Source organism: Syngnathoides biaculeatus, chromosome 2, assembly GCF_019802595.1.
Source record: "Syngnathoides biaculeatus isolate LvHL_M chromosome 2, ASM1980259v1, whole genome shotgun sequence".
Taxonomy (NCBI): Eukaryota; Metazoa; Chordata; class Actinopteri; order Syngnathiformes; family Syngnathidae; genus Syngnathoides; species Syngnathoides biaculeatus.
Window position 1 is genome coordinate 7,712,243 of NC_084641.1, and position 111,099 is coordinate 7,823,341.

Consider the following 111,099-nt stretch of genomic DNA (forward strand, 5'->3'; position numbering starts at 1 on the left):
CCCTCTGACAGATACTCATGTTTGACCCGGTTTTGTATCCACTTTGTTCATATTTGACTAAGAGCACCCCCTCTCCTCTGATTGGCTGCCTTCATCTAGAAGACCCACTTGAGAGTGCCCAGGTGTTATATTGACAGCGCCGTTTGAAGTTGTGTGTGTGTACTCAATGTATTTTCTGTACCAACCATTCAGCGCTGAGCCTGCACTGCGTTCTAGCCAGCTGTGTCTCTTTTTGGTATCCACTTTCACGCTGGATTCTGGGTAAATTGGCATATCAGAGGTGTAAAAGCAGAGCAGGGATTTATTTGCCTGCCTCTTTCAGACAGTAGCAGGGCGGAGTTTTCTCAGAAGTATGAATTCTCCCAGCCGTTGTGGCTCCTCGCAAAGAGATGATTAGATATGTGGCAATGTCAGCAAAACAGAGGCCCTTTCAAAACCAAGGGGAGTGGGCAGTGAGTCTCAAGTGTTTAACTTTACTCGACGCTTAACACTGGTGATGTCGCACTTTTTACACTCCTGATACTACCTCGGAAAACATCAAATCTGCGTTTCAACTTCAGCCGTCCCGTCCCACATCAGCCCTAATACAACAACAACTGTATATCGAATCCTGCGATTCGCTGGGGACCAATTCAGGGGGTACCCAGCCTCTCGCCTGAAGATAGCTGGGATAGGCTCCAGCACGCCGGCGACCCAACTGAGGATAACTGGAATGGTGGATGAATGAATGAATGAATGAATGAATAGAGAATGGTTTGAATTGAGCCACTTTCTCACCTCCTGCGGGCCCTTGACCATCTCCCCTTCTTAAGACACGACTTTGGTGCGGCCCTCCTCTGCTCATTAACCACGTCTAATTAGATGGCAGGGAAGTCCATTGTTCGCCCTAATGAGGGCTAAATAGAAAGACTGGGACTTGGCTGTCTCCTATGACACTGCTGTGAACTGACTGTGAAAAATGTCACTGAAGGTGGTAGATCTAATTGAGGAAAGGAATGTATTCCACTATCGGGGACCCAACAACTCAAAAACATGACCATAAAAATACAGGGATGCCTCTTTGAGCAGGTATATATGGAAATGCTATTCATGGACCATCCTAATATGCTTCCAGCACATAACTCGACCTATTTTGGTCCAACTACATACTATATGTAAGAGAGCTGGGCAGTATTAACTCTGACGCTGTGCGCCCCGAGTATGGATCCCATCCACTAATTACTTGAGCATCCATGGTTCATTGAGATTTAAGTACCACCTCAATCCCATTATCTTCCGTCCCTACAGCTAGCCCATTCCGCTCAACCTCCTTGTGGAAGACAAGGCTGCAAGGTTATTGATACAGGGTTCCCTTGCAGATAAGATCTACAGTGTCTTGACAGAGGATTGTTTTTGTACATTTGAAGAGTTTGTTTTCAAAACGAGACATAGGCATTTTCACATCCATTCGGAGCTGGATAATTTTGGCGCGAGTTTCGTAAATCTGAAAAAAATGCCTCTGTCTCGTTTTGAAAACAAACTCTTCATTTATTTTTGTCAGCTCCTGAAGTGAAATTAAAGTCCAAAGGGGCTGAGCATATATGCACTTCTGTAGCAAAAACGTGGTTGGGTGGTTACACTGAATGAAATATTTTGGAACCTTATTCATCCTGTAGTTTCCGTCACCCTTCCCTTTTTAGAGGGGAGGGTGGGGGGCGCTTCGCTTTCTGCTCACCCCAGAGCAGCTAATTATGATTCACATCCTGCTCACTCCACATACGTATATAGTAATAAGGAGTTAAAGGACAGAAATGGAATACAGCAATCCCTCAGTTTTTCTGGAATTAGGATCTGTATCACACCTGCAATAGAAATTTGGAAAGTAATGGCATTTTCTTTAAAAATGTATGGCTCTCCCCAGACTCTTACTAATCTTCCAGAGTGTTCTTTTAAGATCTACCATACTCCTATCAACACTTTCTATCTTCTTAAATGTGTTTTAAACTCTTTAAGAGAATACTCTTAGGAGGAATGCACTGAGGTTCTATTATTTGTAATATGTCATCCATCCGGCGGCACGGGGGCTCAGCTGGTAGAGCGTTGGCCTCACAGTTCTGAGTTACCAGGTTCAATCCCGGACCCGCTTGTGTGGAGTTTGCATGCTCTCCCCGTGCCTGCGTGGGATTCCTCCGGGCACTCCGGTTTCTTCCCACATTCCAAAAATATGCAACATTAATTGGACACTCTAAATTGCCCCGAGGTCTGATTGTGAGTGTGGTTGTTTGTCTCGTTGTGCCCCGCGATTGGCTGGCAACCAGTTCAGAGTGTACCCCGCCTCCTGCCCGTTGACAGCTGGGATAGGACTCCCTCAGCACTCCCTGCGACCCTCGTGAGGTTAAGCAGTGAAGAAAATGGTTGGATGGATGGATGTCATCCATCCACTGTTTTAGCCACTTATCCTCACAAGGTTTGTGGGAATGCTGCAGCCTATCCCATCTATCTTTGGGCATGGAGCAGGGTACACGCTGAACTGGTTGCCAGTCAGTTTAGAGTCTCCAATCAATACACGTCTTTGGGATGTGGGAGGAAAATCCAGACAGGCATGGGGGAGAACATTCAAACTCTGTGAGGCAGACGCTCATACCAGTCGTCCACCGTGTCGCCCTTTGTAGTGTGTGTTTTAAGGATATAGGTTGTTGTTTTTTTTGTGTGTTACTTTTATGCTGGGAAGAGTTTATTCACTCAAAATCCCAAAAGAATTACGTACAATATGAATATTAAGAAAATATCTGCAATAGGTAAACCACAATGTAGCGGGAGTATATTATACTTCACTTATGTAAAAGGTGTATTATCTTGGGAAAATGTTTCTCTTTATGCAATGTGGTGGGTGAGGATAGGTAACTTAGAGGCGGGCTTTGGGTGGATGATAGTTGTAGTCGCGGCTGTATTTCTAGCGAGGCTTTGGGTGTGGTGGGATCGTTTGGGTCCTGAGTGGTTTATTGTGCTGTGGGATTTAGGCGGGGTGCTGGTGGTGGGCGGTAGGAGGGCAATGGAGTGAGAAATCTCGACAACGCTTCCATGCTGTGCCTTCTCCTAACACCAAAAACACCCAACCACCCGCACCACGCGCATGTTGGGTGTCGACTGCCTGGCACACTGGTGCGGCCTCCTGTTGGGGTGCTTGGTTGGTGTTTTTTTTTTTTTTTCTTTTTTGCGAGGAGGAGGCGAGGGCAATTGAGTGACATCTGCTCTGTTGAGATGGAGGGTAAGGGAGGGGGGTGTCGAGGGTTCATCCAGGCTCCTGGCATTAGTGGCGTTGGCACAAGGCAGACTCCATGCAGCAGGGGTGATGGCACCGGCAGCAGGCAGTGGATGGCCTTCACAGAGAAGCATTTGCTCAAACAGCATGACATCTCCTGGAATGAAAGCGTACACACACACACACACACACACACACACACACACACACAGATACACACACACACACACGGATCGGCACACTGACACTTCCATGCGCACAAAGTGGAACTCTATCCTTGTTGCACCTGAATTTTTCTTACCTGACCTCCGTGTCTGGCGCAGAGCTGCCATTTACGTTCAAGACATTTTATTGCATAGGGACAGCGTCAGTGTGCTATTGGGCTTCATTTCTGCTGCCAATTACTTTCCCATCTTCCTTTTATCCCCTTTCCCTTCAGTTTCCCGTAAACCAAACACCACTAATGAAGCATGAAGCTGACACCTGCAGGAAAGCCACAATAATGTGAGCCACTATGTCACCTGCCACCAGTTTACAAGACTACGAATGCATGTGTCGAATGCTTCAATTGAGTGGTGATTGGAAATGTGTTCATAGTTTGGTTGTTATTAATGTTAGTTTAGCATCGTAATAAAAATAGAAAAGCAACTACGGTTTTGAATGTGCTGTGAGTTGCCGGTTTTCTTTAGGTAGTGAGAAAAAAGGAGCAAGATGACTGACATTGATTAGATTGTATCTAAATGAATCCTACATTCTCCTCCATCTTTGTCTCAGAAGATGCTTCCCTCCTCTTTCATATCACGGCTTTTGTCGAGCCGCTGATGCAGTGTAAATTGATTTCCCGGAAGATGTGATGGATGAATAGGGAATGAACATCTTCATTGCTGACCCCACTGCCGATTGCTTTCCTCTCTGCCCGCGCCGATGGATTGACAAGGCCTCTAACGAGTGCCGTTGCCAGTCGTCTTATAATTTCCGTCTGAGACTATGTGCCAAGGTAATGAGCTTCTGAAGGGGGTGTCGGGGTAAATAAGAAAAAAAGGAGACAAAGCACATGAAAGTAGATGAGAAAGCACGTGGGGTTATCATGGGCTTGCGATGGCCTGTTACATTGTTTATCCTCACCCTTGATGGATGTCTTTCAAGTTGCAAGCACATCACTTCAAGAGATGCCATAAAATGTGATATTTGCATGGAAAGTAGTTGATGTAAAAAGTGCAACAGCATATATTTATGATGGAGTTACAGGAAGGCAAGAACACAGCAGGATTGTTATTCCTCCCATTCCATTTAGTGGGCGAGGCACTCTATGTTTATATAGATGATTAGGAAATGACAATGTGTTGCGATGATCATCTTCACAATTAGCTTGCATGACAGATTATTCTCATTTTTAACCTTCACGTAAGATCTGCAATCTCACTATAGGCACCAGTAAATATTATACCAAACCGTGATTAATGCCAGCCAGTAAGTTGTTGTTACACAAAGGACAGGCCTGTGTCACAACTGGTGCATATCACTACATACTCGAAACATTTGGTCTTAATAATGTGCCGCATGGTGTAAGTGCTTAGCATGCCTGCCTCACAGTCGAGACGTTATGGGTTTAAATCATACCCTTCCTTCAAGAGTTAGAGTGGATTTTGTGCTGCATTCCAAAAAGACTGCTGATAAACTAAATTATAGATGTTGGATGGTTGATCTGATTGAATGACAGAAAAGTGCAAGTCATTTTTAAGACTCTATTAAATGTATTACGTGCATAACATTAAGTATAAGTAAGGTGAATGGTATTTATTTTGTCTTTTGTTTGCAATGGTCTTAAAAAAATCACCACCATAAAGGAACTAGTGAGATGACTTTCACTCAGAGAGACATAAAGAGACCTTTTGGATAAATGGTGAAATGTTTTCCAAAAGGAAGGAAGAACTTTTCTATAATATTTCTATTCACTTTTTGTGGTTTAATATGAGCCCAATAATTATAATAGCTCCATACAAACAAACAACTTTGCTCTTTTACTCTAAGTTCCCGCGGGTTTGCGTGCGTGTGCGTGTGTGTGTGTGTGTAGCTGCCCTCATGACCCGGTGCCACACTGAGCAGTGGGGCAGTCCAAATGAAGGCAGCCCACTCACTGATTGTTCTGCTCCTGTTTTATAGTAAGGGCGTTCTAGTGAGGATAATGTGTGTTTAGCGGCCTGTTGTGGATGTGTTCATGCTGTTTGACCAGCGAAGCTGACCTAATTCATCCTCCACTCTTGTGCATGAATGTTGAGTGTGCACACAGAGCTGTGTTGTTGTTGTCATCGCACAGAGTGCACACGTGTGCGTTTGAGGGCCACTGAGCATTTGACCTCTCCTGCACCATCCACAAAGTGGCAACTCGGCAGGTCGCCAGTTGGTATGAAAGCCCGGCCATCCCGCTGCTCGGACCTCATCTGCCCTCTCTGAGCATTCTATACAGTTCTATTCAGCCATTCTGTACATGCATACATTATACTGTATAAACATTGGTTTGCAAAAGTATTCATAGCTCTCAAGCATTTCCACATGTTGTCATGTTAATGTATCTTTCTGGAATTTCAACATAAGTAGCACATTAAAAAAAAAAGTTGTAAGTTGAAAGGAAAATGAAACATGGGCTGCAAATATTTCTCCCGTGAAAAAGTTAAATGTGTGGCATACGAAGTATCCCCAGAGTCTATACTTTGGAGAACAATCTTTGAGATGCAAAAGAAACAAGCATTAGTCATTTTATGTACCATAAATGTTTGTATGATTGTGGGACAAGCACGGCAAGCAGTATTCGAATAGTTTTTGAGGAATTAAGTGCTCGTGTTTCTTTTGTTTGATTTCTTTAATCTCACACTAGTCTCCTACTTTCAGCCTCCTTGTCAATGAGGGGAAGAAAAATTAGCTGGTACTGGCACAGCCACACTAGCCCACATGGAATGAGTCATAGCCGGCTGTACCCAACCTGGGACTGCTGCCCTTGGCGAAATTTTATATGGTGCAGTCTTTCGGTGGCCATTTATCTGTTTTTATGAGTTAAATAGCACATTTTTTTCTCTCAATTTAAAACATAAAATACTTTTTAAAATAATTGTTGTATTAGTATTTTTCAGAATTTGAAAGAATTAAGATGAATACAATTAACATTCTGTTGACAATTTGGAGCAGCTCGGTGACCAACTAGTCACATCTGGGTTCAAATCCCAGCCCCACACCGTGTGGAGTTTGCATGTTCTCCGCACGCCTCCGTGGGTTTTCTCCAGGCACTCCGATTTCCTCCCATATATAAGAAAAATCCAGGGTTGGTTCAATGAAGTCATAATTGCCAGTAGGTGTGAATGTGAGTGTGAATGGTTGTTTGTTTCTATGGGCCCTGTGATTGGCTGGTGACCAGTTCAGGGTGTACCCCACCTTTCGCCCAAAGATAGCTGTGCTAGGCACAGCACACTCGTGACCCGCATGAGGATAAGCAGGGACTGTAGTATGAGAAGAACTCAGGTTCGAAATCTGTTCTCCAAAAGCCACTTTATACTCCCATAGTTGCATGGTTGACAACGCCAGCATTGGAACACTTAACCTACATATAGTCCTCCGCAGTACCTTTTCGTAGCTAGCCTAGTTGACTTTATGCAAGAGGCAGGGTACACCCTCAACTGGTAACCAGTCACGAACAGTACATAATATAAAAAAATATTGACTACTGCATGGTCTGATGATGATTATTTGATAATATCAGTTGTAATCATATTAATTGGGCATTGAACTTAACATTTGAATCTATGTTCGCTTTTTGTTCCGTTTATATTTTTAAGAATTAAAAGTAATAACCTCTTAGTAGATCTTTTTAATTATAATTTGATTGATTGATTGATTGATTGATTTCTTTTCCCCCAGTACTTTGTGACGCTCCCAAATTGGTGGTAAACCACAAATCTGTTACATTTGACCCCAGAGGTTTGACTGTTTACGATTGTATATTTGTCTTTGATCAATGCTAATGTCTCACTATCGTAGAAGATGAGCGGCATAAGGGGTCCCCATGCATGGCAATGTGCTCCGATTACAAAAAGGTGAATTGTTGCTCTCCAGCAGACATCAGACTGCCACTAACTCAGCAAAACAGCAGCTCCTGTGTCCCCTCTCTGCTTATTACACGTCGATTAGAAGCACAAAATTGCATAAAAAGGTGTCTAATGCAATTACCCTCGTTAAGAGCTTTTAATAGTGTATGGCACCTCTGAGATGTATGTGCCAGGCAGCCGCTGACATTAAATCAATAATCGGCCCTTCACACCTGCTTGTTAATTCACTGCTTTGCATTTTATTTGCCATCACGCAAAGATTGATTATTGGTGCCTTCCTTTTGAAGTGGGCTGGGGTTTATAGTGACATATATAATGGAATACTCACAATGTTACTTTCATTTGTATGTGTACTGCCTCTAATGTGCCACATAAACTACATAATAAGAGAAAAGCATTTCATTTGAGGGTAAAAAAAAAAGCACAATTTACCCAATTTAATATGAATAGTGGATTGTCATTTATATTATGTTGCAGCCCAGAACTGGTGCATTGTCAAACACCCCCATGGCTCTAAATCCAAGCAGGTCACCTTTGGCTAACCTGTGTCATCATATCGTGTTAGTGTTAATTAGGCTGTTGTTAAGAATGCTGACTCCCTAGGCCGACAAGCCACACAACACATGACCCGTGGCCTCGTGGTCAAAGGAACCAGGCCTAGCGGGGATACCCTGCTACTCAATATCAGAGGAAATTCAGGTTTTGTTTACGCACCAACCAACATGACTTAAACTCCAAATTTTAGCCCCCCAAAAATGTCAAATAAGTTCTCTTTGACTCCTGTCATGTCTAAGTGAGAGAAGAGATGAACAACTGGCTCCATAGTTAATGTTGCTGCTGATTCTTCTACAAATGAAGGGTAAAGTTTGAAAAAAGCTGCTCAACCTTGACGGATGGCATCGAAATCTCCATAAGGTTTTCAATTCAAGCTGGCGAATGATGTATTTTCTCAAGATTAATAATAATAAAAAAAACAAACATTAAATGAGGGCAACTTAAATAGTTGTGGTTGTGTTTTCTGATCTTCCGCCACACTCCAGCCCAAACTCCCAAATGCGAAGAAATTAATCTTTACAATGAAACTTCCACTTCCATCTTCTGGCCCACGTTTTGCAGGTCTTTTTCATTTCTACAAACTTAAAAATTTCAAGCGTGATGAAAATGTTTTATACAACAGACAGAGCAAAGTTGGGGACAGAAGGAGGCAGCGGACACATGGTCAAAGATGACAGAATATTTAATGCTTTTTTTGCACATTGCCAATAGCTCTCCATCCATTTTCATATACCCATAATGTGCATTTTTACTGTTTTATAGCAAATGATGTAATTGTCAAACCTAATGCGCTATCCGACATAGATTAAATACGGTTCCAGCGCGATGTACTCTACATGTAAATTTGCCCAAAATTTAAGACTCGGTATGCTATTCCCCTATGATTGGTTTGGAGGAATTACAGAGCCCGAGGGTAAACAGAAAATGAGGCCTTCTGCAGAGCTTGCTTACTACATTGTTCAGCTAATTGTTAGCCGCTGGATAACCAGGTAGCCTTAAAGAAGTTTGCATCAATAACACACCGCTGAAGCCGCTCCAAAGACCACCCACATCCTTGCAGGCTCCCTGATGCCTCTGATCCCACTCAAATGCACCTCACACCACAATAAGCAGAACCCATTGCAGGTAAGTACCCAGGTGACCGACTCCAAGTAAACAGAACAAGTGTTGTTTGTGTACCGTGCCAACCATGCTGCTAAAGAGGAAAAGCTTGTATTTTTGTTTTTCCCAGGAGAGAAAGCTTAAAGAACAACAACAACTGGTGCAAAAGTGATTGAGTCAGTGTGTGAGCATCCAACCATCCATCCATTTTGTTTTGCCACTTATCCTCATAAGGGTCATGAGGAGTGCTTGGAGCCTCCAGCTGTCAACGGGCAGGAGGCGGGGTACTCCCTGAACTGCTTGCCAGCCAATCGCAGGGCACAGAGAGACAAACAGCCGCACTCACAATCACACCTAGGGGCAATTTACAGTGTCCAATTCATGCTGCATGGTTTTGGGATGTGGGAGGAAACCGGAGTTCCCGGACAAAAACCCACGCAGGCCTGGTAAGAACTTGCAAACTCCACACAGACGAGGCCGGGATCAAACCCGGGACCTCAGAACTGTGAGTCCAACGCTTTACCAGTTGCACCACTGTGCCGCCAGTGTGCCACAAATGTTCTTTAAGTGATCTTGCTTTGTGAGGGGGCATTATCCCAAAGCTGCATCCCCTTCAAGATTTCTACAGCAGAAGATTTCAAAAGGCATACTCAGGTTTGGATTCTGGTCGAGGTACCATTTATATCCAGTCTCTGACCAATTATTAGTGAATTTCCCTTGAGGATGAATAAAAGCTTTATTTACTCATTTTGATGTGCGCTTGTAATTTAACCTGTGTAACTTTTATGGAATGTACAAAATCTAATATTAGCCCTCACAACTTCTTAGCAGCTTTCCTGGTCAATCATGTAGTATGCACACAAAAATCGATTAAGTGCATTATAACTCTTAACATAAGATAGTCGACTCAAACAGTTTTTGTGAGCATCTTTTGCCGGGACATCTCGTGGATTTGTGTGAGTCAATATTGCTGGTGGGAGAGAATCTCATGAAGCAAGGCTAAACGGCGAAGAAAAAGAGTAAACATGTTTATTTGTCATTGTCAATAATGCGTGTTGTTATAAAGTACATTTGCCAATGCAATTTATCAGGAAAGAATGCGACCACCGCAAATGTGGTTATACACATCCCCAATATTTTATCCATCTTTAATAATTACTGGATTCAATTTGTTTCAAGACTAACTTTTGGTCTTTGACTCTGCGTTGTGTACTCATTGACGATACGCAGCATGATTGCTGGGGTTGTACTTTATTTGTGGCACAGTACCTCGTGGTGTCAGCATACACACAAAAAATCATCCCTTTCAAATGTCTGCATTCAACATGTCACTACACAAAATGAATTACAGTCACAGTAATGCATTAAAATACTTAAAGAAACTTGGAAATGAAGACAAACAACAGAGGTTTTTCCGGTCTAAATGTTAATCGATCAAAAAAAAAATGCTATTGCACGTTTTTGGTATTGGTGCTGGAGGCTGTCTTAAAAGAACATGTTATGTATTATATCATTAGGCAGATTTTATTTGTAGTTTTAATGCAAACATAACATTTGGTATAAAATATTTGGAATTGCTTAATTAACCACGTTACCTAAACACAAACACTTTAGATTGGTTTCTTTGTCGGTTTGTTATTAGACCTTCCTTTTCAGTCGGAAGATTTAAAAAAACAAAATCAATCGTTGAATACTATAGAATTGTATACAGGTATTTCTATTTTATTGGGGCGGCACGGTGAATCAGCTGTAAAGTATTGGCCTCGCAGTTCTGAGGACCCGGGTTCAATCCCAGCCCTCCCTGTGTGGAGTTTGCATGTTCTCCCCGTTCCCGCGTGGGTTTTCTCCAGGCACGTTTCCTCCCACATCCCAAAAAACATGCAACATTAATTGGAGACTCTAAATTGCCCCTAGGTGTGATTGTGAGTGCAACAATTGTCGGTCTCGATGTGCCCTGCGATTGACTGCTAACCAGTTCAGGGTATACCCTGCTTCCTGCCTGTTGACAGCTGGGATAGGCTCCAGCACTCCCGTGACCCTTGTGAGGATAAGCGACTGAAAAAATGGATGGATGGACATTTTATTGGAGAGCATAGGTAGTCAAATTAATTATGATGACGAGGACTTTAGCTTATAGCAAATATCCTGAATCAGACCTCTTTCAATTTGAATGGACAAACTGCCTTAAGGTTCTCCGCAGTCATGTCAAAAATCATTCATTGGTCACAGTCATTGGTCCTGTTCTGTTTTTGGTGGATTTTGAAATGATTACATTGCTTCAAGGTTGACATGCGTCATGCTTGCAGAAGGTGTCAAACAAAAAAAAATCATTTTTATTTCCCCTCATAGCTCAAGCTTGATGTTATGTTGGCAGACACTTTGAATGAAAAACTGACCATTTGGCTGGAGTATTCAGTGACGAGGTTGTCGCTCCTGGGAACGCTGCAACACAAGCTTGTAGGGTCCCACTCAACATCATTCATCATTTTTGGGGATGATTTAATGGACAGTGTAGCAGACCTGGAAAACATCGCAGCCTAGTTGCTGTCTCTCTTTGTTTATGTTGGAAATGCAACAAGACAAATGAAAGGTCAGAGGTCAAATGTTTGTCTGAGGTCAGCCCTGTGTCATTGATTTGAGCACCAGGAGGTTACCAAAGATCTACTTAGCTTTTATTGTTGTGATATTTCACTGTTACCATTGTCAATTAACACCTTGCCATGGTGTGGTTTTACGTTGAATGCATTAATTTGGCTTATATTATTAAGGTAATTATTGAATCATTAGAATTGCTTATATGTCTGAATGGAACCCTTGAGTAGATTGTGTGGGACCTCAACAGTTACATCGTACATGTATTGTACAATACAACGATAAACATTTTTGACACTTTTTCTACTCCCAAAAGCTGAAGTTGCAGCACACCTTTGTTTACTACAACTTTGTAACAACAATTTAAGCAGGAAAAACAAGTCTAGATGTCTGTGAATTGTTCAGCTCAGTCGTTGACTAAAAGCATGCAACTCTTCACTAGATGAAAGAAGCCTTTTGTTTTGGATCTCTAGTCACAAACTACGCAGCTGCGCAGACAGCCCACCTTGTATGCCGACTGTACCCTTGCCAGTTGCGGCACGTGGAGCTGCGAAGTTGACTGCAAGTCATGGAAGGCTGTCAACAAGCAGCGAAGACCTGTCAATCATCACCTGTGAGGTCACTGGTGAGCCCCCCATGCATCGAACTTATCCGTGCCCCTAGATACACATCTGCCGTACTCATATTCCTGTTGTGGACCATCTCCATCTTGGATATTACACTTGATCCGGTCCCTTCAACCTTGGCCGGCCGCTGCAACTCAGTGATACCATTATCACTTCAAAACAGACCCAAACAAAAAGACAGGGATGGTGAAGTGAGGTTCATCCAGCCTGTAATTAGTGGTCCAAACTGGGAGCGAGAACAGGGGGCCCACATGGTTTGGGCATCTGCGGCCGAGAGCGCACACACACACAGACGCACGCACACATGTATACAAACACGCACAGTCCTGCTGGTGTATGGGGTCTGGCTATGTCAACTCAACTGGGCCACTGGCCAGCACCTCTGTTGCTGTCATGTGGCCTGGTAATGAGGAAGTCACATATGGAGTAGAGACCCTCGTTAGGCAGAAGCCCACCCACACATACATGCACACACCAAAACACACAGGTGCACGTGAAAGCTGATGAGCCAAGAAAAAAGGTGCTGTCTTGGACAACGTGATGGCCAGAGGAAAGTCCACATGTGTGTGTGTATGTGTGGGTGGGTCGGGGGGGAAATTGACAATTTGAGTCAAACGACAGAATCCAAGCAAAAGCCAGGAAAGTCGTTCTGATGGACAGGCACTGAAAGGACCCACTAGATCAGAAAACAAATCATTTCCCAATTGTGAGACCGGGAGGCGCAGGAAGTGACACAAATGCTGGCCCGGCTCAGCTGCGCCTCTACAGAGTCCCAGCCGTCTTTTCCTTTGCCGTACATAGAACAGGGGCATCGCTCTTTCACTCGGGCCTCTCACCAGCTGTCGTCCCCAGCTTGCTGCTGAATGGGGCCTGTCACTCGGCCGCTTCTTTGGGACTGAAATGGTCAAGAGAGGAATGAGGGAGAGCCCGAAGAATAAAATACAAGATGGATCAGCGAGAGCGGGTGAGCCGGGATTAGGACACGTGTGCGGAGAACACTCGCATATCGAAAAACATTTAAACCCCTTCCGACATGATTCGGACGATACACACTGCATTTTTTTTTCTTTTAAAGCAAATAAGTATATAATCCAATCTTAAATTAAATCGGGATGTTGTCTAAAAACAGAATACTATGAGCTTGAACCTAGTAAAACCAGCTAGTAGTGTTTCCTGGTGTTATTGATACTGTATATGGCTTTATATATTTATTATATAGGGCTATATGGCTTTGCTTGGTAGAATTTAAACATGCATTTGTCGCTGTAATGGCAAACTGTGTCAATGGACTGAAGGGTTCATGAAAACCATGTCAATATGGTTTTCACATTGATTCAGATTTTTGTGCTGTCTGAAGGATCAGGCTTTCAATGTTGGTTTTTGGGCTTGAGAAACCTTCTTAATACGACACATCTAGCATTTCATCCTCAACGATCTGTTATTTGCACGTGACAGATGTATTCACGAAACACTTTTGATAATTATTGATTGGCGCAGCCTGAGCCAGTTAAGAATGGGACAAAAAATGACATTCCCCACTCAACATGGCTGAGGGCAGCCATGTTTTTTAAGTTGAAATGGAGTGGTTTAAATTGTTGGACAATTGGTTCAGACAATTGCTCCCAAAGTGGTGATTTATCCTCGCTCTATCTTTGCTTGTGAACAATTGAGCCTTTCGGGGAAGCTCCTTTAATATCCTACCATGACACGCACCTGTTTACAATAAACCTGTTCATATGCATAACGTTCCAAATTAATTGATGGTGTGTGTTTTTGTTTGTCTTAACATTCTGTAATTTCTACAATCTTTTTTGTTTCTGGCCAGCTTTTTGGGAACAAATTTGTAAGAACCAATTTCAAAATGAGAAAAACAATGATATTGTTCATCAATTTGAAGATTAAATATGTTTATATTTTCTTTGGATTGAATTCATTTGAATATAGGTAAAAAATAATATGCAAATAATTGCATTATATTTCATGTATGCTTTACACACTGTATTGACTTTATTGAATTTGGGGTTGGTACATTAATATGTGACATTAAAAAGTTCTTCATTGTAATCAGAGTGGCTTAATATTTCTCGTTTTAATATTCATCCATGCAAATAATGAGTAATTTTGCCCCTAGGGGTCACTAGCACAACACTGAACACTGAACACTGAACTGCTAGTGTATACACTCACACACTAACACACATGGTTATAAACGTTTGGATCTTGGGTCTGACCTCTCTTACTCGAATTTACATGTTGTCTCTGTGATTTTGTCGTTTCTCTGAGAGTGTACTCCACCGTCAAAACCATGTACATTTAGGTCAGTGAGTAATCAATGACTATGACTGTGTGCAAACTGTTGTCTGTTTAGGTGTCAGTTCAGTGATTGACAGGAGATCAGTTTCGGGGAAAGGCTGCCTCTCACACATATTCAGATGGGATTGGCTCCAGGGTCCCTCTGTCTCTTTCACGTAACATGTGGCATTATCTGCATTTCTTCACTTGGCGTGGAAGGGTGCATGGTAGCTATTTTTTTTGGGGGGGGGGGTGGATGGAAGAAATGGGTACATACATGTGACACGTTCTTTCTGCCAGCTCTCCATCACCCCACCCCCTATGCTGAGCTCCTTCTCTCACACACACACGTGCATACACAGACACTGCCTGGAAGTGTAGACAGGCCTCCAGCTAATTTAACCCCCCTCCACCTCTTTATTCATCTCTACACAAATATACACACAGGGATGTGCATGCACACATGCACACACACACACACAAACTCACACAAACCTATGCGCACCCACATGCCCATGCGTGTGCACACACACACATGCACACGCGTACACACAATCGGAGTGTAAAATGTACAGTTGCGGAAACAAAGAGTGTCAAATGGTGTGTGTTAAAAAGAGAGGAGGGAGGACAGTGCGTGGGTGTTCTTGCGTTTGTGTGAGTGTGTTTCTGTCTATGTGAGTGTTGGAGGCCTGTCTGGGCTGGTCTGGGTGGTCACCCAACTGTTTCGCCATACGCTCCTGCCTTCCCTTGCCTTTTCAGCCTGGTTGACCAGGGAGCTTATTTGCATTAGCATGTGTGTGTGCATGTGCATGTGTAGGTGCGCGCGTGTGGGTGTGTGCGAGCGCATCTGCGTTGGCGCATGTGTGTGTATAGCAGTGCTTAAATTCAAATGCATGAACATACTGTAATTTCATTAACCCCCGACCAGATGCACAATTTTTTAAACCTGATTTAAATCACATCACCAACTATTTTTCTTTTGGAAAACTAAAAAATGTATAATGTTTATTTATTTACTTTTTCTAGTTACAGTTAATAAATATGATCAAATATTTTCTCAAGTACAGTTCACCTGCTAATTGTGTGTCAAAAACTATTTTAATGTTCAAGATCATATGTAAAAGTAAATCTTTGAGTGCACAATACATACAAACAATACATGAGCTAATTGCTATTCAATTGCACAATATTTTCAGAAAGAAAGAAGAAGTCATGCTGCAAAATTTACTTTCCAGAAATACTCTTCTTGTAAACTGAGGAAGTATGTTCTTTAACCTGAATCACCTTTCCAAAAGTGTGTTTTATTTACTGTACACGTACAATAAATGAGGATATAAAAGAACATTCAATCGGCACACAAAGAGGAAATGGGGTACACCTACATCGGATGAAGCATTACATCAAAAAGCCAGCTTTTCTACTTTTCTTCATATCCTGTTTCATGAGAGAGGTCATGACCTCCTCATATCACCTGCAACAATAAAGAACCACCTATGTCTCCAGTAGAAGTTCGGCTGCATAGTGCACATAAAATCGTAATAATATCAGGGATGGTGGTGGTCGGTGGGGGGGTGGGCGGGGGTTTGCTGTATTAATGGTAAGAAGAACGGTTGGGGATTTGGGGCAGTCTTGGTGGGGGGCAACAGGAGGTCTTCACTCAATGGAGAACAGAGGGGCCACCGAGGAGGGGAAAAAACACTCGCAGATGAAAAGATGAGATGTGAAGGGAGAGAAATGCTACTTCTGAAGGCATTTTCTTCTCAAAACAATGAGAACAGAACATCTCACCTTTTCTGGTGCAAAGGTTACGTTTGGCCTCGGGCATGTCGGAGGGCAACTTTGTCCACACAGAGTGAGAAGCAGGTATGTGTGTGCGCTCTGAGCATGCAAGTGTGGGAAAGTGGATTTTAACAGCAAATTGCGGAAGCTACAAACATTAATACATATCCAAATGAAAAACTGTGGTTAAGTATAAGGAAGAAACAAGTGTGTATCTGCAACATTTTCTTGGCCCATACAACAATTCCATTTTTTGTATTTTAAGTTTTAAGGACAGAAACTGATGCTTTGCCAATGTTGCTGCATCAGTCTTCTCTGTTCTCAGTTTTTTTTTTTAAAAAAGGCCAGTGAGATGAACAGACAGAACGATGATGCTTAAAAGAAAAAAGAAAACTGATTAATAATTGCAAAGCTGCGAGGTGCTGGTCTTCTGCAGACTCCTCACTTCACTGGGCCGGTGCAGAGCTCTCGCCTTGGGCCGTGTCAGTGGGGCTCATTAAGGAACCTCTGGGGAGCTGACAGAAATTGTTAGTGGGACGTGATGGCCGAATCAGATGCAACCCCTCCTGCCTCCTCCTTCTCATACCCTGTTTCCTCCCTGCGTCACTCCAACTGCCTCTCATCTGAACAGGAGAACACAGAGGAGAAAGCGGGAGCATTCCTTCCAAAAACCACCGACATGGTGTGCTTATCAAGGTTCGCTGTGCCGTGATCAAAAATCCTGCCATAAAGTACAGGAGAGGGTGACCAGCTAAGGGCTCCAATCGGACTGGATCTGACAGAGGATTCGAGATGCTCTCATCCATAATTGATCAAGTGAACAATTTCTGGCCTCCGAGTGTCAGCGATGTATATGATGAGTGCCTCAAGGAGAGTTTCTAAACCGAGAAGTGATGCTCATGCGTTCATCCTCACTGCTTCACTATGAGCTGCTGATGGATGACGTGACATGACGATCAGTGCACACTACTAAAAAGTCACTAAAAAGATGCAAGAGCGTAATATATTTTACTTTTGCTTCTATATTTGTTAAAAATGTGTTTTTATTAATCACTTTGCACTTAAGTGGATAAGATAACCTCTGGTTTCACACTTGAAATAAGTTCTGAATTGGCATCTTAATTTTTCATCATTTTCAGATTTACACCACAAAGGTGCAAAGATTACTAATCCCTCCCCAAAAGAAAATAACTATGGGCCTCTCAAATGAAGTACTAAAATACTACTACTAAAATACGACTACTAAAAACTAAACTAAACCCATCTATCTATCTATCTATCTATCTATCTATCTATCTATCTATCTATCTATCTATCTATCTATCTATCTATCTATCTATCTATCTATCTATCTATCTATCTATCTATCTATCTATCTATCTATCTATCTATCTGTCTGTCTGTCTGTCTGTCTGTCTATCTATCTATCTATCTATCTATCTATCTATCTATCTATCTATCTATCTATCTATCTATCTATCTATCTATCTATCTATCTATCTGACTGTCGGTCTGTCATTCTTTCTAGCTATCACTCTCATTTTTGACAAATGTAAAATGCTAGGCCCTGACAAAATGTCTCTTCATTTCTTATAATGTAAGTTGTGTAAGTGTATTTTTACTATTCATCCATTTTCTGAACTGGTAGATGGCAAACGCAGGTCACATATAAACAACCATTTACAGTCACATTCACACCTATGGACAAATTAAAGTCTTCAATTAACCTACCATGTATGTTTTGGGGATGTGGGAGAAAAACCGGAGCACCCGGAGAAAAAACACTCGGGCACGAGAAAAACATACACAGGTGATGCTAGATTTGAACCCATGTCAGCAGATGTACTAAATAGTCGTCCACTGCTACACTTAGCATTATTATTACCATATTATTGGTTATATCAAATGGTTTGTTTCCATCTATGTGACTTGGAATGAAATGATGTTGTTTGGCTTGACAGCCAAAAATCATTCCCTTGCTTATTTATTTAAGTTTTTTCAAACTCTTGACTGTTTGCAGAGCAGCAGAGAATATATTACCCTCGTTTGAGAACAAAGTTAACAAGTTAAAGTGTTAAAATTCAGAGAATGAACCTGTTCGCCAATCAGTCTACGACCTTTCGCAATCAGTTGCACTCTGATGTAGAATGGGAGAATGGGTGCACGCGTGTGGGAGGAGGGCAGGAAAAAGAATTCTAATGATCCAAGCGTTGGCTTCGGCACACCGCTGACCCATGAGCTCAGGTGAAGAAGCGCTCTCGCTTTGGAATTGAACCAAACAAGTTTGCGTAAACAAAAGTATCTGGCGTGAAAATGAGTGTGATGTCAACAGGTGAAAGTGATGATTACATGACAGGATTTCTGCAAGACAACTTGTTCTCTTTTTTTCTTTTTAAAGCTTTGTAACTTCAAAAGCACCCCCACAACCTCCCACCTCCCCCCTCGTCCATCTCACCCCTCTCACTTTAATCCACTGTGACAGAGCTTTAGTTCAAAGCACTCAGGAACACCCCTTCATGGCTTCACCCTCCCAACTCTCGCACCACGTAGCATACGCTCCCACAAACTGCGGCCCAAACTTTCTTCTCCGCTTCCCTCGGCTGAGGAGCAATTACAGCTCTGTCCAGCACCCGCCTTTAATTATTCCTGCAAAGAGCATTCATTTCCTGGACACCTCCGATTGAGAAGATGAGATGGTAGGATGCTTTCTAGTGTGGGTGAGATAGGGTGTTGGTCAGAGCAAGGATGTTGAGCGGAATAGGACAGAAGAAAACACTTTTGAAAAAGGTATGCGGTGTGTTGGACAGCAAATCGATCGTTTAAAGAAATAGATCCTTCAATTTTGACATAAAGATGCCAGTGTAATTTTTTTCTTTTTTTTTGTTGGGTTCCCCGTTTGACCACCCATGAAACCCCATGCACAGCAAAGCCCAGGGATTTGACTACTGAGGCCATTTTAATGTCTGCAATGTCCTGTGGTGCTTTTGTGACAGGCCAGATGTTTTCACAGAAACACACCCAGGTAGGTGTCTGGTTGGCTGTTTTTCTATCATTCATCACCTGGGTGTCAGAAATCATTATTAGGCTTGTGTTTCTCTAATTGAAGGGCAGATCATGGAGATGAATGGACAACCCTGATTAAATAGGATCCACATTTCCTGTTGCTTGTGTGGTCACTGCCTTGTGCTTATTTTTATTTTATGAATACACTACTTGTAATTTGAATTAACGCCATTAAGGTCTCCTTAAGAGGCAGACAGTTGCCGAGGTTCAGAGGTCTTTAGGTGTGTTTGCGCTCTCCAATAAACATGAGTGCAACTTTCTGGCATGGAGCATTAGGTCATTAGGGTACGCTTTGAACACTCAACATGACTTCCTTGTTTGCACAACCTGATTGGGCGGCTGCTATGTCTACCCCCAGCTGCGACCAATCACCGACACTGGTTTTTCTGATTTGCAATTATAGTTCCAAAATATTTTTGCTATACTCCACAGCCATTTTTGAATACATGTAAGGCTACTTGAGCCAATTGGGTTGAGTGAGTATTACCACAAAATAGTGATGTCATTGACAATTTAAGAGTTTGTGGTAGCCTTCCCACAATACAGCAGATGAGCAGAAATCTGGTTCTTCAATTCATCTGCACAGTTTCTCTTGGCATGTTTTGCCCAATTAAGACTTTTGCAGACATCTTCCTTAGATCTGGTGGATCTAATTCCACTAAAGTGGAATGCAAACAAAGGACGTTATTGAGATGAGAGAGGAATATAAGACCCACACAGACCACGTATTGAAGATTCTAATTTGTCTTGGAATGTGACGGGTTCACTGTCACACAAACTTTCTCAGATGGAAGTTAACTTATTGTCCAAGCTGTCATATTGTCACTAATGAAGCAGGAAACTGAGGGCAAGTTTGGGAAAACTTCTGAAAAATTCACCAACTCCTCTAAAGTTTTTAATATTATTCAGTTCATTTTTATGTGCATTAAATTATGATTGTCACCAAATTTCGCGTGAACTTACACTTGTCCTACAAAGTCATCGTGTTAAAAATGTCAAGTTGACAGCGACCCACAATGCTAATCTAGTCACTGTGGGAACAACTACTTCAGCACCACAGCTGGTGTCACCCCAGTCTGTTCACTGTGATGGACAAGCTATTGTTTGAGGGCTCAAAGGACCCACTGGGAGCACCCCAACATCCCAAAGGTCCATGTGATCATGCACCTGTCACACATTTTACTCCTTGCACCCCAAACATTGCACCAGACCTGGCTGCACCAAAGATCTCGAACCGCACTGATTCACAGGCAGCAACAGCCAGGACATCTGTGGAGCTTTGGCTGCTTCTACGTGCATGCGTCTGTGTAGACACCAGCCAACCCGGCCTGTGTTTGGCCAGCGAGCCAGTGGGATGTGTCTCCCCCCCCCCCCCCCCCCCCTCGCCCTCTCCATGTTACAAGTGGCGGCCATGTCGGAAGCAGAAGCCTGTGGCTGCATCCTGGACGTCTGACGACGAATCCGGCAGCCAGGAGACGTGCATGGTCAGACATGCACATGGGGTAATGGTCCGTGCTGCATGTGCATACGCAAACACTTAGCACACTGGCTCCCTTGGCTGCATGAATATTCATTTCCAACTTTGATGAGCTGTGACATGCTTTCCTGGCAGCGGCCACAGACCACATGGCCTGGGAGTTCTAGAGAGAGAAAGGCTGGGTCTGAGCGTGTTACCAGGGCCTGCCTGCCTCATTCAATTACATCCCTCCACAATGCTCAGATTTCTCCACCTCAGATGGATTCCAGACGTTCCTTTAAAGCACAGGTGTCAAACTCAAGGCACGAGGGCCAGATCCACCCACGTCATTACTTTGTGGCCCATTAAAGACAATCGAGTGTTTCTTTTTAAAAAGACAATTGGAGTTACAGTAAATTTTATGTTGTGGATATTATTGAAATTGACTACAATGGTCTGCCAATGAGGAAATAATTATGTGATGAAATTTTACCAGTGACAAATTTCATCATGGTGATAATGATTCTGACTCGTAAGAGGTGCTACACTATTGTTGATAAAAAGCAGACTAAATTACAAACATTACAATAAGTATGTAATTCTTAAATTATTCTACCACATGCCCCTTGGCATGCTCAGAAGTCCAGCTACCTCAATGTGCCCTTTGGGCATTGTTCGACATTGCCACCAAAATTTACAGTATATGTGATAATATGATTACGTGACCATATATTTATATGGCTTACAGTTACGATGCTTCTTGGGGAAACCAGAACTACAGTGTGGCAAGAGACAAAAATGAGTTTTACACACCTGCCTAAAAGGAACTTTTTCTCGTCTTTTATTCTAAATGAAGAACTTTGAGGCTAGATATTGCCCGTCTGTGTGTGTATGTGTGTTTGTATTGTGCCCTTCAAAAATGCACGTTGCTTTTTTATCTGCAGACATTAAACTTGGTCATACTTTAGTCCTTTTGTTTAATTTGGCACGGCAATGCTGCCTTTGCACAGGCTGCCCATTTTGCACAGATCTAGACATTGTTCGATTTGCCCTCGTTGCCTTCACTGCTCTCCCCCTGGCCAGCTGGCAGGGAGATCACAATGGGTTCACAATACCCTCTCCAGTTCACTCCACAATAATGGGACATGGACGAAAGCACCTTTGAAGCACACAAGGGTCCGGAAAGGGAAAATGCCTGGCCCCACAGGCAGGTGTGGCTGCCAGTATCTATATGGAATACAGTATACAGCTTTCATCACAGAGAGCAGACTGGCAAAGAGGTTTCCTCATCCAGGCTCATATTGTTACTCTACACGCCAGAGGATAAATATTTGTCTGTGTTTCTTAGAGATGCATTTTTTTTCCCACAGCATCTTTTCTTGTGTGCATTAGCTGTTTGGCATTCATCACAGCTCATCAATAGGAAACAAGTGGCTGACTCGCTAATGTCTCTGCCAATGCAATACCAGAATGCTGTGAAGTGGTGATACATAAAATTTGTCTGTATGTTTCTCGGTGCTTTCACAACCAGTATGCTGTTTCACAAGACAATTTAGGGTCTTTGGGAGATTCTACTCTGGATCCCTCAGAGTTAATCTTTGCCATTCAGAAACAAAAAAAAAAAAATACCTTGGAGATTAAGCACTGGGTCATCAACAGCAAGAATACAGTGACATCTGTGACTGTAGTTTTTCAGATTGTATCAGTTTCATCGTCCATCCCTTACACCTATAGACCTTTCCCCTCCTTGACATTGTCAGTTCAGCATTTTCAAAGCAACTGATACTCTATGAAATGTAGATTGTGCACACCTTGACACAGTGCTGATGACTGAATAAGAGTCGAGCCCAAATGCTGAATTGTACATGGCAGGCTAAGCAGAGGAGAGACACACTACACTGCGGATCAGCTCTGGAGTTTGTTCTGGGAGCACTAATAGATCCAGAATGGTGCTAGGGGGAAAGATGGGGAATGTACAGAAGGCCAGGATCATGTATATCGGACCTGAGCAAATCATGAGGAAGTGTGAAGTGAGACCACCTGTGCAGGTCAGATGCAGCCTGCCAAGCTTCAGTAATTTTAAAATTGACCAATGACCCCCATTCCCACAGTGCACCATGGCCACAAAAGTTCTGGTTTCAAGTTTGACTGCTTCTAATTAGCAAAAAAAAAAAAATGTTCGCCCACTTACAACCCCCAAATCATTGGTTATGTCCATTGCTGTGTTTCGCAACAAATGGGCCCATTACCACACAACAGGGATGCAGTAAAGGATTTAATAAAATGGAGCTTAGACTGATAATAGTCACTGCTTGATTTGTTGATCTCCTGTGAGGGATTAGCTTGGGCATTGATGCTGCACTGACACCCACAGTTGGTTATAAGCACAGGAGCACCTTGTTGATTTACTAATAATTTACGTCTGCTGAAATTTGTGCTAGAAACCAGCAACGACTCAAATGACAATTTTACATGGGCTAAACTCGTAATTGACTACATGGTAAGACCAAGTAAGGAGTGGGAGCCTTGCTCTTCATGTATCAATGCAGGTTTATGGCTTTTGCAGATAGATGTCATTGTTTTCCTGTTAACTTTTTCATGTGGGAGTAACCTACTTGAATATATTACGAGTGCGTACATAAGTAAACATGCTAATTTATTGTCTTAATTATATTGATACATAAAAATATACCTTTAATGTATTTCAAATATTGCAATGCATCACAGTAGTGGAGCCACACCCCACTTCAAAAGTAAGAATATTAAAAGTCACCTCAATGAGTGAAAATGCTTTGTTGTCTTTACAGGCACTTCCTTTTCTTCACATCCTCTTCCATAATTCTAAGATTCTCTCTTCACGAAAACAGGACATATCGTTGGCTCATCAGTGCCCATTACAGTATAAGCTAGGGTACTGTCGCTAACTTGCATGAGATGTGCAGCATCCCTGAAAATACGCAATTTCACTGAGCCAAAGAAATGTGTGACTATAATTCCTCATCTCTAGGGTATTGTACCAAAACCAAGTCACCGACATCTGACACCCATGTAAGAAAAGGGCAAGTGTGAAAGTTTTACAACACGTAAGATTGTGTTGCACATGTGCATGCAGCCGGCTGTTACGGTATGTGTCTCACCGGTGTGGTCCACGGCTCACTGCCAACACACTTGAACAATCACAAGACAATTATCTCCAATTTTCAGGTGTCACTGTCTGAAGCAGTAGTAAAGCCAGATGTTAGAATACAGTACAGTTCTGTCATGGAAAATGGCATCCTTTATTTAGATGTGAGCAGAAATGCTGCCCATGTTAAAATTAGGAACAGCCTTCTGGACTTCGTGTTAACTTAGTCTCCTTGTTTTGAGGACGTTACCTTGTTGGTAGTTACTATGATAAAGCAATGTGTTTGTGCCTATATTTGTGTCATTGAATAATGAGGACTTTTGACTTCTTTACGCAGAAGTTGTTGCTTAAATAAATGCATCATAGTATTTTTTTTTCTGTATACATATTTGATGGTGCAATAGTCATGGCTCGAGAGGTCATCCATGCTTTATGGACGTTGCTTTATACACTGGGAAACAGTTGAACATACCAGAGCTTCCCCAAGCAGTTCAAATACAGCGAAAAAAAAAAAGAAGTATTTGAACACCCTGCTATATTGCCAGTTCTACCACTTAGAAATCATGGAGAGGTCTGAAATTTTCATCGTAGGTGCATGTCCACTGTGAGAGAGATAATCAAAAAAGAAAAATCAAGAAATCACAATATATGAGTTTTTAAATTATTTATTTGTGTGATACAGCTGCAAATAAGTATTTGAACACCTGAGAAAACCAATGTTAATATTTGGTACGGTACCCTTTGTTCGGAATTACAAAGGTCAAACATTTCGTGTAGTTGTTCACCAAGTTTGGACAGTCTGCAGGAGGGATTTTAGCCAACTCCTCCACACAGATCTTCTCTAGATCAGACAGGTTTCCGTTTCTCAGCTCCCTCCAAAGATTTTCTTCTGGGTTTAGGTCTGGAGACTGGCTAGGCCATGCCTGAACCTTGATATGCTTCTTACGGAGCCACTCCTTGGTTTTCCTGACTGTGTGCTTCGGGTCATTGTCATGTTGAAAGACCCAACCATGACCCATCTTCAATGCTCTTACTGAGGAAAAAAGGTTGTTCCCCAAAATCTCACAATACATGGCCTTGGTCGTCCTCTCCTTAATGCAGTGCAATTGTCCTGTCCCATGCGTAGAAAAAACACCCACAAAGCATGATGCTACCACTCCCATGCTTCACAATAGGGATGGTGTTCTTGGGATGGAACTCATCATTTGTCTTCCTCCAAACACGGTTAGTGGAATTAGGACCAAAAAGTTCCATTTGGATCTCATCTGACCACAAAACTTTCTCCCATGACTCCTCTATATCATCCAAATGGTCATTGACAAATTTAAGACGGGCCTTGACAAGTGCTGGTTTAAGCAGGGGAACCTTCCGTGCCATGCATGATTTCAAACCATGATGTCTTAGTGTATAACCAACCTGAGTGTATTTATTACCTTGGAAACGGTGGTCCCAGCTCTTTTCAGGTCATTGACCAAGTCCTGTTGTGTAGCCCTGGGCTGATTCATCACCTTTAAAAGGATCATTGAGACCCCATGAGGTGATATCTTGCATGGGACTCCACTCCAATTGAGATTGACCGTCATGTTGAGCTTTTTGTATTTTCTGATTGCTCCAACAGTGGACCTTTTTTCACCAAGCGGCTTGGCAATTTCTCTGTACCCCTTTCCAGCCGTGTGGAGTTGTACAATTTTGTCTCTGGTGTCTTTGGGCAGCTCTTTGGTCTTGGCCATGTTACAAGTATGAGTCTTACTGCTTGTATGGGGTGGACAGGTGTCTTTATGGAGCTAAAGACCTCACAGAGGTGCATCTGATTCAGGATAATACAAGGAGTGGAGGTGGACTTTTAAATGCGGACTAACAGGTCTTTGAGGGTCAGAATTCTTGCTGATAGACAGGTGTTCAAATACTTATTTGCAGCTGTATCGCACAAATAAATCATTAAAAAAATCATACATTGTGATTTCTGGATTTTTCTTTTTAGATTATTTCTCTCACAGTGGACAAGCACCTAAGATGAAAATTTCAAACCCCTCCATGACTTCTAAGTGGGAGAACCTGCAATATAGCAGAGTGTTCAAATACTTATTTTCTTCACTGTCGGTAAACTCAAATAATATAAAATAAATTAATTAATTGAAATAATTAAATAAATAAAAATCTTTGGGTCAGGTGAATAAAAATTTAAGGTGAAAATGGGTCTCCCTTAACTGTTAATGATTAATGACTTCATCAACATGTATCTCTGAATACCCTTGCAAAAAAAAAAAAATGCATTTAATAGGGTTTTTCATCTGGGAATTGCTTTCCTTCCCCCCTGCCGAGCTTCCTGAAAATGATCTCAGTGTGCCCGAAACCTGTTGGTGATATGACATGCTTTCTTCACCTTTAAAATTTTCACTCATCAAGTGAGAGACACAAACATATAATAAACTCACATGGCCACCTCCATTTCTCACCAGTGCATCCTTTGACCTCTGCCATTCTCCTCCTTCATTGTCCTTCTACTGCAAGTCATTAGCAAAGACTGCGAGGATATGCATGGTTTCATTCACAAAATCATCTCCCGATGTAAGGGTGATGAAATGCATGCGGGCATTAATGGAGGTGTGGTGTGTGTGTGTGTGCGTGTGTGAGGGGGCTGGGGTGGGGGATTGCCGGCCCAGGAGCAACAATTAAATGAAACCAGCAGTCTCAAGCAAAGGGGTGCTCACTCAAGCAGGAACCCCCAAACAAAGAGGGCCTTGTGTGTTTTCACCAACACATCATTGTACAAGAACCTTAACCTCAGCTTAGCTTAACCCCAAACTGTAAGAAAAGCATTTATTTGTTTATTTTTTTGTTTGTTTGTCTGGAAATGACAATTATGACTTCATGTGGTTGACCACAACGGTCCGTCACATTCTATTTATTCTTTTCAAAACTGGTTTTTGCTTCACAATAGCCCACAGCTGCTCCTCAGCCAGATGGTCAATACCTTGTTTGTCTGTGCTTTTAGGCTGTTGTTCACTTTGAGTCAGCCAAAGTGACTCCTCTCCACCATGCAGGGAGGGTCCAAACCAAACATGAGGCGGCACTCAGTGCACGCTGCGCCCTGGAAGCAAAAGGGAAAGCTTGTTGAACAATGCTCCACTCAGGGGAGAGGAAATGTTTTGAGCATTACCCCGTAAGTGAGGCAAACATAAAGATCACTCGCCTCTGTAGCTCCACCCTCCAAAATCTTAGACCTGTACTGGCAAAAGCCTCCCTGACCTTGGTCCACTGATGTCACTGATGTTATCATTTTCATTTATTAGGTCAATGTTTTTCATTTTTATAAAGTTTGGAGTAATTTCAAAAGTGTGTGTGTCCACGTTTGAAACCTAAAACAGAGAATACGAATTCCATCCAATGTAAGTACTATATATTGACAACAATGTATCCCTCCCGCAAAACGGGATAAACTGTGTTGAAAACCGTGGAATTTGCTCAAGGATCCTCATGATAAATGACAGGCTCGTGATAAAGAAGAATAAAAAAAAAAACACACTTTTGAACCCTAATATAACTGGAAATATGATGAGCTGTGACATGCTATAATTTTAAATAAAGGTTAGCTACACGAGCATGAAAAATCTTATAAATATGAAGACATTAACATTGGAGGGATCCAGTCATCAGATATCACTATCTGTAAAATTATCACTGAAAGCCATATAATACAAGTGTTGCATTCATAAAATAATAACCATTTCTTCTGATAAGACACATTAATCAAGTTTAAGGCATGTATTTGAAAGGAATGTGTGATATAAGATGAGTGCAACAATGGAACAGCTGTCTGACAATAAACTTAATAATTGCAATTAAGTTTTATCCCTTGCTATCCACAAACCCTGGCTCACATACGACTTCTGAATGCCTTTGTTAAACACCCATTTACACCATGAATACATTTCCTCGGGGTGAATTCTATCATTTTTCATGTGCCATTGTGATGGATCGGCCCGATTTGTACTGATTTATTTATTTTTTAGGATTCTGAAGTTGAAAAGCACCCGAGGAGGGAGCACACTGCTGTAGCACGGCCTTTGTTTTTCATTGCAGTCCATTTACTGATAGTCTATAAATCTTCCCCATGCAAATGTGATCTCCCCTCTGTGGGCAAATCCTCCCGAAGGTTAACATGGTTTGTCATGGAATTCAACATTTTAGCCTCAAAATGATGTCCACACTCAGAGGGATAAACTGGCAATACAGGAGGATTAGTGACATTGAGTGATTTTATGTCGGTTGTTACAGTTTGATGGCCCTTCTGTGGTGAATGCTTGAAATAAAACACAATAAAGTTTTTAGTGTTCACTGTTTCGACACTTATTTTCATAAAACCATCTGAAATTGCCCCCTTCAGGATTCCTGTGAAGCCATTATTGTATGTCGCTATGCACGCATGTGATTAAAAGGAGGCCGGCAGCTTGAGTACCTGCAACCGCGGGCCTGCACAACAAAAGCGAGCGGGCCGTTCCCTCTCTGATAAACAGACATAATTCAAATGTCAGCGTTTGAATGTCATCCTCAAAGAGCTCTCGCCATCAGCGTTCAATCATTACAGGCGATATGGGAACAAAAAAGAAGGAAGCATTGTTTCATCTGTTTGAGCTTTTTCCTCCTAATTATTAAAGTGCCTTTGCAACCCACCCCCTCCTCCCCTTTTCAAAACGCACATAGGGAGAATGAGATTAGAAGTATTGTTGCCGTTTGATAATTCTCTTTTTCCTTGCTTCTAACACTTTTTTTTGGTTTTTAATTTAAGGCAATTGAAGAGGTATAGCCCAGATAGTACAACTTCTTTTTACCTTTGTCATCCTCAGAGATGGGAGCGGAGAACAAAGATGTGCCGGAGAGGCGGCGAGCTCTGGGTCAGTGCCAGGTGAGACGACCCTCACAAAGTGATGTGTTCTGCAAAGTGTGTCACGTTAACAGCACGTCGCATCGCAGTCTGCCAAAACCCATGGTTCCAACCACAGTGCCAGGCACGGACAGCCCCGGTAGAAGAGTGGGGACACAGGATGCCCAACGGTTGCCAGAGGCCCGTGACACAATATGCGGCATCTGTGTTATTATATTGAGAATGGCATTGACTGGAAGGTTGTTATCTTGGAGGGGAAATGAGTTTTACACCTTTTCAAAGTTACTTCAACACAACTTGAAAACAAAAACTTAATTTCCCTAAAAAAAAAAAAAACTAAATATTGACACCTTTGGCTCTCAAGCACAATCCAAAACAGCAGGTGGAGTTACACCCCGAAACATGTGGCCATTTCACTCCATGAGAGGCATTCTGTAAAAGACACAGGACCTATGGAGTTACTTCTTATTATTACACATAGCGTATATATAAAGTTAACAAAACAATAAACAAACAACTGACTTAGTAGAAAATACTTAGCCTGTGTGTTCCTGCTGTGCTGCAAAGCTAATGGTACATTCCTGCCACACACACACACGCGCGCGCGCATGCACACAACACACATACACACACCGCATCTCATTCATTGTCTATTCTTGTCTTGTCCCCCCCCTCCCATCCAGCAGCTGAAGGGCAGGTCCTATTCTTAATTGATCTGCGGAGATTTCGGCTAACCTTCTTACTTTTGCAAAGAGAGATGAGAGAGCACAGATTAGAGGCAGGTAACAGGGCGGGGCGAGGGAAGATTGATGGGTGCTTCTTTTGCCGCTGCTGATATAGTATATCTACGACACTGCAATGAGTTTATGAATCTCTTTGTATCCAATAATTTGCCTGAAACATCACTGTGAATCTCTTGCAATAACCTTGCAAGCATGACAGAAGGGAACGATGTGCTTCTCCTCATCACCAAGTGGAAAAGAAAAGACACCATGAATGTCCCTGAACGGTGTTGCCTTTTTTTCAAAGAACATAGCGAGGTGATAAGGGGAAACCATTATCCAGGCAATCGATGAAGAGTGAGGGGGCTTCATGATTAATGTCACCATGCATATCCCATAGCGAGGCCACAAGGATGATTGGTGCCCTGACATTTACTTTTAGGTAAAAGTCAGGTGGAACAAAACATTAGGGATGCAAGAAAAGAAATAATGAAAAAGCCCAAAACCACACAGGCTACTAAAGGGATGGGGAAGAGACTCGCCACTACAGACAATGGCACATGCGACATAAGACAATGAAAAGTGACTTGTTGAATGTAAAGAAGAAACTAAATAGTGCATTTTAAAGAATACTAATGCAAACACACTGACGAGGCAAGAAGGAACATTTTGATCTTCCACTAGCACTTGCCATTCATGGCTGGTTACTCTCTACTGTTGTTTCATTTCAAAACATGACAATTGTTAATGTACCACCTCAGAATACCTTTTCAGTGTCTCTGCTATTTAGTTTGCACTGTAATTGTTTATAGAATATCTTAAGACGAGAGTGTATCTTTCCTCTTCAGTCCAAAGGTGGCTTAAAATGTGGGGATATATTTGAACCTCTCTTCATTAAGTCATGACATCCATGTGTTGGTGAGCTCTCTTCAGTGTCAGCTCTCTACTGGATGCAACTATTATTTACAGGATTAGAGTGGCGGAGATCTTAGCTCAAGCACTCCCCTGCTCAGAGTGAAGGAGAAAAGACAGGGAAATTACCAGCTAATGGAGCACTGGGCACTAATATCTAAATCCCTGATCTGCCTGTAATTGCCACAAAATGCTCTGGCTCGAGCTGTATGTGAGACTTCTAAGCAACTCAGCTCCCTCACACACCTTCCTTGCTTTATCACAGCAACAAGAAAAGTAGGAAGAGGGAATAGAGGTCTTATTTGCTCCCTTTCAGTCACTCTCCACTTTCCGCAGTGGAATCCGCAAGACATCATTAATTTCGCTCCTCTCTTGCATTGGCCCTTGGAAAGGGACCCAATTGACTGTCTTGAAATCAGACACACGCACCTCCACCAGTGATTAATTTCCTTGTATAGGGAGATACTGTATGGAATGAGAGTGCTTGGTGGAAAGATGTTTTATTTTCATAAGCATTCATAATGATTTAATGACAAGACATATATGACTCACTGCAACTTCGTGCAGAAACATATGGTTAGAGTGTATTCTAGTGAGAAGACCAATAAAAGATGCGACTGTCCAACACTAGGCGGGGGTTCATTATTGTAGCTGCGGAATCATCACAGAAGAACATTGTTCCAATTATTGGCTGTTGATGACAGTAACAAGTAAGTATTTTAAAATTGAGAATTGTCATGTTAAACAACTGGTTACCACATCTGCCTCAAAGTTCTTAGGACCCAGGATCACATCTGTCCTTGCTTGTGTGGAGCTTGCATGTTCTCCTCATGTCTGCGTTGGTTTTCTACTCTGTCTACTCTGGTTTCTTCCCACATTCCAACAACATGCATGGTAGGTTGACTGAAGACTCAATTGCCCATAGGTGTGAATGTGAATGGTTGTTTGTATGTACCCTGCATTTGGCTGACACCCAGTTCATGGTGTACATTGCCTTTCATTCAGAGTCATCTGGGATAGGTTTCAACACTCCCTCGACCTTTGTGAGGATAAGCAGCTTAGAAAATGGATCAATTGATGAAATTATTGTAATATATTATTATACCATTATCTCGAGAGAATGCATGTCTGCTTTACATTGACCCCTCCGTAGAAATCGCTGACCAATCAGAGGCCAGAGATCTGCATAAACCACGCCCCCTTTTGGATCCCCAGTTCCCTCAGACAACGTTGCATGGTCCAGTATAGCTTGTTAGCGTTTTATCGCGTATTTGGGTTCTTTAACAATAGATATGGTTAAGAGGTGTAGTCACGGACTTTATAATAGTGACGACAGGTATTCTGAAAGGCTAGTTGGTGGAGTTCAATTCGTACCCTTTCCAAAACCGAAGACCCAGTGCGAAAAATGTCTTCGATGGATCAAACTTTGTGGAAGACCGCATCAACCGGAACAGATATGTTTGCACGAAGGTAAGCCCTATATTTGATTTTCAATACATGTCTCATATAAATGAATTTGCAGTTCTTCGCTTGCATAACATAGCTACATGTGAATGATTGACACACTTGATCTGTGTTGAGCGATATTTTGCGATGATCTGACTGCACAAACGTGTCCCTTTTGTTCGCGGCTAATGAGCTAAGCTAAACCGGACTAGCAGTCCTAAAAGCCTTCGACGTGCACCGAGACACCAAGACTGAAGGAAGCACGTTTGAGGACGCTAAAGTAGTGATTGTGGTACTCGGTCGGGACTTACGTAGGTTCGGCACTAATTCAAGAATAATTATTGAGGGGAGCGCGTGACGTTACACAAAGAAAACGAGAGAAACAACTCGTAAATCAAGCCTCACCTTCTTCTTTTCCTTCATACGGCGGTTCACAAACAGCTATACAGATACATATACAGATTCTGCACACAAGTGTGATATGTAACACGAAAATAGGAAACTGTCAATGATGAATTCGTCTTTGGGTTATAATATATTATATTATGTGGCTTCTCAGTCTTCCTCTGACTCTGGATAGATCTCGCGCTAATATCAATGGTTTCTCCGTCGATGTGCATGTAAATACCATTGAAATACCCCTCGCTGAAATACTTGAAGCCCTGCTGTCTGCTTTTCAACGATATTTCACTGTTAGCTAAGAATGCGAGTGAGAAATCAGCCGGTAAATCGGACAGTTTCGCTCTATTCTTTTCTTGCTGCGCCGCCCTTTTTGCTAATTGTTTGTCTGACGTAGTCACTTCAGGAGGCGTGGTTAAGTGCCCTGTACGGAGGGGTCAATTCATTTGATTCTTCCACGTACAGTACAGCCTACAGTACATAAAGTATCTGGTCAATATAGCAACATGTTTTCACAGGTTGCTCTGTTAAACATGAATTTATCACTATTTTAACACTTTGCAGTAGCCTGGGACACATGCAACAAACAAAAGTTCAAATTAGAAAAAAAGCAAATCACAGCAAAATAACATTCTCCTATTACAATCTCAAAAGTGTCTGCTTCGCAATATCCATTTAATCAAGGCACAGTAGAACACAGCAGGAAACCTGTGTAAATAATGCATAAATAACCATTCCATTCCCACTCCTGGAGGCAACGCCGGCATGCAGGGAGTTTAAATATCTCAAAGGAATGCCTTCATCTGAAAAGTATTCAGTGCTATTCACAATCTCTGATGGAAAGAAAGAGTAATACAAAAAAATTGTGGCAAGTTCATTGGCAGTTCAGCTTGGAGTGCAATTTTTTAGAGGCCCGCCGAGAGGGCAGTGGAGAATGGGCATCCATGTCCACCCTTGTGGAGAGGTATGATCGTGATGATTTCTACCATTTGATTGTGATACTAGCAGAAAACACTGGTTGGCAGGAACTTTTTTGATAACTGCATAATGTTGTAATGTTTGATTAGTCAAAGACTAAAATGCCCCGAGGTGGGAATGTGAGTGCAAATGTCTACATTTGCCTTGCGGATGACTGTCGGCAAAACCAGGCTGTACCACCCCTTTCACCCAGAATTAAACTGTGATTATCTTGAGTTTAGATGGAAAATCAATTGAAAAATTGTTTACAAATTTACACTGGATGCAAAAATAATAAAAAAAAACCCAATGGGAAAGCTAAACTAGCAATTAAAAAGCTTATACTGTACAGAATAACTGAGAGCAATGATTGTAACTTACTTTGCCATTCCATCCTCATTCCCTCCTCTAGATGGTGTAACTGAAGATTGAAAACAGATCTGAAATTGGCCCTGATTCATAAGTGAAAAGGCTAATTGAAAATTGGTTCAGAATCTGACTTTATTATCAATGCATGTTCAGCTTCAGTCAAAATGGGGAAAGCAACTCAAGTAAGAAGTTACAGTGAATTAACATATTTGTATTACAAACTTGGGAACAGTTGTACATTCTCCACCTCTCGGTTTACCTCATCAATATCGCCCTGGAGATGATGAGTTTGTTGTCTTGTGCAAAGCAAAGCTTACTTGCGTGGGTTTGAAATAATGTTCACATGCCTGGAAGCCTGAACGAGAAGCCCGATAAATGTGTTGAAACATCTACTGCTATCGCCTCTGATCCAGCTCTGTTCATTTCTGCTGCCATCAATAGCCTGCAGCCTTGGACATGAGCGTAGCTTTTTACTGCATGTCACTCCTCTCATCATGTAAACATCTACGTCTCCTTCGTGCATTCAGTCCCACTCAAGAGATTTAGCTTTGGTGTTGGCTGAGGTCATTCAAAACCAATTGAGCACTGTTGGAAGAGCTGTCGTCACACAAAAAAAGTCCACTTTCCTGAGTTGCTGAAGAGTTGACATTTTAGAAGTGCAAGGTTCCTCCTCTTCAGCAATATCATATCCTGCTGTGGATGCCCGCTGTGTGAATAAGAACATCTGAACGAGCAGTGAGCGTGTGTGTTTGCAAGATGTATGTACACAATGTTAATATACATGCTCTGAGGTCCCATTCAACATGCAGGCACTCGGGCTCGCCACCAACAGGGATCCTCTGCCACTGTTGAGTACTTTTAGTGCCTGCATTTCCTGCCCATGGCCAAGTTCCCGTGTAATTGGTTGATGGTACCCCCAGTACAGTGCCAGAGGCAAGGGTTCAGGGGTGGGAAGGTTGTTGGCAGTGGGTGCGGTGTTGGCCTGGAGCAGGGTGAACAGAAATAACAGCAGTGGGACTTTGACCGTCAAAGGGGTGAAATGATGTCTTGTGGCTGCAAAATAGTTAAAATGGTATGCTGAGTTACATTACGATTGTGTTAGCCAGAAAGGATCACTTCTACATAGACACACGCTCATGCCTTCTGGCTTGTAGGAACATCATTTGTACAGCTTCTGTTAATTAGCAGTCTTTTATCTTTGCAGCATTAACATCCGAAAATAGAAAAAAGCATGCAAGCAGAATCCAAATCACACACACACGCATGCACACCGCTAAAGAACTCAAGCCCAAATGCACAAAGCAGTGACCTTGAACCCCCTAATCTTCTGTTTTTGTTGGTGTGTCTCTGCGCACATGCATTTTGGGGACAGTAGGTTTAAAAGGGAGGAAAAAAAACTTTTATAAATGTCCCATCCAGCAATCCTGGCAATGTTACAAACAAACAAACGAACAAAAAACTCTTAAAAAGAGCCACTGAAAGCAAGAGGTATGGAGATATATCAATCAATTAACAATTACCCCCGCTCCTAATCAGCTGTCCCCTGCTAGGGCCCAACCGGCCATTTTATAATCCCGTTGGCAGCATCAATTAAATTCTTAAGGTTAGTCTATTGAATTTCCCAGATAGCGGAAGATGGGGGTAATCGAGGGGAAGGACAAACTGCAGCTCAAACCTTCACCTTCTTCTCTCCAACCCTTTTCTACCAATATGGCTTCAGCAGTGATATCACAATACATTTAAAACGATTATGGTGTTGGGAAAAGAAAAAAAAAGCACAACAACAAACTAAAAAAAACATCTGAGTAGCTGAAAAGTTGGAATGGGAAAGCCAACCCTTCAGAAACAAAGCCACAACAACGTGCAACCAGCCCATCATGACATCGTTCCAGGTGGTATTTTCTAAACCTGCAAAATGATCAAGTATAATGCAAAACTCAATTTTTTTGTTTGCAAAATCTAACAACTCCTATTTCATCGCAGTTACTGTCATCTCCATCAAAGAAAACATAATCACATTAAATCATCACAAACTCGGCACTCTTCACGTACATCCTCAAACATGCCCCTACCTTTTATATCTCATTACCTCGCTGGTAATATAGCTTTGATTGTGTTTGAAAGTGATAATAGATGATAATTGCATGAAACAATTCAAGCGAGAGTCACTGATGATGCAGTGGTACACATGCCCTACTTTGGTGCAGGCAGCGTGAGATCGATAACCGCTCAGTGATGCTGTCCATATGTGTCCTGCGACTGATTGGCAATCAGTTCAGGGTGTAGTCTGCCTTTTGCCCAATGTTAGCTGGGATAGGCTCTGGCACTCCCGTGACCCTTCTGAGGATAAGTAGCTTGGAAAATTAAATGAAAAAAACAATTCAAGCGTTCAAGAGAGAGAAACTCCTCAATTTAGTGATGTGTCGGTCATGAATAAGGACAACACAAATAATGCTATTGTTCATTACAAATTTGGTGAACCTGCTCCTTATTGGTACCTTATTTGTTGCCCCTTGTCTTTTTCACAAATGGGATCCATTGAGCATACAGTATGTGTACTTTTCACTGATTACTGCATTTAGGCGAGAAAAGAAAATCAAAGACATGCTGCTAGAAATGAATGTCCAAGTTTGTTTGTTTCAACTGTTGTGTTCGTATTTTTTTATTGTTATTTTTAATAAGCTGTGTAGTATCTTGTATTTCTTGATCTGAATGTATTAAAGAACAAATGAGAATGTGCATGAACCCCAGATAAATAAATGAGGATAAACTCTTGAAATAGTGCTTATCTGGTAGAGCTCTTGAAAAAAATAATAAAAACATTATTGTTTAACTCCCTTTTTGATAAAATATATTAATATTCACTTGTTTAAATGTGTCAGAATACGTCTGCTTTAATTGTAATCCCACCTTTGAGTACCGCGATCAAATGAGCCTCATTGGTGGCTATGAAGCTGGTACTGCCTGCTTTTTAAATGTACAAAAAAAATATGGGCACTACTGTATGACACAATTGGTAAAGGATGCTGGATGCCATCAAGCTGAAGTCATCCTATTAGGTCTTTTTGGCCTGTGGAACTCCTGAGACAGCTGAAGGGTACCAAGGCAAACACTCAGACACTGGAGGAGACAGTTCTGTGGGGGTCCTTCGGGAGTATGGGATGCCGAACCCCCTGATCTGGGATGTTCAGTCCCTGTATGACCTGTGTCAGAGTTTGGTGCTCATTGCCGGCAGTAAATCAGACTCGTTTCTGGTGATGGTAGGATTCCGCCAAGACAAACAAAGACAGATGGGAGAGCTGTCATTGATTCTGCTCATAACTTTTATGGTCAGAATTTCTAGGTATAGCTGAGACACAGTGGTGGTCCGGTTTCGTGGCATTAGTACTGCATTCCTGCTTTTTCCAGATGATGCGGTTCTGACGGCTTCATCAAGATGTAATGTTCAACTCTTACTGGAGTGTGAAGCAGTTGAGATGAGAATCAGCACCTCCAAATTTGACACCATGGTCCTTATTCTCCAGATCGGGGGTGAAATCTTGCTCCAAGTGGAGGAGTTCAAATATCTTGGGGTCTTGTTCACAAGTGTGGGAAGATTGGAAAGGGAGACAGCCTGCCAGATTGTTGCATTGTCTGCAGTGATGCTGGTTGATTTACGCACCTATCCTCACTTATGGTCATGAGCTGTGGGTCATGACCAAAAGAACAAGATCCCGGATACAAGCGGCCGGAATTAGTTTCACCCAAACGGTGTCCAAGATCTCCCTTTGAGAAAGGGTGAGAGGGTTGGCCATCCTGGAAGATCTCAGATTAAAGCTGCTGGTCCTACAGGTTGATAGGAGCCAGATGAGATTACTGGGGACTCTGATTCAGGCATCTTCTGGGCTGGGAACACCTCAGGATCTCCATGGAAGAGCTGGATGAAGTAGCTGGGGAGAGGAAAGACTGAGCCTCCCTGCTAAAGCTACTGGTCCCTTGACCAAAACTTGAATAAGTGGGAGAAAATGGATGGATGAATAAATAAATCTCATTGATTTAGTTCAAAAATTAAATGCAGAATTTTTGCTTCACTAGATTTCTGGTGTGGCCTCATACTTTGCCATATGATCTTGAATTTGCTGACCAACAGCACTAACACATTCATTTCAGTGGTGAGGAAAATATTGTCATTGAGCACTTTAACTTGTTCAGGATTGGGTTTCTTTTTGTTTGAGCGCTTGTTACTCTTCTCTCAATCATTAGCACTCTCCTGTAGTTATGTTCCAATCCGCATTCCAATCGTGCGTCTTCTTACAATTCCAGCAGGATTCAAATGAGTTTTATGATGAATTTGAGGCAGTCCACAGTTTGACCTACAATAACTCACTTTTTCCAAAATCAAAACATGGAAACATTGTCCGCTATCCTGATAATGATGAAGATGATAGAAAATGGATCGATGAGCATAGATTGGCTTGTGCAGAAAATGTGTTAAGAGAAGGGTTTTAATTCAAATAACAGAGTTTTTAAAAAATCTGTAAATAGGTGAATTTGATAATGCTGACCTGCAAAAATTGGGACTATCCAAACTATGTTTGGATTATTGTTCCATACTCTATCCATCCATCCATTTTCTTAGCCGCTTATCCTCACGAGGATCCCGGGAGCTCTGGAGCCTATCTCACCTGTCAACAGGCAGGAGGCAGGGTACACCCTGAACTGGTTGCCAGCCAATCGCAGGGCACATCGAGAAAAACACCCACACTCACAATCTCTTTAAAATGTTGTGACACATTGGCTAATTGTATTTTACAGGACATTCACAAGCTTGTTGTTTCTGTGATGGCTCTTCCATTCCATCTCTCCACACTGCGAGTTTTAAAAAGAGCAGCTCAGCTTTACATAAAATCTCCAAATAAAAGCAAAGGCTTCATGTTCCATCTACAGCAGGAGCACCCAAACACCACCCCCCTCCAACTTTCTACCCCCAGCAACCCATCCATCCCCGCGGCCTCCATCAGTGCATCTGGCGGAGCGTCCAAGCGTGAATAGGAAGATTTTACGGTAGCACAAGCCTGAGATGGGCTCCTGTGTCTTGTTGAGCCTGCTTTGCCGGGCCTCCCGCCGAGACCCCAACTGACGCCATGGCATGGGGGTACAGAACGGCAGCCCCAGGCCACACATTCACTCAAGAGGGAGGAGGGTTGATGAGTTTGAGGCAAACGGAGGGATGAGAGGTGAGGAGGGATGAAGGGACAGGGACAGGAGTGGAGGCCCAGAGAGGTAAACAGAAGTTCAGGGACTGTGGGAGGAGGAAATAGGAGAAAGCTATTGCTTGCGGCTCATTTCTCCACACATGAGACCATCTGCACGACGCCCAGGGTGGGACGCCACCGCTGCTCCATCTTAAATGACTTAGAACGCCAAAGACACCCTGGCACCACAGGAAGCCAAATGCAATACCAGTAATCCTAGGATGGCCCATTATTGTGCAGAAAGCTACTTTTTTCTTGAGTTGACAGTTACAGTATGTGTGTGTGCGTGTGTGTGAGTGTGTGTGTATGTGCATGTGAGAGAGAGAGAGAGAGAGAGAGAGAGATAAGGATTTTTTTTCTCATAAAGGCGCAAAGCCCAAGTAATTGTAGTCTCACAAACACTATGAGAGACAGAAGAGTAGAAGAGAAATGTTTGGTGGACCAGAAAGTAGCAGTGATTTGTAAGGGGGAAATTAAAACTTATGGAAGCATATAGGAGAGGTGGTGCGGAGTTTTTGAACAGCTTGTTTAAAACAATTTAATCAGGTTAGAAGATGCCTGATCAATGACGACAAAGTGTGCTTGTGCCCATTTTTTTTTTTTTAAGAAAAGGGGTGATATGCAGAGGTTTGGAAACTATAGCAGAATTAAGTTGATTAGCCACACGATGAAGTTATGGGAAAGATTAGTGGATGGTAGACTCAGGACAGAAGTGAGTGTTGGCAAGCAACAGTATGGTTTCGTGCATAGAAAGAGTACCACAGATGCATTATCTGCCTTGAGGGGGTTGATGAAGAAGTACAGAGAAGGTCAGAAGGAGCAACATGGTGTCTTTGTAGATCTAGAGAAACCCTTTGCCAGTGTACCCAGAGAGGAAGCGTTGTACACCATGCATAAGTCTGGACTCACAGAGAAGTATGTTTAAATAGTACAGGAAATGTACGAGGGCAGCAGAACAGTGGTGAAGTGTGAGGTAGCTGTGACAGAGGAGTTTAAGGTGGAGGTGGGACTAAGATGACATTGTAATCTGCAATGAAAGCAGGGAGGACCAGTTAAAAAGGTGTAGGAGTGCCCTGAAAAGGAGAGGAAAGAAGATTCGCTGTAAGACAGAATATATGTGCATGAGTAAGAAGGGTGGAGTGGGGAGAGATTGTGAAGGTGGATGACTTTAAATATTTGGGTTCAACAGTCCAGAGCAATGGTGAGTTTGGTAAGGAAGTCAAGAAAAAAGTCCAGGGAGGTTGGAACAGGTGGAGGAACGTGTCTGGTTTGTTATGTGACTGATGTGTTCTTGGTCGGAGTGAGCAAGTTGGATAGATTAGAAATGAGCTCATCAGAGGGACAGCCAAACCTAGATGTTTTGGTGACAAACTTTGGTGATAGACTTCGATTGTTTGGACATGTCCAGAGGACAGAGAATGAGAATATTGGTAGAATTGTGGTAAAGATGGAGTTGCTAGGCAAAAGTGCTATAGGAAGACCAAAGAGAAGGTTGATGGATGTTGTGAGAGAAGATATGACTTGACTGGCCTACATAGAGCCTTGACACCAGACTAATAGGACACCTTTAGGAAGAATTAGAGTGTAGACTAAGAGCCAAGCCTTCTCATTCAATATATTCCTTTTCATCTAATGTGTGACCTCACATATATGCTCCTAGAAGAATTGTCACCAATACGTTACACACACTCCAGAACCTTGTGGAAAGCTTTTACGGTAGAGTTAAAGCTAATCTCGTTCTAAAATACTAAACCCTGTTGATTAAGTAGGGAATGTCACTATTTGATTAGCATAATTCCGTAACTCAAAACTGTGTGATATGATTGTTGTAATGGCAGATCATTGGCTGCAGCCTTGTATTAGAATTAAAGAGATCATGCCAGTGTACCAAATGTTCTGGCCAGTGATTGTGTTGAGGATAAATGTGTTCTTAGTTGGGTAGAAATTGAATGACAAGTGTAAGAGATGGTGCTTGCACAGAGCATCTTGTGGCATTGTAATATTTACTGTTAACACCTCAGGCAAGATGACACGCTCCAGTGTTGCCATCAACCAAGAAGCTCTCAGAAGGAGGGAACACATCTGTTGCCACCATTTCCTCCCTCGGGAGGGAGAAACATTTCAGTGCAAGAATGGAAGAGAAAATACCTTATGACCACCATTTCTTCTTAAAAACATGCAGAGGCATAAGGTTCAAATTGATCATACCCACTGACCAATAATTCATTTTGATGGAGCAGACATGTTTTGTGCATGGCAAGCACCATGAGCAGGCACCTGCATGCTAAACAACCCCAGTGACCAATCAGGCTGCAGCTATGCCAGTCACGTGACCCTTCATTTATCCTCTGATAAATGGCGGGTCAAGCTGGGTGGCGTTTTCCGCCACATCCCTCAGCGTTGCATCACCTGCACACCAAAGCGCTCCCTTTCCTCAGCTCCGCTGCCTCCCCTGAGCATTTGCCCCTCATGCATCCATTATTCTCCACGCTTGCTGCACCGTCAGCACAGTCATGATTGCTGACTTCCAGTGCCTGCCTCCACTTTGAACACAATTATCTTGGTAATTGCGTTTGTTTTAGGACCATGAGAGTGATTATCAAAGCCACCTATGATCCTCCGAGCGTGCACGCTCGGTGCTTCGCCCGTCTGTTGTTGGGCTCCTATGCACCAGCCGAGACCACCATGGGGTACAGACAAAGGGCTGGGCCAGCTTCAAAACAAAATAAGCTCCTGTATAGTACCTCATACACTTTACGAGACAATCCCGATTGCCAGGACCCCTCTGGTTCCTCGTGTTTGTGTTTTTAGCAATAACATGATGATGCTTATGTCGCAAAGAGAGGACTCAAGAATAATGTACCTAGGGTTACCTTTGAATTTGATTGCATTTACTTATCTATTTGAAAAAAATAGGGGGCAGGGTATACATTGGGAGTAAAGGATATGTGAATTTCTTAAATTTCTGCAAAAGAAATTCATAAAATGTGATCTGATCAACATTTAAAGTAAATTTAAATATAGAAAGGAGTTAATCAAAACTAAACAAAGAGAATCTGCTAAAACTAATACCATACTGTACAAACTATTGTATTTTTTGGTCATATTTCTTTAGAGCATGAAAAACAAATATGCTCAAAGGACAATGAGGAAAAAGTAAGTGAACTTCTGCATTTAAAAACTGGTTTACCCTACTTACAGAGCAATAACAACAAACAAAGGTTTTCTGCAGTTTCAGATCAGATACGCACAATGATCAAGAAGACATTTAGACAATTTCTCTTCACATAACTGTTGGAGTTCAGCAACATTGCAGGGATGTCTGTTGTGAATACCTGTGTTGAGGTCATGTTGTAGCATCCCAATCAGATTAACGTCAGGACTTTGATGGGGCCACTCCAGAGCACGTACTTTCTTCTTTTGAAGTCTCAAATTATTCTTCACAATATCATGCCAAACTTGTGATTTCATTTTTCCATTGCCAAAGCACGTTGATACTATGATGCTCCCCTCCACGATGCTTCACAGTTAAGGTACGGTTTTGAAGTTGGTGTGTTGTGCCATTCTTTCTCCACATATGGTGTTGTGTGTTCTTTGCAAACAATTTGACTTCGGGATTATCTGTCAACAGAATATTTTGCCAACAATGCTGCAGAACATCCAAATGTTCTTTCATAGACTTCAAATGTGCATTTTTTTAGACAGCTACATCTTCCTCATTTGTGTTCTTCTCCGAATCCTCATTTAACGTTTTACATTTTGTACATTAAACAACACAGATTTCGGCATGTGAAAATTATTTCTGGTAACCGTCAGATAACTCTAGTTTTTCAGCTTTACAGAACGGGAGAAAAGAAACACAAAGACTTTTACCAGGTACTTTTGCAGCCTTTAACAGCTTTTTTATTAGCTTTAAACAAGTCAACTATTCTTGATTGTGGATCTTATGCAAGCTGTTTTAAGCGAGTAATCCTAATTGACTGAAACAGGTTAAATTTTAGTCTGTTTTCATGTAAAACAGTCAATATAAATATTGTCTTTTTATACAAAGCCACAACCCCATCTACCATTCCTGCTGTACGCGCCTCAACCTTTTTGGGCCAGTGTGGTGTGATGCATGCATTGAGGGGCATATTACAGTAAGCAAACAAGACCAGTTTATCACAGATTAGGAAGACCATATGACAGTGAGTATTGTTATAATCTCAGTCTATGTGTTTTACTTTGTTATTTGATAGTTTATTCCTCCCATGAGCTCATGCTGTTAGCTAGTTTGACAAATGCAATAAGAATAGTGATTTTGAAAATGGTGTGTCCTGTATTTGAATATTAAATGGAAGCAATTATTTTTGTTGTGCGTTTAGTTTTAGCAAACAGAACTCCATCTGAGGTGTCCATAAACATCTTAAAGGACGCTTACAGAATGCAAAAGAACACGCAACGCAGTTTGCTGTAAGCAACACAAAGTGTGTTTACAGCGCAGGAACTTGTGTGAGCAACCCCTGTCTCTGCGCTATAAACTATATATGTTTTTCTTCGATAATGTATTTATGATCGTTAAAAGCTAAACTCGAAAGCATGATTATGTCTATGTGCCATGCGATTGGTTGGCGACCAGTTCTTGGTGTACCCCACCTCTTGCCCCGAGTAGGACGAGATAGGCAGCAGCACGCCTGTGGCCTTAGTGAAGATAAGTGGCATGGAAAAATGGATTTTCTCTTCTTCTTATTATTATTATTGTAATTATTATCCCTCCATCCATCCATTTTCTTAACCGTTTATCCTCACAAGGGTCATGGGGAGTGCGGGAGCCTATCCCAGCTGTCAATGGGCAGGAGGCGGGGTACACCCTGAACTGGTCACCAGCCAATGGCAGAGCACATGGAGGCAAACAGCTGCACTCACAATCACACCTAGGGGCAATTTAGAGTGTCCAATTAATGTTACATGTTTTGCGGATGTGGCAGGAAACCGGAGTGCCCGAAGAAAACCCACACAGGCACAGGGAGAACATGCAAACTCCACACAAGTGGGTCTGGGATTGAACCCAGGACCTCAGAACTGTGAGGCCAACGCTTTATCAGCTGATCCACCGTGCCGCCCTCATCATCATCATCGTTATTATTATTATTATTATTATTATTATTATTATTATTATTATTATTATTATTATTATTATACCACATTGGGCATCCATCTGGACCACATTGCCTTTTTATATAATGAAAAAACTCCTGCAAAGTCATCCATTTCCCTCCAGTCATATTCTCTCTTGCAAGTTTGGCTGTTGAGCTGTGAATGATGGCTTGTGTGGTGCCCGTGCATTATTACACTCCACACAAAATGTTCGCTGTGGCTACATTTTGTGGATTCTTCTTACGACATAGACTTTGAATAAAAGACCTGTATTGCAGCCTTTTTTAATTGAAATGCAAACTACATCAACGGCCGGGCGGCGGAATTGGCAATACTCTCCTGGCTGCGTGATAAAGGCTTTTTTGCTGTTTCCGTGGCTATCGACTTGGTCATGTGTGTAATTGCCTAAAGCATTTCCGAAGCCTCCGATGCACCAGTGTAAATATTAAAGCGAGCGCTCGGCTTAATAAAATGCTATTCAAACAATATAGAGCCCAAGTTATCTCTGCCTGTCCATTTCCAGCGACGGCCCAGGATTCAAGGGGTTCTCCTGTGCGGCCTCCGGGGTCAGTATCGAGATAAGACCCACTCCTTCATAAGTGAGGCTGAAAGCGGTGGGAAGTGAGGCGACAGCCAATTAAATGAATCCATAAATGAGAGAATAGAGCTGAGCTAAGAAAAAGGATGTGAAAGTAAAAAGCCTACGTTAGAGGAGGTAATGGCGTGATGGATCGGACAGATGCTCCAGTGATATTGATTGTGTCCAAGGACACTGTGTAGATGAAGGCCTCTGTGGCACTGCTATCCTGCTGTCACCTTGACCTTGGGGCAATCTCTGACCTCTGACCCTGTCAACCTTGCTACAAATCCTCCTGACTTACAGGTGGTGCTCTACCCTTTAAATGAGAATTGACTCTTAGGCAGAGTGGAGATGCAGGTTAAAATGTGTCAATTTGTTTCACAAGAACAAATTCACCCTCTGCTCGGGCCATGTTGTTTTGACATTTGCTGTCTGTGTGAACACCGTGGCGTGTCCTGGCGGAGAGCCGCAAGTTCGCTAACTGACTTTGGCTATCGATCTGTCAGTTAAATTGCACGCACACGGAGGCAGCAGAAAGGGAGCATTGAGAGGCAGTGGCCGGCCGAAGTGCACTCGATGCTTACGATAGCCACTGTCTGATGGTAATTGCTTTCGATCTATCGCAGCAGACAGATGACTCTCCTACTGAATGGCTGACACCAAATATTTAGTGTGTGTATATAGGAGTGCAAAAATGTATCACTGTTTGTTATTGGGTACTTGAGGAGAGTGTGAAGTGAGAAGTGGAGAAGGAAAGCGATTGTAAAAACATGATCATCTCTAACAGAGACACTTGGCTCCCTCCTCACCCGGTATTTAATCACTGCGTGGTGCTGAATGGTATTTAGGGAGAAGAGGGTGGGGTGGCCATGCTTCTCTAGCGGCCCCCAGGTGATTACGCCGAATGCATTACAGTAGGAAATGGCTGTCCTTCGTTCAAACTGCCAGGTGACGTCCGTTTTTCTCCGGCCTCATTGTTGGTCTTAGTGTACAGGACAGATTTAGACGGCTCAGTGAAGTCCCTTATTTAGACGACAGTTTGATGCACCACCTCGTGGACTGAATGGACACACAGGTGATCACCTGCCTCGTTGTTCACTTTTAGACAAAAGCTGGAGCTTGAAATGATGAGCAGGCTTGGAAATCCTCCACAAGCTTTCAACCTGCTGGATATGATCCAAACTAATCAATCTTGCTCTGGTGCATTTGTCCCTCACCTTTTTCCATCTCTCTCATTTGTTACTGTGAACCCAGTTCATTAGCTGCCATTCGCACGAGTCCAGTCCAAGCAGATAGTAGGAGTGTTTGTATCCCTTGCAGCCTAACACCTGCTGGTGCTAATCCTATTTACTGTGGCAGTAAAACACAACATTGTGGGTCATCCTTCTCAAACCTGTCAATAGGCTTAACGGCAAACAAACAATTTTACATCTGACTTTCTGCACAGGATTAGGTAAACCACTTATCCTGCTTAATGTAAACAAACAGTGCTACATTTCCCTGCAAAAGCTAAAGCCAAATTCCTTGCCTTATGAAGTGCAGTACTGTATTTTAGTTCCTTCAAAAACCTGGATAGGTGTACAGTATTTAGTTTGATGTTGTACATCCTGCCGTTTATGAGGGGCTCTGACTTGAATGATAAGCAGTCCAAGATGCTTGGTGTATCCAGTGTCAAAGGTCAAAATGTTGGGTTTTTTTTCATTTTTGTCACTGATATATCAGTCTTTCGTGACATAAAAAATAGATTTTCAGTATGAAGTTACAGCAAAAGTTGTGTGGCATTATCATCAAATTTTTCAACAACAAATTTTCAACCTGGCTAATGGGGGATATCTATGAAGCTAAGCCAATTTTGCTCTTGGCATATTTTATAATTTAATACTGCCGAAAAAGACACTGGACTGCATTCACAAACTAACATCCTCATACTCCTGAAGTTGAAGGCTTAAATATTATATTGTTATGTTGTTACCATTGGGTTGTGCGTTTGAAAATGACAACTTTTACTACATGGATTCCGCTTCCACTGCCTTCACAAGTTGTGAAGTTAATGTCGAATTTTTAAGGAAAATCTTAAAATGTAAATTTGTCTTGAATTAAGTCAGTGGTTTTCAAACAGGCGTGTGTATGTGTGTGTGTGTGTGTGTCTGGGTGATCTCCAAAAGGGGGGCGCTGCAAAAAAAAAAAGTTTGGGAACCACTGGATTAAGTATTTAATATTGGAACTTTTTTGGTCATTTTCTGTCATAAAAACATGAAAAAGTGATAGTTAGTAATTTACTAATCATTATTTGTCATGATGATTAATTGCAAAAATTATCTCTAACTTGTCTGTCAGCGCAGTCTTGAAACTGGTCACATTTTCCGCTTGACATCGACTCCACTGACGTCGACAACTAGAAATTTTCCAGGACTTTTGTGCTTCTGCTTTTTCTTGTGCTGGGATTATTGTTTATGATGGAAAGGCCGCTGGGAGTGTTTGCTTCACTCGTTCACTTTTGGTGCATTCAAGCTTTTCCTTAAAGCAACAAACAGAATTTTGATGAATGGTTTGACAGTATTGATAAAAACAAAACAACACTTGTTTTCATGTAAGCAATATTTAGTAGAAGATCAGATCACTGACACTGAACATCCAATCCCTTTGCTGACAATTTTTTCCATTCCTGTGGTCAAGTTAGGTAGTTCCTAATACCTCCCTCTGCCTTTGTGTTCTACGTTCAATGATGATTCACTCATAATGAAGCCATTTTCATTTTTTTGGAGGATGCTTGGCAGCGCTCCAGGCTCCCTCAGATGGCGACCAGATGTCGAGATGAATCTCCAAAGACTAAGCATTTACATTTTTACTGGATTCTTCTCTGGACATGTGAATCTGACATTCACACACAAGGGGGAAAGAACTATAAAATCGGTTTTGAGCTCATGTTTTTGTGTTTTTCCCTCCTCAGCAAAAAAGTCTTTTGACTTTCAAAATATTGATCAGCATCCATGAGTCACTTTGAGTAAGAGGGTTTGGTTGTTGGCAAAACACTTGAACGTGCAATATGGTCGAATGTGCCTCTCTCATTAAGCCACTGTACAAAGCTGAATTTTAAGTAATGACAAGTTAGTGGTAAGTGTAAACAGACGAGCTTTGCTTGCCAACAGAGGCTAGTGTTGGGAAGAGGTCTCGGGAGCAAGAAATGTTCTTGAAATATTTATATGGTTTGACTTGGACCCTTCCCTGAGGACATAGGATTGGAAACTCGCAATATGCGGATTGCCAAAGGCGGGCTGGCGTTGAGGTCAAGCCTATAGGTTTTTCTTTACATGAAAACAAGTGGTAAAAGGGGATGAGACAGAGCAAAGGGACAGAATAATATATTCTCCAGCCAGGAGCAGGATTCGAGTTTGAGAGGGTTATGGATTTTTTTTTTCTTCTTCACAGTTTTTTTTTTTGTTGTTGTTACAGATATCTCCCCTCATTTTCCCTGGATCAAAAATCCATTTTGGATCATCTCTTCAATATTGAATGTGGCAGGTGCTTGTATACACAACAAACTCAATTTGCTGTGGTGATTTTGAGATCTTTCATGGATGTGTTTTCTTTTATTTTTAACGCGATTGGAGCAGTTCAAGTCACAATTCTGTGGGTGTACAATATTTGCTTTCAACAGTGAAAGCGGTCGTACTTTCACGATGACAAAAGCAACAATGCATGCTAAAATGTAATTTGCTGAAATCAGGTGAAACTTTGCTTTTGGAAGGCAATATGTTGGTTAAGCAGAACCATCCACAATGTGAAGTAATTACAGGGCAACAATTACCCCGGCGAGGCTAGACGTAATCGATAGGGCATCAGACAGCCAGGCCAGGGGCCAAAGGTCAAAGGTCAAGGGTCGGCTTCTCTGTAACTCCTTGTGAATATGTACAGGCTTGGGTCCTCTGGAGGAAGAGGGTACTGATTCTGAGCTAGCAGGGGGATGGACGCTGAGGTGGAGTCCAGCTGTAGCTCCGTGATCTATTCTTCTTCAGGCAGCAAGTATTGATTTGCACATAGTGTGTGAGGATAGCCCAGAGGAGGGGGCAACCTAAACAGCTGGGCTATTAACTCAAGGCCCCATAAACCTAAGGAACAATGTGCCAAGCGTGAGCAAAATGGGCTGCATCTTGAAGTAAACACGTTTACATAACGTCTCCCCATGAAGAAGTACTTTCCATTGCTTGTGACGCCCATCTTTTTATTTTTCATTTTATTTTTTGCCAGAATTTAACTTCAGATTGAAATTAGAGGGTCCTGAACCGTGACAGGCATTGGAGGGCTGTATGGTGCTTAGTATCAGTCAAGCTACAGTCTTCCAACCCTTGACATTGCAAACATTGGTGGAAGAAAGTAAGGCTGCTGGCCTGTGACATAAAAACTGAGGGAAGTAATAGCGTGATAGTGAATGATTAATTGTATCTCATGGGTTACCAGCATTTAACACCCTGCAAACATGTAAGACATAATTAGCTGGCTTCTCTTATTGACTGTGATTATGTACAGCAGCATATTAAACATTTGTATCAATGTACACTATATAACATTGGATGTGAGTAGTACGTTTGCCTGAGTCTACGGTTTTATCCATCCATCCATTTTCTTTGCCGCCTCTCCTCATGAGGGTCACAGAGAGTGCTGGAGCCTATCCCAGGTGTCAACAGGGCAGAAGGCAGGGTACACCCTGAACTCGTTGCCAGCCAATGGCAGGGCACTCACAATCACACTTAGGGCCATTCAATCTTGCATGTTTTTTGGAATGTGGGAGGAAACTGGTGTGCCTGGAAAAAACCACGGAGGCACGGGGAGAACATGCAAAATGCACACAGGTGGGGCTGGGATCGAACCTGGGTCCTCAGAACTCTGAGGCCAAAGATTTACCAGCTGCTCCACCGTGCCGCCTCTACAGTTTTATTTTTAGTAAACTTTTTTTATTTGAATCTAGTCTTGGACCTTGTGGGGAGTGTGCATGCGCTGGCCTTGCTTGGGTGAATTTTTCATTTGGCTCTCCACGCCATGCTTTTCATATCAAGAAAGGATGCCTGTAAATATACAGTTCAGGTGGTTCTCAAAATTTTTACACCCAGTACCACCTCAAAAAATATTCATCCCTGAAAGTACCACTGTAATGATCAACGTTAAAATAAAGTAGCATACTAGGCCACAGTGTTCATCAAAATCATCAGAAATGGAAGCAGACATATTTCAAAAGGTACATTTAATATTGCATGCCACTTTAACATTATGTAACATTATGCCAAAGCGGGGTGGAACAGTTGGTGGAAGGTGTCTGGTGTTTTATGCGACAGATGAGTCTCCGCTAGGATGAAGGGCAAAGTTTATAAAATAGTGGTGAGGCCGGCCACGTTGTACGGATTAGAGACGGTGGCATTGAAGAAACAACACGAAGCAGAACTGGAGGTAGCAGAAATGAAGATGCTGAGGTTCTCGCTTGGAGTGAACAGGTTGAATAGGATTAGAAATGAGCTCATTAGAGGGACAGCCAAAGTTGGATGTTTTGGAGACAAGGTTAGAGAGAGCAGACTTAGATGGTTTGGACATGTTCAGAGACGAGAGAGTGAGTATATTGGTAGAAGGGTGCTGAGGATCTAGCTGCCAGGCAAAAGATCGAGAGGAAGACCAAAGAAAAAATTGATGGATGTTGTGAGGGAGGACATGAGGACAGTGGGGGTCAGAGAGGAGGACGCACAAGATAGGCTTAGATGGGAAAAGATGACACACTGTGGCGACCCCTAACGGGACAAGCCGAAAGGAAAGGAAGAAGAAGACTGTAACGTTATGCCCAATTCGAACATTAACATTGCCCTCAAATGTAGGAGAAAAAAACAGTACATAATGATTCAAGGAAAATGTATTTCACGCAAATGTTAAATAAAAATTCTTCCTCAATAAATGTTTGAAAACAATCAATTCTGTAAAATGAATAGCAAATGTATTGTTCTTCAAAGGTAAATACTGCTGGACTGTTCTAAAAAATACAGTATACTGGATTAGAAAAAAAGAAAAAGAATACTCCATTGTAACATCAGGAAGTTTGATTTTTTAATTCAGTGGTTATCTTGGCTACCACTATTGGGACCAGGTGTACCACTCATGGTACTCCTACTACCCTTTGAGAGCCAATGGTCCAAGATATATCGCAGACATTTACATTAATTAGGTTGAACATGTTGCTTTGTATCTCTTGTATTTTCATCAACCCTGGCCTACCGCCATCACTTTTGAATAATACATATCGTAGAGTACTTTTAAATTCCCTTAGGTTAACCAGCGCAAGCTCCAGTAGCAAGTGCAACATTTCACGATAAAGCATGTGTTCTCTCCGTTACATGAGCCCGTTCATGGAATGTAATACCCACTGGTTTAAGCAAAGCAAAGCAAGCAAAGCAAATTTATTTGTATAGCGCATTTCATACACAAGGTAACTCAATGTGCTTTACATGATGAAAGCCTTTTAAAAACAAAAAGATAAAACATTTGAAATTTAATTACATTTAACTTAATTGAACTCACAAACCCTTTGAAGAATCCACCCAGCCATTTTCCAAGCCACTTATCCTCAAAAACTTCTGAAGAATTGTTTTGAGGATAACCAAAACTGTAACATGGCAATGCGTAAACTGCTGTCAATTTAATCTTCTGTCATCTCACATCCCACTTGAAGTAATCTCATAATTCACTAGAAGTCACCGTACTTTCACTTTGAAGATATTTCACCACATCCACTAGGAGAGATTGTGGCAAAGTGATTTGAGAGTTAAAATTGCAAGATAATTTTCTGATATGTTTTACAGCGAAAACAGAATAGAGGAGAACATCATTAATTAAGACAGTGTTTTCATGTCCTATGCTGCGGGGCACAAGACAGGTGATGTACTATAACGTGGAAGAAAAGAAGCTCTGCTCAGCCTTAGAGGTGGTCTTTTGGAAGCTTTTTGGACATTTTAGCTGCTGCTGGAGTTCTCCTCCTTCCTCCTGCTCCTTTTATCATAAATGTTCCATTGCAATAACGGCAAATACATCTTGCTGAGTTGTGACTTACAAGATGGAAAAGGGACAAGGCTACTTCCATTTTGGCTGCATGGCAACCAGTCCCAAATATGACCATAATTGTGCCATTCCACTGTCATCCCTGTTCAGTCTTGCTGGCACAGTGAAAACCAAGTGCAATGTATCAGCGTCTTGACTCTGCCTTATTTTTCCGCATTCCTATTTACCAAGGTGTTATTATTTTATTCAGGGACCATCCACCTGTGAATGGATAAAAGACAGAAATTAGCAATAGTACAATCTTGTGTATTGATGTATTTATATTTTATCAATCTGTTATGAAATAAATAAGATTCAGACCTCAATTTCTCTAGATACAGTTCAACTTGCGGTTTAGATCCTTCTTTCCAACCATGTTGTCTAAATGATATGGAGCAATTCACAGTAGCACTGTTATGAACATATTGTGGTAAATGTGTAGGAGGGAAAATCTATACTGTAATGACTTCGGGTCACTTGCAATGCAGTAAATATTTATGCAGTTAATTAATTCAATCTACAGTCCAATTCAATTAACAGCAAGTCTTGAGTTCCTCGTCTCCCCACCCCATGCTTAAGACTTCAAGCTTTCATCGTGCCAAGGCTGCTTTCACTGTGCCTCTATTGACCGCTGAAGTTCAGCCTCAGAGGTCTTCATGAAGAAAGCTCAGGTGGAACAGATGCAACTTCTCGAGCAATCCATCTCTCAGGGGGCGGCTGTCAAGTCGCGCATACATCTCTGAAACACATAAAGGTGAACAACTTTATCTTACGTCACTTTACGAACATCACCTCTGTGGAATATCAAAAGATTGACAGCATTGGAAATGAAACATTGTCAAACCAGAAGACTGATGGCAGGAAGGAAGCGAGGGGGGGAGCAGTGCAACACCTGATGAGATATTAATCAGGTGGCAGTGTTGGCAGGGGTGGAGTGGCTCTCCAGCAAATGCGAGCCATAATGGAGATGTGAGGTGTCTTTGGCGAGGCAGGGCTTGTTGGAGGGAGAATAATGAAGCCGCCCATTAGCATATTGTCTTGTTTTTTTTCCGAGGTGTTTGCCAAGCTGCTCTCCCCAAGGAGAAACGGGCACCCTCGCAGTAACTTTTGGAGTAAACAGTGATATGCGACAGCAAACATAGCGCCGAGTTCCCTCCACTCATGAGCAAACATGCAATAAACTTTCTTTTAATGACCTGAAACTGACTGATGGACTTTGTCAATATTGATGGCAGGGAGACAGAGACAACACAGAGGCTTCGTACATAACGAAATTCTGCAAAAGTGTTTCTGCGCTCTAGTTGTTGGAAATGAAACAAATCACTTTTGCGTAAGATCTAGTGAATGTCAACATCTGGTGATTCATCAGACCTTTTCCGGAGGTTTTCGTACCTGTCATATTGTGGTCCGTCAGTGTCTGCTGGCAGTTATTCTTGGTCTACTCAAATTATCTTCACATTTACAAATTACAATATAATAGTCATAACATTTAATATTCACCGACCAACTGCATAAAATTATGACCATATGCACAATATCTAATACAACAGTCCCTCAGTCCCTTTACAAAAATTGTATTAAGCTTTTATTGATGCAAAGAGGTATTAATTAGTGAAGTTATTGTGGTTTAATTAGCAGTTGTGTTCTGCATCATACTGGGTCCAGTTCCTTATATCCCCCCCGTCACTCCCTGAGGTAATCAAAATACAGTACACCATTATTCACCACTGCAAACTACACTCACAAAGATACATGTATGTTGTATTGTTAAATGTAGTACATCTATCACATCGTTTGTTTTGTGTAATGGATAGGCTGTACTATATAAGGATACATATTGTATAAGTGTAGAAATATACAGTTGATCTGTTGACTGAAACCAGATGTTTTTGTAAAACGTCCACATACAGAAGAATTCAATGTGGGCATTCCTAAATTGTATTGTAATTTACTAATGCCTGCTTATGTGTCTCTCCCTCACAAAACCTGGGAGAACAAGTACAGTAGTTGGTGCACATGCAAGTAAAAGTTGTTTCTGTATAATGGAGCAACTGCTCTCCATGAATTTTACAGCATTTTCAGTCATTTTTGCAAGTCCACTTGAGTGAGAAACATTTTCACAATTTTCAGTATTATTTGACTTTATTATTTTCATGTTAACATACCTTGATAGTGTAGTAGTCTATCTTGCAAACCTTTTCGTTTACATCTCAATTACTGGTATCTTATCTCATTGTCAAATCAGCTGTGTTTTGCGAACAAAATGGCCACACCAACTTTAAGAATTCTTGCAGCTCTGCGCTCAAATATCCCATTAGGGGAACTCTCAAAGGATAATCTGGCGATCCCGCTGATCCCCGGCCGTCCTTCCCCTCCAGTCGTTTGGGGCTCTGAATCAAGCAGTGAGCAGTTCAATAATTCAGATTAGCGCTCATGTTTATTAATGTCCTACATCTGTGCAAACACTATGTCAACCCGAGAGTTTATTGTAATTGCCTGAGCAAACAAAACCTGAAAAAGCAATTTCCAGTTACAATGTGCGAGGACGAGTAATGAGGTCATTGGCATTCCACTGCAGTCACCAACACCACATCTTTTCATCGCTCCACTATTGTGCCTGATGGATATTTTTATAAGGAATGAAGGTGCTGGATAATGTTGTGACGCCACTAGAGGCAAGTTAGTGATTAAAGATAATCATCATCTCTTCACCTCCTTCAAGTTCTTATTAGATTCCCCTTTCTATTACTTACTCTGACTTCCACACTTTACCGATCGGGCTATGGACTACAACTACATGACACCTCTGCAATCGCATTCCCTGAAAGAACATTTAAAATATTCTTTAGCGGCAGTTACAGTTTATAAATATTGCATCATCTCGCAAAAAAAGTGAGCGTCATGAGCCACCACTTTAGATGAGCAATTCATAGGTAATTAAATGTTGCTGGCAAATGTTTAATTATATGTTACGCTTACCAGACTTACTCTATAGTAGTGGCCAAACCCTTTGGTAAAATGAAGAACTGCCACTTCTGATTGAATGTACAAATATGTATTTCTTTATAAGAATAGGAATTATAAGTAATCAATGATCATATTAATTGCTATAATATAACTGATAGCACACAAGGGAAGTAAAATCATTCATTGAAATGCAAAAAGCGGCTCACTTACTATAGTATGTTGACTGCTCTCCAGATAAAGTGTTTAGGATGCAACTCTGTCTAATGGAAAGAAAGAAAGAAAGAAAGAAGGAAAGAAAGAAAGAAAGAAAGAAAGAAAGAAAGACAGAAAGAAGAAATCCCTCTAGTGATTGATAGGTTTATTTGGCATTGCTGTACGGATGAAAGCAGTGTACCTGCCAAAACGTGAAGGCCATTAATCAGCCAAAATAGCAGTCCCCTTACTCATGTATCAAGATGTGTCTTTGTTGCTAACGGGTAAGTGAGTGAGTCATCAAAGATGTGGCAATCAGATGCTGCTGAGGAGCTGACGTGGCTGAATAGGAAATGGGTATTTTTGTTGTGGAGCAAACATGCCATATGATAAATGGCTTTATCAGATGTTCCTTTGATTGAGTCTAATTCATACCAAAATGGCTTCCCTGGAGAGACAAACTTTCAAAATGCTGTAAAGATAAAAAATAATTCTGATTTGAAATCCATCCAGAACATGTAGAATGTCCCTTTTAATTCCACCCGAAAGTGCAAAGAGCACCGATCAAACTGAACGGTCACTGAATGCATTCTCATGTCCCTCTGTTATCATTCGTTGGAGCCATTTCACAGTCCGTCATCTGAGGTGTATTGCTTTTTGGTGGCTATGTTGTTATCGTCACTCGAACCTTGTCATTATTTTTGACTTAATAAGAACACCATTTAATTAAATTGGGTATTAACTCAGGCAACATTGGTGGTAGCGAGAACACTTAACATGTCGGTGATAGGATACTTTCATTACCAAACTAATCATAAATCAATCTGTTTACGATTGTCTATTAGCACAAGGAGGATGTGTGGGCCTTTTTGGGACATCATAGAAAGCTGATGCTGTCACTAAAATATTAAAACAGTGAGTAAGTCAAGAAGTCAACCTACGTAGATATGTTTTTGAAGAGAAAGTGGCAGATGTATCAATCCACATGGAAACAAATAGCTTGTCTTCTTCTTGCCCAGTGAGCCGAGCTAAGAGGATTTCACCCAGGTGAAGCAAGCATGGTACTGTACTGTATTCTGCTTGAAAGTGAGCGCTTGCCTGGGATAGCACCCTGGGAAGCCCTGATTAACACCCTCTGCCAGCCCTACCCCATCGTGCAAATACCCGGTGCTCATGTGAAGAGGGAAGCGCTTGTCAGTCAGGCTTGACCGTCCCTTGATGTGCTTCCATTATAATTCTGGGTGTGCTGGTTTTTCTGTCTGAGATAGGCGTGCAAGGTTGATTCCTCCACATAGGGTTCTTAAAAGGTGGATCTCGAGTTCTCAAAGTGATTGAAAAGGGGGAGCAAGATAGCCTGGAAGTCTCTTGTCAGCTCTTGCTCTCCCTATCATTGACATTGGTTTTAAAGACTTTGCCATCTGAATTTTGTGATAATACCTAAATTGGGACTGGCTGAGTGAGAGTGTAGTGTTCCCCTGAGGATCGAAGACCCGCTTGCACCCTTGGTACTCTTGTAGGTGGCGGTCAAATTGTCTACACATGAGAAGTAATACATCGACCACTGACATATGATTTTACTATTATATTACTATTAATATATAATATATTATTATTATTATATATTATATATTATAATTTATATATTATATTACTACTATTATATTATTACTATAGTACCATACTTATGATTATACTCTCATTAATTCCCTCTCTCATTCTCTGCTTGTATATTGTCTGTCTTATCGAGGTGTAAGTAAATTGAAGTTCTATGATGAATAATACTATTTTCTTTTGGCTTGTCCCGTTAGGGGTCGCATGTTTATCTGGGAGATTCTTGGAATCCCTGTTGTCATAACTTTTTACTTTATGTGTTTTATATCAGAGCCCTTGCTATCCATTAATAACATTGAAATCATGAGGAAGAAGTCCAGTTCTGGATGCATGTTGCCATAGTGGAGCAAAACATTTCAATTATCCAAGTGTACTGTATTTGTGTATGTGTGTGTGTGTGTGTGTGTGTGTGTGCGTGCGTGTGTGTGCGTGTGTGTGCGGTGGCCTTGACAGTTTCATTCTGGTCTCCAACTCAATAGAACCTTTTGAAAACCATTTCTTATCTGAGAAAACTGCATTGCAACCATTTAATCTTAGGCGTTTGTTCGGAGGAGTCAGATGAAAAGTGGAATGGATGGCACATTCCCCATCTCCCGCATTGTCTGTTAATGCACTTGAGCTCACAATCAGACTGTCAGTACAAGAAGCCACGCAAATAGTTTATGTCTTGTCATAACTGTATCTGACATGGCAAAGTAATAACAGCATTAATGAGGATGTTCGTTGAAAGAAGCGCTGTTGCAAATTGAAATGGCGGACTGGTAGATTTGTTACTTGCTAACCACGGCCACAATGAAGGTGATTGAAAATCTAATATGAAGGGAGACAACTGTTTACATTGCCGCTTTGTGTTTTACATCCCAAATAGTCTGTAGGTCTGTTGTTAGCATCCCCAGGGTCACCTTAGAACTGCACAATATAATAATTGTGTACATCTGGAACCTTGCCTCATCGGTTGAGGATGCCAACGTTAAATGCTTGACATTTTTCACTTTAGCTGGATTTTGTGCCACAGATGTGGGATTTCATCATAGTATATGGTCACAGTCAAGCATAACCTAAATGACGTGTAAATATCACTTCACTTATGAAGCGCTACTAATCTCATCAATGAGGCATTGGTATAAGGGGAGGTGTCTGTGTGTGTGTGTATGTGTATGTGTGTAAGTAATCTACAATAGCCCCTTTTCTATGAATGCATTTTTGGACATTTGTATACTTTAACTTCATGGTACAACAGTTTGGGCCAGGGTATTTTTCCCCCCAGCATGATTGTTCCACCATTTACAAAGTCCATAAAGTTATGCTTTGAGGAGTTTGGTGTGGAAGAACTTAACTAGTTGTATGTGATCCACTCTAGTCTGATATCAGTGACCTCTGGTCTGATGATTGAAAAATATTTTTTTATCTATAACTTTTCCAGTACTCTTTGTAGTTTCCTTCCATTTTATAATTTGTAGCTCATAATTGCTGTGGTCGCTGTTGCTCTGTCCTGCCGGGCTGCACCAATTGCAGGAATACAATGAAAGCTGGGATTTTCTCGTGGGTTGTAGAATGTATATACTGATTCGCAATAAAGTGCTACAGCTGTCAGTGCATTTTCTGCTCGGTTACTTCAATAAATTGGAACTGCAAGGAGGAGGGGGGAAAAAGATGGGAATCCATTGTGTTATGTGCTTTCCACACCAGACAGTCCTTCTGCAAACACAAATTTGAGCAATTTCATTTCCTGACATTGACAAACTGTGACTCTTTCAGAAGCGGGCAGACGCTGATGCCTCTGTACCCAGAAAATGGATTTCACTTTTCAAAAAACAATTATGAAGGATTACAAATTAGAAAGATTTATTTTCAAATCATTGACTTGTACAGTGCTGCTTTGAAGTTGTTGTAGTGAGCTACACCATTTTTGATTTGACCCTTGGACACACGATTTGGACCAGCTTCCCATTTGTTTGATACCTGTGATGGCTGTTACCAGCTGGATGGTCAGAGTCCCTTCCAGATGATGATCCATTTAAAATGCCCCTCTTCCTCCCCCTTCCCCACGAACCCACATCCCCAATCTGCCAGGCACTGCAGGTCTTCTGATGCCACTCACATCTGCTCTGAGTGGCTGGCAGTCTTGAAATCTGACTTGGCCGCCATGGGGAAGCACCACAATCACAATCCAGAAACTGTGCTGTAGGGTTCTAAATATCAAGGCTCTAATGATATCACGGCATAAAGCATGATGATGCATGGTGTTTGGGAGTGAGGGGGAGATTATATGGGCTGGGGAACTTTGAGAAAAATAAAAATTGAAAAAACAATTGGTCTCATCTTAACACCCTCTCTCTCATCAAATTCCTTTCCAGACTCCGACCTTTTACCATTTTAATGAGTTAAAGAAACTCACAAGCATAGATTCTATAAAAAGAACTTTTAAACAGTGCACAGCTTTTCCCAACATCATCACGTTGCTTACAGCAACGCAAATGCGACCCACACACACAAACGCACAATAATACTGTGGGATATTATGTGTGTTTGTGTATCAATGCATTGCAAAATGTAGACTGAGCCATGGAATCCACCCACTGAGTGTCAAGGCTGGGTGTAGTGGGTTAATGACCCCCTCCTTATTGTTTGTGGCAACTCACGCCATCACTCCTGATGGCATCACCCCTCCACCCACATTTAACAAAAGAACCTGTCACATTGGCTGGACCCCCCTGCCTCCTGCCCCCATCCCCACCCTCACCCATGGCACATACACAAACTTCACTGCTGTCATCACCCCCAGGGGTGCCAACAACTCCCAGTCTCCCTCATTCTTCTGCCTCGCCGCTCTTTTCTTTTTGGGATGGCTGACACAAAGCGGGGATTCACGCTGGGGCCGCACTCATACTCTAGGCTGCTTCTATTGGCCTGTGTGTGGCTGGCTCCCAGTGTGGGGTTAATTGCAAGTGAGGTTAACAAAATAGGAGACAAAAATCAGTTTGAGAGCTGACCAGGGACCTGGTGGGCTGCAATGAGCGGAGCAATGTCATTGTGTCTGCCCTTGTATGATTCCTGTATGATGATGTTTATGCATGTGAAGGGTTTACATGACACTGATACAACATACAACAATAACATATATTTAGGAGATACAGTACGTGTGAAGTGTGATGTGTCTTACATATGTCACACAATTCCCTGTACATTGTGCATTGTCTCATTTTTAAAAATGAATGTAACATATAACTGTTAATGTCAGCTGCTGGAGTGTTCATCTTCAGATGATTTAATTGCCCAGCAATTTTCTTCTGTCAAAAAACTCCTCGGATTAAAACCAGCCATTGCAAGTGGGAGAGTTAATTAGCGACCTCGTTAGGGAGCTGGAGTGTCTGGTGGGGGCCTCCTTGCATGGGTTTGTTTCTGTGCGACTCTTTGACATTTTTCTGTGTGGGGAGCGATTTTATAAGTAAAACTTAATCTTTCATTGTATATGTATACATAAGAGCACATTGAGCCTGTGTGAGCGACTGGAAGTTCATGCTGTGAGGTGATGGGTGAATGTCACTAATAATTTCAAATGAAGGTTCAGAGACAGGAAGCCGAAACTATAACATGCAGAGATAAAAATGTAAAAAAGGAGCAAAAGGCAGGAAAGGCAACCAGAAGAGGAAACAAAACTAATCTTTTTGTTAAAGCTATTTCTCACTTAAAGAATGGATTAAACACTTTCCAGATTTAGGTCACAAAAGCATGGAAGACATATCTAAAGTGAAAGTAAAGGTTTATCGTAGGTTGCTGAGACCACTCATGTTGTATGGTTTGGATGGTACCAGTGACCAATAGACAGAGCTACAGGTGGCAGAGTTGAATACAGTTTGTTGAGATTATCTTTGGGAGCATCAAAGCTGGGTAGGATCAGGAAAGACCTCTTCAAAGGGCCAGTAGAGGTTTGGAGACAAAGGTAAAAATGCCATTTGGATATGTGGAAAGGAAGGACACTGGGTAGATGGGTCGAGGGAGGGATGCTGGAACTGAAGCCATGAAATAGGACGGGAAAATAAAAAAAAAAGAGGAGATTTGTGGGTGTTGTGTTGCAGACAATGCAGAGGACAGGGAGATGTTGTCTGAAGAAGATGATTTGCTGCAGAAAAAAACAACAACAACAGAAGAACTGCTTGATTTGCCTTTTCCTTTTGTTCAATTGTTGCTGGCTTGATCGGATTTGTATCGCCCAAATGCTTTCTTGCTACTCATGTTTTATGGTGCTGTTAGTTTCGACTCACAATGTAATTATTCTGCTATGATGGGAACATTTGTTTTGAAAGTCAACCAAATGACCTGCATCACTGAACAGATTGTATTCTCTTTGAGGTACCACTGTGTCTGTGCAATGGAGAGGGCTAGTGTGTGTGTTCATTTGACATTTTAGCTGAGTGAACTCTGTTAGTTTGGGGAGACATCCAGTAATTTGTTAAGATGAGGCCCCTGAATTATTAAGAGACTGCGAATGATTCACTGATGACTAAACAGCATGACAGGCCGTTCATCAGTGGGTGTCACAAGGTGTCTGAGGGCACGTGTGAACTTTTTTAAAAAGTAGAAACTTCCCTGCAAACAAAGTTTTATAGTGCAGCAGATTGCTACAAAGATGAATTCCAGCATCACTGCTGCTTTAATTAATCACAGTATTTGATTTTTTTTTTTTTTTTTGCACATTCATTTTGGGGAAAGTGCTTCATCATAACCTGCTGCTGATTCTAACTCCTGAGCCTGCCTTTTAAATACTGTCTTCTCAATGGCACAGCCGGCATGGTGACAAATTGCCACGAGCGGGCGGAAAGGATGCAAATGCAGCGAGGAGACAAATGTCCAACCTTGTGTTTAGTCGGAAGCTAAGGTCATCCACCCTCCCATCTATCACTGCTCTAATCAGCTCGCCACAGCCCTGATGCAAAGCCTGCTACCTGCTGCATAGATAACACATGGGGAAGGAGGGAGATAAACGTAAACTGATAGAAGATTCAACAAGTAAACATTCGTATTGGTTCAGCGCAATTGAAGTTGGGTCTGGGGCATATTCTTTTTTTCCCCCCAATTTTATTTATTTATTTATTTTGGGGTACTTTCGCTCACATTCATTGTCCTGAGCTTTGCTTGTTTTGTTTGTCTAAGTGAAGGGATTGACCCCACGCCCCGAAGCACGTGTTACATTCCAACTCTGGAAACACACTGAGGCTTTTTTTCTTCCTTTAGTTCGTTTTTAACACACATAAATTGAAACCGTGCCTGATCATTGTTTCTATTTCCCTTACCACCACCCCCTCTTAGGCTTGTCTACTGTAACCCCAGCAAGTGATCCAGAGATAGTTGAATTAGAGCCTTGCCCTGTGCAATTAAAATCATATCATTGCTGGAGTGTGACCCAGCCTAATTTAATAGTTGTTGATGCTCAAAAATGATTAATAATTATGGTTTGTAAATAGCTCAGGGGGAGATAGGAAAGGTTGAATGTATTATTTCTTGTCAAAATAAACATCAGGCTTGAAGGTAAATGGGAATGTCATAGGAGAACAGAAACGTTTACACATTTTGTTGTATGTACGCTGCCAGTGATAAATTGCACACTTCTTTCTTGTCACAGATATTTTTTTCTGAATTTGAAATGAGACTTGTTTCTTTGCTTGTTTTGCAAGCTCAATGGGCGTGTGCTCATTAATCTCAGTGTGAGTATTCGGCCAATCCTCTGAGTGTCTACTCAGGCTGCTTTTCGTGATTTATCAGGTACACCGAGTATTAGCAACCATTCTGAGCCATTAGCCTGGACAGCTAAGGACACCGCCTGATGAGGTGATGGTGGGGTGGACCCTCGTTTCTTCAGTACGTGGCTTTAAATCTTTTGTTGACTTTGTTGTCATTTGAACATCTGTCACCAGCAAGGCAATGATTGTAGGTATAGGTACTGTACATTCGTGACACACCCAAATTATGAATAAAATTAAAAACCGCAAAACTTTAGTCTCCTGCATGCTGGTTCATATCCTCCATCGTGTGATTGGCTGTGTGAATAAGTGAGGCTGGCGGTTGGGGTTATGATGGGTGAGGTGGGTTGGGGTTTGATTTGGGGGGAATGAGGTAATCCATCCATTGTGTTAGACTTCTTCATCTGTATCAACTCATTGAAAACACAGCGGCCCTGTGGAGTGAAACTGAGCCGGCCTCTGTCCTTTCTTGACAGGGCGGCGAGAGAGAGAGTTGGGTGGGGGTCACCAAGGGACACTGGGGAGGGGAGGAGGGAAATAGGGTAGTGGACCATGGGAAAAACACAAACCCTTGGCCCCTCTATAGCACTTGTTCCAGCCCACTTCACCCACACCCACCCCATGTGTGCCACTTGCCACTGACCCCTGCTACTCCCTTTGCTTTTCTCGTCAAGCCTTTCAGCCGCGTGCTCTTTGGACTGCAGATGTGTTACCCCAAACCCCACCACCCCCACCCGCCCCTAAACACACACAGGGACACACACACCCTGTTGGCCTTCTCCCACACTGACCTGTGGTCTGCCACACTCTCAGGCCTATACATTTACTTCTGATAAAAGTGGGATGGCAGCGGAACCCCCTGTATCCAATTCAGGCAGAAAATGCAAAACTACAAGCTCTCCTTTTAAGAACATGCTGGGACAACTGCTATTTCACAGCCAAAGTGAGTATGTTGGTAGAAGGGTGCTGAGGATGGAGCTGCCAGGAAAAAGACTGAGAGGAAGACCAGAGAAAACGTTGATGAATGTTGTGAGGGAAGACATGAGGGCAGTTGGTGTTAGAGAGGAGGATGCAGGAGATAGGGTGAGATGGAAAAAGATGACACGCTGTGGCGACCCTTAATGGGACAAGTCGAAAGAAGAAGAAGAAGAAGAAGAAGACCACCTGTAAATGATTTTGCTCCCATGTCCTCTTGAAGCACAAAAGCACATTATCAATAGACAGATTGACAGGAATATATGCTTTTATAAGCTATCCTCCGCTGTCTTCTCCTTGTTATTAGTTGTTGATGAATAAATGTTGATTAACTTGAGACCAAATGTACATTTGCATGAGATAATTGTGTGTGTGTGTGTGTGTATATATGTGTGTGTGTGTGTGTGTGTGTGATAGTGTGCCTCTTGCTGAGCACCTTGTGAACATAAACCCAAAGTCTTGACATGGCACATGCAAATCTTTGATAGAAATGTTTTTTTTTTTTCTCTCCCGTTAAGCGTTTTTTTTTTTTTTATCTCAATGAGGTCTTGCGCAAACGGCGGAGAAAGTAAGGCTGCCAGCAGGGGGAGGTAAGACAAAAGAAAAAGTGCACCAGAGGCAGTGCAGGCAGAGTTGGTCTTACATGTTCCCGCTGGTTTTCCAGAGAGTGGGCTGCAGGTAAGCTACCAGCCCGTAGGACATCCTCCTCTAGGTTTCCCCGAGTGTAGTGGCAGATGTTTGACTTTACCCTGCATTCAACTACAGTTTGTTGTTAATTATCGTTGTTGTGTGTTTACTATGGTGCTTACAATGTTATAAATTTCAGTTCTCAATCAGATGCGGTGTCTCCATGTAATGTGTCCTATTTTGTACTATGACGCTGTCAACCTTTGTAGTAAGGAAAGCGGTTTTAACTTTTTTTTTCAACTTTTAGAACAAATGACATGATGCTTTTACCCTGAGAACTGCAAACTGTTCAGCAATGTGTTAATCAACCTTTAATTTTATCTCTAAACAGGAGGTAACATGTTTGTGCCTCTTTTTGCCTTCTTATTGTGACTATTTCCTACCTATAGTTTACAGAACGATATACAACATTAATTGACAATAAAATAATTGAAATTTTATCTTCCAAAATAAATACATTCTCAATCTCTGAAATATAATTTAGAATTTAACAGGTTATACAAAGTTCATACAATTCATATGACTTCATTTCTTTTATTATTTTGATTTGTGTAGGTAGGGTCCAAAGCTCTGTTGTCAAAATTCTGGATTTGATCCACATTTTATTCACTATGAATCTCCTCAATCTTTGGTTCTTGTTCTTTTATAATTTCAATTTTTTTCATTGGTGACAGAATTTTTTTTCTCGACTTAACTCCACATTTCTATTTGATATTATAAATCCTATCCTGAATACATCCATCCATATATACATATACATTGATGGATACAACTCTCTCTCTCTCTATGTTTATATATATATATATATATATATATATATATATACACACACACACACACACACACACACCTGTATATATATCTTTGAAGAAATTATATAATAAATAGATTTTAAACCCAAACCATGATCTTAATCATGATTAAGCCTTGGCAGGAATGCAGATACTGCTTTTTCGTGACTCTTTTAATGTGCTTGTAATTCAGTTTTTAAAAAAGGCACTTGCAGTGATGTTCAGTTGCATTTGTACAGAAATTTTCATTAGTGCAAAAAGGCAGTTTAAGTTTGAATTTTTGAAAGTTTCTGTTTTTCTGAAGCAACCTGACAGCCACAGGAAGCAGCTGAAGGCTATTCCAGGAATTTGTCAGAAACACGCTGCTGTAAAACTGTTGCTGTCACATCCAGATCTTTTTATTCAGAATCCGTTAGCTTGGACAGCAACCCTACAAGATGCTGTTAAAAAAAAAAAAAAATAATTTAAAATAGTTCAGGGTGGTAGTGCAGGCAACATTTCCCAAGGCCCTTTTGTAGAGTTGGCTCTGCATGCAAGAGACTTATTTAGCCAATTATTATTTTTCCTATTTTTGGGGGCATTGCAGGGTTTCCTGGGGAGTGATGGGGGGGGCGGGGATTAGGAAGAGAGGGTCTGTCAAGTTGAATTTGCTCAAGACTGGCTGCCCTCCTCTGGTGAAAAGGGCCCCGTGTATCCATTTCACCACTGAAGCCCCATAGAACTCTGAAAGCTGTTTTGTGCCACATCTTGATATCTCTTACCTGTTAGCCCGATTAATTATTCCCCCAAGTACAGCAGTCAGGGAAAGGAGATACCACGGATGGGCGGGCAAGATAGAGCTGCTCTCTCTCAGCTGAACGAGAGGGAGACCGATAAAGAGAGCAGGGTGAAACAGAGCCCACATCGAAAGCCTCCAATGCCTCATACACCTAACTCCTACGTAGTAGGGAAGTCCAGCACAATGGGTCAAAGGTTGGTGACACCAACAATGAGGGCAGTCATGCAGTCACTCAAATTTCCACTCACAACACAATGTTTTGTTTTTTCTTGCTCAATTCATTCTTTTTGATTTGATAGACTGTAGTTACAGTATTCAAATGACGTAACGGGTGAGGCTCTCGGGTGTGTGGCTCCTCGCTTGTATGTGCAAGCTACGTAGAGAAGGGGTTTCCATGGCTATCAATCAGCCAATAGCATTGCAGCTCCAGAGCAGAGTGTGTTGAGGGTCTCTGGGGCAGGCTGTCTTTTTGAACAAGGCCAGACACTTCACAGACAGAGAGAGAGCCAATTAATTCTGCCGGGGGGCAACGTTCCCAGGTTAGCATTTGTTTATAGTGAAAAATTGGTGCTTTGTGTCCACAATAAACTATCCGGACTCAGCCCATTTTGAGTGGCCAGGCAGACGCAGGAGTGATGTCACCAGGTTCAGGATGATTAGTCGGGTGTGCCTTGCCCTTTTTCAAGGGGTCGCTGCACTGCTGTCGGTGTAAAATTAATTAAAAGCTGTCTGCGGTCTGTGTCGATGCAAATTTCAGCTGCTTGCTAATGTGTTGGGAAGGCCTGGAATCATTTTGGCTAACCAGGTGGAAACCTTCCCTTATGAGCCCATTTCATTTCAAAGTTCATTTCAAGCTGCATCTAAACAAGCAGTTAAGTTCATTTCAACTATGTTTTGTTATTCCAAAAAGCCAAATCAGCTCAATATTCTCCATAGGAGCCACAAGACTAAATTAATGATCAAAAGGGAACAGTACATGGATGTTTCTCGGCATCATGATGGAGTAGTGCTGATTAAATCTGTCTCATTAATCTGGGGTGCTTGTACGGCTTTTATCTGGGTGTTCTGGCTTCCTCATACATTAAAAAAACAAACATGTAGGGTTAACGACTCAAAATGTTTCCATCAGTGTAAATATGAGTGTAAAAAATTGTTTGGTTGAATGTTCCCTGTGACTGACAGGCCAACAAAATTTGTACATAATAGCTTTTCTCAGCTTGTTTCCTCATGCCATCATGACTAAAAGTAGCCCCGAGTAAATCCCCTCATTAAACCATGTGGTCTGGATTGAAGGCATCCTTATCTCCTTCCCCCATCTAGTTTCCTTTCTCGGATTGTCCAGCGTTGCAAAGTGTTTCCAAGCAACTATGTGTTTCCATACGCCAGTAATATTTTTATGTGACCCATATAGTCCCTTTCATATTTTGTATGTTAACATTTAATTTTCAGTATCGAAACAGACCATGACCTTCAAGTTGTAGCCAAGGTTGGAACATAGAAACTCACGTCTGAGTCATTTTAGGGAAGAGGTAGCACAAAAATTATTTCCACAAAAAAGTCAAATCTTTGCTTAAAGATCCCTCTCCATCAAAATCCAATTTTTCTGATGAATGCAAAAGACAATAAAAAGCATAAAGGTTGCCGAATTACTGGATCATATTTCAGTTTGTGACATAGCAAGTTATTAATTATTGAAGTATCCACCCACATTGGGGTTTGTAGATACCCACAGTGAAAAAGTTGGTCAATGACTACGCGGCTGCGTCATGTAGATTTGGTGAGAATCCTAAGCATTTCACAACCAAAATTGTGCTGTGTTCAGGCCCATTTTTTTGGAGGGTGACTTCATAAACATAAGCTTTCACTCAGTGCTGGAATTCCTCATTTTGAGGTTTGGAGAGACCGACCCACCTGGATAGCCACCATCAAGCCATGCAAATACATGTACAGTGTTCCCTCGCTACTACACGGTTCACTTTAAATAGCGTTGCTGTTACATGGATTTGTTTGTGTGTATTTTTTTACAGTGCACAGGTATCGTGCCTTTTTTTTGGACACCATATTAAGCTCTGTATCTTGATTTGCTCAGAGAAAACACTTTTGCTCTGCGTCCCTGTTAGCTAAGGGACTGGAGACCATTGTCAATCAATATCCATGCCAAGTGTCCCGTACATGCGCTCAGCTTGCCTAATTTACATAATTGTTCGATGCTACCTGTGTGGCTCTTTAGTGCTTTATGTTTGCAAGTTTTCTCCCTTGATCATTAAAAATTACTTTTTATGTCTGAAAAAACATGCTATTTTTCTATTTATAGGAAAACATGTATACCCAGACCTGAATAAAGCGGAAGAAAGTGGATGGAGGAATTTTTATATATTTAGTTTTCAAGGCAGCACAGTGGAGCAAATGGTTAGAGCAGTGTCCTCACAGCTCTGAAGACCGGGGTTCAAATCCTGGCCCCGCCTATGTGGCGTTTGCATGTTCTCCCCGTGTCTGCGTTGGTTTTCTCGGAGCACTCCGATTTCCTCCCACATCCCACAAACATGCATTAATTGGAGACTTCAAATTGCCCCTGGGTGTGATTGTGACTGTTATCTGTCTCCGTGTGGCTACCAACCAATTCAGGGTGTAACCCGCTTCCTGACCGTTGACAGTTGGCATAGGCTCCAGCACTCCTCGTGACCCCTCTGAGGATAAGCAGCTCAGAAAATAGATGGATAATTAGAACAAGTTATTTTACAAACCCGTTAGAAGGACATTTAAATTGAAATTACTTTGCTTGTGATATACACCATATAATATCATATAATACTGTATAACAAGGCCTTTGTCACTGTAACTGAAATATTATTAATGGAAAATGTATCCACATTTTTTTTCAAAATGGAAACAATTTTCAATCTAATTAAAAGTCATTAGCAACTAGTCAAGATTATTTTCCATTTGGGATTGAAATACACTTTTGCACAAATACACATTCTCCACCAGCCTTAAAAGGTAGAGCTGATATGACTTGACCTAGCAGTGTAGGCAAGAGGTTGACTGTCCCAGAGGTTTTCCCTCATAGGAGATCTGAGAATTTAACTCTTACTCCCTCATTGGAGACTTACACCCTCCTCTTCTTCCCAAACTTCTTCAGCCACATACTCTGGAAATTTCATAGATAATCTTGTGGCGTTATGGTCTCATTTCTTGTTGGATATTCATCTTTTCTACAAATCTGTATTTTATGTGCGTAATCATTGCAAATATATTTACTGTATGAAATGATGAGTTCAACGGCTCCAACAATGTCTTGGAAAACAGACTTGAACATACTTTGAAATGCAAAAAAGAAAAAACAAGCCAACAACAACAGAAAAACTATACATGAAATATTTCATGTCAACAAATCCCATCCTACAAAACATTGATTTGCCTTGACTCCAGACTCCATGAACACAAATGAGTATGAACAGTACTTACTATGAAAAAATATTTTTAAAAAAATCATTAGTATTGTCTCCATTCTTTTGAATTAGAAAAAAAATAATTTGACGTTAATTGTGTTTTTTTGTTATTCTTTAGGTGTGGGATGTGAGTTTGCTGAAAGGCCACTAACCCCAGGTGATTGTGGGTCCAGTCAGCAGACTTGTCATGCTGACGGCTGCTCCAGCAGCAACCCGGGCTTTAGCTTTTGTGGATTCTTTCTCTGCTCCACCCCACTCCTTTCTTTCATTTTTTTCAACACTCACTGAAATTGTCAATCGAGTCAGTGGCCTGGACAGGCTCTTTCTTTGCAGCGTGGCGGCTTTAGAACGGTGCCAACCAAGTAGCATGGAGGGAGTATTTGATAAAGGCACAATGAGCTGAAAAAAGGATGGGGGAAAAAAATCGGAGGTACCTGAGAGACAAAACCAAGGGCTGACCAGAGGATGTGGAAGAAAGAGGAAGAATGATAGGGCGGTGGTGGTGGGGGGGGTGTCCCTTCAGAATGTGTATTCCCCATCCAATTCTGAGTCCTCTTGGGCTGAGCGGCACACATTTGGAGCCTTTAGGGAGTGACAGAGAAAAAGAGGTGAACACAAAAAGAAGAGGGCATATCCAGGCAATGAGCGGTGGGTGTAGAAGGGTTTTTTTTGGGTGGGGAGTTTCCAGTTGAAGCGTTGTCATCAGCTCTGTCACATTGAATAGAGCTAATGAATGCAGGAGAGTGTTGAGGAGTCATGGCCGGCTCCATCAAGGCAGGTAATACCGCCCAGATTTAATTGGCAGCAGGTATTGGAAAGGGTGTATTACTTTAATTGGGTAGGGGGTTCTCTAAATGGAAAAGACAAAGTATAATGGCCAAATTGTGGCACACAATAGCACTTAGCCCAGGATTGTATGTATTCGCTAATCTGCCCTGGAATGAGGCAATTCTGCACAATTTTCTCAGTGAAACCGGCTGCAGAGCTCGTCTCCCTTTTTTATTCACCCCTGGGAAAATGTAAGATTAAAACAGAAAATACCTTTATGCTGATGAACATGTGCCACACGTTGAAAGGGGATACAGCGGTGAGTAGTCTAAGTGCAAGGTAGCAAGGGACTAGAGAAGATGGGCAACCACCTGGCGAACTGCAAGGAGATAAAGCAAGTCCTGTCATGACCACTAATATGAAAGTAAAGTGATGACATTTACAATGACAGATGATAGTGCAAAGCAGTGCTTCCCACTTTATTGAGGCTGCTATCTGATAATCAACAGACATGACCTCAGATAATTAGTGGTGGCTCAAGAGGCTAATTCATCCACTTAATCTTTATACAATGCCCCAGCAAACGGATACTGAGCTTCTTCTTTTCCAAAACTCTAAAAGAGTGATTAGCTACAACTGCATCCTCCTCTATACTTCAGACAGGAAGCCCATGCACATTATCCCATCATGCGCTGTGCTAATGTGTTCGCAGTAGCATTTCTTATCACAGAGGGACATAGTGTGGAGGCGCACCAATGGCATCATAAAATAGGTCTACTTTGTGGCCTGAGTTGTGGGGATGGTGTGTGAATACTAATGGGGGTTTAGTGTTGTGAGAAAAAGGTGAGGATGAAGTCCCTTCTGCCTTTTAGCACGAGTGGAGTGAAACTGGCTAACGCCCTGGCTGGGCCACTATCCAGAACTCTGTTACTACTCCAAATAATCATATCAGATGTTCTGCATTGTAACCAGGGAAGAACTAACAGCTCTATTGTAACAAGGAAGCAAACCTTAGCATATTGTTTGAAGGCTAAATTGCTCCCAGCAAAATGTGGCCTCTGCTTCATCACCACCGCCATTAAATGTGCGTCCATTGTGTGTGGATTACAATGGCTGAGCGGAACCCAGGGACAGCTTAACCATTCAGACATAGCGAGAGTCTATAAAAAGGACAGAGAGTGGCGTTCAGTCACGTTACCACCTGGCGAAGAGGTGTGTGTGTGAGCGTGTGAGTGCGTTTACACACACACATGCACGCACGCGGGTCTATATGTGTCATCATGTCGTGCAATATAACAGTTGCGTTTATTAGATTTTTGCACAGGGACTCCTCAGAGGAAAAGTCTTGATTAACTTGTAACGAATGTGTCTAGCAATTAGTTACACTCTGCAGCAGGTAATCCACTAGCATCACAATGACTTAGTAATGGTATGTAATTAAATGATGAATTAATATGTTACTCACATGTAATACTAATTGGATCTAGAGTGCCGTGGAATTGCTCTGGACTCACATTAGGAGCACATCAATTGTGCAATACAGTCTTTTATTATATTTTAAGAGGGAATTATCTCTAATATGGGGAACATTGGTGTGACTGACTGGCTGCAATTTTAGGTCTATTAAACAATTCTGCATTGGCAGAAATGATGGGAACTGGATAGATTAGAGAACATACTTCTGTCCAATCAAAACAATGATTGTCACCATTTCTGTCGGACGTATTTGTATTAAAGGTGAAAGTGAAATTAAATTCTTCTGTCTGTACAGATGTATCCCTACATCCATCTACCATGTACTGTATCTGGCCATCCATCCATCTTTCATTACTTATCTTTTTCCATCCATCCATCCATTTTCTTTTACCGCTTATCCTCACGAGGGTCGCGGGGAGGGCCAAAGTCTATCCCAGCTATCAACGGGGAGGAGGCGGGATACACCCTGAACTGGTTGCCAGCCAATCGCAGGGCAAGTTGAGACAAACAGCCACACTCACAATCACACGTCGGGGTAATTTAGAGTGTCCAATTAATGTTGCATGTTTTAGGGATGTGGGAGGAAACTGGAGTGCCCGGAGAAAACCCACTCAGGCACGGGGAGAACATGCAAACTCCACACAGGCAGGATCAAACCCACGTCCTCAGAACTGTGAGGCCAACGCTTTACCAGCTGAGCCACTGTGCCGCCGTTATCTTTTTCAAAATCAAAAATAACCAGAAGCCCACACAACGGTTGCCTGACTGTGGTCCCAAGGTGGCTGGTGGCTTATCATCGTGGTAACCCCACGCCATGGTTGGACACTGGTGGTGGCCCGTCAGACCCCAGAAGCATTTGATGGTTACCAGCATTGAATTACGGTGGGGCTCTAAATGTTGGTCCTAAATCTATCTTTGCCAAACCAACTGCCCTCATCATGCCTCACTTCATCAACCTCCCCTTGGTTTATCCTCATCATTCTTCTACCAGGATAATCACTGTCTCTCTTTTGGACGTGTCCCAACCATTGAAGTCTACTCTCTCTAACTCAAAAACATCTAACCTTGTCTGTCCATCTGATGAACTCATTTCTATCCTATCCAACCCGGTCATTCCTAAAGAGAACCTTAACATCCTCATTTCTGACACCACGAGCTCCTCTTCCCGTTATTTCTTGTCAACACCATGAAAATATTCCAGCATTATTCAACACCTGGTTTGGACAAATGCTTCACATATGCTTGGCCAGATAACAGGTCAACAGCCAACTAATGATGAGCTCCTACAAAGGTACTGGACTTGCCCAGGTCACAATGTTTGAAAGCCTGAATCGAACACCAATAGTTGCCCTCTTCTGGAACCCGCATGGAAAAATAAAGAGCTGAAAACCAATAACCTCCAGGCTTTGTGACTTGAAGACGGACAGGAAGAGGTCAGACCAGAGATGAGGGCAGCTGTAGGAAGAAGGCCAACATTGTGAAGTCTTGAGAGCCTTTGTTCATGGGCAGTGCCCAAATATGAGTAAGTAGGCAGTAGGCATGAGTAAGAATTCCAAAAGCTCAGGAAGGCCAAATTTTGGACGAACATTATGGATAGCAGCAACGTGGTGCCCGATGACTAGGGAAGCTGCGGGTCAGTGGAAAAATCCCAAGTCCATCAACATATCTTCCAATGAGAAGGCAGAGTCTGGGGACGCTGAGGTAGGTTTTCCTATCTTTGGGCTGAGGTCATAGATGTGGCTAAAAAAAGCTCCCTCTTGCAAAGGTTTGGGAGTCGCTACGATCTTTCCAGTTATTCATGGTTCTGGGGTTTCTTGCTTGATGCCCCTATTATTTGGAAGACCACAGTCTAGACTTGTCATGATAATTAAAAGATTGGTTGTTTGACAAATAAAATGTACACAATATTTTTCCCGGCCTGAATAAATTAGCATTCTTGAGGTGAGCTAGCACGCGACTCACACAGTGACCCAGCACAGTTGGATGGGCATGTCATTAGCTGCTAATGGGCTCACAGAATGTTGATGGACCACTACACACTTGACGGTGTTTGGTCCATCCAATACCCCACAGTCTTGCTCCATCTGCGGCACACAGATTTTCACAACAGAGACACTTAAAAGAAAGGTGACTGTTTATTATGTTCACAAGACCGCAAGCTAATGAGCTAGCAATTTAAGGAGCTAAAGAGCTTCCTCAACCGCAGCAGCATTATTTAAAATGTCACACAACATTTTGGAGCGAAGCACTTCCAAGTTGTTGTGTCTGTAAGTCCCCAATTAACACACATAGGAAAGTTAACTGTTTACTGTGTTTGCTAGACCATAAGCTAAAGAATTTGCAAGCTTTGGAGCTAAACAGCTCCCTTTCAGTAGGGCAAAGTCGTTTACAACACCAGCTCCTCTCCAAGATGTTGTGTGTCAGTCCATAATACAAACGAAACATTTAACGGTTTATCAAGCATAATCTAAGTGGCACACTTTATACAGTCATTATTAGGCTTTATGTCACAGATTGGGTGGGATTTATAGCAAAATTTGGAGCTGTCTTGCTTGCTGTCCCCAGCCCAGTGGCTGACCTCACAGTTAAAAAAAAAATGGCTCGAAATCACCATAAAAGGAGGAAAAAGCAGAAAAAGACGTTAGTAAAATCTCAATAATTGTGTCGTCTCTTGTAGTTTTGACCAAAGAATGAGTGGGCTCTAGTGAGCTAACATTACTAGCTTTGCTAGCTATGCATTAGACGATTGGTCCATATTGTGCTCGGGTATTGATATGGATGAATATGCTTTCATGATATGACTCAACTCGGTTGGCCAAATTTTTAACGTGCCTTTGGTGAATTGTAAACAATACAATCATTTGGCATATGGTTCAATAGAACAGAAGAGGTGGGAGCGGAATCCGTTCTTGAAACCTGAAGTTTTTGGCGTAAACCCTGTGTACTGCAGTGAATGGCAACGTATATTTGATTGACAGGTGAAAGGCTCATCTTGAGTAGAACGGCAACAGTCTTGCAGTTCGAGACTGGGTCTTATTTTTTATGATTTCAGAGACATAAAAAAACTCAAAGCTCTTATTGTTGCTGTGATAGTTTTGGGGGAAATTTATTGCCTGATTATAATGGGGACAAGCTTACCAGGGTGATGATCCCCCATTTTTAAGAAGCCAGGTAGGAGTGTCTGTTACAATTATGGGAAATCACATTCCTTAATCTTGTGGAGTAGAGGGTCCAAAAGAAAGCTGAAGGTTTGTTTCAGGAGAAACACTGTGTTTTTGTGTCCTGGCAGTGGAAGAGAGGACTAGCTTCACATCATCAGCAGGGTCCGGGAGAGTGCATGGGACTAAGCACACCCAGTCTGGATGTGCTTTGAGCATTTTGTAGATGGCATTCGACCGTGTCTCTCCAAAAGTCCTTTGAGGGGCTCTCAGGGAGTATGTGGAATGGGGAACGTGCAGGACTACCTTTAAGGATGTGGCCAGTCAGTGTATAGAGTATCTATGCACCTACATGAAAAGATGTTCACTTTCCCACACATCTTTCTACACATGTTGAATCTACTTCTTTGTTTGTTCTTCTTATAATAATAAACATAGATTCACACCCCACACTGGGACAGTCTGTTATACAGACGTGCATTATTTGAGCCCTGCTTGCAGATTCCACTTTCAAAAGGTGTTATTTTGTTTGAACAGATATTTTTAACAGCTCCAGGCCATCAAAAAGATGTGAGGAAAGTGGATAGCAAAAGGCAGTATTGGATTCAACATCTTGAAATGTAATTAAGTGCAAATGAACTGCCGCCTGATTTAAGACTAAAACAACACTTTGAAATTTTAACTTTATCTTTCTTTTAAAAAATAGAAAAATAGCACGCTCTTTTTGTTGGCGATTACTCTTTAAAGGGACTATTTATTCAACTCATCTTTTGAAAAACAGTAACAAAAAAAACCAACTAATCTTTTAATACACATCCTTTTAACTAATATCACCATCTGACAGAACCCATAAAACAACACGTCAACAAACAAAGATCTCCATTGTCAAACTCAATGGCTTTCTTTTTCTTGGTACTTATTCTGGTGCAATTTTCTTCCACTTTTTTTGGTTTCAAAGCAACCCAGAAGAAAAGACATACATTCACTGACCTTGACATGAGGTACACATGCACAGCCTAATTAGGTCGTACATAGTAAAATCGGGAAACATTTTACAACATATTCACAGATTAAAATCTCTGACATCTGGTTCGAAGTAGTTGATCATATTATCATCTGGCAACCAGTTGAAAGTGTGCCCTGCTTCCTGCCACAAGACAGCTGGTATAGGCTCCAGCACTCCCACAACCCTTGTGAGCATAAGCGACTCAGACAATAGACGGATGGATGTTTAGGATAAACGATGTGGTTAAGTTTGAAGTGATCTGATGAAATGAAGTTTCAAATGATCTGCATTACTTATACAGATGACAACTGACCAAGCAGTTGCGAAGCTTAAAAGAGAATGGTAAGAAGCCGTTGACTGTCATCAGCATAGCGAGATACGTGGACACTGGAAGAGTCACAGAAAGGCTCTTTGTTCACAACAACTAACAAATGTGACAAAAAATACTGAAGCATTGAACAGTTAGTGGACATCCAGATGTAAAGTTTTGAGTAAATACAATTAGGTTTACCAAATTAGGGTATAGTACATTTTAGGTTAATTATGAAATTTCAACTGAAAGTTGAATATTATTATTATGAATGCTGAATATTATCATTATACTGAATATCATTTTTCAGTAGTTCATGTTAATTCTTCGTTTCTACCTTTATGAGCTAAAGTGACAACTGGTATTAGTTACACTAATACAAACTAATACAGCAAATACCTCAAAAGTACTAAAGCTATTAAGTGGAATAATTAGTTTATTATATTTAGTTATTTCAGTACAGGATAAGATTATTCAAAATATCTTCAGCTCATTTTGTTTCCTACCTCTAATTATTATTGTTATTATTAAAATTATCTGGGTTTTCTTGTATCTTCTCCCTTTTACTCTGTTTAGGATCATGGGGTGAACTGCAACATATCAATCAGAGGACCGCATCAATACTGATTAACCGTTGTTTAGTATCTCAATGTAATTCTATTGGATGCCAACTTCTCGACAGGCATGTATGGAGGAACTTCACATTTTCGTGAATGACCATTTTTGTTATTATCCATGGTCAGCATAGGAAACGACTGGTTCGCACATCTGCCTCACAATTCTCAGGATCAAGGTTCAAATCTGGCTTGGCATGTGTGGACTTTGCTCTTCTTGTTCCTGCTTGGGTTTTCTCTGCGCAGTACTCTGGTTTCCTCCCATATCCCAAAAACATGCATGGTGAGTTAATTAACAACTCTAAATTGCCCACAGGTGTGAATATCAGTGCAAATGGTTGTTTATACAATGACCTGATCAGGATGTACCCCTCCTCTCGCCCAACGACAGCTGGGATCGGATCCACCATGCTCGCAACTCTTGTGAGAAAAAGTGGCATGGAAAATGGATGGGTGATTATGTGTTGGTGAACATAACTTTCTTCAATCCTCTGGTGGGGAGTTATGAGTTAATGTGTCACCTGCTCCTTTGACATACACCTGTAAATGTGTTTTCATGTGGACAAAAATTGTGTGAGTTAAAATGTGAAAATGTATGCCCTTAAAAACCTAAATGGAAACTCTAATTTACAGAAGCAGGTCCAACTGGGTTTCCTGTGGCTGAAAACAAAATTCCAAATAGTAGAACATGTGTGCAGTTTCACCTTTTGACCTGTTGTTGAGCTACCAGCAGGTCGTGGGGTGGAAGGTGGCATCAGCTGTGAGGTTAAGTGTGACTTTTAAGTGTGCATGACGATGCAGTGGGAAACGTTGTACGCCGGTGAGTAAATTGTGGATGCGCATGAGTCAGTTGAGAGCCAGCTGGGGTCGTAGCCTACAGCAAGGTTAATTCAGAGATCTTTTCATATGGAGCCATTCTCTCTCCCTTTGTTTTGTTTTGTTTTGTTTTTTTGAAACAGGAGGACGGAATAACGCGCAGAGCGCAGACAAATGGACGCTCGTGTACCTTGTGTGTTCAAAGCTTTAGCTTTCATTTGAAGCTAATGCAGTATTCGTTTGGTGGACAAGCTGCAGACTCAAAATTCTGTACACACCAGATTCACACATATTATAAGGCTTCCACTGCGCCTGCTGAGAAAAGAAGCAAACAGTGACTGAAGCAGTGTGTCAATATTTAAGTTGAAGCTGTAGGCAGGATGGAGTTCTCTGCATGGTTTTCCCAAACATTTGTTACTGTGATATAAATCAAGCTGTAGATGAAAAAAAACTCGACAAGATGCGATGAAGTGTACAACCTTGGGGGTCGCAACTTGTATGGACGATGCTTTTAATCTGATTTGTGTCCTTTTTGGCTATCATTTTGAGAAGTATCAATCTCCATACAAAGCCCTTTATTTGACCGTTCACCACTTTGTCAAAAGAGATAAATTAATTAAAATAAGCGCATCCACATGAAGTTATTTAATGGTGATGCACGCAAACAAAAGGTGTTCTTGACAACAGTAAAGTTTGCTCCGTGACCTTGATCGCTGGCAAACAACTCAAGTTGGAAATTGACGTCTTGATGTTGCAATGGATGTCTGCCAGAATGTGTGTCAGCCGATGACGGTTGGATTTCAAGGTGACTCATCGAGTGCATCTTGGGTTGTCTTGGAATGGAAAGTGGCAATAAACATGTCAAAAATTATATTTATAAGTTAGTCTGCACCCTTTTCTTTATTTTTATTTCAGTTTTTTACATAAACGACAAAGGAGGAACACATTACATTCTTGTGTTGACTGGAATTTTGCTCAGATTTGTGAGATTTATTTTCATTTCTCTTAATTTTGCAATGATTAAGACACAAATCTTGTGGAAATCATTCAAGCATAAATAGCGAGGTTGGTATTCTGATGGTATGCAGTTTGGTACTCATACAATTTTTATACAGTTCTATAGGGTTTTTTTGTGTAGTAAAACAAAATACAATTTTATTTTCCTCTACTGAGCTGAGCCGTCTGTGTCTCTAATTGCGGTAACTATCTAGTTACTTATTTGGAATGATTGATTAATGTTACTATTAAAATTCCCAGCTGTTTTGATTAATATTCTCTCACTGTCTTGAGGTTGCCAACCACCCATGATGACATGGAAATAAATAAACATGCACCAGCACAGGCGAGCACCATCTATTCAGAATCCAGGAGAGTGACAGAAGGAGCACTTCCCATTTTTCTGCTGCTGATTGACAAGGCTGACATATGGAATAGTTCACCTATTCCCCAGTGATGGGAGGATAAGGGGGAGGCGGGTAAACTTGCCTCCGAGGCGGAGCAGAGATTTTTTTTTTTTTTTGACACAGCACTTGTGATCAAAACCACGCGTATCGCCTAAATTTAGCTCCCGTAGCAATTAGTGGTGGATTCACACAGCCACTCCAGGAGCAACTGACAAATGGCACCTTAACAAGTTGGAGACGGTATTCTACAGTTTGATGGATTGTGATGTGCAGTTGGGGAGGGGGATTAACATGTAAACTATGTGACAAGCATCCGGGGAACATTTCTACACATTGTTTGCGTAATGTGCCATTTTGTCAAGTTTAGTAAGTTCATATGGCATATGCCATGCACCCCACACAAAGATGTATCTTTATTATAGCATACTGTGCCTTTATCTTCTTGTTCCTCACAGTTCTCAGGACCAGGGTTCAAATCCCAGCCCTGCTTGTGTGGAGTTTGCATGTTCTCCCCGTGCCTGTGTGGGGTTTCTCCGGGGACTCTGGTTTTCTCCGACATCCCCAAAAACATGCAATAATTGGAGACTCTAAATTGCCCTTAGATGTGATTGTGAGTGCGACTGTTGTCTGTCTCTGTGTGCCCTGCTATTAGATGGCAACCAGTTCAGGGCGTACCCACCTCCTGTTCAATGATAGCTGGGATGGGCTCCAGAACTCCTGTCACGCTTGTGAGGATAAGCGGCTAGAGAAAATGGTTGAATGGATGGATGGATGGATGGATCAAGAATTCATGCATTATGTCATCCCTGTCGGTAATTGTGAGTGTATTTTGTCTTTTGTCTTTTTAAGACATGAGGCTTAAGTACTCTTTGGCATCCCATCACAGATCAAGGCTCTTTGTTTACCGTTCAGCTGGAGAACTATGCATAAAGGATTTAGTTGTAGTTTCTCAGTCTCAGGTATGTTCCTGAGACATTTGGTATGATTAATGTGCTTAATTTTGATTGTGTTTATCAGACATAGTAAAACAAACATGAAACGGATAAATGTTATACTGTGAACATGTTGACCCAAAAATGCACATTTTACTTTAATTTAGATTTTATTTATATTTTGGGTCCAATAATTCCCATCTAAATTATGTATTGACCATTGGCCTAGTACTAGACAACGTTTGTACAAACACATTCATATACGTTTTTCTGGATTAGTTAGAACAGGGGTGCTCAAGCTTTTTTGTCCCAAGATCTACTTTTCAAGCAACCAGATTGGGGAGGGACAATGTAAATGACTTAATAACTGAATGAAAGAACATAAAGATAAGCAGAAATAGTAAAATAATTGGTATAAAAATTAAAGGATGGCACCAAACTTCAACAGGGAAACCCGTGTTTAAGTCACAGTAACTAATTTGTTGTCAAATGACCTACAGATCATTTTACAGTTGAGACTACTTCAGTCCTGGGATGCACCACAAGGAAAAACACAAGTCACATCCCTGGACTGAGTCCCTGCAACTTATCATCACTGAATACAGATACAGTAATCATTCACTGTATCACGGTTCTTGCTTTGCAGTCCCTCTATATTGTAGATTTTTATTGCAGTTAGTCTATTTATTTTCATATTGTAACTTTATACAATATTTTTGTGCTAGCAATTGCTCTTGCTTTCTCTGGATATATTATATCTGTTTAGGTCTGTCATCGCACTTTTTTTAGGAAGATACGATACGATAATATATCCCTCCATTCATTTTCCGAGCTGCTTATCCTCACAAGAGTCGCGGGAGTGCTGGAACTGTCAGCGGGCAGGAGGCAGGGTACAACCTGAACTGGTTGTCAGGCAATTGCAGGACACATAGAGACAAATAAAAGTCACACTCAGAATCACACCTGGGGACAATTTAGAGTCTCCAATGAATGCATGTTTTTGGGATGTGGGAGGAGAACATGCAAACTCAACATAGGTGGGGCCAGGATTGTATTATATTATATTACTGTATATATTAAAACATGAGTTGTTTGAAAAAAAAAAAAAAAAAGAGTTTATTTTGTTTTCACATTTAGATGTCATGTTTGTTTCTTTGCCGTGTGCGCCGCAATTGTTATCTTTCCCTGTTTATTCTTGCAGCTTCTCCAGCTGAATTGTCCATCATACATCTACAGAAGTCCACTTCACTGTGTCACCCATCAACGCACCAAAAGACAGCCACATCCTTTGATATGGTAAAGCAATACTGCATTTAATCTGTTTTATTTGTATTATTATAGTATTTTTGCTCCTTTGGAGTAGGGAGATGGGTTGTGAGAGGGGCATAGCTCTAAAAGCATAGTTTTCCCTTGCATCCCTGCAACGCCTCATTAGTGTATTGCCATCAGACAAACATATCAGTGATGTTTGCAGCTAATAAGATTTTATTTTTCCAGGCTATATGATGTAGAAGGAGGCAGAGCTGAAGGTCACAGGCACGTTTGAATGCAGCAAGTGGCTCCTTGAGGGAATGATTCATCTAGAATTATTGCCCTAGAGAGTTGTTCATTGATGTGGCTCCTTCAAGAAGGAGAAAGAAAGTCAGTTTGAGCTTTTCTGTCATCTGCCGGACACTCACTTGCCACTCTTTGCACTCTAATCCAAGCTTCACACACCCTGTTTCTGATAGGCAGTAAAAGGGATGTAAATTGTGTGCTTGTGTTGTTCTTTTTCTTTATTGTTGTAATTTACTTCCTGCAGATCATGTAAAATCAGCATTAATCAGTTGTAGGCTCATCGAATGAATATCCATCCATCCATCCATTTTCTGACCTGCTTATCCTTCCAATTGTTACAGGAGTGCCAAAGCCAATCCTAGCTGTCTTCAGGCAGGAGACAGAGTACACCCCGAATTGGTTGCCAGCCAATTACAGGGCACATGGAGACAGGCAACAGTTGCACACGCAATCACACCTCAGGGCAATTTAGAGTGTCCAATTAATGTTCATGTTTTTGGGATGTGAGAGTAAACTGGAGTGGCCGGAGAAAACCCACGCAGGCATGTGGAGAACATGCAAACTCCACACAGGCGGGGCTGGGATCGAACCCTGGTCCCCAGAACTGCGAGGCCAGCGCTCGACAGCTGCACCACGGTGGCGCCCAATGAATGAACATCATTTTTATAAACAGTGAATATAAATTGTCTACACACGCCTGTTCTGATGTAAAGTTTTTATGATATAAAAATGAGATCAAGATAAATAATTTCAAAATATCTTACACTGAACAGTGAAACATTTTTTTATTGAACATAAATGTAAAAAAAAAAACCTTGAAAATATTTGAAAATTTCAAGACCAAGATAGTGCCTAACCATGTGGTTGTTTCAGTTGCACGCTCTCGAATACTTTTTATGTTTTTGTGTTTTTAGTTCGACATTGCGTAACTCAAGGTTTTCTCAGGCCAGTTGAGAGACTTAATATCTGTATAAGGGTGCAGACGGTTTAATAATTGAAAATTGCTTCATTTAATCAATTTACCATAACTGCCCAATAAATAATGGTTTGCAGTTTATCATTGCATGGTCTAGGTAGCATCCTTAAAGTTTACCTATCCCAGAATGCAACACACTGTGAATTAGATAATTGCCAATACTGTGGATGGATGCAGTCATTTGGAAAAGACCCAAAATTGCATGAATAGATACAACATCTTACTTACATCTTTAGCACATTCAGTATCCATATTAAAATGCAATAACGACTGAGGTATCAAAATAATTATCCCAATTAGCTCTGCACTCATGCAAGCGATCTTGGCTTGCGACCATCCCGCTATCCAAAGGTGTCCACTGGGAATCGTCGACTGCTTCTGTGCACCCCACACATTCACCATCCTGTTCCCACAAAACATCTGCCCATGCAAGATGCCACTTTCAACCTCCCAATCTTTACATTACTTACTTCTCTGCTAGCAGAAGCTGTTTCTTTTCTTTTTTTAAGTTGTGCCAGTTTTCAGGCATTGCAGCCCCTCTTCTCCCATCCCCCTGACTTTGTTTGAACATGTAATCCTGGTGGGATTCTGGGAGTCAGCGTATTGTCAGGTCTAATTGCCGTGCGGAGTTTGGTGGGGAGACGAGTCTGATTATGGAGAAGCTAGCGGAAAACATCATGTCTCAACTTCTCTCACTTACTGTCTGACTCACTTTCGCTATTTATTTCCTATTTTGCTGACTCTGAGTATACACAATGATGACCTGTATGGCTCATTAGCTGATGAACACACTTTGTTGGATATCACAGGCTACCATAACACCAGTGCAACATCCTGGTCCTTCAGAACGGGGCAACATGAGTTTAAATTACAGAGGTATGCTGGCATTTTTTTTTTTTTGAAGAACCAGAAAAACGTCTGTGGGGTTTTTAAAAAGTAATACAATATACCACAGTGATGTGTCGAAGTATGTACCATTCAAATAACCAGTATTACCAAAACATCCTTAAATAATTTGCTACAAGGTTTGATATTTTTTAAGCTAAACCCTAAATCATGTGATGTCATCACAATACAGTAGTAAGTAGGGATCTGAGTGACCCAATTTACGAGTTTTTGAACATAGGAGTAGTTACTCAGCAGAATCTTTGCTTAGACTTGTACAAACTGGTGATACGAGAACTTTATGGCGGCAGTAACAACAACATGCACCAATTAATAAGCCGCGTCCACTCTGCATATTATTTTTGGTTTTTCTAGATACTAGCTCCACCACACCAAATACCACGGACATATACTGTACATACTGATACAGTGCAAAATTAGATATTTGCACAGAAAGACTTTGTAAATGTTTATTTACATACCTTGTTTCCAAACAGTGACTGTAACATGGCAGTAAAACTGCTCAAACATAAAAGAAAAGTCATTGCTTTTATTCCCCCTCCTCCTGTTCAGTCAAATTACTAAAATCATCGTCTTCAGTATCAGAGTTGAAGAGCCTCAGAAAGTTTCCGTCTCACACTATTTCAGTCTGTCGCTCTCAATGTCATGTTCATCTTGAGTTACCACTGAAGTTGTGCTGCGCTCACGTAGCAGTCCAGCCTTTTCATCTGTTGGTTATGGTTGATTCTTTCACACTCCTCCATGCTTTTAAAATCCACTGGCAGTCCTCAGAAAAGGATGACCATCGCAAGCAGACAATTTTTGTGAAAGATTTTAAATTAATCAAATTGGAAATATATATTTTGCGTCCATACTTGTCGTGCTGAATTTTGCTATCAGCTCAAAAAATAACTAGCGCCTTCTTCTACGCACACTCGAAGTAGCTTTGTCTTCTTCTACGTGCAACTGAGGGAGATTCTTCAGATTCTGAACGCAATTGAGGAGGATTCTACCTACTTTACCATCGCTACTCTCAGGGCATTAAATTGTTCTGTTGAAGTGTGCTCGGTGAGAGGTGAAATGCCTTCTAAGACAACTACAGCAGTCCAGTTTCAATTGATTCAATGCCGTGTGAATGAAATGACCCGGAAGAATGAGAATATTAACAAGCATATCTTACATGATCTGATGTCTGCTACACTTTTTGTTATCTTTGAATAATAAATAGACAGCAAAATGCATCACGGTCAACCTCATTTTAGCCAGCATCAAAGGATTACAACTCTGCTGTGTGCCTTGCTTTTTTTGCGACAAGTATTCTTAAAGAACATCTAATTTATTCAGGCCGTGTGCAATTTCTTTGGTCCAGCACTAGTGACTGCTTCAGTGTCTTGCCAGTTGGAGATGATTGCCAATACCCTCTTTAATCATGGTGCCACGACATACTTCTGGGTGGCAAAAATTCTGATTGCATCACAAGTAAACTAACGCTTCTATGTCATTTGACCAGGGCTGAGTGATTGAGAAAACAGACGTGAATGACGAGCTTAGACTTCTCTACCGCCATAGTTTGAATGAGTGAAGTGTCAGTTGAAAAGACAAGACGTTACACAAGGTAATTACATGGGAGATGGAACATGACCTTTCAACAGTAAAATTGATTAAAAAAATTGATGAAATTGAAATTCAAACAACATGATCATTGAAGGCTAGGCTAATTAATTGACTTTTTTTTTGCTCAAATTAGTTGGAGCTTAATTTACTTGTGATTGTTAAATGTGAATGGAGATGTGTGAGCTGAATCAGCAACACAATTATTTGTTAAATCTGCATTCATTTTTAATCTTAAGTGAGTTAAAACAGTGTTTTGTCCTGATCAAACTCATAGTAGTGTCACACTCATAGGTCTGCTTACACTTATATGACAATTGACAAATAAAATTGTTGGAAAAAAGTGATATCAGATATCACTACTACAGATCATTAAAATCAAATGCTCGGAGAATTAGTTCTTGTATTCTGACCACATCCCTCACACTTAACAGTGCAGCTCAGCCTCTGGCTAATGTATATCATGGCTAACTATATGCTTTTTGCAGTGAACAATGAAGTAAATTAACTCCCTCAAAAGTTGTGTCTTGATGAAAATGGCCGAGGACCCCATGTCACAGATATGTCTTTTCCAAATACTTATGTTGCAGACTGTAATCTGAACAGCTCCGGGAGGAATTTATACCTTCTAATTCTAGACAGTTGACTCGGCAGCGTATTGTGTTGATCCATATGGAAAGGCTTCGAACAGTTATTCAAGGTAAAGAGCCTTCAGAAAGAAAAGAAGATTCTTTACAGCTTTGTAAAACCTCCTCCTCAATGAAAAGAGGCAAGAAATCCACATTGATTATATCAGCATTCTTGTGAAATCACCATGAAGAACTTTTCGTTGTTCTGTGTTGCGGGATGAAAGAGACACATATGGAGAGTAAAGATGGATCATAGCAGGAGAAGAAGACAACAGTCTGAAAGTGTGAGTTTTAGGCTTCACCGACCAAAGGTGCAAATCCAAATCATTCATTCTTTCTCTGGGTTAGAAGCAGAGAATTGTAAGAATGGTGTGTTGGATTATGGGAACTGTGCCACAAAGAGAGTTCAACTAGCTTGCGTTTTCAGTCCTGAAAATGAACTGACTCTCCACCAGACTGACTGCTAGCCATAAATATCTTCATTTGTGATCAGTGGTACCTGAATGGAAATGTTGGAACCCTTGGGTCATTTCATTTGCTCCTCATTCCCTCTTGAAAAGAATACTGCAGTACTACTAATAGATACTGTATGAGCAGTCACTCAGTGTACACCATCTCATGGTAATGCGGTTTGCCCGGAACCCCATTTCCTTGGTGTCATTTCCTCAGGCAGAAGATTTTTGTCACAAGTCGAGGATAAAACACTTGAAATGCAATTACGCCTGCAGTGGAGCTTGTGTGCACCTCAAGTAAGTCCCCTTTTGTCCATACAACTGTAAGATCCTTACAAGTATGCCAACAACACAGCAAGGAAACAAGACCTGGAGCAAGAAATGTCACACCATATTGCATTCCATTGACAGTTTTGGTCAACTGTGTCAAATCACTCAACCTTCTGAAGATTCAAAAAATTCGAGACATGTGAACCAGTGGTGTTGACGTTTCTAACATTCCCAATTTTGCACATTTTCCACAAAAACCTCATCCAAGTGAATGAAACATTTGACAAAAAAATGCTTCCCATCTTTCCCACTCCATATGTCACATTTTTCACAGTAAAATTGAAAGCATATTCTTCATACTATATACTTTTTCTTGACAGATGTTTTCATGATTCAAACCATTCCATCCATCCATTTTTTAACTGCTTATCCTCACTCGGGTTCAAGCCATTGTAAATGCAAAATATATAGCACATTTAAAACTTCGGAACTATTGCCATTCCAAAAAATTCCAAAATTCTCAGACCTTTACATATTTACCTCCTACTTAAACATTTCATGACTGATTCAAACCATGCCAATTTGAAAATGTTCAATTTAATCTAGGTCGTTTTCTTCTCCTTCCCCCATTTTGCTGGAATCCGAGTACTATTTCATTACGAAAGAAGCAAAAGTGAGGCTGAAGACTAAAAGAACAGCTTCATTGCATTCACTTGTTTGCACACATCTTGGTACTTTTCCCAGTGATACAGTACAGTCTTCTGTTGGATGAAGACGAACGAGTCTTGCATGTCTCTTTGACATCTTAAGAGATGAAAGGAGTAGGAGAAAGAGCTTATCCCCCAGTCTTAAAACCCCTAAAACTTATTTTTGTAAAACCATCAAGTAATTATTTGGCTTTTTTTTCGTGATGGAATGACCAGTGGAAAAAATTTAATTAAAGGTGAATATGCTCAAATCTTAATGGCTTTCAACCAAAGTATTTCATGATAACGCATTACAGAAGAGCTCAGCCTTTGGAGAACATTAAAGGATTTATTCCACAAGTGTGTTTTCCGGATCACTTTCTGGCTTATCAATTGTCTTTTCTTTGATATCTATTTCTTTAAAAAGAATTTCTGGCCTCCACAAGGAGCATTGAGAAAAGTCCATGAGAAGAGCATAGGAATCTGCATCTCCTGTTAGAAGAACTGAAAGATGCACACAAAGCATGACCAGATGGTGAGGACACAAGGCGAGGTGCTACATACCCGTGCTAACAAGTAGTCCATTGAAATATTTAGTCTTGAAATAATAACTTTTATCAAGTGTGGAATGTTAACAATGGAGTTTTCTCCTGTCAGGATTTGACAAATTGGCAAAGCGTACACAGAATTTGCCGAATGGAATAATCCAGATTTGATGATACCCACCACACATAAACAGAACATTTTTTTTTTAAATTTAGCTCTATAAATTCTAGGCACTGAAATCTTGATTTCTTTAGACTACACCGGGAGTTGCATACAAAAAAAACAAACAAATAAAACGAGGCAGTGAAAAAACCTCGTTGGTGTGAAGAAAAAAAAGGTTGAGTTGCAGAAGGGATTGCTTGACAAGGCCCTGATTTCACCGATTTTCCACTGCTGCTGATGACAATAATAACCATTCGCAGGAGTGGCAGTGAACAGGCTCGGGCATACACGGCCGCCTTGTTGAAGAGATGCACATGCAATCAAAATAGCCATTTTTCGATGTGGAGATTGAAAAGGAAGCACACACACATGACTTGCAATGCGGGCCGCAGATTGCAGAGCTCACATCCTGTTGTTTGCCATCAACAGAGGACATTAACCTGGTATTTGTGTACACTAATCAGCCGGCACTTGATGGACGAGTCGGAAACATCTGAGGAACAATTGTGTGCTAATCAGACTATGTGGTTTGGTTTGAGGTGGTGGGGGAGGGGGAAGGTACTCAATGTAGCCACAGAGTTTTTGATATAAGGTCTCCTCATTTGAAAAGCGCCAGCACTGTTGCAGATCTTATACTCTTTATTTTGTAGTCTTTAACATGAAAGCAATCATATGAGGAGATTCTGTTCGTGTGCTCATTTTCCTCCCCATATGTCACCAATCACCCGGTTTTTGGCAGTCAACATAACATCCTGTTATTATCTTTCTTGGAGCAACAGGAGTTAGTCACCAGATATGTTGTTCAAATGACTGCATGACACAAACCTTATTCTCGTTTCTCTACCTTCAAATTGTCTTTGCCAATCTTCTCACGTGTAACCACTCCCTCCTCCTCCTTCTTCACTTGTTTCACTGCATCAAGCGTCTCCTCATGCATGCCAAGCATAGGTGTCAAAGTGGAAAGAAATCTGCTTCACGTGAAGCAACACGTGACCAAACAAGGAAAAAGGGATAGCTGATTTCCTGAGTAAGCTACACTAATGACTATGACTATGGTATAATGACATGTATATTTAACTTTCTAAAATTGTTTTATGAATATCCACTGTGTTTAGACAAAAATTAATTACATTTATCATTCATTTCTACAAATACGGCAAGATACTGCTGCTGGAAAAAAAATATTTAATACATCACAATTTTTCTCACTAAATATACTTCCAAAGGTGCTATTGACACAGAATTTTCACCAGATGTTGGAAACAACCCAATCCATAATCCATGCATGCAAAGAAAGTAGAACAAATTAAATGAAATTGTATGCAATCATTTCAAATGACTAAGGAAAAAAGGTATTGAACACATGAAGAAAAGGAGGGGGAGGAGTTAAGGAAAGCCAAGAAAATACTAAATAGCAATCAATAAACAGAACCCCCCTTCTCGGTGCAAATGAATACACTATTCACTCTTTCAGTCGTAATTAATGGCCAACAAAAATATTTCACTAGCTAGCTGTGAGTCAAGATCCATCTAAGGATGGGTAAGTGCAAAGAGCTGTTTCAAGACCATCGCAAAATAATTTTGCAAAACATAATGGCACTGGTTACATTGGATATTTAAGTTTATGAATGTTCCAGTGAGCATAGTTGGGGCCATAATACATAAGTGGAAAGCCACTCATACTACCATGAACTTGCCTCAATGACTCAAAGGATATCTGACAGAGGAGTGCAAAGAATAATTAGCAGAGTTGTCCAAGAGGTTTAAAAAGAACTGCAATTAGTAAAGTACTGTTGTCACTGGGAAAACAAAGTAATGGTCTCTGCCACCATGACCTGCATGCGCGCTCATCATGCAAAACCCTATACTGGAAAAAAAAAGATAAGAATAGCATGTCAAAGCTCATTAAAAGTTTTCTAAACAACAAATGGACAACCCAATTACTACGAGAATATAGTCTGGTCACATGGGAGCAAAATTGAACTGTTTGGATGTCGTAAAACAGGGTGCTGCAACTAGTTAGAGCATTGGACGCACAGTTCTGAGGACCGGGGTTCAATGCCCAGCCACACCTATGTGGACTTTCCATGTTCTCCCCGTGCCTGCGTGGTTTTTCTCTGGGCACACTGGTTTTCTCTCACATCCCAAAAAGATGCAAATAAAACCCATTGCTACTGCACCCCATACACACACTGTATCCTATGATTACGTTATTTTAGTATAGTTTGTAAATTGTTTTGTTTTAAGTTAACACTCACAGTCCTGAATATCAACAGACACATCTATTAATGACCCCCAAAGTAGTCTATAACATCTATCCATCCATCCATCCATCCATCCATCCATCCATCCATCCATCTTCTATCCATTTTCCATAATGCTTATCCTCACGAGGATTATGGATGTGCTGGAGCCTATCACAGCTGACTGTGACTGTGAAAGTCAGCTCACATTTACCAGACTGGCATACTTAAATTAGAAATACAGTCACAACTTTGAGTTTCTCCAAATAGGACAATACTAAGGTTTGTTGGTTGTATCCTATGGATAATAGTTCGTGCACACACACGCACAAATTTGATTTCTGCATCCCTACACAATCATCCGGGTTGTATCACAGAGTCAAGAGTCTCAAAAGAAGTGTACTGAGAACGGTGTGCTTGTTTATATTTAGGTGGTGAAGTTGCTCATTTAATGTGGCTTCAACTATGCTCATATTTCGTTTCTCATGTTGATGACATTCTGTAACTTCATTGGCGTACATTACCAAGATCAAGTAATCAGTAAAGTAACTAAGTTGCTTTTTCAATGTAACAGTAGCAACACTGTTCCTGAGTTTCACTGACTGAAACCAGGAAACATGTGGAATATTTATATATTTGGCTATGCCAAAAGAATCAGCTTTGTTTTTTCTTAAAGATGTGAAATGATGAAAAATGGGCAATATGACTGTGAGGGGTCAATGTAATACTGCGGAGCTCTTGTATGCTCATACAAAGTATTTTTTTGTATTGACGTTGGGAACACCTCTCCAGCCTTCCCCATTTGAGATACCTTCAGATTTTTCATTCCCTTTGCTGTCAAGCATCGGCCGCCATCGGCCACCTGTCCATTGAGAGCTTTGCTTTCCTCTCATTTAATGTCTCAATTAAAATAAATGTGTTCAGCCTGCTCCTATGAAGAATAAAAAGACGAAATATGTCTTTCATGCATACAATTCCAGTCTCTTTAGTATTGGTAACCAATCCTTCCATGTCTTCCCTGCTGTTAAACAATATTGACAACTCTACGAGCACAGTGCTGCTCTGAAGGACTTCATGAGATATTCAGGTGACTTTTATTGTGAGATCAGTTGCTCACAACTGATTTTTTTTCGTCAACTTCTGCCTATGCTGCTAATGAGAAAGAAGCAGTGCTTGGCCATCCCCATTCTCCCTTCTATGCCCTCCTTGTCGCACTTCCTTGTCCTTCAAATGACTTAATCGCCGAGCTTAGCATGTCTCCTCTGTCCCTCCGCCAGGAGTATATGCTGGTGTCAGCAATGCCTTTCAACCCCTTCTTCCCTGATCACCCTCCTCCACCTTTGCCTTTATCTGTCGCCCCCTTCTAAAGATGCTCCTTAAATCTCAGGTACCACAGGGGTCAAGCTGATGGTGAACAAGGGGGAGGGAAAAGGATGGAAGGCACCACCTGATTTGAAGGCAGAAAGATAATTTTGGCCAGTCGGCTCCATCAACTGTTAGAGCCTGATTTGCATTTCAAAAGCAGCTGCCAGCAATGTTGGAACCTCAGGGACCGCAATCGAACCCAACCGGCTTGTCTTTTAATGTCAGCAGGCACTGGAGCCTTGATGAGATTAATAGAGGAGCAAGTGATTGATAACGGCATTACTCGTAAACGTCATTGCCATGATCATTCGCCTGTGCTTTTTGCCTGGTATCTGATGTCATTTTCTCTCTGTCAGGTGCAGAGCAGGTATAGTTATACTTACCGTTGGCGCTTGTGCATTTGACAGGAGGGTAGCGTGCCTCCGGTTTCAGGTGTGTGTGTGTGTGTTCGGGGGTCCTCACTCTTGTTTGTGCCTATGCACCCTGAGTACCCACTATTTTTTGAGTCCTTGGAGAGGGTGGGGAACTTCAATTGTCATGTGGGCAATGACAGTGAGACCGGGAGTGGTGTGATTGAAGAATGCCCCACTGATCAGAACCCAGGTGGTGTTCTGTTATTGGATTTATGTGCTCACCACGGATTGTCCTTAACAAACACCATGTTCAAGCATAAGGGTGTCCATACTTGGCACCAGGGCACCTTGAGTCGCCATTTATTGATCGACTTTGTGATTGTGTCATTGGACTCGCAGCCACATGTCTTGGACACTCGGGTGATGAGAGGGTCAGTGCTGTCCACTGATCACCACCTGGTGGTGAGTTGGCTGCGATGGTAGGGGAAGATACTGGTCTGCCCTGGCAGACCCAAAGGTATTGTGAGGGTCTGCTGGGAACATCTCGCAAAACCCTTTGTCAGATGTAAAAATGGATGGATGGATGGATGGATGGATGGAACATGTTGGTGCTCTGCCAATAAGGCACTCCCATGCAATGCATTGCTTTGAGAGAGTGGGCTGCTCCCACAGATCCTAAAACTACTGTAAACCCCATTTTAGGAAGACTATAAAATGATTAGCTCATGTAATGTGTGAACCGACAAATTATGTAAAATCTCAGACTCAAGTAATAGAACAACAATGGAACATTTCCCTGCAGTACATGATGAAAGAGCATCTTTTAATGGGATGTTAAGTGAAATCTCTACTGTTGTATACCCATGAGGTTGTTTAGTTTGGAAATTAATCTTCTCAAAATATATGGCTAAGTAGAAGCAGGTAACTTTGGTGTTCAATCAGTTTCTCATAATATCGCGCATTATTTTATTCATTCTGTAAATGAACAAACAGGCTCAACAAGGGGAGTTCAGAAAACAACTGTGACTGCACTAATGACTCCAGTATCCTGATGTGTCATCATTTATTTTTTCTGATTTGCACTTTAGTTATTGATGTACAGTAATGGTACATTCATCTGACTTTCGGGCGGCAAGTGTAGGTTCAGTACCCACTCAGTGACGGTATGAATGTGGGTGTGACTCATTGGTAACCAGTTCAGGATGTGTTCCGCCTTTTGACTGAAGATAGATGGAATAGGGTCCAGCACCCTGTGACCTTAATCAGGAAAAGCAACAATGAAAATGGCTGGATTAATGGATTTAAAATCTTGCCTATTCTCTCATAACAGTATATGTTTTAAAATATATATTTTATGTTTATATATGATAGTGTGTCCATGTTCACTGTGTGTAGCTATGAAAGTCACGTTTTCTGATGTATGTGCCTTTTAAGGCACACATATCACACATACATGTATACTGATCAGAGATTTTGGTAATACCTTGGGCTGAGACACTTTTACGACTAACCTCCAAGTGCTCTCAGTGTATACAGATAAATGGTGGATGAATAGTAAGATGAGAGGATGGGGGGCACAGGGACTTTGAGAGTAAGCAGAGGATGCACTTCCAAAAGAAAAGCCCAGAGATAAGAGCAAAATCCCTCGCCCCGCAATGACTCTACATGTTCTTGTCAGTCTTAATCTTTGGCTATTGTGGAGGAGGTTGAGGCACGTTGTAATCTCCTTCACAAGCAGTGGACGCAGTTCACCTTTCCCAAGCCAACATTCGATCCCAGTCATCTCCAATCCACTTCACGAGCGCACATTATTTTGTGGACGTGTCTTCTCTGAAGCAGCACGCAGATGAGAAGACAAAACAAGAGGTTGACAGAGAGGTGATTCACATCCATCTCTTTTCCCTTTCTCTCATTCACTCATTTACATCATCCATTATCTGGGTGTATTGAAAGCGGCGAGATAAAGGGAGAGCGGCAAAGAAAACAAGTACCAGGGAAAAAAAGAACAATAAAAGGAGGCTGAGGAGGCACAGTAACGTTTGAATCAATTACATCCTAAAGAATCTTTCATTTGCATCCGTATCTGTTCAAAAGCTGAACAAATGCCAGATGCCTTTGTGTGTCCAGTTATTTATAGTCTGCTTCTTTTTCCCTCTCGTAATTGTGCAGGAAATATCAAATTTGCATAGAGTGATTATTGTTGATTGTTTATCTAGCCGTCAGCACGTCTCAATATTCCAAGGATGACAGGTTGTCAAGTACTTAAAACTCATTTATTTGGGGAAATTTGCATGTAATTTGGTGGTAATGAGGGGGCTGTCTGTGGTCATGGATTAATGGTGGGGATAGTGCTGGGAAACAAGGAATTCTGTCTGACTGGCATCCCTCCACTTGAAAAACTGAATTTAGGCTCAGCCTCTACTGGCCTGATCCTGTCTGCTTATTGAGTTGTGCATATTGCTAATTAAGGCCTAGACTTGCCAGGCTTGGTTGTGAACATGATGGACAAAATATTTTTAATATCATAACTGTTGCCTAACAGCGTCAGCTATGATCCTAGTCCCAATGATCCTAGGAGGTAAATTGTCTGGGGCTTCACGGCCCTGGTATGGTGAACAGGTCCTAGGTGAGGGGCCAGACAAAGCATAATGAACAATATATACAGATTTAGTTTTCCCTTCCCCGGATGCGGGAGAACCCTACCTAGAGCCAGGCCTGGAGGTGGTGTTTGAAGGTGAGCACCTGCTATCAGGGTCTGCACCCATGTGGCATGCCTTGTCACAACGGGTAACGTCAGTCCCCCTTCCTATGGGCACATACCTGTGGGAGGGGCCATAGATGTCGGTTACAGTGTGAGCCAGGTGGTGGCTGAGGGCAGGGACCTTGGACAATTCCTGGCTACAGAACCTAGCTCTCGGGATGTGGAATGTCACTTTTTTGGCAGGAAAAAAACCTGTGCTTGTGTGCGAGGTGCAGAAGTTCCGGTCTGATACAGTTGAGCTAACCTCCACACACGGCTTTGGCTCTGGTACAAGTCCTCTTAAGAGAAATCGGACTCTATTCCATCCGACTCGAGTTCCCCACGGTGACAGGCGCACCGGTGACAGGCAGGTATGGTGATTTCCCCCTAGCTCACCGCATCTATGAAAGGTACGGTAGGCTATCCTCTGCCTTCAGGTGGGGAACGGGTCCTGACTTGTTTGTGCCCATCTGCCAAACAGCAATTCAGCCAACCTACCTTTTTTGGAGTCCGTGAAGAGGGTCCTGGAGAGTACTCCTGCTGGAGACTCCATTGTTCTGCTGGGGGACTTCATTGCTCAAGTGGGCAATGACAGTGAGACCTAGAACAGCGTAATTGGAAGAAAAGCCTCTTTACTTTTTTTCAACATCTTTTTCTTTTTGAACTAAATCTGTCTCTGTGCTTCCTGAGACATGCCCAGATAAAGAGAGATCGCTCCCAGAGGCCAGCTGAATCACCTTTGAAAGTAAACCCGGTAAGTGTTTGCCACACTGTACAATATTAGTGCCTAATAATTTCAGGGAAATTACTAGCACTAGACAAAATCTCAACATTGTCCTCTCTTTCTCTCTCTCTCTCTCTCTCTCCCACTGTCACTCACTCTCTCTCTCTCTCTCTCACTCTCTCTCTGACTCTAATCTGTAATGGACACATTAAACCCTCGTTTTCCACTTCATTCCAACACACGATGTACTATTTTGCTTTTCATATGCATATTTCCTTCTTTTTACCATTATTATTGTGATGGTTTGGGTTTCTGAATGTGAACGCAAAGACATGGAGGACCCAAGTATAGTGAAGCAGGGCAGCAAGGCGGGAGTCCAGGAGTCTCAACAAAATGGTATATAATTCCAAAAAAAGACAAACAAGGCAAAAAAACCACATACACCAAAATGACCAAAAAAAAAAAAAACACATAACTACACCTAGAACTACAAACAAAACAGGGATAGTGACAAAGAAGTGGCGCAAACAGACAACAGCATGGGCACAGACAGAGAGACTGACAGGAACAATCACATCAGCAGACAATGGACCAACCAGAACTGAAAGAAACAAGGGAGTTAATTACCCACAGATTGAAGCGACAACGACATCCAACTATACATTATCTTACCAGTTCAGGTTTTGCCCTGCCTCCTGCCCGATAACAGCTGGGAAAAGCTCCAGCAGTGCTGCGACTCTTGTGAGTATAGGCGGCTAAGAAAATGGATGGATGGATGATTAGACTTCTTTGTGTGTTGCCCTCTCGAGCCCTTGTAGATGTCATTAAATTAAATTCAATTAAATTAAATTCAACTCTTGGTTGTATTATGTGTATTCTGAGTTTAGCGAGCCTTTGTCATCTATCCATCCATCCATCCATCCATTTTATACCGCTTTTCTGGGTCGGGTCGTGGGAGAAGTAGCTTCAGCAGGGATACCCAGACTTCCCTTTCCCCAGCCACTTCTTCCAGCTCTTCTGGAGGGATCCCGAAATGTTCCCAAGCCAGCCGAGAGACACTGTGTCTCCAGCATGTCCTGGGTCGTCCCTGGGGTCTCTTTCCAGTGGGAAATGGCCGGAACACTCCACCAGGGAGGCATCCGGGAGGCATCCGAATTAGATGCCCGAGCTCATCTGGCTCCTCTCAATGCAAAGGAACACCGGCTCGACACTGAGCCCCTCCCGGATGACCGAGCTTCTCATCTTATGTCTGAGGGAGAGCCCAGACACCCTGGGGGGGAAATTCATTTTGGCCGCTTGTACCCGGGATGTTCTTCTTTCAGACACGACCCACAGCTCGTGCCCATAGCTGAGAGTAGGAACGTAGATTGACTGGTAATTTGAGAGCGTCGCCTTTCGACTTTGCTCCCTCTTTACCACAACGAACCAATACAAAGTCTGCATCACTGCAGACGCTGCACCGATCCGTCTGTCGATCTCCCGCTCCATTCTTCCCTCACTTGTGAACAAGATTCCAAGATACTCGAACTCCTCCAGTTGGGGCAAGATCTCATCCCCGACCCAGAGAGGGCACGCCACTCTTTTCTGAGTGAGGACCATGATCTCAGATTTGGAGGGCTGTAATCGCTTGATCAAGCCAACAGAACCACATCATCTGCAAACAGAAGAGATGCGATGGTGAGGCCACCAAACCGGACAAACTCTACGCCTCGGCTCCACCTAGAGATTCTGTCCCTAAAAGTTATTAACAAAATCGGTGACAAAGGGTCATCTTGGCAGAGTCCAACTCTCACCAGAAACGAGTCCGACTTATTGCCGGCAATGGAGACCACACTCTGACAGCAGTCATACAGGGACTGAACAGCTCATATCAGGGGGTTCGGTACCCCATACTCCTGAAGAACCCCTCAAAGGACTCCCTGAGGGGTGCGGTCAAATACCTTCTCCAAGTCCACAAAACACATGCAGACTGGTTGGGCGAACTCCCATGCACCCTTGAGGATCCTGCCGAGGGTGTAGAGCTGGTCCACTGTTCCACGGCCAGGACGAAAACCACATTGCTCCTCCTGAATCCGGGAGGACCCTCCTCTCCAGTACCCATGAATAGGCCATACCAGGGAGGCTGAAGATTGTGAGCCGCTTATATTTGGAACACACCCTCCGATCACCCTTCTTAAAAAGGACCACCACCCCAGTCTGCCAATCCAAAAGCACTGTCCCCGATGTCCACACGATGTTGCAGAGGCGTATAAACCAGGACAGCCCCACAACATCCAGAGCCTTTAGGAACTCCAGGCAAATCTCATCCACCCCTTAAAGGAGATTTTTAACCACCTTGGTGACCTGAACCCCAGAGATAGAAGTGCCCACTTCAGATCACCCAGAGGTGAATCTTCAATCAACCTTCAGATCACGACTGATAAAGATTTCCCGTCACTTTCCCTAAATTTTATAAATATAAAAAGTGACCTGCCCCTTACGAGACAGATTAGTTTGATTTTAACAATTAAAATTAATTTTGTTTTAATTTAAATTTGAAAGTACACTAAACCAGAACCAATGGAGGTGTTTCTCCAAAATTTATTACGATTTCATTTCTACCCATATATTCTAAAGTGTATTATAGCTGTCTGTGATCAGAATGTGCCATGATGCCAACTTTTATTCTGTGTTCAGTTGTTTTTGGTACTAAGAAAAAAGGTTTCAATGCATTACCTCCACTTTGTTTGGACTGTGAATACTGTAATGAACTCAGGGATATTCATTGAATGATTGCATGCACCAGACCATGACGAATTGAGATGAACATATACAGTATACCATTACACCCCGGGTATTGATTATTCAAAAAATAAACAGCACAGAATGATTACTTTCTGTTTTAGATTTAGGCATTTTCTGTAAAGACATCTATAATATTTATAGGTATATTCAACACGAAAACCAATTAACAGTCCATGAGAAAATGAGACATGCTAAGTCATAGCCATATCCAAAACCATAAGCATTTTTAATGTCCTGAAGAAGAAATAAACCACCAGTGTACTTAGCAACAGATGACAAATGAATACACTCAGTGAAACAAACACCATAGATACCAGAAACTTTGCCAGAGCTATACTGACTCTAAATTATTAGCAACAATTCCCAAATGGCAGAAATTAAAGTCATCAACCTGAACAAAAGTATACTGTACATAGATACTATTCTAAAAAATGCAAAGTACCCTTTTTCAGGAAGCATAAAAAGGTAGGGTGGAAAGACGAGCCTAAAACATTCTGGAAGGAATCACGATCTCAATCATATAGTTTCATCTGCAGAACTCATTGGTGGTAATCTCGTGGCTTGAGCTTGTGTGACTTCTTCTGGGACGAGCCCACTTATGTCCATCAATGATGCAACACATAATGGTAGTAGCGAAATGAACTCAAAAGTCGACAGAAAATTTTGCCTGCAAATATAAAGAAAGCTGCAATCAAAAATTATTTGGGAGCTCCTTCATCATGTGGCAAAATACTGTAATGACCCAAAATAACAAAGGGATTCTTCCATAACGTACACGAAAATTAGTCAAATATACTGTCACGGTTCATTTGACTGATTTCTGTGCAGAGCAGGCATATTTTCAGTTTCCAATCAGTGACGACGTAAATGTGAGGAGATGTCTCTCTCTGCGTGACGTGAGATGGGCTGGCGACCTACCAGGTGTAAGCTGCCTCTGTCATGAGCAAGCCTGGACCACGGCCAAGAGGGGCGTGGCCTGGCCACACCTCCAAGCGGTTTCATCTCTGACACCTGTCGCCAGTCACAGCTATGTCACATGAGGCACCGTGATTAGACAATGTATTTAAGTTGGAGTTTTGTCACTGTTTTTTTGCCAGTTCGTTGAGTATGCTTTCCCGCATCCAGGGTTACTCCGCCACTGCGCCATTATAGTCCAGTCATGGTTTTGGTTATGCTCTTTAGTTGACTCATAGTTATCTGACATTGTTTCTTGTGTTCTGGATCCTTCCTTCTTGGACTGTGTTGTCGTGCACAACCTTCGTTTATAATAAAACCCACTGAACATCATGTCCTCGTCGTGGAGTCCTGCATTTGGGTCCGCCCGTGCACCGTTGGTTCGTGACAACCTCTGCCTGAAAAGTAACATCAAATAGGTTTCTGCCCCACAAGGACAAGATAAGTGATTTAGAAAACTAATTGTGGCCACAGATAGAAATACAAAATGAATATACAATACATCCTATAGTTTTTATGTACACATGGATCCATACAGGTTTTGTGACTACAGGATGTTTCCTTCTTAAAAGGAAAAAGCTCTTCCATGGCCTGCCTGTTTTTGTGTTGAGAGTTCTGAGTCTGCCCAAAAGGAGTGAGGTGAAAAGCGAGTTCCTGGCATGAGGGGTCTAGTAGGATTTTTTTTCCAACCCACACCTGGGGAGAGCTTCAGTGGCCCAGGTTGGGGAGGGGGGAGCTGGCAATTATTCCAGTCTCACAAACCGCTGCAGGTCCTCTCTTTGTGCACCAGTGCACCAAGAGTACCATACCGAAATATGCTTGATTGCCCTGGATTGTGCAGCTGATGAGCAGCTGATGAGCAGCAGGGATGCATGTTGCATTCCTGAATAGCAGTTTCTGGTGGAGTTTTCTGATGATGCAGGAGATGTTTAGACCCCCAAGTCAGGTACACAGTGATGTGTACTCTGAAGAGCTTAAAACCTGAGTACCTCTCCATTTTTCCTCATTGATCCATTATAGTTTTGTTTAATGTATTTTTTGCTTGTGATGCCTGTGGTTTTGGGTACTTTGATTATGTTGGCAGCTTTCAGTAAGAGAGGCCAGTGGCATGTTGTTGGGTCATGTACATACAAATACTGCAGGAAGGTAGTCAGGATATCCCGTCAGTACTCTGTCTGATACACCAATGGGCCCTGCAGCATCTGAGAAATGCTCATTTCCATTTGTCTTTCATATTATAAGTTCATTATATACAGTCAGGTTGGAACATGGAGCAACGCTTTTCTAACATCTGTAGCCATAACATGCACATCATTTAGCAGGTTTTCAGACATAATTTTGAGCCCAATGTCATCTTAAAAAAGAAGCACTGGCAAAGCAAGCCCTTTAGATTCACGATTCAGCTTAGTGGCACTGACAAAAGCTACTCCCACATGAGTGAGTTAGTGAAAGTCACCCCCAGTCCAAGGTTAAACACTCGCTGTGTGTCCCTCTTGAACGTAGATCTCCACCTGAGTTGGGGCTACAGCCTCGGTGTGTACGAGCCACTTGCAGTCTACTGCATGCACACTCATCACTAAAGTGAGTGATGTGGATGCAGAACTTTTTAAAAAGGTTAGCGAGGATAATTCCCCCCACAGCAAGCTGGTCTAAAAGGCCAGGTCAGAGTTTTTAAGAGAAGTAATGTATTTCCCATCCCTGTATAACGGCAATGAAGTGGGCCCTTATGGCTCAACCTGAGTGCAGGTAAAGGGTTTTAGATGGGCAGCTGCCACTGCTGCCTGGGTGAGTGGGGGAGAGCTTTGAGTGCTTGCACTACATAGCAGCCACTCTTTTCCAGCAAGAAAACTAATGCCCTGATACGTGGTGAAATCTGAAGTAATCAGCGACAACATGAGGAGTCCAGGTATCATTTATCTCATGGGAGCTTTCCGTCAGTAAATGTTTTGTTTTCATTCTCAACATAATGTTTGAAAGGAAAGTAGACTAAAGGATGTGGTAGATTTGGAAGAACATGAAAAATGCAACATGCCATGTTCCTTTGTGTATTGCTCTGTATATGCTGGACTCCTTAGTAACTGAAGTTATGTACAGCATATTCAGTAAAAAAAATATATATATCGCGATGCAGTCCAAATCATCCATCCACCCTTCCATTATCTGAGCTGCTCATCCTCACAAGGGTCGCGGGAGTCCTGGAGCCCATCCCATCTATCTTCGGGCAGGAGGTGGGGTACACTTAGTACTGGTTGAAAAGAAAGAAATAACCATGCACACTACAGTCACACTAAGGACAATTAGAGTCTTCAATTAATGCATGTTTAGGCGACATGGTGGCTCAGCTGGAAAGCGTTGGCCTCACAGTTCTGAGGTCCCGGGTATAATCCCGGTGCCACCTGTGTGGAGTTTGCATGTTCTCCCTGTACCTGCGTGGGTTTTCTCCGAGCACTCCGGTTTCCTCCCACATCCCAAAAACATGTAACATTAATTGGACACTCTAAATTGCCCCTAAGTGTGATTGTGAATGTGTGTGATGGCAGTTTGTTTCTATGTGCCCTGCGACCAGTTCAGGGTGTACCACGCCTCCTACCCGTTGACGGCTGGAATAGACTCCAGCACTTGCCGCGACCCTTGTGAGGATAAGCGGCTAAGAAAATGGATGACTGGAGTATACACAATGAAACTAACTTTTTTTTTAAACGTTCTGGTAAATACAGTACTGGTACTGGTTTTCTATTCAGGAATACTCTAACTAAAGAGACAGTGGAGATTGAGAAATAATTATGGACAATAAATCTAGGGCTAGTTAACATAATGCGGTACTTAATAAATCTCCAGATTTAAAAGTGTATTTTTTTTTTTATTGCAGCTATTGGGGTGTCATCAATATTGTTTATATTACAGTGGAATGAATTCCCAAATGAATGTGTATTGATTAGAATATTAATATTTTTAATTTAGGTTTCTTTTCTGAGATTAATACCCTAAATTTGCATTTGTTTTCCTCTTTCTCTACTGTGTTGTACAATGGAGCCATCTGCCCCCAGTTAATGAGGAAACACCATGACTGTTCGTGTCACTGAATCCTACTGTGCATTAAAAAAAGATTCCTTAAAATAACCTGTTTGGGATGTAAAAAGCAAGAATCTCTCATAAGGAGAAGCTTGGGTGTTTGCATCCATAAATAATCGTCTTGGAAACTGGATAAACAAGTTGTTCCACTCTTCTATGTCAGTTCAGTCCGTTGCCTCTCCTGATGCCTGCCTGCACATAAACCTCGATAGATGGCCTCTTGCTTAAGCAGTTGTTTCTCACTCTGAATCATGGGCGCACAAAGACTAGCCCACATTAGTTGATTTGGCATTCTGGTTGTCATCAGACGGTGCAGCCCTGTGAGGATCGCTCCTCCTTGTGTATGATATCCTAATTTAAACATCAAAAGATTCCGTCATTTGGAGGAGCGTCGAGCCCCACTCTGCATGGGAAATTTTTGCTTCCTGCCATCGTGTGAGTGTGACGCAGGAAGATCTTTCTGTCAAGCACGCACATGCAAATCTCTCTGGACTTGCTGTTTGTGTACTTGAAGAAAAACATTTGCAGCTTTTTTAGTTGATAGACAGAGACTGACTTATTGTGTCATAAATCGCTACAGTCTCTGATGATGGCCTTCTTTGACAGTTGAGGTATGATATGCTGAGAGGGAATCGATCGCCCTTTTGACAGGCAGTTAGGACCGGCATCCTTGTCTGTTGTCCTGCTAGGGAGCATCAAGGGACACCAGTCTTGGTAAATGCTCTCACATATCCAAGACAGTTGCAGCTCCACACATGCTGCTTTAACTGTGAATTGAAATTTGTTCTCATTGCTGTATTCAAGTGGGCACTCTTTAACAAATGTTTTTTTTTTTTTTTTTTTTAATCCCAAGAGAAGGTAGACATCCGCAAAGCTTGAATTTCAATTTTCAGTTATTTGTTCATTTGTCCATCTACATGTTTGTTGATGAAGCCACGGGGCAGCACTGGTTAGACCGTGTACCTCACAGTTCAAATCTGCCCGTGTGGAATTTGCATATTCTCCTTCTACGGGCACTCCGGTTTCCTCCCACATCCCAAAAACATGCAATAATTGTACACTTTAAATTTCCCTTACAAGTGATTGTGAGTGTGAATGGTTGTTTGTTTCTATGTGCCCCTCTTAAGAGGACTGGTATCAGAGCAGAGCCCAGGCCATGTGTGGGGGCAAGCCTGACTATATCTAGTTGGAACTTCTCTAACAAACACCGGTTCACACTATTTCTCTGCCAAAGAAGCGATAGTCCACATCCCTATTAAGCCAGTTTGTATATCATGGGATGGGATCACCTAGGTCCTCGCCTTCAGCCACCTCCCAGCTCACACTGCACCCTTATGGCAGCTCCCACAGGTGGTGATAGCAGGGGAATGGGGAACCCATTCTACCCTTTAAAAAGTGAGATTATTCTTCATAAAATATAATGTACTTTATCTCCCATATTCTCCAGTGGCACTCTCATATCAAATGAAATGTTAATTGAGCTGTTACAGAAGTACAAATGGCACCTTCAATCAAAATTCCTTAATAAGCCCTTGAATTATTTGGCTCTAGTAATTTGAGCGCACACAGGGGACGGTGCATGTTGCTTCAGAGCATCACTTCCTTGGACTTATTAGCGTAACTGATGATTGATTTAAGAAGGAATCAAGAAATACTATGTTCCATAAGGACGCTATTAAAAGACCAAAGTGAGCTTTGCTTTGCGTTTCTCTTTCAACTCTTTGTTTTGTCTTATGGATTCTTTCTCTTGCTCTTGTTCGCTCTCTCTCTCTCTCTCTCTCTCTCTCTCTCTCTCTCGCAACAGTACAGTAACATCCACTTTTTGCTGTATGATTTATTCATTGTGTTTTTTTTTTTCCCTTCTCCTTGAATGTTTGGGAGAGAGGACAGGAAACTTTGAACCAGAGTACAAAGAGATGTATATTTGGGTCACACGTTTCTTCTGAGGGCTGTTTGTACGCCTCACTTTGTCTCTTCTGAGAGGTCGCCTGGTGACTGGGTCAGCCTCTCCTCTCACCACGTTCGTCCTTGAGGGGGAAACCGGTGGGGGGCCAGAATCCAGGGAGAGACTGGTGGGAAAAGAAGGGGGATGCAGCAAAGACGGCAGGGAGGTTTGGAGCTAAATAACGATGGTTTCTTATTGAAAAGGCGGCCTGATGGAGACAGAAGGAGTGAGCATCATTACCTAGGAAATGGGGCAGAATATTTGATCCAGGGCAAAGTTTTGCACAGTTACTGCCATCGATCCACCTGCAATGTTAAACCGGTGTCTTGGAGTAGGTCTAAGACTCCTCAGAGCATTATGTATTTTCGTTGATATTAATATGTGAGCGTGGACCAAAAAGCATGGTCACGTCCACTCTTATATATATGCGTGTTTTGCCACATTGACCTAACATAGTGAGGCTTCACTCTGATTGACTCTGAGTCATTAGATTTAGCCTTTTTCACAGACACAACTTGTCTGGCCCAGTTCCAAGCCGCTACAGGAGCCAATAACTTTGGTTCTTCATATCACCCTAATCCTCCGCACACATCCATACCTCATTTATTTATCAAGCCAAAAAATAGCATGCCATCAAGTTATCCCAATGGCTCTGCCAAAAAGTCATCACATAGTTCTTTGGCCCATTCCAACCACAGAAGTGCAAAGTTTTCCTCTCTCGAGTTATTTCATCGCATTTAATTATAGTAGCCCAGCATTCTTCTGATGGTTGACTGCATTATATATTCTGAACAAAATCAGGCTAACGATGTTAGCTGTAATTAAAATGGATAAGTAGCACGCTGCCACACTACTGGCTTGGAGAGAGATGTATTAGCCAGGCATATGGTTATGATAATTAATCCCAGGACTACAGAGAAACAAATAAACACAGGTTCAACAAACGGGGGGACCAACTGATGGCTTCAGGAGAGGGACCCAAAAAGAAGATCTTATCATTCCTGCTGTACCAGAGTTGAGATGTTGTAGAGGAAATAGAGGAACTTTCCATTATTTCCTGTAAGCAGCCTTTATCTCTTAAGCTGTGGCAGCAAACTCAACCTCTGCATATATTACATATTGTGTCGCCGATTCCCTGATATGAGGATTGGCATTATCCCTTCATTTGTTTACCACAACAGAAACAAGCACAAAAGATCCTCATCTTCTTACTGGCACTGAAATTATCCGCCACCCTTTTGTGTACGGGCTTATAAATAACGACTTTGGTCTTCTTTGCATCTTTCAAGGCTAAGACCGGAAAAGAAGGGAGACTCAACAAGGGAATCAGGTCCATCCAGGACTGGTTGCTTGAATAGATACAGTGACGGTTTGGAGTGATTCAGAAGAGGGGGCGCTGGGATAATGGACTCTACCGTATCTACTCCCAGTTGGAGAATCAGGAAACAGAAGGGAGTAGCTGTTAATAAGGCAATGGGTGGAAGCATTTCTGAAAGCTCCCTGCAGTGCCAGTCTGTAATGGAGATAAGCGCCGCTGTGTTGTTGTCTCACAAAAGTCAACAAAGAGAACATGCGATGGGCGATTTGCGTGCACATCCCGAGTGAGAAGCAGGGTTTTCACGGCGTTTCAGTGTTTACCGCCATTAGAAATCATTGGACCTGGCACAGAGGGCAAAGCTTGCCAGACGTCCTTGTTTCCCTTTGGACTTTTTTTCCACTCCATTCCCCCAACTTGCATTCACTTTTCACCTCCAGTTATGAAGGCAGTTGCTCTGTGTTTGTTTTTAATTTTTCTGTTTGATCTGCAGGGGCGCTAAGGCCTCAGCCAGGCATCAGTTTGAGAAGCAGCAGGTGCCTCGCCAAGCTGCGGGGTGGGGGTTGTTTGACTGTTATAGAGGATGCAGATAAATGGGCACATTTTCTACTATGAAACACAGGCACCCTGCAGAGGTAGGCGAGATAATGTATGCAGAGTTCACAGTTGCTGTGGGCTGATGCTGATGATGCAGAGTGGGTAAAGATCTCTCTAAAGAGTAAAAGCTGCGTAGAAATAAGGCGACTTCCAACTCAGTTGCGTTCTTCCTAGAAACAACAAGATGTGTTTGTGTAACCTGGAACCATGACTTCACATTAGTTTTGCTTCACTGGGAAGAACATTTGTGGTCAGGTATTTTGGGTACAATTTACCAGAACAATTTACAGAGAGAATCTAATTCAATCCACTGTAACAGAATACACTCATAGTGTCCATAAGCATTGAACTTTGTTATTTTAATGCCTAAGGTTGGATGTAATTAGATGGGTGTATATGATGCAGTGTTTCCCATCACCCTCAGGGGGCGGCTTTCATGCAGTTCTAAGGTTGCTAGCAGACGAGGCTAGGATTGCTAACAACTAACCAGATGATAATGAATGCACAAGGTCTGTGAGGTCAAGCCTAATTGTCTAAGGACCCATTAGCGAGCTGAGTTAGCCTTCCCAGCCCTACACGGGCCCTCGGTTCTGCTGGCTCTCGCCAGAGGAGATCCCTGGTGTTGAGCCAGAGGCCACTCCGAGCTTTGGCAGGGAATGCCACCCCAGTGATCTGTCATTTTTCTCAGCCATCCAACCAGCGCCAAAGGCTCCATTAAGCCTTGATGCATTGGCCCAAACAGCCTACTTGACCCAGGTGTAATATTATCATGTCGAGTTTTGTTCCTTCTAATGATTTTCAGCATTATGCCACAGAAATGGTGTGTTTGAGCCTTCTAGTTCCGGGCTCTTGGTCTGGTGTCTCTGTTATGGATCGGCATTTTGTTACGAGTAAATCTTTCTGCACATTAAGACCACTCCCATGTTACTTACAGTAATTATCTTTGTATAGCGCCAGTTATTATTAATCTGTTTTTTATTAATCTGTTTTAAACAATAGGACACGTCTCAATTGAGGAGGTGTAATGCATGAAGCTTGCCCACATCTGTTACACAATTATAAAATGAAATTGACCACTAATAGAACATTATAAAATAAGACGGATTAAACATTCTACCCTTTGTTTACAAGCGACAACCACGTCGATGGGACTTAATGCACAACACCAGTTGTAGAACATTCCAATGATGAAATGCAAGCAACACCTTTGTCAGGAAAATCAGTATGAGGTAGCACATTTGCGAATTTCTTCAGAAAGGCTGTAAACATTTATATATGTCCATGAATCGGAATGCAATGGAATGCGCATTTTAAGGTGAGAGTATGTTTAAATTCTGAATATCATAAACCATTATGTCCACTTTAAGATCATTTGCAGGTGGGCGATAATCTTAGATACATTTTAATGTGTGTGTTGTGCATATGCCAAAGTAGACTGGAGGTGGACATCTTCCCATCTCCAAATTTTTGTGAGGCTTCCATGAATCATTGCCTCTTTTTCCTTTCTCTCTAAGCATGAGAAATCACATTAAATGGAGCGGCGTGTTTGGCGAGCGTCAGTTTTATGTTAATAGCTGTAATTTGGATAGAAGAACCAAGCAGAGAATAGAGAAGAAAGCTCACTCACCGCACTAATTCCAGTCAACAAAAACACCCTTCCACAATCCCACCATGTTAATTTGCATTCAAATATCCAGCAGCTAAACACGTAAAGACAAAACAGCGATATTTTGTTTCAGCCAGATGTGTGCACTTCTAGCAGCAGCTGTGTTTCCCCTAATGCTAAAAAGACTTCTGAAACCATCATGGGCACCATCCCACCTTTAAACATAATCGAAGGTATGAGCCTTGTCACAAGCACATGCTCCATAGGAGTTCAGTGCACAATTATTGTAGGTGCATTCTGCACCCTGGACAAGTTGCACACCAGTTGCTGGGCACATACAGTGGGAAAAAGTATAGGCCACCTTCTCAAAATCAATTAATTATTTATTTTTTTGTTTAGTTTGACCGATGTTATGTTTAAGCTCAGGAGACTCAGAAGTCGAAAAATGGAATGAGGTATAAAACTGGTTCAAAGACAGAGAGAGACGATGCAAAGGGCGCTCCAGGTTAGAATAGCGAAACGTCAGGGCACTACATGACAGAGTGGCCATCCTTGCATAATACTGGATCACATGTCAGTCATTTCTCAGTTATTCTGGTCTTGGTGACTGGCAAAAGGTGGAACCAAGGCAACTGAAGTGTATTTTGTTTTTTGAAGGATTTTCACATCTCTATTTCAACATTTTTTTAGTGAAGGTTCTCGGTATAAAGTTTGTTTCTGAATGGTGTGTCCCAAAAGGGATGGGTCCAAAACATTTGTTATTGTTGTTTTTGCCAAGGTTGGCTAGGGAGGTATGTGCTGTAGGTATAGTGCAGTGCCGTTCGTGACACACCAAAAAATTAAACCATAATGAAGTGCTAAAGAACACAGACCCACATCTGTACTGGCCAAAAAAAATCGAAGTTGGATCCAACTCATCTGGCATTATAGGTCATGTCTGTCATGATCCTGCCCCTCCAGCCCGGGCTGTGCGGGTGCCTGCGCGGTTGCACTGATTGGGAGGCGCACACCTGCGCCTCATGCGGGCTGATTATCCTGTGTATTTATATGACCCTGATGACGACTGGTCCGCGCCAGATCGTTGAGCTTCATGCCCCGTTCGAGTACTTCCGTATCCCTGATCGTCAACCTGTGTGTACCGACTTGCGCCTGTTCTCCGACCGACCCTGTAAGCCTGACTCCCTTGACACTTCTGCCTTCTTTGATCGATCTCCCGTGTACCGACTCCTGCCTGCCCGCTCACCTGCTCTCTTCGCCCGACGCCACAACTACCGCTGCTGCACCTGACTGCCTGCCCGATCCGCGACCACTGAATAATAAACGTTTCTCCATGAACTACCTTGCATCTTCCAAGTCCTGCATTTGGGTCCTACTTCCGTTCCGATGGGTCGTGACAATGTCAAAAATATCCATTACTTCCACTTGTTAAAAAAATGCATAATGCTCTTTCTGTTTTGGTAGACAGAAAGAGAATCTAATTCTAACAATTTCAGGCTGTGTTGGATTATCTATGGCTAAATTCCTGTTGATCTGGCAAGACACAATAACAAGATCCCTAATAATGCGAAGATTTACCATTAAGTTCTATTTTCAAACTGTCTTTTGAGATCTCATCTCATCTCTTTTGGTTCAATGCAATGATTGTCTGGAAGTTCACTGCTGACGACTCGGAGGAATTATCCATCCTAATGCTTCTTTCTAATGCTAGGCTCACGCTGATAATAGCATTGCCTAATCCTGATGGTGAGCATCCACACTGTGAACTGTTGCCACATAATTCCACCAACTAATGCGTCGCTCGCTCTCCTCACTTCCAAGCTGAGCTACTGCACAGATGAGCATTTCTGGTGCGCCTGAACCATTCTTAACACTGGAATCGATACCCTGGGCCTTTTTATGGTCCACATTTAGAAAAAAAAAAAAAAAAAAAAAACGCACATGTGAAGGGAAACAGATGTTATGATTCTATTTTTTAGTATTTTATTTTCAGCTTTTAGTACAAGGGACCTCAAAATGATTCATAAAATTTGGAAGGCTGGTGACATAAAAAGATGAAAATGGAGACATTTGAGTGTACAGGTCACTTACAAGCCTGCATTTTGTCCTCTTCATAAAATTGTGCAGGACCAGAGGAGCACTTTCTCCTGAAGACATAGCATTCTAAAATGTCTTGAAGCAAGAACAAGGCCTATTATCATAATTTGTGTTCTTGATTGACTACAGCTGGAAGTTACTGAAAAGAATTTGTTTGAGAGGACTAATTGGATAAACCCATACCTGGACAATGGAAAGGTGCTCTGAACAGGTAGAGTTACTCAAGTGTTGTGGAGCCTTTTCTAATTGATGTTAATTCCAAGATCATATTAATCAACTGTACATAAATTCAAGTCATTTGTAAGTGTAATCCCTGTGCCATAATCTGCTAAAGAAAAAGTGAAATGAAATGGGTCTGTCACGACCCATTGGAACAGAGGTAGGACCCAAATGCAGGACTCGGGAGATGCAAGGTAGTTCGGGGAAAAACGTTTTTTATTAGAAGGTCGGGGATCGGGCAGGCAGTCAGGTGTAGCAACAGTAGTTGGGATATCGGGCGTAGAGAGCAGGTCAGCGGGCAGGCAGGAGTCGGTACATGGGAGATCGATCAAAGCAGGCAAGAGCATCAAAGGGGTCAGGCTTATGGGGTTGGTCGGAGAACAGGCGAAGGTCGGTACACACGGGTTGTAGATCAGGGATACGAGAGTGCTGGAACGGGACATAAACCTCAACGATCTGGCGGAGGACCAGTCATCATCGGGGTCCTATATATACACAGGGGATAATCACCCCGCATGATGCGCAGGTGTGTGCCTCCCAATTAGCGCGACTGCGCGGGCACCCACACAGCCCGAGCTGGAGCAGCAGGATCGTGACGGTACCCGCCCTCTAAGGCACGGCTCCCAGACGTGCCTAAACGAAAGAAACAGAGACAATAATTAAACACATCCAGGGTCGGGCGGAAGGGGGGCCGGAGGAGAGCACGCCCCCCCCCTCAACCCTAGTCTGTTGGCCATCCAGGCCCCCAAACGCGAGGCATTCGGGTGGACAGGTCAAGAGGATGACCCGGACGCCAAGCAATTCGGCGATTCGGGTGGACGACCCCGGTGAGGAACCACACGACAAAGCAGGAACCAGACCAAGCCAGGCAACTGCTCCGGACGAGAGCCTCCCACGCTGTGGTTGCGAGACGACCAGGGATTGGTCACCTCCGAGGCTTGGCCAGGATGCAGCTGTGGACTGGTCATCGAGGCCAGGTCATGAAGCGACTGGGAGCCAACAGGAGTGAAGAGGATGATGGAGAGAAGGACCAGAGCCATGACCGCCACAACCATTACGAAGTCTCTCCAGCTCCGGGGGTGGGTCAACAGAACTCCCTAGATCCTGTCACCATCGAGACAGGGGCGTGGGACGGCCGTGGCGCGGTCGCCGCCGGTCCTCCTGGACAGGAACGTGAGAAGGCGGCGGCGTGAGAAGGCCGGTCATACAAATCAAGGTCCTCATCACAGTCCGAAAAGTCAGAGTCCAGAAGAATATGCTGTGCTGGACGGGTCGGGACATATTCGTAGCTCGCGGGCGGAGCATGTGACACAGACGCGTAGGACGTCATGGAGCCTACCCGGATCGGACAGACTTGGTCCTCCGGCAGTCGGTCTACCTTGCGTCGGTCCTGGCGACGCCGGGTCTTTCCTGCTGGGTCCTGTTTTGGCCAGATCATTCTGTCACGACCCATCTGAACGGTGGTAGGACCCAAATACAGGACTCGGGAGATGCAAGGTAGTTCGGGGAAAAACGTTTATTATTAGACAAAGATCATTTTGACAGCCCTGAAAGGAAGCCCAAGAAGACTCTCAACTGTCGTGCATGGTGATGACATCCACAGTTTTAGTGGCATTGGCATTGGTGAACTGCACAAAGTGGTATATTAATTCCTAAAACCACTTCAAATAGCCAGATGGCTACAACTTGGTCATAATTTGTAGATCCAATAGGTCTATGATCGCAAACACACATCAAAATGTATTGAATACATGTGGACTATGCTTAAAAACCAAGTCCATGCCAGGCAACTAAATAGTTTTAATAAACTTCACCAATTCTGCACAGAATTATAGATGCAGTTGTTCCAGAAACTTGCTGATGGATACAAAGACCATTTGATCAAGGGGAAATTTACTAAGGAACATTCCAAACAATAGCACAGCAAAGTGTAAGTACAATTTTGTTTACAGTATATGTACAGTTTTTATCATGTAAATAAATTTAAACCTGTGCAACATCAT

The 111,099-nt window shown here is 42.0% G+C and overlaps 1 long non-coding RNA gene across 4 annotated transcripts; it reads left to right on the forward strand.

Moving 5' to 3' along the window:
- The first annotated feature begins 18,825 nt into the window (after positions 1–18,825).
- LOC133506271 (uncharacterized) lies at positions 18,826–80,584 on the forward strand. Of its 4 annotated transcripts, none has more exons than XR_009796455.1 (4): positions 18,826–19,070; positions 19,208–19,305; positions 28,774–28,832; positions 80,513–80,584. It is a non-coding gene; the product is annotated as an uncharacterized LOC133506271 (long non-coding RNA). The 4 variants fall into 4 exon arrangements; XR_009796459.1 differs by lacking the exon at positions 80,513–80,584 and adding an exon at positions 43,818–43,948; XR_009796458.1 differs by lacking the exon at positions 80,513–80,584 and adding an exon at positions 28,901–31,395.
- Positions 80,585–111,099: the final 30,515 nt, after the last annotated feature.